Raw genomic sequence first — 144,179 nt, 5'->3', positions numbered from 1 at the left:
CCTCAATAGAAACATTGCAGATTTTGATTACTTATAATGGGAATTAATGGGCACTTATACAAAGTTTTGCCTGTGAGCAAAAATTTTGGAACCAATTTTATTCATCTAGTGAAGAATGAGTATAATTTTATTGTGTTCTAAGTTCTTTAAAAATTGGCACACTACATAAATATATGGTTTAGGATACACATGGCATATGACAGAGGTTACCCACCTATGGAATATGGGCTGATTTTTATGGCACTTGGGCCATTGCTACATACTTTTCTCCATCATGCCCTTGGACAAATTATTTCACTAGAGAGAGTGAAATCTTCACTTGTGGAGAGTAAGCTCCACAAGAACAAGGATATTTCTCTATTTTGTTCCCTGCTTTATGCTCACCCCCTAGAACTATGCCTGGCACATCTAAGGCAGGCCAAGGATATAAGTTGAATGAAGAAATGCCCCTCTAGAAAATCCATGCCAGATCCTTGTTCCCTGAAGAATATGCGGCAATTCTGTACAGCTTCCTGCAGTAATGCAGCAGGAAAGTGTTCATTAGAAGAAGGTCTGTTAAAAGCATAAGTCATGTGGGACAATCCTATGCTAACCTAAACATCTGCCTTAAAAGCTTTCTGGAACAAGTGAAGGAATAGGTAAACACAGTTTGGCCAAAATATTAGACTAATTAGAACACTCCATTTCCATACCATTCCAGATAAAGAACAATGTTGGCAACAATAGTTAAGATCTATTAAACACTTCTTATGTCCTGAGCACTGGTGTTTTACACACAGTATCTTACTCAATCCTCACAGCAAGCCTTTGAAAAGGGTACTAATTATTCATATTTCCTAAGTAAGGGGAAGGAAGCTCAGAGAGGGTAAGTAACATGCCCAATATTATAGTGCTATCAGATGTGGACCACGACCCACTTTGTTCAAGTCTGGGCTCTTAAATGCTATGGTCTGCTGCCTACATCTCTGTGATATTTTGGGATGCTTATTACTGGAGTTTGAAGTTAATTGTAACAAAGGTTCGACTCCATGTGTGTAGAAGAGTTAGGAGACTTACCTCATCTTTCATTTCCTTGGCACCTCTCAATTCTTCTTTAAGCTTTAGCATTTTCTGAGCTTTGTTATAAACCTGCAAAAGTCCAAGAATTTAAGATGGCAAAAATCGAAATAAGCCTGGCCCTTTAAAGGTTTTCCCATCTGGATGTGTGCTCTCAGCAGGGAGCCTGGAAAAATTTCCCCGAACTGTTAGCAATACCTACTTGTCTGCCCATCTGTGTTTTCAAAAGCGTGTTAAAACCTTTACCAGAAAGACAGGACCAAGGATTTACAGGTTTCCCCCAAAACCAACACTTGGTGGGCCAAAGAGTTTCTGAATTCATAGTTTCTTGGAAAGCAAAATATTGAGAGCTTACTTTCTAGATTTCTCACTATTCAATGGCTCAAATATAGTTAACATTATGCACTAATTATGAACCAGACAGAATGTGCACAACCCAACTTCATTCTCAGGATAACCCCACTATCCTTGTTTTACAGAGGAGGAAACTGAAGTCCAGAGAGGCTAAGTGACTTACCCAAGGTCACACAGGCTGTCTTACTATTCCATGAGGAGCTGTCATTAACTTATAACTATTAATTTGGAGATATCTGATGATGTGGTTTTTTCAAAGCATCAAGTTACTGTATGTTGGTGCTTATAAAGTTATGTAGAAACTCATAGAGTGCTGAGAATTATCTATATAAAAAGCCTCAAAGAAAACCAAAGATTTTTGCACATGTGTGTGCATAACTACAGGATAATGTGTTTGAGGTCATAACGAACTGACTTATTAAAATAATCCAATTTATCATGTTTTTCATTCTAAGACTAAAGGAGATTTCTGCCAGGCACTTACCTGCAGAATAGTTCCAAGAATGAGAAGCTATCAAAATACTCATTCTTTGTAATGAACCACATCCCCCACCCCTAATATAAGCCAAGAGGAAGAAAGAATGCTGGTGAGACATGGAATTTGGAATGTTTTATGGGGTTGTATTCTGATATGCTGCATTGTTTACCCTCTTTAGTCTTCGTGCACAGAGGTGCATCATGGGAGTGGGGGTGTAGCTCAGGCTACCCCAGTAGGGAGAGGCCAGGTGATGCTGCAGTGACAGACAGCCCCCATATTTCAGTGACTTAAAACCATGAAAGTTTACTTCTCACTGTGCTACATGCCCTTTATGAGTCAGCTGGGGCTGTTCATCATTGTCCTCAGCTGGTAGAACCTCTGTCATCTAGTATGTTGCCTGTTGCCATGGCAGCAGAGGGGTAACATACAGGGTCTTAGAGTGGAAGTGACACACTTCACTTCGGCTCACATTTCATTGGCCAAAACAAGTCACGTGGTCATGCCTAACATCTTCCTTTATCCCCTAAAGGAAGTATTGGTGACCATCACAAATGATGTCCACACTAGGTGTCTCAGCCAGATGGACTGCTGTAACAAAGTATCACAAACAGGGTAGCTTATAAACAACAGAAATTTCTCACAGTTCTGGAGGCTGAGAGATCCTTGACCAAGTCCCCAGCAAGTTAGGTGTTTGGTGATGACCTTCTTCAGAGACAGCTATGTGTGTGTGTGTGTGTGTGTGTGTGTGTGTGTGTGTGTGTTTCCTGTAACTTTACATGGCTAAAAGGGCAAGGGACCTATGTGGAGTCTCTTTTAGAAGAAAACTAATCCATCTCATGACCTAATCACATCCCAAAGTCCCCACTTCCTAATACCATCATTTTGGGAATTAGAATTTCAACACATGAGTTGGGGGGGGACATAAACATTTAAACTAGAAGATTAAAAGTAATGTGGCATAAAAACACTAAACAAGGCTCTGGGCCACCAAGCTTCTAAACCTAGTTTAGCACCCATGTCAAGGAATGGCCTTTGGAATGAAAGGCACTCATCTATCTGAGGCTTTGTTTCTGGCTCTATCAACTGAGGTTGGGGGGTTGAATTAAATGACCATTGTCTCTAAGGTTTACTGATTCAATGTTCTACCATGATGCACATGTTTCTTTAGTATAACCAGCCTAAGCATCACACAAAAGTTGGAATGGAACAAATATATCCTGGAGAATAGTATTCCTCCAAAGGCAGGGGTGTCTGGGTGGTTCAGTTGGTTAAGTGTCCAACTCTTCATTTCAGCTCAGGTCATGATGTCACGGTTCACAAGATCAAGCCCTGCATCGGGCTCTGCGCTGCCAGCATGGAGCATGCTTGGGATTCTCTCTCTCCCTCTCTCTGCCCCTCCCCTGCTCTCTCTCTCTCTCTCTCTCAAAATAAATACATAAATATTAAAAAAAATATTCCTCTACAGGCAGACCTGCAGGATAGTCTGGAGATGACTCTTAAATCAAATAAAATCTTATCCCAAGGACAGAAACGACTGTCTAGATTGTGATGGTTTTGTCAACTATGGAGTTACACAACTAGCTGCAAGGGCCAAGAATGTTTGGAAGGAGAAGTGTAAGGCATAGGGCCTCATATTTACATGAAAAGATATTGGACTTCACTAAGTAAAGTAAGTTAGAAGAAAAGAAAGAGAGAACTAAGTTGTGTGTCTCCATGAAGGAGACATGGGAATCCTGTGAGTCATTAACAACAGCAGTGGGGAATTTGGAATTGCTTATGGTGAAAAAAATGGAAGGGTTATATGATAAATTTTCAGTGCATTTGACAGTAATGTTTGCCAGATGGGTAAGGAAGAGTGCTTTGAAGGAGCCTCAAATGCTTTATAAAATGATCATGTGGAACCTTCACAGTGCTCTCTGAGGAGTGTGGCTGGACCAATATTTTGTAGAGGACAGAACTCATAATGGAGGGAGGGCTCCCTACCTGATCTGTGGGTACAGATCTCTGGGCCAAGGACTTGAATGTCTTCTCTCTTTTCAAAGCCTCATTCTATGTCTTCTGTGTCTCTTTTGAAATCGCCACTTCTTCATGCCTCATCTCTTCCACTGGCACATCCAATTCTGCTGCATCTGCCCAGGGAATTGCTTTCTTGTATTCAAAAGTCCTGCCCTCTTCCCCCCTGCCCCAGCAGGCCTTCTCTTTATGACGGCTATGACCAGAAAAACAAACAAACAAACAAACAAACAAATAAACAATTTTAGTGAAACAAGAAACTCAGTCAGAATATCCAGTGGTGTTTTGTGCTTCCTGGTTGGCCTCAGCTCACACTCAGAGCACCTTCCAGATTCTCAAGAAACACCTAGCACTGTACCTCACATGAGTCACTAGTTTAGCACGTATGAACTCAGATGTGTAAAGAAAAAGTAACTTTTTTTATTACTCAACATGGTTACTGAGCCTCATTCCAACAAATGGCAGAAACAGCATCTTAGTTATTTCTGAGAAAGTGCCATCATTGTCAGGTTAAAAATAAATCAGTTCACATCTCCCTCCACCTCTTTACCTCCTCTTCAGAGTACACCTAAATTCTGGGGTCCTAGGTTGGAGTCTGGCATCAGAGGTGGCTCTGGTCCATGGTCATGGACATCTCTCCCAGATTCAGTGTGCTAACAGTGTCCTGGTCAACAGGCTGGATTTATTGAATCTTCCTTATACTGTGGGCTTTGGGGCTGCTGGCCCTGTTTCATTTTCCAAGGATGTTCCTAATGCATAGAGAAAGACAGACAGACAGACACACACACACACACACACACACACACACACACACACACACACGAGATTGGTCTCAGGATTTCTCTTATTAGACCTTGTCCTAACATCATTCTACATTTTGTCTGGAAAGGTGTTAAGATGAAGGGGATAGGATCCGAAGGTTTTGCTCACTTTTCTGCCTCCCATTCCTGGTATTGATCAAAAGTCTCTTTGGCCCCTGCTTTGCTAAACCTATCTGGGGTTCTATTGTTTCCCCAGCTCTTTCCCATCTCATCAATCTCACCAGAGTCTAATTCTCTTGCTTATGCTCAAATTCCCCTTTCCTTCCTCTTTCCTAATTCAGAGAGGCTTTGTTTTGTTTTTGGGAGAGGAAGGAAAAAGAGTACAAGTGAATGAGTTCAATGAAATACAGGTTGAGCAAGCAGGATGGGAAACATATGTTAGTATTTCATACACCATCTACCCTCATGAGGTTACACAAATGCCATAACCACAGATTGCTGATGCTGGCTTTCTCCCCAAGGAACTAGTACTCCCTGGGTATATGGATGGACTACAAGCCTTAGAAAACCAAACTTCCAGTTATAAGGTAAATAAGAATGGGGGATGTAATATACAACATGATGACTATAGTTAACATTGCTGTATGGTCTATTTGAAAGTTGAGAGTAAATCCTAAGAGTTTTCATTACAAGGAAAAAAATCTTTTTTTTTTTTTTAGATGATCTTAACTAATCATGGTAATCACTTCACAACATATGTAAATCAAGTCATTATGCTTTATACATTAAGCTTATAGAGTGCTGTGTGTCAGGAAGAAAATGAGTTTTAAAAATAAAGTTAAAGTTATCCTTGGGGGTTAATCAAAACGAGTATATTTACCTGCACTCAGTCATAAGTCTTTCCTTTATTCTTGCTGGGTTTTATATTTTTCTCCAATGTTCCACCTCCTACTAATGTAAAAGGTGTGATGAATCCTAGGGCTCTTAATTATTGAAATAATGAGATGATGTTCAATATTTCATCTATTTTTTAAAAATGTTTTTAAAAATGTTTATTTATTTTTGAGAGAGAGAGAGAGACAGAGAGACAGAGAGAGAGAGAGAGAGAGAGAGAGAGAGAGAGACCGAGCATGAGCAGGGGAGGGGGAGAGTGAGAGGAGACACAGAATCTGAAGCAGGCTCCAGGCTCTGAGCTGTCAGCACAGAGCCTGAAGCAGGGCTCAAACTCACAAACTATGAGATCATGACCTGAGCCAAAGTCTGATGCTTAACCAACTGAGCCACCCAGGCACCCCAATATTTCCTCTATTTTCAAAAAAATATGTGAGCACCATGAATTGGTAGGAATGTTCCTTGTACAATCAATTATTTCTACCCAGAATGTATGGATGGAGCCATAGCTTGCAGAGGCTTGGCATGAACAGAGTTTGCCTATTTGGATACAAAGAGAAAAATCCCTGACCATGTAAGGGCATATCTGATAGGGGAAGATGGCAGGAAGAGATGATGCTGGAGATGGTTTTGCCAGGGTTTCAGGTTCTGCACCATAACTTAGTGAGTAGGGACCTGACACCAATGTCACAAATTGAGTTATAGTCCAACCCCAGGACCAAGGCTTTCCTGGAGAGGAAACATGGTTAGTTGGGTCTTCCCAGAAGGAGACTTTGTAATGGCAGAAGAAATGAGGGTCCAGGTGGAACAAGAGAAGGTGTTCCAGGATTTATCAGTCTCACTGTCACAGGTGAAATTCTCTTCCCATGGGTCTCTTCTTTGGTACTTAAAAAAAAATGTTTATTTATTGTGTGAGAGAGAGAGAGCACACGGAAGCAGGGGAGGGGCACAGAGAGAGAAAGAGGGAGAAAGAGGGAGACAGATAATCCCAAGCAGGCTCTGTACTGTCAGCACAGAGCCCCACAAGGGGCTCAAGCCCATGAACTGTGATATCATGACCCAAGCCAAAACTAAGAGTCAGATGCTTAACCAACTAAACCATCCAGGAGCCCCCGTTTTTTCAATTAAAACATTTTTTCTTTTAATTTTAAAGAGAGAGAGTGCAAGAAGGGGAGGGGGCAGAGGGCAAGAGAGAATCTTAAGCTTATGTTCAGTGTGGAGACTCACATGGGGCTTGATCCCACGCCCCTTTGATCATGACCTGAGTCAAAATCAAGAGTCAGATGTTCAACCGACTGAGCCATCCAGGTGTCCCTTCTTTGGTACTTTTCACAGAGGCTATCAATTGCCTATTCCAATATTCATACTTCTTCTTTTCCTCAGTAACAGAACCCTAATTTTGTTGGGTGTCTATGTGCTCATCTAAAAGTCTATGAAATGAACAAAGGGAAAAAAAGAGACAAACCAAAAAACAGACTCTTAACAATACAGCACAAACAGATGGTTACCAGGGAAGGCAGGCGGGAGGATGGGTGAAACAGATGAAAGGACATTAAAAGTGCACTTATCTTGGGGTGCCTGGGTGGCTCAGTTGGTTGAGTGTCTGACTTTGGCCCAGGTCAAGATCTCAAAGTGCGTGGGTTTGAGGCCCGCATCAGGCTTGCTGCTTTCAGTGGGTCCGCTCAGCCTGTCAGCTTTGGATCCTCCTTCCCCCTCTCTCTCTGCCCCTTCCCCATTTGTGCTGTCTCTGTCTCAAAACATAAATAAAACATTAAAAAAAAAAAAAGGAGTGCACTTAACTTGATGACTGCGTAATATATGGAATTATTGAATCAGTATATTGTACGTCTGAAACTAATATGACACTGTATGTTAACTACACTTAAAATAAAAATAAATAAAAGACTACCTACCCCAGACTCTCTTGGAGCTAGGTCTGGCTGCATGTCTAAGTTTTAGTCACTGAGATGTAAGAGGAAATACTGTGGGAAGCTTCCAGAAACTCTTCTTCTTCTTTTTTTAAAAGTTCTTATTTTTTATTTTTGAGGGAGAGACAGAGAGATCAGGGGTGGGGCAGAGAGAGGGACACACAGAGACTCCCGAGCATGTGGGGCCTGAACCCACGAACCGTGAGATCATGACCTGAGCTGAAACCAAGAGCCAGACGCTGAACCGACTGAGCCACCCGGGCACCCCCAGAAACTCTTCTTAATTAGTAGTACTGCCCAGCTCTTTGCCCCCTCCTCCCTCCTGATTTAACCCAGCAGCCATTTGGAACATGAGGAAATGGTCACAGAGACAGAACATAAAGTGCCTAAGCCCCTGAATGGTGTGAAACCACCATACTAGGCCTGGACAGAGAGTACAATTTCTTTCTTAAGTCACTTTGGACTTTTTCATTTCATTCAGTGGAATCTAATGCAATTAAGTGGACAAAGTATCCTTATTTATGATCCTCTCAGAGATACCTTTCTACAACTCACTCCCCATTTTTAGCACCTCCAAAAGTTGCTTCTACTGTATAGTTTGGAACCCCCATTTCATTATGGACCAACTTTTATCCACAGATGCTTCTTCCTTTCCTTGATAGTGGTTTTCTTGACTCGGTTTTCTCTTGATATATCAGCTCTTTGTTTTCACTGTTTTTTTTTTTTTTTAAGTTTATTTATTTTTAGAGGGGTGGGGGAGGGGCAGAGAGGGAGGGAGCCCAACACAGGGCTCCATCTCATGACTGTGAAATTATGACCTGAGATGAAACCAAGAGTTGGCCATTTAACCAACTGAGCCATGCAGGTAACCCTGCCTTCACTCATTCTTTTTTTCCTCTTGATGTATGGAGTAGGGGGATCCAGAGTGGGGAAGAGAGTGACATACTCTATTCTCCTACTGACACCAGTAGTATTTCCACACCATTTAGTAAAATTTCCTCTTTTGAAGTACACACTCTTCTAATCTTGGTTGCCATTATGATTGACTGACATGGCAAAAACTCTCCCACCTGATTGCTTAGTATCTTTATTTATAAATGAGAAATCTTCTTTCTGCTTGTCCAAAAATCACACACCTTCAAGCCCCAACTCAACTGCCATTTCTGTCATCTTCCCTCCAGCCACATGTAATATTAACATTTGTATGCCAACTGCTATATGTCACGTGTAGGCACTGTTATAAACATAAAATAACAGAGTTAATCCTACAGCAGCCTTGCCAGGTAGGTAACCCCTCATACTCTTAAAGAACTTTATCTGTACTTCTTTTAACACAACACAACCTGCCTTTATTATGGTTATTTGTGATTTGCCTTGTCTCTCCACAAGAGTGGCTGTGGTCTACTCTGGTGAAAGATGAGGAACGTAGGACCTTTATGAAATAATTATAGATTTCCAGAAAGTTGCAAAAATAGTTGACAGAGTTCCTATGTATCCTTTCTCTGGCTTCCCAATGTTAGTATCTTACAGAATGTCAATATGCCTTATTACTCATGATGTCAACCTTGGTCATTTGGTTATGCTGGTGTCTACCGAGTTCATCCACTATACATTTATACTATGTTCCCCATTATAATTAATAACTTTTTAAGATGGGGGAGATACTTTGAGAGTACATAAATATCCTGTTTTTTTTTTTCCTGAAACTCTCACCCACTATTTTTAGCAAGGCTGATCTTGCTTGCAACGATTATTGCTATAGTGTTGTAATAGGGATTTTATATTTCCTTTATTCCTTCTACATTTACTCATCAGAATTCCCCTCTCCCCCATTTAATTATTTATTTATTTACATGCATATAAACTCATGGCTATATATTTTATTTCATGGGTTATGATCTACTATTATTATTTATTTTGTTGCTCAAATGGTCCAACTTTGGCCATTGGGAGCTCTTTCTTTTAAAAAAATAAAAAAAAAATCTTTATTTATTTTTGAGAGAGAGCGTGTGAGCAGGGAGAAGCAGAGAGAGAGGGAGATACAGAATCCAAAGCAGGTTCCAGGCTCTGAGCTGTCAGCACAGAGCCTGATGTGGGGCTCAAACTCACAAACTGTGAGATCACGACCTGAGCCACAGTCGGACGCTTAACTGACTGAGCCACCCGGGAGCCCTGGGAGCTCTTTCAATTTGGTTCCCGTGTGCTTTCAACAAATCCCTGTCCTTTCTTGAGTACTTCCTTGCTTTTTGGCATCACACACCGCTCCAGGCTCATCTTGTATTTTCCTTGCCCCAGCCACTTCTCTATGGAGTCAGGCTTCCTATTTTGACTCAAGTTCTATGACCTTGGGCAAATTAACATCTCTGAGTCTCAGTTTTCTCACTTGAGAAAAACTGGAGTAATAGTATCTCCCTTGCAGGGTTGTGATGAGGATTAAAGAAATCACATGTATAAAACAGGGGTAAGGTTAAAAAATTTTTAATGGTTTTTTTTCCCTTTACCCTCTTTAGCATAGATTCTGCTTTTTGAGTTGCCCCAGGCTGTCTTCTTCCTGGTACTGTGGAATAAGATTCTTGCCTTGAGAAAGGATTTTCTAAATTCCTTTACCTACTCTCCCCATGTTACCCCACTTGCCTCTTCCCAGAATTTCAAAGCATTCAATGAAAAAGCCAAGGCCTTTTGGAGGCGATATTTTCAACTGGCATTTGCTTCAGATGCCTGCTCTCCAGCAGGAGAGGGGTTAAATACTTTGGGATAACTTCCACACCGAACTGCCTAGTCTCTTAGGTTCAGCTCAGCAATCAAACTGCATAACCTAATAGAGCCCCTGGTGCTACGGGAAACACAAGACACTGATTTATATTTTAATATCAGTAATTTCCACAAGAGCAACATTTCTGAGTGTCATTTTACAATTTCTGTCAAATGCCAGCTCAGTTTTTCTTAATTCTGTTTATTGTGACTGAATTTGCAACCTCATCCACAATGCAGATTCTTGGCTCCCAGGAGAGAAGAGCATTTCCATGTTTCTCTGGAATGGGAGGGATGGGGATAGGAGCAGAAAGGGGCCTATAAAATAATTGGAAATGTAAATGAAGCACTGTTTATTAAGAATGGTTATGAAGTATTTTTAGTTAAAAAGAAATGAGGTGTGTGTGGAGAAACAGTACCCAACAAACTGTAAAAATGACCAGCAAAAGAGGTGCTTGAGATCCAAACTGGAATCTTTCCTCTTTCAGAATGGAGAACTGTTCTATACACTGCAAAATTGAGAAGAGGGAACCAATGTGGGGAATATTTGGCTGCATTTACTGTAAGAGGGTTGCTGTGGCCATTAGCACTGTAGCAGGTTGTAAAGCGCTTTGGGATCCTGAAGGATCAAAGGTGCATGGCTACATAAATGCCAGATGTTGCCATTAGGAAGAAGGAGCCTGGTTCTCTCCTGTATTCTTTGAACATCTCATAAAAGTTAAGAACAAAGCTGGTGCTGTTGGCACCAAACCATATCTACTCAGCGTGCTGACGGGGTGGGAGTGCTTCCTGAGGTCCCTGGCTGCAGATGTGTGCCCCTGAACGCCCAGTGCCGTCCACTCGTTCCCTGCGGGCCTGCAGCTCCAGTTTCTGCATCAGTGCTTTTCTGGACGGTAATGAGCAACCTCCTGTAAGAGCTCAACATAATGCTCCTCTTTGAGGCCTGAAATTTAGCATTGGCTCCAGAGGATCTCTCTTTTGCTTGTTACAGAAAGCCAGCCAAAAGTCTGAGGCAGGGCACCGGTAACCGCGAAGCTTCTTAGGAGACCGCTTGGGGCCTTTTCCCAAACAGGAATGTTGTTGTCTCTGTAATCCTTTTCTCCAAAGCCACAGCTCCCTGTAGGTCAGAGTGAGCTCCAAACCATTTGCTAAGACCTTGTGCTTTTCACCAGCATCCTTCCGTTTCTGTACACTCCAGATCCAACATCATGTCTCATTGCCAAACCTCTGGCAGAAGCCGTGTTGAGTTTCTCAGTGGAGCTATCGACCACATTGACTGAAGCCGCAGCAACGTGTTTCTCCCCGTCCAAAAGGGTAAAAATAACAGGAACAAGTTGTCGGAAATGAAATTTCAATTCATCCACGCCCTTTCTACACTTCTGCTGCGACTCCCAAGCAGGGATCAATAGTGTTTAGACAGCCAAGGAGATTTTTTCCCCTCTTAAAGCACCAGATCAATAGTAAAAAAAAAAAAAAAAAAAAAAAAAAAAAAAAAAAAAAAAAAAAAAAAGAAAAATCCTCCAGCCCTCTGTATGTGTTGTAGTAAATGTGAACAAATCAGAGGCCTTCGGCTAAACGGATTGACTGAAGGCAGCAGCAGTCCGGCGCTTTGTAACTGAGAGCACATCAACCGCCCAAGTGGCAATGAGGGAGGAAAGCCGCCAGGCTCCAGCGAACCCCGGTGCTCCCACAGTTCCGGTAACAAGGAAGCTTGAAAGGGAATTTCTGTCTCCGAAACGAAGGGAAGGAATGAAAACTTTTCTGGGCGTCGCAGCATGTGGGCGTGACTTAAAAAAAAATTAGAAATAGCCGGAACCATTCATGGAAATGCGTTTTGTAAGAAGACAGTTTGGACTGTGGGGTACTCCCCACTTCCTCTCCATCTTGTCTTTTGCTTTTTAAATTTTTCTTTTCTTTCTTTCTTTCTTTCTTTCTTTCTTTCTTTCTTTCTTTCTTAAAGTGCTCAGCTATGTGTGGCTTATTCTCATTGCTTATTGAGGTTTCTTCCCATATGCTATCCAGCTCTCAGACATCCCCACCTGGAAAGATCCTGAAGGCTGAATTTCTGCATAGGTCATTTCTCCACTCATCTGGTTTCCTCCTTTGTCCTCACTGATCTCTGAGGCCTGTTCTAGCTCGTCCTTGTAATCCCATTATTCATGTGAGGGAGAAACTGGGTCAAATCTCAATTCTGATTTTCCTCAAATGATTTATTTACCCACGAGCAACTTCTCCTCTTGCTATGAAAATGTCTGTATTTTATCACATTCCTTTTCCCCCCACCAGAGACCAATAATACAGTGTGGGGATATTCACATGGATAGTCTAGTCATTAGAGCAACTTCCAGATTGGATTGGGTCTTTGTGCTTCAAGAAGCAGGGGACTAGCGGATTGCAGCTGTAATTATGGTGTGAGAAGCCGAAGAATTCTGAAGTGGGTTGTCATAAAACAATTCCATAATTTCATTTGGAAAAGCCAACCCAAGGACTCAAAAGACTGCCACACAGCTGGTGCTACTTTGTAAGATTAAAAATTATTTAGGTTGCAAAATCCAAAGGTGAACTGTTATGAACATGTGTACATCAGTCTTTAGTATAAAAGACTCATTTTTCTTTCTTTGCTTCTGTCTTTCTTCCTTTCTTTCTTCCATTTATTTATTTATTTATTTATTTATCTTGAGACAGAGAGAGCACGCAGGGGAGGGGCAGAGAGAGAATCCCAAGCAGGCTCTGTGCTGTCATTGCAGAGCCTGACTCAGGGTTTGATCCCATGAACCATGAGGTCATGACCTGAGTTGATATCAAGAGTTGGATGCTTAACCGGCTGAGCCCAGATGCCCCAAAAGACTTATTATTCTTTTTTTAAATGTTTATTTATTTTTGAGAGAGAGAGAGAGAGAGAGAGAGAGAGAGAGAGCTCGTGGGTGTGCTCACACTCATGAGTGTGGGAGGGGCAGAAAGAGAGGGAGAAATGGAATCAGAAGCAGGCTCCAGGCTTCGGGCTGTCAGCACACAGCCCTATGTGGGGCTCAAACTCATGAAGTGTGAGATCATGACCTGAGCCAAAGTCAGATACTTAATCGACTGAGCCACCCAGGTGACCCAAAAGAGTTATTATTCTTATGATTATTGTATTAATTTCTACAATGAATTAAGATTTCATTTGAAACGAAACATTGGTTAAAGCTAGTATAGGAGCATATAAAAGCGATAGTATGTCAACATGTACTAGTTTAGACAATACAGGTTTAGTTAAATGTCTATAATCATAGATAAAAGAAATGATTGTTACCGATTATGTCATAAACAGAAACTTCTCTGGGAGTAAGTTCCTGTCTTGTATGAGCCCATATTTTAGACCAGACCTGTTCTGGTTACAGTTACAGTCACTGGCATATCTTGAAGGTATCCTAGGAGAGAGATACACCTCAGTCACTTCAAATAGTTAAGAGGTCAGTTGGTAGTAGAAAAAGTCCCTCTCAGTGGATAGAGAAATAGGGACTATAAATATTAATTTATTCAGTAATTAAAAAGCGCAAAGAACCCAGTATGCATCAGGTGAAGCAGAAATGAACAATGACAAATGTAACTACAAGAGTACTGGTGCCATAAAACAGCCCCCTTCCCTCCCGCAGGGGCTTCACGCAATGAGTGGCCTAGTGACTGCAGCCTCTCCCTTTCTAATGATTCTTCTTATTAGCATTTTAAAAGTTTAAGCATTTGAATATATAATGTAGTCAAGTGGTTCCAAAATGTGCAAAGGCATGGACTGGGTTTCCATTTTCCGCTCATTTCTAGTCTCTATCCTTCCTGCCTCTGGTCCAAGCCCCACGAGGTCAGCCAGCTCACCTGCCCTCCGGCCTCCGGTGGGTGTGGCCAATGCAGAGCACCAGCAGATCAGAGGGAGGGAGGGCTGTGCCATATTTGCACATTCGCCTTCAGATCTGGCCCTGGCAGTTACCCAGCAGTGACTGAGGCTGGTGTCACACTTCTGTCAAGGCCCCTTCTGAGCCACTCTTCTGCCCATTTTGGGTAGGTTTGCTCCAGCACTGGCCCTTGGGGTCTGGGATGGTCCAGGCCTACTCTTACTGGACCCGGGCATTGCACGATGACTTGTGGCTTTCTCACCTCCTGCCCACACCTTTATACCTGATCCCTTTATAAAACATTCCATGTATTACTCAGCTTGAGTGTGCCATGTACTCCCTACCAGGACCCTAATTAATATTGTAAGTGGTGGAAAGTCCCATTTGCTGTCCTGTTAGTGTCCTAGGGCTGGTGTAACAGAGTACTACAAACTGGGTGGTTAAACAGTAAAAATTTGTTGTCTTATATTTGTGGAGGTTAGGAGTCCAAGATCCAGGTGTGGGCATGGTTGGTGCCTTCTGAGGAGGGCCAGGAGGGACGGAGAATCTGTTCTGTGCCTCTTACCTAGCTTCTGGTGGTTTGCCCCCACCCCTCCCATCTCAGCATTTATGTTCACATGCTGTTCTCTCTGTGTGCAAGTCTGTCTCCAAATTTCCCTTGTATAAGGACACTAGTCTTATTGGATTAGGGGCCCACCTACTCCAGTATGACCTCATCCTAACTAATTACATCTGCAGTGACCCTATTTTCAAATAAGGTCACATTGTCAGGTACTGGGGGTTAGGACTTCAACATATGAATTTTGGGGGACATAATTCAAACCATAACAGCATTTAAATATGCTCAAGTATCTTGTATTACACCAAAAAAAAGCCTCTCCTGACCTCCATCTATTGTCTGCTCTCTCCTTCCCACACCTCCCCACTATCTCCATGAATAAATTGTTTGCATTTGCTGTTTTTATTTTTCTTCCACCACCCTCCGTCCTCCTGCCTCCACCCACCTACTCACCCACCCAGTGGCAGCAACACTGATTGGCCAAGGTCAAACTTTTGTTGTCATATCCAATGGGCTTTTCTTGGTCTTTATTGTATTTGACAAACTTGACACCAGGGGCCACCTCCTCCTTTTAGAAATACTCTCTGTCCTTGGTTTCTGAGAAAAGCTCAAGTCTTCCACCTGCTTTTCTGACTGCTTCTCAATGTCTTTGTCAAGTAAAGTACCTCTTCTATCCATTCCTGAAATGGTCCCCAAGGATCTCCCTTGTCTTGTCCTCCTCTCTCCTTCTACACCCTCTCTGATCTGTTTTATCCACTGTCCTGATTTCAGTTACTGTTCATTTGAGGTTGCCACCAGAACAAAATCTCTAGCACACATCTCCATTTGGAGCTCCAGATCTATTTATGCAACTACCACCTAGACAGCAATTCTTGATTGTTCCACAGATTTCTGCAGTTCAGCATCTCCAAAATGAAACTCAGTCCTCTACTCCAAACCTGCTACTCCTCCTGTGTCACCTATTTTATTTACTTAACAAACACACAAGCATTTATTACGTGCCAGCCACTATTCTGAGCACGTCACTATTAACTCATGTATGTAATCTGTGTTAACGACTCTACGAATAAATACTCTGGTTGTCTTTATTGTAGATGGGGAAATGAGACACAGAGAGATTAAGTAACTTACCCAGGACTACACAGCAGTAAGTGGTAAAGCAGGGATTCAAACCCAGGCAGCCCAACTCTGGACTACCTGGACTTTGTCCTCGGAACTACTATTACACGTTGCCTCAGTGAAAGGTACCACAATTTATTCCATCTATTCAAGCCCAGAAATGCAAGCGCCATCTTGAATCTCCTCTCCTTCCTTCCCTCCCCCTCCCCCACTCTCTCTTATCAACTCCTAGTCCTCTCATCTCACCATTCACTGAGTTCTGCCTGTTGTATCTTCTAAATAAATCTTTTAATTGGCCCCCTTCTCCTCATCCCCCATGACCCTGCCTATTCCTTCAGCAATTAGAGATATGATCATGTCATTTACTTGCTTAAAACCTTTCAATAATTCTCCACTGTTCTCATGATAGAAAACAGATTCTTAAAATGGTTTATGAGGCCTCCTTGATCTGCGCCCTGCTTTTCTGACCCTTGCTGCCCTTCTTCGTATTCCCCACTCTAGCTTTATTGAACTGTGTGCAGCTTCTCAGACATACCCTGAATCTTATGCCCATGCTGCTTCTGCTATATGCTATCATTTCATTTCCCTCTTTCCATCAGCTTTGGGCTCACTCTAGCTGCTGCCTCTGGACTCAGGGTAAATATAATTTTCTCTACAAAGCCTTCTCTGGTTCCCAAAGCCAGGGTGCTTCCTCCGAGCATGTGGTCCTGCCCTTATCCCCTGAACAACCCCAACAAGGCAATCATCACACTATATTAGAATTGTAAGTGTACTTGTCTGTATTTCTCTCTACACTGTGAACTCCGTAGGTCAAGGGACTATATTTTTCTTGTTCACCAGCTTATCTCAAGTGAGTAGACAAGTACCTGGTACATAGCAGATGCTCAGTAATAGTTACTGAGAGAATAAAGAGCCGATTAATTAGTTTGTAGTGAGAAATCACCATCACGTGAGCCAGAATACTCACAGTCCATACTTTGTAGTGAGCAATTACCATCATGCGAGCCAGAGTACTCCTAGTCCGTATATCTAACACACTTTCTGACCAACATCAGAAACCAAAGAGGTTTTTGGGTGACAGAATCAGAACCAAGGACACTTAAAGAGTCTAATGTTGAATGGCAACTGGGTAGGACAGCATCATGTAAGTGTCTCAGACAGCGAAGTCTCACCAATGGGGCTGGTACTGTCAATCTGTTGGCCAAGGTTCCCTCTCTCCTCGACATCCCTAGAAGGGGTCCAGACATCATTCCCTCTGTGACTATGTTTTTCCTCCCCCTCTGCATGATCAGACTGATAAGCTCTTTCCTTAAATGGGTTATTCTGATACAGTCAGGTTGTGCAGATCTGAGACCTATTCTGTCTCTCTAAGGTGACTCTGGGTATGGTTCAGCTCTTTTAGAACAATCTTTCTCTCAATTACAAGTTCCAGGGGAAGCCTCCTTGTAATCTACTGGCAGACAATCCCAAAACTACTGTAGTTCAGAAGTGTAGTGGATCACTTCCCTTTGGAACAATCAAAAAAGACTTTTTGGGGACAGTTGCATTTGATCTTGCCTTTGATTCTGGTAAGGGCAGATGGGCTATGTTCTAGTAAAGCTAGAGCTAGTAAAGCAGGAGAGGCAGGGCTGTGAAAAGCTTTAGATGCTAGGATGTAGAGTCTGGAATTCATCTAGAAGCAATGGGGAGGCAATAGGGAGCAGCAGAGAGGCAACTCAGAGTAGGGGGAGTGACACTTTGAGAGTTGCTTCAGGCAGATTAGCCTGGCTTCTGTGTATAGGAGAGAGGGTGGATAAAAGTAGGAGGAGGAGGAGAAGGCCCCAAGAGCAAGACAAGAATTAGGAGATGATCATTCTCAAATAAAAACAGCTGGCTGAACAGAGGTGCTAGATAAGAAATGTTTCTTTAATTTGCCACTATAATGGTATAATATTATATCCAAATATATAAACACATCATACTGAAGCTTATTAAACACTGATAAAAGCAAACAAAAGAGCTTCATTTCTGAAGACATATATACTAAGGCCAGGGGTGAGATTTAAAATTTCCCCTTTGGGACAATAGTCTATTTCTTGAATGACTTATTTTTTTCAATCACTAGGTGAATCTACAGATCATATCTGGTTACAGTGGGCTCCAAAGAACTGTCCACATTCATCTGGGTTAAGCTAGAGAAGTCTGAGATACTAGTCAAATAGTGGACGCTTGGAGACCTTTTTGATCTAAATAACTTCTGTTGTAGTGGGATCCACCCTGTACCCTGTAGGATTATTTGTCCAGCATTTTATTTATCACCCTAAAGGGCTGAGGTGAGGTGAAGGTAGGGCTGGTTTTGGATGCTGGGTAGGGGACAGGCAGATAGACTATCAAGCCCATTTATATTTCAGTCTTTTCCTGTAGCTGTTCTCCAGTGATCAAGTCATGGAGGGAAGGGAGAGTGAGGTGGTTACATATGGGCGCTGCTATTGTTATGTTGGAAAATACTTTTTGATGAACAGTCATTTCCCTCCACTGCCAGAGGGTGTTGATAATGAGCAAATTACCTTCTACTCCCTCTGGTGTGGATGTGAAATTGGCTGTTAATAGAGTTGCTAATGCTACCGGGTTAGCATGTGATTGTTCTATTTTAAGCCAATTTAAGGTATATTTGGGGAGTAGCCAATCAGACATCTCGCTAAGAATATGGGCCCAACTGCGGCATTTAATATCAAGAAACCTGCCTCACCCACAGATGTGGCTGTGAGTGGAAAGTGCTGAACATGCCGTCATTAACATGAAATGTTTTAATACAATGTCTTTTTTCCTTTGTAGGTACAAGAATGGTCTCATTAGGCAAACACCAAATGTTTGTAACATAGGATGGGGCCCATTTCAAACCCCAATAATATGGAATCCTATCAGCCAATGATGTACTTTGTTTAATCTAACAATGGGTTAATATTGGTCATTTCATTACTGCTCGTTATGCAGTGAAAGCTTACTAGAAAATGAAATGTTCAGAAATTAGTTGAAAGGAGCAAAAAAGGTGAGAGATTTTACCGAGTTATATGCTCAGTTGGGCTAATTAAAGGCACAGATGCATTAGTAGGTTATAGGAACATCTTTGATTTCTAAAGATGCTTGCCTAGAGGGGGATGGTGTATTGTATCACATGTGGCATTGTTAGCGTCAAGGGAAGGAAGCACAGCTTTTCTCTCTTACATTCCCCCTGGCCCTCTTTCTACAGCAGCTATTGCGACCTGGCACCTGGTGGCTGAACTGAGTGTAATACTTAGGGAAGTTTCTTGATTAAACAGAATACTCTTGAACAAAGCACGGTTGATTTGTGACTTTCGTGTTTTATTGGCTTTTCTCGCTTTAAATGTAAAGCTCATTAACTACACACAAAGGACGAAACAGGTATGAAGGATGGAAAATAAAACTCAACCTATGTGATACAGAAAGGTACTGTTTGTGCCATTCTGGTTTGGATTAGCCGGGCTTGGCACTACTATGACTCCTGTCACCTGATCAGTTTACGGGGCTGAAGAAATTGTGGGACTGGAAAGTGCTGGTGCCTTATAACACCTCACCCTCACCCCCTGCCAAAATGCCTTCCAAGGAAATTCTAGGCTCATGATCTCTGAGTTGCCATAAAGATCGGCGGCTGTGGAAAGCTCATCCCGTATGATCTTCTACTCATTTAACGATATTTCTGAGAGCTGCCTTGTGCCAGTTTGGAATCCAGAAGGGACTGGGACACAGTTCCTGACCAAGGGAGCTCAGAGTATACAGGGAGACACTTATCTAAAAACAATATATAGTGACAGGAAGGCTGGTAAGAGGTGATTAAAAGTTTCAGCATTTGGAAAATACTTTCAGAGTTGACCCCCCCCCCCCCCCCAAACACGCATGGTACTTAACAATGTTTCAGGCACCGCTCTAAACACTTTAAAAATATTAACTCATTAATCCTCATAACAATCTTTGGAGGCAGATACTATTACTATCTTCATGCTATAGTTGGGGAAATTAAGGCGCAAAAAGGTTAAGTAACTTGCCCAAGGTCACATAGCTAGCTCATCAGTGTAGAGTCAGCATTTGAACCCCCACCATCTGGCTCCAGAATCCATGCCCTCCGCCACTACACGCTGCCTTCATTTAAGCCAGTCCCTGGAAGATGAGATTTAAGCAGAAGAGAGAAGGGGAATGTGCGAAATGAGGATTTCAGGGTCAGCATTCCAGGCAAAGAGCCCTCGTGTGTGGTTGCATGCGGCCCACAAGAAGAGCCCACTGTGGTCACAGTAACAGGATAAGTGGGGGTGCTGTTTGTGGTGCGAGTACCAATACTGGAGGGGTGGGCAAAGAGAGAGGGAGCTGGCCAGGAGGGTGGAGAAGGGTCCCACAGAAAGAAAACCAGTAAAGAAACCTCCCTAAAGGGGAGAAGGCAGACAAATGATCATAGGGTCCAAGGTGTACCTGATACAGAAGTTTAAGTAAGATGAGGAAAATCAGGCAGCAGGAGGCCACTGCTGACCTTTGTGTCCCTGTGGCTGGAGCAAAGGACTGAAATTGCCCACAGTTGACCAGAAGTTTCTGAGAGGAGAGAGTCGCGTGAATGTTTTTCTAGAAGTTTTATAGTAAAGGGAAGACAGGAAAGAGAGAAGAAAGGGAACGGAAGGGAAGACAGTGAGCTTAGCTAAGGATCAGAGAAGGGGAAAGCAGAGAGTGAGAGGTGAGAGAGAGGTGGGGTGAGGGAAGCATCGGGGTTGGAGATATTTGAGGTTTGGAAATTCTTGCCCCAAACCTCAACCTGAAGCACTATCTCGAGAATAACTTATTCTATGATTACTTTATTTTATTTTTTTAAATTTACATCCAAGTTAGTTAGCTTATAGTGCAACAATGATTTCAGGAGTAGGTTCCTTAATGCCCCTTGCTCATTTAGACCATCCCCCCTCCCACAACCCCTCCAGGAACCCTCTGTTTGTTCTCTATATTTAAGAATCTCTTATGTTTTGTCCCCCTCCCTGTTTTTATATTATTTTTGCTTCCCTTCCCTTGTGTTCATCTGTGTCGTAAAGTCCTCATATGAGTGAAGTCTTATGATATTTGTCTTTCGCTGACTAATTTTGTTTAGCGTAATACCCTCTAATTCCATCCACATAATTGCAAGTGGCAAATTATTATTTTAATTGTTGTTATATCGATTATTATCATGATTTTTTAGGCAGTGGAACATAACATACAAAGGTTCAGATGCTATTTAAGACAGGGGGCTTTATAAAACATCCGAGGCTATGAGGACTTTGAAAGAAGACTTGCATGTCCCTAGCAGATTACCAGGCAGAGAGCAGGTTCTCAGAATGTGTTTGTTGAATGAATAAATGGGTTTTATTTACATTTTTATTGTGAATATTATAAAAAAAAAGAATATGGCACTGATTTTAAAACACTCAGAAACACAGTCATAAAAACTAACATTTTATGGACTGCAAGTCATTTTATGGAAATGTTGCAAATACATATATCTATCCTGCCCGAGGCCTTGAAGTAATAGGACCATTATAGGATTTCTCATTGGGTCATCAAAAAAGTTTCTGATCTCATATTCCTGCTACTTTACAGGCAGAATCTGTATTTTATTAAAGGTGGGAAAAATAAATTGTTCTTGAAGCATAGGGTATAGTTAAAGGTGTTAAGAAAATGTAAAACAATTTTACTAGTGTCTTGACTACTAATTTGGATAAATGTTTATTCTCAAAATGTTCCAGCATTGTCTGTCTCTTTCCAGAAAGGTCAGGCATATGCCACTAAAAATACATTCAGTACATTTGAGAATATTTTTCAAGTGATTTATTGGGGTAATGTATGGACTATTTATTTAAATATATCTCTTATTTCCAGTAATGCCACAACCTCATTAGAAGTGACTTGGCTCATTGCTTAAGCAAAATGATTTCGCTATTTAGGACTTCTCCTTTAAAAATAGGCTATTTTCCTCTAACCACTTACCAGAATTCGGGATCTATTTTTAGAAAAGAACACGAGAATGGGTAAGGTCATAACCCTGAGCCTTAGGGAATTCCTCTCGAAGTTGTGTCTGTTGTACATTCTGCTTCATTTTTCTCCCTTGCTGATTCTCCAGAGTGGAGGGAATTCTCCACTTGAGATGTGGGGGTACAGCCCTTCTCTGGGGGATTGTGGAATCCTCGGGAGAGGCTCTGTTCTGTATTTTCGGTGGCAGGCACCCAGCCAGAAAAGTATGGGGCCTGGTTTTAGCAGTGAAAAATCGCTTGTGCTCTCTGGGGACATCAGAGCACTATTTGACATAGTAGCAAATGAAATTTGCTAACTAGTGAGTGTGCAATACATAATCACCTCTCTGTGGTTGATCCATTCAGATGCTCAGAACATATATGGAATGATAATAGGTGTGATCCCTCTGGGATCTGAAACATTCCTGGCGTGGCATCTATGAGTTCCCTCTGTTCCATTCTTCTGACCCTGCCTTCCCCCTCAGAGATAACCAACACCCTAAATTTTGTGATTATTATTTATCTGAGAAAAAAGCTTTTATCCCATATGTATGTACCCCCCTGGCAATATGTTAATTATGTTTACTTGCTTTTGGGCTTTATAAAAATTTTATCATACTGTACTTAATCTTTTGCAACTTGCTATTTTCATTTGAAGTGGTTTCTGAGATTCATCCGTGTGGTTGTATTTATCTGTGGCTCATCCCTTTCACTGCCATATGATGGTCTAGCGTGGGAATATGGCACAGTTTACTCATCTTTCTTCCTGGGGATGTACAGGTAGGTTGCAGTCAGCTCCTTAGTTAGGGCAGGACAGGGCTGCTGTATGCATTCCTGGGCCTTCTCAGGCACTTATGCGAGTGTTTCTCCCACGTGTAGGTCCAGTTCAAAGGCTTGTGAAAGTTTAACTTCATAAGATAGTGCCGGGTTGTTCTTTTCAATAGTGCTGTTTGAATTTCTTACCCAGCTTTATGAAAAATATGACAATGCAGCTATGATTCAAAAAGAAAGGGAGTCACAGGCAGGCAGGCAGGCAGGCAGGATACATGGGAGGGAGAGAGAAAGAGAAAAGAGAATTCCTCCAAACTGGTTCAGGTCAGTCTAGAAAAAAAATACATAAATTTCCTCAGGTGTTTTTTTCTATCTAATCAAATTCAGCTGTTATGAGATGTTTAAAATGTTATTGAATTGAAAGATTAAAATATTTGTTAAATGCAGTTGGTGTGTGTATTGAGGGAATGGGCCCTTTCATTTATCGTTCGTGGAGTGTTAATTGCCTTCTTTCTTGAAAGTAATTTAGCAATATGGAACAAAAGTCCTAAAGAAGGACAATTGACTTGGCAATTCACCTTATGGGATTTTATTCTAAGGGAAGAAAAGAGTAAGTCTACAAAGATGTTTGTTTAAGGATGTTAACTGCAGAGTTAGTGATAGCAAAATGGAAGTAGGGGAACTAATCTAAATGTCCAGAAGTTGTTGGTTAAACGACCATGCAGCATTTTAGAATAATGGAAGGATGTGTGTATTACAGTATGTGGGAAAAAGACCAATTATATTATATGTATATGGGCCATCCTACATATAGGACCCATCCAATTTTTATAAAAATGACTCCTATATTTTTATGGGAAAAGTTATGCATGCAAATACGGCAAATTTTATAAGCAATGGCAGGATTTTAGGTGATGATTATTATTGCTTCTCTGTATTCTTTGCTTTTTTTTTAAAACCAGACTAATATATTACTTATTTGATTAAATTAATAACGTGTTGCAGTCTACTTATTAAAGAGAGAGGGTGGGGATTTTTGTTTTTGCCGACACTCCTTTATCCATCTGTGGACTATCCTTAGAAATTTTAGCATTATAGATGGACACCTAGTAGGAAGGCTTTCTCTCCCTTTCTCTCTGGGGATGTGAACTGATTTTATACAGCTTAAAAACCAAAAAAATATAATTATACAACCCCCAAATGCATTCTACTGAACAAAAGGTCAAATATCTGTAGTGCTCCTGATCATATGTCCCAGCTCCAGCCCATCAGCTTGGATCATAGAAACCTGCACCAGCTACCCCTCCCTCGAGGTTTTCCTCTGGGTAGATGAATATTTCTAATCACATTTGTCATTACAACATCCCCATGAGGTGGGGGAGAGTATATAGCAGCAGGTATAATAATTATCAGCGCTGCTTTTTTTTTTTATTTGGTGTAAGACTGGTCAAATATTTTCATTTTATAATCCTTGGTCTCTTGGAATCTTTGAAAATAATGGCCAGTAGTTCAGCAAGTTCATTAACTAATTCCCTTAAGATTGGGGAATTGTGTGTTATCTGGACCTGCTGATTTACATATTGTACCATGTTTTCAAGTATTCCCTTACCTGGTTTATTTCAACGTCTATATTTAAAGTCTTCATTACTTCCTAATTATCTATGCTCCCTTCCTTTATTTTTGTTAAAGACCAATTTAATAGAGCAGCTTGGTATCTCTGTCACTCAGAGTCATCATTAATTTCACTCGCCTTCTCATTTATTAGTCCAGCCACTTCATTGCCCATGCTTTTCCCTCCCCAGCCCGTTTTCCTTGCCTTTAACCTCTTTGGTGGTGTTAACTCATTCTCGGCTGCTCTTATCTTTCTCACCTTGACAAGCTTTAGAAAGTTTGTGCGTTCACTTTTTTTTTTTTTTTTGGCTCTTCCTCATCCTTTCTCTATTTCCACAGTGGGGCATGCATTCTTCCATCCTTAGATCTTTTCAAGGTTCTTTGTCAAGCGGCTCCTTGCATTTTTTATTCAAGGTATGCTGGGCCTTTGTGGCTTAACTGTGATTTGAAAACTTTGTGCCCTTGCCTGTACTGCTATCTGGGTTTCCTAATTCACCCAAATTGGATTTCTGAAGATCCTTGAATTTGAGCAAGTTCCTTAATGTTTTTAAATACAGAGACCAGGTCATATCGCCAGGGCAGTGGTGTCTCACGGTCAACAGCATCAAAGACCATTTACAGGAAGGAGAGAGTCAGCACAGATGTGAGGTCATTGTTCATGCCTTGGGCAGGATATAGACATTTTCAGACCCAAATCCATCCTTGACAAAGAAGCCAAAGTGCTGTTGGTTTTCCAGGTTGTTGACATTGATCTTGGTTTCCTGGGCAGAGAACATACCACTGATGGCAGGCAGCTTGCTGTTTAGAAAGGCAAGATTAATAAATGCTGCTTGGAGTCCCTCTTTCTAGTTTGCAATAATTAATGGAATGAGAACAAGTGCTAGATTTTACACTCATCAATTTAGATGCACCACTCCACAGGGTTCCTTCATTCTCTGTTTTTGATAGTGTCCATGTGCAGACATGGTGATCCGCTGGCAAACATATGATCTTGAGACAGCTTCCCTTTGAGTCTGTGGTAGCCATAGAGTCAGGCTGCTCAGGTCTCCCTTTAAGAGAGAACCTGCCAGAAGGAGTGCAGTTAGCTGGCAGCTATGAGCATCTCCAGGGACGCTCCAGGCCAATGACCAGGCCCAGTGGTAATACCAGGGCCCACCTTTTCTAGCCAGTGTAGGACTCCTCTGCAGATGATCTTTTTGTACCAGACTGCCCTGTTGGGCTGGCCAAATCCTTCTCCAGCCGCACAGCAGCCTGAAGTTCTCCCTACCCCATCTTCCTTCCTTCCCCATCTTCTTTTCACAGATGTCTGACCTGTGTGGTGGTCTCAAGGCTCTCCTTGCCTACTCCTACTCCCTTTCTCCTTTATCTTTTACAGGTGTTAACTGTACTAAGTGTCTTGCATGTCTAACTTTATCTCAGCATCTGCTTCTTGGAGGACCTGAAATGACACAAGGACCCATCCCCCTTTAACCTTGTTAACTCCTCCTTCTTCACCCAGCCTCCCTGGCAGGAGCTTAGTCATACTCTATTTTATGGTGCTTGGTGGAAAACCCAAACGCTACAAAGTCACAGAATGCATTTTAGGCTAAACAAAAACAAAATTGGGTATCATCTCCAGTCTGGGATTATATATACTCGTACTCTTACTCATTAATATGGATAATTGATCTCTTTACAGTTTGATCAAATTGGACAGTTCCCAGGAAAAGAGCTTGTACTTAAACCACAGGATCACTAGGTGACGCTGCTGCCCCACACAAAGGGGAGAGGCTGAGCTAGGCTTGGCCAGAACCATTTTGGGCTTGAGGTCCTGCCGTTTCCTTGGCTGGATAGGGCCTACAGATCTGTAATCCCCTACAGAAGCTGAAAAAGTAATTTCTGGATCCATGAATCCAGGCTCTAGAAGGGCTTATTAAATCTCCCTCTCTGTCTCTGTCTCTGTCTTTCTCTGTGTCTCTGTCTCTCTTTCAGCGCTTACAGAACTGTGTGTGCGTGTGTGCGTGTGTGTGTGCATGTGTGAAGGAGTTCTTGGGAACTTTGACTTGATTCAAGAACTAAACATGGCTGCTCTAATTTCCCCAAGTGCCCACCCTTGGATTTGACTTCTCACCCTTTGGATCAACAAACACTCCAGAAAGTTCGTCAACCCATGCTCCCAGATCTGAGAGAACCATCAATCTGAGTGGCGTTGACATCAAAGTCTTTATCTAGAGTTCCTCAACAGAGTAGCATGTCCAGGCACCACTCAATTATACTAGGAGGAGAGGGTACAGGGGCTACTTCTATGTTTGGTGTCTTCTCTGCTGAATGCAGAACACACACCCACCCCGGTCAGGATTCTGGCTTTAGTGCTGCCATCTTTTATGCTGCCTCCCCTACCTTTCTACATGCACAGTCAGCAATCTGTACACATAACACCTGTCTTGTAAATCCTCATAGACAAAGCTGCTGAGTGGGACTAAAAATTTAACCCTGCAATTCACCCCCACCCCATTCCTAAATAGTTCCATCTGTTTTACATGCCCAATACTCCTTTCTTAAAGATTCTGGGTTGGCACATTAGTTAACCTGAGTTTTAAGAAGTTGTTTTCTTACACATGCAATGACTATTTGGTTGCACAGAAAATACTTTCATATTTAGAAGACTGAATTCATTCATGTTTCCATTGGGGAATCTCCAGAACTACAACCATCAATCCATTCTTTACTTTTCTTTAATATTGCCCAATCTTTTTTTTTGTCACATTTTACACCAGTAATGGTAAGGAATTTCCCAGGAGACTTCTGGCTCGGTGCCTTATATAGAGACATTAGGAGTATGTCAGTGGGATAATTTTTGAAAGATAGCCCTAATATTGTTAATAGGTCCACAATCCAAGTACAGTGCCACTCAAATTTGCTTGGTAGTAAGCATACAGATTTCTAGGCCCAACCCCCTGGAGATTCTGACTTAGTAGGTCTGGGGAATATACTCAGGAATATGTCTCTAAAACAAGCAGGCCAGTGACTCTTACAATGAGGAAAATTCAGAAAACTGTGTCCCACCAACAAAGTGGGTTGTAGCTATGAATCATGATTCAATTCCAATCAGACACAGCAGAAGCCACAATGTAAAAAAAGATTCTGGAGATTTTAAAAGCTGGAGAGAGAACCTCCATGTGCCCATGGAGGGCACCATGGGATGCCCTCACCAGGTAATTGGGCACCTCGGGTCATCACAACCACCTGGAAACTTCTGATAGTGAAAGCATTGGGGAATCTTTTATTAACATATTTAATGTGCTTGACTAAGGGGAAAAAGTGGAGGAAGCGAGGAGCCCTTGTTAGCAATCTCTCTCCTTGTAGTGCATGGCAAAGAAACAATGCTTGCTTTCTCAGGAAAGGTTTTCTTTAACCCTTGACTGTCTTTCTCTGGGGAGAAGCCAGTGGGTGTATACAAGCTTAAACAATAGTTTTAGTGAAGGGGTTGGGGGTCCCTGAGACCCTGTGGGCAGTGCCTGGAAGGTATACACAGAAAGCCTCACAGACCTCTGTCAGGGAACATGGTTATGGTTTCTATGAGAGTGCAGTCTGCTGTGTTCTGTCCCAGGTCGCCCTCTGCCTCTCCTGGGGTTGGCTTGGGAATATCTAGGGGCTCTGGAATATCCATCCACCCAGTGAGAGAGCTCTCCACTCCTTCATCATGGCTGAGGGGTGAGTGCTGCTCCTTCCTGGCTGAGGGCTGACTCAGAGAAGCAGTGCAAAACCTTAGTGGGAAGCTGCAGTTAGAACCATGTGCCTCAAAGAACCAAGTGGAAACTTTGATTCTTAGGTTTTCCAGGCCACTTCTGTCACTTTGCACTCAGGCTGACATCACACCTGCACACACACCACAGTCGGTAAGATTTTATCTTGCTCCCACCTTCCTAAAGTTGGCCACCCCATGGGGAGTGTTTTTGTTTGGTGGCAATAGCTAAGTGAAAATGCAGCTATCTTGCCTCGTCTGCAGATAAATCATTCTGCATCGGGGTATACCTTTTTGTTTTCTATCCCTGAAAGAGTCTGGGGGTGGCTTTTTTTTTTTTTGCCTTTTTCATAAATAAATATTTTAACTGGAAATTTCCAAGCATATGACAGGCCTAGAATGTGAACTTGAATGTACTGTAATAGAAATCATCAGTTGCCATGGCGACATGTTCCAAGAGCAGATTGCACCGAGTCACATGGGCAGAGTGCTCAGTAATACTAACACATCAGAGAGCGGGGCCACTTAACCTCAATCGCTTCCAGCTATTGTGCAGAATGCAATTGAATTTATTCCTAATTTCTGCCAGTGCTAAGGAACAAAATTTCCCTGCAGATTTTAATCTTACTCAGGCAGCCCCAGCCAGTGCTCAGACACTACTCCGCACCAATATTCAGCCAAGCTACTCACCCACTTTACAGCTCTATTTTCTTATTCTTATTTTTAATAATAGCTTCCCTCTCCCTGCTGGATCCCGAGCGTCCCCCTGCCCTGGGGAGAACTCCCCCCCTCTTTTCTGAATGGCTGCATGGTTTGGTTTCTCTGAGTCCATTCTGCTAATACAAGGAACATAGCTTTCATAATAATACTGGTTAAAAAAAATGACAGGGCTCCACTCTCAGCAATAGCTTTTTCTCCCCCCACCCCAAACCTGTTCTGAAATATAATTCCCACCGGCTCTGGGCTGCACCTTGGAATGGCACAATTAACAGCCCCATCATAAGAGGGCAAACTGGTGGATCAGTGAATAATGGAATCAAAGTGTGTATTTTCAGTCCCTGTCACAGTCCCCTCCCCCTCCACACATACCCACCCTCCCCCAGCCAGGACAGCAACACAGATTAGCAGGAGGTACAACCGCCGATCACAGAACACTCATTTCAGAGCTTATCCGCTCTTATGAAGGCTGATAAATCAGAGTCTCTCATATGGACAGTCTCAAGTTAGCAGCATCATCGATCTCTCCAGCCCCTTTTAAGTTATTTGTCTTATTCACTTCCAAAGATGATATCAGAGATGCCAAATGAGCCTTTGTTTTCTGTGCTCTTGCTCTTCCCAGGGTGAGTTGCTGTGGTGTTGTGGGGAGCAAAGAGGCATGCTTCCAGGGCCCAGTTCTTTGTTTCCAACCCAAGGTCACCTCTCCCCCGTCTGTTCAGGTGTTTTCAGTGGTCTGCCTGTGTTTTGAGGCACAAGGCAGTGTTCTCCCTGGCCGAGTCTTTGCACAGCCCTACCACTGATGACCTCCCTCTTTTACGAATGTCACTTTAAAAAGGACGTAAAACCTGCTTTAACAGCTAAATGAAGACAAGGCAGAGTCCAGCCCTTAGAAACTCCATGTTGAAGGTCAAGCAAAAGGAAACTTAAAAACATAGGAAGATGATAAGAAAGGTCTTTTGAGGGGAAAAAAAGGGGGCTGGTTTCTGCAGTGTCTTCCTTTAAGTGGGTACTTCCCTCTAATAAGGGGGGAAAATGTAGCTGCAAATCACTTACCTAGCTAGTAACATTGTTCTAATGCTGTGCTGGAATAGGAAACGTGGAGAGAAGCAGAGAAGAGACGGAATGGCAGTGTGGAACTAGGACACGCTGCTGGTGGTTGTTGCTGACTCTACCCAGAGAGCATGGTGACTATGGAAATCTTCATGGAGCCTGCAAGAGAAAAGTAGCCAGAGAGGAAATGAAGAGAAGTATTGCAATGAATTTTATATCAGCAATGTGACATTTGGATCTGGAGAGAGGAAACCGCATGTCAAGCTGTTGGTAGCACAACATGGCTCTAGGCCTGCCGTGCTGCTCCAGAGCCTCCGGGAGGCCTTTGCCAAACCCCTTCGCCCCACCCCTGCTTCTCCACAGGGCAGGGGCAGGGGGGTGGGTATTCTCAGGTAGAGCCAACCCTTTAGCTTTCCTCAGGGCCTTTACATCAGCTCCAGCTCTCCCTGGCGAGGGGAGGAAGCCCTGTCCTCATAACTGGCAAATCGTGCAGCTAGTCACAAAACTGAACATGTTTTCTAATCAAACTTGGTTTGATTTATTCTGGAGCATCATTTCCATGCTTAGCAGTTTAAAATATTTGCTGACCCTCTTCCTAGAGCTGTTCAAGCAAGCAATTAGAAGAACCTTGGAAGATTCCAGGAGGATGTCTAATCTGTATCTAGCCATGTCCCTTTAGGCAGAGGGGTCTTCTGAATCCTTTACCTATACAGAGGTATGTGGCTAGGGACCACTGAGCTTCATGGCCTCTGACTGAAAAAACATGGTGAGAGAATGTCAGGAAAAAGTCTAAGAATTTTATCCCTGATGAATTTCATTAAAGGGAAGGGCAATCTGTGCTATTATGCTAATACCTACAATAGCGATTTTACTATGTTCATTAATCTATAGTCAAGGAATAACATTATTATAGTTCTTATAGCTTTTCAAAGTACTTGCATAATGTTAGCTTATTTGAACTGCACAGCAATACTGTGATATAGGGGGGACATATTTCACAGACGAGAAATTAGGATGTAGAAAAGTTGGGGCTCGGACAAAATCACACAGAGTAAGGATAAAAGCTAGATCTCAGGACACTTAATGCAGTGTTCTTTCCACCACCCTTGGACAGGCTGAGGGCCAGAGTTCCTGCGTTTTCTGTGGGAAATAGCCCCCAAAGCCGCCTTCCTGCACAATTTGCTATTGTTAGATCTTCAGAAAGAACCAGCCCATGGGTGAATGGATGGAGGTTTGTGCTTGAGCAGAAGGTAACCATCTGCGGGTTGACAACGAAGGGGCCAACTACCTCTGAACAAGGTTGATGTGGATTCTACTCACTAGAGTTTTCCAGGTCAGATGGAGACAATGCAATCCAGTCCAATCTCCTCTTTTGGGCATCATGGATCCTGGTGACAAATGAGAAGGCAGATCTCCTTTGCAAGAAGCCTCCTGTATAAATCTGCCTAAGAAGCAGTGACCCTCAGAGGGAAGGTGTCATTTGACCAAGCTGACTCTGCCAAAATACAAACCACTGCATCTTTAGCTATCTGGTAATGGAAGAACTAGAAATATTTACCCTGCCCTGTGCCTTCCTCCTCTAGAACATCTTCTCTACCTGTCCTTAGTGGTATAGGCACGGGGTCAGAAATGCATAGAGAATCAGGGATGTCAGGTAGGGACATTACCTAGTGATAAAAACAAACCAACAAACAAACCAACAAACAAGCAGAGTTTTAACACTGGCTTTTGAGACGGCTGGTGGAAAAAAAAGTCCCTGTATTGCTTCAGACGTTTATGGATCCCATGAACCTCTATTACAGAAGTAACCTGAACATGGCAGGATACTATTTAGATATATCAATCTATTTTCTCTTTCTTTCTTTTCCTCTTTTCCTTCCCTTCCTACAAACAAGTAATTTGATTGGTCATTGCCTCAGGGGGAGCATTCCACAAGGCAGAGTGGAAGTCTTTCTGGCTTCCATATTACTAAAGCTTGAGTTCTTAAGGCAAAGGTTCCATTTGGGTGTTAGCAGCCCTAAGAGGGGTTTTGGAAATGTGTGCCATGAGTTTTATCGGTAGTTCAAAAGACTGGAAGGTGTTGTCCACATTTTGTTCTCTAGGGGCTAGAGATGATAAATGTGCAATAATGAATGGGCAGGAACGGTCCTGCACCAAATGCCTATGGTGGCCTCCCTGTCAATTTTGGAGAGGGGATTTGGTAGCATAGTCCTAGGGTCCTGAAGAACATGAAGGCAGAAGAATTCCCCAGGGCCTCAACGAGATTTCCTTAAAGCTGGGAAGAGTGAAAGGGGAGGACAGATAAGAGGAAGGGGAGAAGTAGAGAAAAGTCTGTGAATCCTGTCTGAAGAAGGGACTTACTCCCTGAGGCCTGACGATGTGTCTACCTAAGGGGCAAGACCTCAGAGTGAGGTGCATGCATGGCACAACTAGGCCAGATGTGCTTAACTTTGGCACAGTTGGCATTTTGGTCCACATAATTCTTTGTTGTGTGACAGCACAGAGTTTTGGCTTCCATAGAATACCTATGAAGATTGGGTGTACATCTAAAATGTACCATGATATCTGGTGTCCTCCCTGTCTCTCGCACTGGGAAGGCAAGACAATGATCCACTAGTGACGGACTCTGCTTGAAGGAAACAGCTCGCGTCTTAGTTGGGCATTCTCTACCAGGCCTCAGGGGTTAGCAGACTGCCTGTGGGCCCCAATTCTGCATGCTACTGGTGACATATACAGAGAATGTCATTTGTGGGGTCCCTGGGTGCTTAAGCTGGATTATGGTCCTCTGTCTGGTTGACTATATACTTACTCTTATTTATTGTTGCACAGTCTAAATAACTCCTTGTTCCCATCCCACCCTTGGGAAAGATTTACAGAGCTCTCCAGATTGTCATAGAATCCTAATTCGTGAGTATATCATTGCTTTTCCAACTCTTTTCCCAGCACTGCTTCAACACTGACCTGGAAACGTATGGTGGGAAAGCTGACATTTGGCTCTGTCTCTTCAGTTCGCAGACTTTCCCTTGAGAGGGTGATGAGATACTAATTTGAGTTAATAATTTTATGCTGAACGGTTACCCTTAGAACAGTGCATTATGGATTTAAATTTAAATTGGAGTTTGAGAGGTGTTAAAGTTAGAGGAACTATGTCCACATTTTCATTATAGGTACTCCTCCTTTCAGAGATCTTCAACACTTCCCACATTATATCTGGTTTCTAATTCCATTAGAATCATGTATGCCTCCTCTGAATATGATTGTTAGGAACAAACAGCGATTCTCAGAGTAATTCTCTCCAAACACTTTTCTGGAATACAGAAGGACCTGGCTCTAAAATAAATAATCATAAAGAAGAATTCAACCAAAGCCGCCAATACCAGTCCTTTAACAGTGAAGTTGGTCAAGCTGAATTTCTAGCTTATATTCAACCACAACATTTACTTTTTCCTCTGGGCTTATTTTCATCCTAGAAAAGGGCTAATATTTATTAATTACCCACTCTATGGCTAACCACCTTTCTTTATATACATTATCTCAACTCATTAGAAAATACTTTCAAAGCTCATTGTTTTTGTCAGATATAAATCAGAAGACTAGATATACTGAAAGGCCACTAATTCTACAAGGTAGGTTGTGGCCGAGTGGCAGAGTACTCTGGTTGTTCAGAGAGGCTGAATCTCAAGGATGAGGTGCTAATGAAGGCTTTCACAGAGGTGGTTCCTCCAAGAAAGTCTTACAAATCCTTTTCCTCATTTTCCTACACCTAACTAAACTCCCCTATCCTGGAATTTTCACACCACTTTATTGCACCTGATACCTTGTACAAGAGTTATTTATTAACGTTTTATCTCCCCTTTAGAGAGAAGATTGCCTCTTTCACTTGTCTCCCTGTGGATGCCCTGACTAGGAGCTTGTACTCAGAAGGTAGAGTGGGTGAGTAGAGATTCTTGAATGAATGAATGAATGAGTGAGTGACTTGATATGGGATTTGAGCTGACTCTTGAAGGACAGGCAAAAATCAGTAAATAAACAAATGAGCAAACAGTCATTATAAATTGGAAACCATTCTGGCTAGCATCCATCTGGAGTCCTTACTGAAGTTTTTCTCTAGCCGTGCTAAGAACCATGTGTTTCTTCTCCTCTATAGGTCCCACCCTGACACTCATTAGAATTGTTTTCAAGTAGTGTGGACTTTAGCCACATCCAGGCTTTATTGGGGTAGGGAGTTGGCACTTCATTGCAGAGATCCCATTACTTCCCCATAGGAGGCTGTCACTTCTCCAAAGTGCGCTACCTCTGGTGCCAATCTCTCACTCAGGCATTCTCCTCCTGACTGCTGGGAGCACATAGGCATGCTGCATATCACCTGCTCCTCTGGCTCTTGACAATCTCCTTCCTTTGTTTCCAAATCCTACGCAAATTGCTTGGTTGACAATCAAAGGCTGCTAACATCAAACAGCTGCTATAGACAGGTGTGTTCTACAGTTACCTGCTGTTTGCTTTCCTCAGCAGGGACTGATATGACAAACAAAACCAGGAGCTGGGTGCCAACTTCCTACTAGCATTTTTCAGACTTGGAAATTCACCCTAAAAATAGCCTTCCTCAGGTCCTCATCAGTGTGTGGCTGGATGGAATGCTGTACAGCCCCCCACCCCCACCCCAAGCTTACTGAAGTTCTTTGCAAAATGCTAGGAATCACAGTAGCTACATCCAAGCAAAGAGGTCGCATAGTTCTAGAACTCTTGATTTATAAAAGACACCCAGGAGCCTTAAAGTATTTTCCAGACTTTTCTTTCTTGTTAATGTGATTACATGAATGTTGTTTCCTGCTTTCTACTTTTAGCAGTCTTCCCATAGGTCTCAGGCTTTGACTTTTGAAAGTTGCTCTATCCTGGAGTGTAACTGATCTGCCATGATTGGGGGGTGCGAGGGCATGGCAGGTTGGGGGAGGAATGGATTCCCATTTCTAACACTCCTTCCTATTATGCTCTGTTAAGTTAGCAGCTGGCATTTTCCATATTCTCTTTTTTATTCACTAGGTGCTTTTACACCTAGGGTTCTGGATGTGATTTAAGTTGTGCCAGTTAGATGTACCTGCATGAACTGTGGAAGGTGACATGGGCGGAGCCCATATTTTCTGGGCCCATTGTTTCTCTGGCAGCACCTTCATGGCTGTGTTGGGATTTCGATGGTGGTCATTTCCTGACTGTCCTGCTCCCTGGTCATGGTGGCATCCTGATCACAAACCAAGCAGCAGTTTCCTCGGGGGTCTGGTGCTCAGAGTCACTCCTAAAAGCTTCACCTAGTGTCTGTCTCTTCAGCTTTCCTGGTAATTTTGTAAGTCATTTGATACCCCACTGTAACTTGCTAAAGTGAATTCTCTTCTCTATGACTGACCCTTAATCAAAATCGAGGACAATTTGTCTAGACATTCATCCCCCACTGCTTGACGGGGTGCAGTGAGGTAATTAGCTAGCTGGCAGGGGTGAGAGACTCAGGCTGGCAGCTGGGAGAGAGGAGGAGCAATGTTCTCTAGGGAAGACCCTGTCTCCCTCAGTGCCTTCCTCGCTTGGGATGATCTTTCCTTCACCACAATATTCCTCCTGCTTGGAGGGCCTTTTCCCAAGATGGAAGCAGTTTTTGCTTCTCTGAACTCCATGAACACTCAGGACACTTCTCTTATGAAATGATGTACACATAAGCTCATGATAACATTTGAGACAAGAATGAAAGGATGGAGGAGAGAATGTATGTATAACTATGCTCCCCAGCTGCAGCCTGATCTATCATTTTCCATCATTTGCCTTCACACGGATTTTGGGGCCTTTCAAAGACCTCATACCAGTTTAAATGATGGTATCAGAGCAGTAGCACTGCCCAGTCGAACTTTCTGTGATGATGGAAATGTTCTACATCTACACTGTCCAATGGGGGAGCCCCTAGCACCACCGGTGACTATTAGGCACTTGAAATGTGGCTGGTATGACTGAATAACTGAATTAAAAAAATTTTTTTTAACATTTATTCATTTTTGAGAGCCAGAAAGAGACAGAGCATGAGTGTGGGGAGGGGCAGAGAGAGAGGGAGACACAGAATCTGAAACAGGCTCCAGGCTCTGAGCTGTGAGCATAGAGCCTGACGCGAGACTCAAACTCACGGATGCGAGATCATGACCTGAGCTAAAGTTGGATGCTTAACTGACTGAGCCACCCAGGTGCCCCTGAAGAACTGAATTTTAAATTTTTGCTTGGTTTAAATTAAATTGAATTTAAGGAGCCACAGTGGCTAGTGGCTGTCATATTGGACACCACACGAGAATACACACTGTTTTGAGTGGCATATGGGCCCCTCTGTATTAACTATTCATTCTGTTATAGCAGGCCAGGCCCCTCTAAATGTCATTTTCAGTGCTTATGGGCTGGGAATTTGCCTTTCTGGCCCAGGACCAGGGCTTAAAGCTTAGGAGAAAGATAGAGAAGTAGAAGCTTCATGGGGAGACTTTACAAACAGATTAGCTTTCAAATACTCTTTTCCGTAATTTTTAAAAGTGATCTGACTCTTTAGAAATGAATGACATTTCCTACTTCTTGTACCACTGGAGTGCAGCGCTGTGGCAGCACAGAGGCAGAATGTCGCTGGAAGAATTGTTTGGCCACATGTTGAGTGGATCCCCTGCCATGGATCAGCATTGAATGATGACTCCTTTTAAAAAGATCATCAGTGTACCTGGGTGGCTCAGTCAGTTAAGTGTCTGACTTCGGCTCAGGTCATGATCTCATGGCTTATGTGTTTAAGCCCTGTATCGGGCTCTGTGCTGACAGCTCAGAGCCTGGAGCCTGCCTCAGAATCTGTGTCTCCCTCTCTCTCTCTGCCCCTCCCTCGTTCGCACTCTGTCTCTGTCTCTCGCTCTCAAAAATAAATAAAACATTAAAAAATTTTTTTAATTTAAAAAGATAATCAGTTTCTCATCAAGACATCTCCCCTTTTCTTTAGCATCTCCTACAGCAACTGCAAGTGTGTGTCCAATTGCACTGGATGTCAAGGATGAAAACAAACCTTGGTGGGCATCCTGGATTGCTGTGGGTAGGTTTAGCCCAACACATTTTTGTCTTGGCCACTTTGTTGGCTCTTACTACACACACAGAAGGGTCTGATGCAAGGCCAGGATGGGGATCAAGGCTGGACACACAGAGCATAGTGCACATGGTGAGCACACCTCTGTGGTCACCTGGCTACAGAGTGGCCACTTTTCATTAAGTTTTGAAGAGGTATATTCAGAACGTGCCCTTTTATTTACAGTGATATCTTTCACAGAATTCTGAGAAATTGGTATTTCAGATCCTAAGAGAAGACAGTCCTTGGATTTAGTCATTTCTGCAATAAATCTGCCAGAGGAGGATATAATCACCAACCACACTAAGTACTACTTACTTCATGCCACTAAGTACTCATATCCTTACTTTAAAAAATAGAGAATTCTGTCACATATGCATTTTTTTTTATGCTGGGCACATAGATTTACACACAGACAAAAGTCATACATCCATGGTCACAACTTTTGAATCTAGAATTTAGTGACAATAGTGAAATCATCTAAATATCGGCTTGGGGGCGCCTGGGTGGCGCAGTTGGTTAAGCGTCCGACTTCAGCCAGGTCACGATCTCGCGGTCCGTGAGTTCGAGCCCCGCGTGGGGCTCTGGGCTGATGGCTCAGAGCCTGGAGCCTGTTTCTGATTCTGTGTCTCCCTCTCTCTCTGCCCCTCCCCTGTTCATGCTCTATCTCTCTCTGTCCCAAAAAATAAATAAATGTTGAAAAAAAAATTAAAAAAAAATATATCGGCTTGATCCTGGGTGATCGCCAAACAACCTGGGGTGGACCTCTGGGAAGATAAGCACACCTGCTTGGCCTGGGAAGGGATCAGAACCTGGAATTCTGGATGTAAAGTTCAGGTGCTTCCCTGGCATGTTAAATGGCTTTACCAAGAGAGGTGCTGCTGCACATTCAGTTGGAAAGCTTTCCTCTCTCCTCCCTGCCCACTCTACCTGTCACCCACCTCCCTTGCTGTGCAGAGTCTTACATGCCCAGGTGTAATTCCACCTACAAAAAGTGAGAGTTTCTGTGTGGTTCACTTGGAGGGAGGAGAGGAAGCACAGGACTGACAACCTCTCTCCTTGTTCACCTTCTCCAAATTCCTCCTTCTCTTTCTCCTATAACTGTATTTTTTCCCATGTTCTAAATCCCCATTTCTCTCCAACTCTTCCCGGCTAACCACATGAGACTTGCTCTCACCCAGGGCTCAGCTGACTTTAATCAGGAAGTTGATAACGCACTGTAATAAGCCTCTCAAACATCTCCTCTAAGAATAAACATAAAGAATTAACTTTTTATTATGTAAAATATCAAATACACACAAAGGTTGAGAGAGGAGTATAATGAATCGCCCACTTCAACAAAGATCAATAGTTTGCCATTCTTTCTTCGTCCATTTCACATTCACTTTTTTTTTTTTAAAGAAAATCTAAATCATCATATCATTTCTCCAACAAACACTTCAGTAATTATCCCTAACAGTTAAGAACTTAAAAAATATTGTCCTGCCTAGCAAAATTCACAGAAATTCCTTGCTGTCATCAATATTTAGATAGCTGGCCCTACCTTTTGCCTTTTGAGAGGGCAATGAGGCAGTACATTTCAAGATCTGAGGTGCCTACACCCTTTGACTATGTGTTCCACGTGTAGAAATTTATCTTAGCATATACTACATCCACTGAACTATGCAGAGATAGCATGGTTTATGATAGCTTGGAATGGAAAACAATCTATGTGTTCATTCATAGGGATTGATTGGGGCAATTAAAAGAAGATGGTAGCTATTTGCTGCTTTGATATGAAAAGCTACCTAAGTAGCTTATTGAGTAGAAAACAATAGCAGGGAGAATATATAGGAAACATCTGGGAAGGACTTGGGGGGAGGGAGTGAAAATGAGAGACGAATGAAATTCCACTTTTCACCTCATACCTTCCTATGCATTTTGAGTTTTTACCAGGAAGGTCTATTACTTTTATAGTTAATAAAATATAGTTAAATAGTTAATAAAAAAAGTGTATTCTCATTAGGACAAGTTTGAGGAACTCTGATTTTATGTTTCTGGTGGTTTCTTATGTAAATATTACGGTAGAGATTACTAGGATGCTTGCATATCTGGTTCTATTCTTCCTCTTCACCGAGGACCATGACATTCCTCTGGACCGCTGTAGTTAGGCAGAACCATGTGACTAGTTCTAGTCACTAAAGTACGTGTGGAAATGCTGTATGTCATGTCCAGGCTCAGGCATTTAAGAGTAAATGTGCCACCTCTGTGCTCTCTTGCTGTCTGCCATGGTCACTCTAGGAACCTCCTGTTGAGATGGCATTGTACCCAAAGAGAGGCAACGCATGGAAGGCCCCTAATGTTCAGACTTTGTATGAACAAGAAGAAAGCATTTGTTGTATTAAGCTACTAGATTTCTGGGTTTGTTACCTCAGCTTTATTGATCTTGTCCTGACTAAATTGGTAATGACAATAGAACCATTGGAGGTGCATAAGAAACAGGCTTCCACAGACTGCAGTACATGCCCTGGTGACATTGTGTGAAGTGATTATAAACCTTTCCCACTAACTAATGTTGGGATAATCATGCATTTGAGCTGCAAGAAAGGTAAGTACAGTTCCTAGGTACAGGATTCATAGCCATCATTTGGCCATGGTGGTGACTTCCCTGAGAACGTTTGCCCAACCAGGAAGAATGTTCTCGGGCTTGTAACTTAACACTTAAGTCCAATGGTGTATTTCTGGTCTATCATCTCTGAGCCTCCTTGGCTCAAGAACAATGAAGCAGGAGCCATGGCAGCTCAGCCCTGCCTATTATCCTTGATGCCCCATGGCATAACATAAGCAGGTGAACTTTAGAAGAATAAGACATTTCTGAGGGTCTCAGTGTCCTCCTTTTCCCAATGTTCTAGGGTAAATGCTTATGAAGGTAGAAGCTTCAGTGACAACAATCAGGGAGCCAGAAAAGAAATCTCACTGCTTTGCTTTGCCTCAGTTCCAATCAAACTAAAAATGAAAGAATGTTCTCACTAGATAACTGCTTGCTTTTGGAAGATGGGATGGAGTTCTAAAGAAGGGAGTGACAGTGACTTGGAGGGTATGACAGCCACAGGACAAATCCAGAGGCACAAGAGATCTGAGCCCCAAATCTAGCTATGTAGCCTGAGGCAAATTATTTAGTCTCTCAGAGCCTTTGTTTCATTTTATGGGTTAAGAGAGTGAAAGGAGATGATGCATGTAACATTCCTTATAGAGTGACTGGCAAATAGGCAGAACCAAAGGCACTTCCAGGTAGGGAGCCTCCATGACCTGCATCCATTTTACAACTTTTGGAGGTGAGCCAAGGTCAGGGGAGCACCAGGGAGCCCACTCACTCATAGCTGTGATATGGACACTTGAGGAGGGCAGCTCCACGGGGATAATTCCAATACTGCATTGGCAGCTCATCACCAGGAACAATGCCATCATGACTAAAACTCAGAGAACCTTTAGAATGAGCAGTTACACTGGTCTAACCATTTTCGGCTAAGCCTTATGACAGTCTTGTGGGTGTGACTATTGTCATTTCCATCTTGCAGATGACGAAACTGAGGCCCCAAGAGGTTAAGGGATTTGCCCAAGTCCACACAGCCTGTGTGTGGTAGAACTAGGATTCAAAACCCAGGGAGTTTGATTTGAGAGTCTACACTGGTAAATACTATTTCCCTAAGTACCCCTCTCAGCTAACTCAATGTGACTGTGGCTAATAGTAACAACTACAAAACAGGCTAAGAAATGTTTAGCTCCCTAAAAGTTTTATAGTAAACTTCATGTGAGTTGTTTTTCACCCTGATTATAGGTGATAGGTACAGGCAATCCTGTACAGCATGCCTCCAATTACCTGGTGTTCTATTTTGTCCTCCTCGTCAGCATGGAATGGGGGATCAGATGGCAGAGAGGCTTAGAGGCTCAGCAAAGAAGTCTGGGATTTGCCTTTAGTCACTGGAGGTGATTAAGGGGACAGACGTAATAAAATAATGTCCGCTACTATTAATCTGGCTGTGGTATGCAGGATGAAGGAGAAGAGAGGCTGAAGACAAGGGGCCAATGAGAATGATGGCTGTTATGGGAATGACGGCTGGACTAGGATTGAAGCAGAAGGAATGAAAAGAAGGTGGTGTCTGGAAGTGAAAGGAAAAACCAACAGGACTTGGTGATGAATTGGATCCTGGGGTAGGGGAAGCAGACACAGGTTTTTAGCTGCAGGAAAAGATGATTTTGAGGGAAAGCAGGTAAACACACTGAATTTTAGGTGAGATGGGAACGCTGAGGAGTAGTGGCTAATACAGGTGGTAGGAGATACGGGGCTGGAAGGCAGAGGAAACCCAGAATTATGATTTAGTAGAGAAGTGGGAAGTGCAGTGGTGGGAACTGGAGAAGGCTGTACAAGCAGGAGTGTGAACCGAGAAATGAGGAGAGGAAGGAGGAGCCTGGAGAGGCGAGCAGAACTGTGAGTGTCAGCATCAACAAAGAGACAGGTGCAGACCAGCCCATAGAACCTGACTAAAAGACCATTGGTGACATCTGAGAGTCTAGTTTCAATAGTGCTGAATTAGTCATGGTTCTCCAGAGAAACAATCAATTTTATATGTATATGTATAGAAATACCTATTTACAGATATGATTTATTATATATAATGTATATATGATATACATATGATCTATTATAAACAATTGGCTCACATAATTACAGAGGCTAAGAAGCCCCAATACCTGTGGTGGGCACGCTGGAGACCCAGAAGAGCTGATGTGTAAGCTCAAGTCCAAAGACCTGAGATTCAGGAGAGCAGATGGCATAAATTCCAATTCAAAAGCCACCCAGCTAGAGACCCAGAAGAGCTGATGTTTCAGTCTGAGTCTGAAGGCTGGAAAAGACCAATACTGCAACTCAGGCAAGAGAAGTTCTCTCGTGCTTAGTCTTTTTTCTTCTATTTAGGTCTTCATTTGACTGGTTGAGGCCCACCTACACTAGGGAGAGAGATCTGCTTTGCTCAGTCTACCAGTTCAAATCTGAATGTGGATCAGTCTACCAGTTCAAATCTGAATGTCATCCAGAAACACCCTAACCGACATGCCTAGAATGTTTGACCAAATGTCTAAGCAGCCCATGGCCCAATCAAAGTGACACATAAAATTAACCATCACAAGTGCCCTGAAGTCAGTTTTTGGGGCACCAAATAAGGAACGTGTGGTGGGGAGAAGGAGGCAGGAAGACATAACCACCTGCTTGAGAATGTTGGCAGTCAAAAGGAAGAGAAAAATCACAAGCTGTCCTCAAGGGGCAGCAAGGGCAGCCCAGATTTCTTTAAATAATAGAGGAGACCTTTAGACTTGACTTTCCTTTGCTAATCCATATGGACATTCATTTAATTTTTTCCCCCAAAAGGTTATTGAATTGAATATACAATTTCCATTCTAACTATGTTTGCCCAAAGGTAAGTTTGTTAGTTTGCATTTTTGGCAGGCATGCCAAGTATTGGCAGAAAAAGATGGCTCAGAAATAATCTGGGGCAAAGGAAAAAACCCAGCCCATGATCTAAAAGATGTTGTGCATAAAAGTGCACACTGCTCATTAAGGTAATCAAAGTTAATTATTCTATATTATTTGTGGCTTTTTGTCATTGATGCAGAAAGGATCTGTTTCTTGCCAGCATGTGTCAATATACCTTAGCATTAACTTAAATGCAAGGAAATACACCTTCTAAGACTTGGTGCCAGATGAGTCAGAAGGAGTAAAGGAAACTGCAGTTTGGTTGGCTGGGCCAGGTGGCAAGTCAGCCATGGCACAGTGACATGTCCCTGTCCCAGACTGCACCTAATCAATGCTCCATCAAGAGAGAGCTAGAGAGCAATGCAATGCTTACAATGGAGGAATCCAGACTCTATAAATCCTTAAGAGTAAATAGTAACAAAATCCTTTTTGAGTCATAGGCCATTTGCTAGACTCCTAGTTCCATGTTTCACCAGCGCTGTCCCTTTCTCCCACACACCTCTGCTGTTAAATAGATTCCACATAGCCAGCTGGGCCTGGGAACTAAGTCCTGGTCAGCCTTCTTCCTGGAAATGGCATTTCTCTCCTCTCATCACTTAACCTTTTTTTTTTAATGTTATTTATTTTTGAGACAGAGAGAGAGAGAGAGAGAGAGAGCGAGCGAGCATGAGGGGCAGAGAGAAAGGGAGACAGAATCCAAAGCAGGCTCCAGGCTCTGAGCCATCAGCACACAGCCCAATGCGGGGCTTGAACCCACAAACTGTGAGATCATGACCTGAGCTGAAGTCAGACAGTTAATCGACTGAGCCACCCAGGTGCCCCTCATCACTTAACCTCTTAAAACAGACCACGCAAATACCTCTCTGACAGTGCTTGTGTCCAGAAAGTCACGTGCGTATTGTACCTGGCCAAACATGCCCATTAACTGTCATTGCTCAGTGGCTGTGCTGTTTCTTTACTTTTATTTAACAGAGGGTCTGCTCTGTATTTCTGGTTGAGATCCACTCATTGATCTACAATGATGCCCCACACATATTTTCGGGGTTATCACTCTATATTTATTATTATCATATCACAAGCCTGCCTCACAGATATTGCAGGTTCTGCTCCAGAACACCACAATAAAGCTAATATCATAATAAGGTGAGTCCAATGATTTTTTTTGGTTTCCCAGTGTATGTAAAAGTTATGTTTTCAGCATACTGTAGTCTATTAAGTGTGCAATAGCATTATGTCTAAGATAGAACATACATGACAATGGGTGCCTCTGTCAGTTAAGCACCCAGCTCTTGATTTCGGCTCAGGTCATGATCTCACGGTTCATGAGATTGAGCCCCGCATCGGGCTCTGTGCTGACAGTGTGGATCCTGCTTGGGATTGCCTTTCTCCTTCTCTCTCTCTCTCAAAATAAATAAAATGTACATAACAAAACAATTACAACAGTAACATCAAAGATCACTGATCATAGATCACCATAACAATAAAAAACAATAATAATGAAAAAGTTTGAAATATTGTGAGAATTACCAAAATGTGACACAGAGATATGAAGTGAGCAAATGCTTTTGGAAAAATGACACTGTGCTCGATGCAGGGCTGCCATAAACCTTCAATTTGTAAAAAAAAAAAAAAAAATGCAATATCTATGAAGCTAAATAAAGCAAAGTGCAATGAAACGAGTGTGCCTGTACATGTAAGTACTCAACAAATGCTATTGTTAGATTTGAGTATAATTAATTATTATAGGGTAAAAAATATAATTGAAGAAAAAGCACAGTGCAATAAAATGAAGTATGCCTGTACACATAGGTGCTCAATAAATGCTCTTGTTAAATTGAGTGTAAGTTATTATTAGAGTATAAAAATATAATTGAAGAAAAAGATTATAGTTAACCATTCTATTATTACATACTTCAAAGTTGCTAAGAAACTAGATCTTAAATGTTCTCACCACATGTAAAAACGTGGACACAATGGAGGTGTTAACTAACACTACAGCAGTAATCATGTTGTAATATATAAATGTACCAAATTGACACATTGTATATCAAACTTATACAATGTTATACATCAAATATAATCTCAATAATAAAAAAAATATATATATATAATCCCCCCAAAAGAAAGAAATCACTATATATCACACATATGATACGATAGTAATAGCTAGTGAAATCTTTTTTTAATTATATATTTTTTACACTATTACAATTTAATTACATTCAAATGTCTCACAAGAGCATTTATTGAGCCCCTATGTGCTATTAGGTTAAGACCCGTGAGATACAGAACAGCTACAAGATGTAATACTGGCCTTCAGTCTGACTACACACAAATTGGGGAAACAGACCCATACACAAGGAGTAACAGTGAAATGTCCTCTCTGGGTTGACCATGGAGGCACATGCAGGAGACTGGGAGGCAGGAGGGCATTTCTTCCCTGCTTCAGCGTCTCTGGGAAGGTCATATCCTTCTATGACTGCAGTTTCTGCTGGGCCACTCTCCTAGTTCTCACTGGCTCTGGTCACACTACATCTCCATTGTTCCTTCCTTTCCAGGGGCAATAACAACTTCCTACTATTGTTGGGCACCTCTGGGCAACTCACCTTTCCTTGCCTCTTCTCTTAATCCCGTCCCTTCCTCTGTCAATAGCCCCTACCTTCAATTCTCCTCATCTGTACCACTTGGAGTGGATTCTGTTTGCTGCTGGGACCCTGACTGATACAGTGAAACTTAAGAAGTTGCAGGTAGGGGGCTGGTTTGCTTTTTTGGTAGAGATTCTAACGTGTCAACCAGAACAAATACTTGTTTCACAGAGGAGAAGGGGGTTGGCCTTCCCCAGGAGGAGGGAGGAGGAGCTTTGAAAGGTACTTACTGAGAGGAAAAAGCAAGGGCTTGAAGTGAACAAGTTGGTGTTGGGTGTAGACAAGTCTGATTTGTGCAGCTAATTTTTAGACTTTAAAAAGTTAAATAAATCCTCCCTGGAAGCTTGTATTTCCTGAACTGCCACTTGTTTAAAAAGAGAGCTACATCAAAGCCCCAGGCACCTGAATTCCCCAAAACCCAAACTTCACAGCCCTGCTGAGGGACACTGCAGCTCCTCAATTAGGAGGAGGACTGGAGGTGAGCAAGGAATCCTTCCTGCTGTACTTACTCCTGGCAGAATATTCTCTTTCAAGCTTTGCTAATTGAAATTAAAGAGCTTCCATGTTTGGACAGGGACAAAAAAGGCTCCATTTTTCAGCCTTCTTTGATATAAGGCTCAGGCTGCAAGGAAACCAGGGGCGATTTCACTCCCATGGCTACTGAGTCTCCCCATGGTGACACAAAACAAGACAGAGTGTTGAAGAGGTGAAGTGTTTCCAACTACAGCAAAAGCAGTGTTATCCAGGCATTCACAGGACAAAGGACACATTAAGTTAGCCTTATAGCCACTTTCACTAAAATGATCCAGGAGCTAACTCTTCTCAGTGCCCCAAATTACTGAGATATCTACTACCATGTACTGGAAGGGGCTAGAAACAATGAAAGGGGAAAGAAAAATGCTCGCCAATGATCCTTTGCTAATTAAGTCCCTCTCCAGGTAGGAAGGGTGGCAAGGGGTGGTTTTACCACCTTAAGGACCATTTATTAGTAAAAGGATGCTGAAGAAAAAAGAATTTCTACAACATGTTTAATAAGGATGTGCTAAGTTCTTTCAGAGAAGTTATCCTTTTCAACCCCCACAGCAATGTGATGATTCGGGTCTTATGAAACAAAGTAGACTTTGAGCTAGGGGGCTGAAGTTTGTGTGTTGTTTTACCAGAAAAAACTTGTGTACTTTTAGGTCTCCATGCCTCAGTTTCTTCAAATAGAAAATGAAAACAATGCCTAATCCTCATAGGTGACAGATAATCAATTTAAGCAGATGGATTTCTTTGGATGGAAAGTTCAGTCTATGTCAGGAAATAACAATTGTTAATATGAATAGAAATAATGAAATCATATGGGCTAAAAGCACAAGAGAATGCGTAGATGAATACTCAAGTAGTATCGATACCAATGTATGAACAAGGAATAACTGAAATTCAAGAGCTTTTACTAAGCATAGCTTTTTTGTGTGTATGTGTTTGGGCGGGCGGTGGGCAGGTGTTTGGTTAACTCACAGTTATAAATTCTCTTTGGAAGTAGCATAAGAGGGGCACCTGGGTGGCTCATTGGTTGAGTGTTCTACTTTGGCTCAGGTCTTGATCTCATGGTTTGTGAGTGTGAGCCCCGTCAGGCTCTGCTCTGATAGCTCGGAGCCTGGATTCTGCTTCGGATTCTGTGTCTCCCTCTCTCTCTTTGCCCCTTCCCTGCTTGTGCTCTCTCTCCCTCTCTCAAAAATAAATAAGTAAACTTAAATTAAAAAAAAAATTAAAAGGAAATGGCGTAAGAAATGAAAACCAGTCAGGTCTCTGTGCTTAAGTGCTGCATAATCAGGGAGGGTTTCCTGATCATACTAAGAAATAGTACCCTTGTCACTCATTTTCCTTTACCCTACTTTATTTTATAGACTTATTAATCTATTATCTATCTTTCCCAACCAGAACATAGGATCCAAGAGGAAAGAGATTGTGTCTGTTTTGTTCACTGTGGACTCTTCAATACCTACAAAGGTGCGTGGTACATAGTAGGTACTCAGTAATGACTGAATTAATTTAATAATGATATGATATATAAAACTCAGTGTTAGATATTTTCCCAATTATTTTTGTAGTAAAATACACAAAACATAAAATTTATGATCGTAATTTTGTATAATGTTTTTATTTATTTATTTATTTATTTTTATGAGCGGGAGAGATAAATATTCTCTTTATCCTCATGAGCGGGGAGAAGAGCAATGCGCGAGAGAGGAGAATTTTAAACAGGCTCCACACTCAGCATGGGAGTTAAATGCAGGGCTTGAACCCAAGATTCTGGGGTTGTGACCTGAGCTGAAATCAAGAGTTGGATGTTCAACCTACTGAGCCACCAGGGTGTCCCTACCATGTTAATTATTTTTAAGTGTACAGCTCAGTGGTATCAAGTAAATTCATAATTTTGTGCTACCAAAACCACCATACATCTCCAAAAGTCTTTTATTTTTTTTTATAATCTTTTTTTTTTCAATGTTTATTTATTTTTGGGACAGAGAGAGACAGAGCATGAACGGGGGAGGGGCAGAGAGAGAGGGAGACACAGAATCGGAAACAGGCTCCAGGCTCTGAGCCATCAGCCCAGAGCCCGACGCGGGGCTCGAACTCACGGACCGCGAGATCGTGACCTGGCTGAAGTCGGACGCTTAACCGACTGCGCCACCCAGGCGCACCTCCAAAAGTCTTTTAAACTTACGAAACTGAAACTCTATACACCCATGAAACAATAATTCCCCATTCCCCCTCCCTCCAGCCCCTACCATTCCACTTTCTGTCTCTATGACTTTCACTACTCTAAATACCTTATAGAAGTGGAATCGTACATATTTGTCTTTGACTGGCTTATTTCACACAGCATATGTCCTGAAGGATCATCCATGCGATAGCATATGTCAGAATTTCCTATCTTTTAAATATATTTTTAAAATAGTTATTGAGTTTTGAGGGAGAGAGAGAGAGAGCACAAGCGAGGAAGGGGCATAGAGAGAGGGAAACAGAGGCTTTGAAGCGGGCTCTGCACTCACAAAAGAGAGCCTGAAGCGGGGCTCGAACTCACAAACCATGAGATCATGACCTAAGCCGAAGTCGGATGCTAAACTGACTGAGCCACACAGGTGCCCCTCCTTTCTTTTAAGGCAGAATTGATACATATTTTGGTCCATAGAAAAGTTTTTGAATAGAGGGTAATGTGAAATATCTCAACATTTCATCCAATCTTCTGAAAATGTGCTTTATGAAAATGGTAGCAATATTAAATGTAAACCTCACTGCAAAATAAACTCAGTGAAGAAATATCCACTTGCTATAATATTAAGGGTGGGGTAAAAAGCACCTGTGAATATTAACCTATGTGACAGAAGTGGACTATAGAAGATTTAAGGATAAAATAGAATAGTTAAGTCACAATCGGCATTTTCTACTCATAACGGTCTGAATGGTAAGTGAAAAGTGTTCTATATTGTGTCACCCAACATGGTAAAGGTTTTGCCTGGCAGTGGGGACCCACTTTTACCTAGTGGATATCCACACTCAGATCTCTTATTCTAAAGAGTTCTCAGGCTTCCAGAACTCACTAAATGACATTCCATTCATCCAAGGTGATCTTAAAATCCTAAAATAAGACAGATAGGACTCCTGATTTAAAATAGGAGATTAACTATGTGTGTTTATCTCTGCTTACATCTGAGACCTTATTAAAAATGATTGTAGAGGGATTTTTAAAAAGATATAAATCCACTGAGGAAAGAGAATGAAAGAGGTGGCCCAACAGAAAAGAAAGTTAAATGAGTTTTAGAAGTTAGAATGGGATGACTCATTTAGCAAATAAAAGAAGCCACAGTCTAAAAAGTTAATTTAGAGAATGATATGGATAAAGGGCTTGGGATTTAGGCACAGGTACTGGATAAAATCAGTGACTAGCAAAGTTGGCCTTCCTCCTGCCCCCAAGTCTTGATGCAGAGAGTACCAGCAACAACACATCTCTCCTCCAGGCAAATTAGAAGTTTGTTTTCTGGGTAAACTAAATGGCCCTAAGGACTAGACTTATGCACACTAGCCTTCTCCATCTGGTAACCCTAAAGTGAAGTCCATTAGTTGGCAAGCCCTGCTCCCACTCCCAAATAAAGTCCCCCCTGTTTAGAATCGCACATTGAAGGGGCACCTGGGTAGCTCAGTTGGTTAAGCAGCCGACTTTAGTTCAGGTCATGATCTCACGGTTTGTGGATTTGAGCCCCACAATGGGCTGTCTGCTGTCAGCAGAGAGCCTGCTTCAGATCCTCTGTCTCCCTCTCTCTTTCTCTGCCCCTCATGTGCTCTCTCTCTCAAAAATAAATAAACATAAAAAATTTTTTAAAAAAAGAATCTCACATTTCAATCCTTGACAGGCAAGAATTTTTTAGGAAATCCCTAAAGGAAGAGGAAAACATAGACAAAACAGTATGAACATTAAGGAAATAGAGACAACATAGGGAACAGAAAAAAAATTTTTAAAGAAAGAAAAAAACGCTAGTTCGTATCTGTAGGAGGATTTGAGAAGATATTATTATACAAGGGAGCATTTGGAAAATAAGAAAGAGTTCTTAGAATTTAAAAATATAATTTCTGAAGTTAAAAAAGTGTGGTAGAGAGTTGGAATATAACATCAAGAAAATCACTCAGAAATTATAGTGAGAAGTAGTAGAAAATATGAGAGAGCAGAGAGGATACATAGGCTACGTCTCTCCAGAAGAGGTTGGCAATTAATGACCCATAAGCCAAATATAGCCCATAGCCTGTTTTTGTATGTCCCTTAACCTAAGAATGCTTTTTAAGTCTGTAAAGGGTTGTACATAGAAAAAAAAAAAAAAAGGAATATGTGACAGAGGTCATATATGGCTCCCAAAGCCTAAAATGTTTACCATTTGACCCTTTACAAAAAACATTTTCTGACCACTGATTTAGAAGGCCAACTAATCCAACTAATAAGAATTCTAGGAAAAGAAGAGAGAAAGTGGAAAGAGGAAGTCATCAAAGAAATTATACAAGGACAACTGTCCTTGTATGGACATGACTCTCAGGTTGAAAAGGTACAGAGTATCCAGAACAATAAACAAAGACTAGGTTTTTACCAAAGAACATCACTGTGAAACTTCAGAACATCTAGGATAAAGAGAAGATCCTGAAAGTTTCCAGAGGGGATAGAAAAATAGGTCACTTACAGAGGAATGAGAGACTGCTCAGATATACTGGCATTAGGAAAAAAAAAAAAAAAAAGTAAGGCCTTACAAATCCTGATTTTTAAACTTGAATTCTACACCTGGCCAGATATTAGGAATAATTAATACAAGTACATTTCAGACATGAACAGACTTAGAAAATTTACCTTCTCAGTGCCTTTGTTAGGGAGCAGTAGTTGTAGATATGCTCTCCTAAAATGAGAGAGTAAACCAAGAAAGGAGATGGTGGGATCCAGGAAACAAAGACTCCAATGCAGGAAAATGGTAAAGGGAACTCTCAGGATGTTGGCTGAGTCAGGACTAGAGATTAACTGGTCTATATTAGAGCAAGAAGGAGAAAGAGAACTCCTGGAAAAAAGTAAAAGGGTGTGGTAGGTAGCTTCTAAAATGATTTTTAATGATTTCAGACATCTGGTAGTCATGCCCTGTATAACTCTCTCCTCTTGAGGATGGGCTGGGCCTAGTGATGTGCTTCTAATAAACAGAATACAGTAAAATTCAGAGGATGTTACTATCACGATGAGGGTATAAATGGATTCTGACTTCCATCTTATTCTTTATCTCTTGCTCTGATAGAAGCCAGGTGCCATGTTGTGAGCTATCCAGTGGAGAATGTCTGGTAAGAAACATTGAGGAATAATCCTTGCCAAAGCCCATGAGGAACTTGCTAACAACCTCTTGAACGAATTTGGAAACAGATCATCTCCTAGTTGAATCATGAGATAGTCATCAGTCCTGGCTGACACCTTAGCTGTGGCCTTGTGAGTAATCCTGAGCCAGAGGACCCAACTAATTCAAGTCTGATTCTTTTCCCACAGAAATTTGAGATAATAAATTGCTTGTGTTAAGCCACAATGTTTTGGGGCAATTTGTTACACAGTCATAGGTACTAATACTAGGGAGTTGAATGTGAACCTAATATGGAGCAGTTGAGGGAAAAATGCCAAGGACAAGTAGGTAACAAACTTTGCATTTAAATAAAGAGCAAAGAGAAATTTCCAGAAAAATCCCAAAGCTGCACTGGAACTTGAATCATAATTCAATTTAAATGCAATCATAATTTACCACTTGGCTTAACAGTGAACAGTATAAACATAAGCACACTGCTGTAAATATTGAACACATAATTAAAAACAGGAGTGATACAAGGTGGAATAGGGGAACTAAATTCTTACTTATGGTAACATGAAGTATCTGGTTAATTTCTAACATTGCAAGTACAAAGTAGCTGTTGAATACATTATTTATAAATATGGAAGTAACTATCAGAAGAAACAGCTAAAAAACTGAAGACATTTGGACAATCCTCAAAATGTTTAGGGGAAATAATTGACAACCTTGAATTTTCTACTTGACTAATTATCATCAAAAAAGCAAGGTGATAACAAGATATTTCCAGACATATAAAGAGTAAGAGTTTGTCTTAGACCCTTGCTGAAAGAACCAATAAAGAACATTGTTTCAAGAAGGTAAATTAAATCAGAAGAGAGGAGGATGTGGGAAGCAACAGTGAGCAAAATAAAGTGAAACATGTTGGTAAACTAAAGAAATACTAATTATATAAACAAAAAACCAAACAAAACCAACCAACCAACCAACCAACCAACCAACCAACCAACCAACAAAACCCCATTTGGCTTTTTAAAAAAGATAGCCAAACTAAAATACTAAAAAGTCCTAACAGGGAAGGAAGATGGGTGGAAGAAGGTAGGAAGGCAGTTAATGTATCTTAACTGTTTTGGTCAGGAAGAGGATGAAGATAATAATTAACTGCTATTGTTTACCAGTATCTGTTCTTTTTTCCCCAAATTTTTATTTAAATTCTAGTTAGTTAACATATAGTGCAATATTGGTTTCAGGAGAATTCAGTGATTCATCACTTACATATGACACCTAGTGCTCGTTATATCAATTGTCCTCCTTAATGCCCATCCCCCACCCCAACCCTTCATCAACCCTCAGTTTGTTCTCTATCTTTAAGAGTCTTTTATGATTTGTTTCCCTCATTTTCCCCCCTCCCAATGTTCATCTGTTTTGTTTCTTAAATTCCACATAGTGAAATCATATGGTATTTGTCTTTCTTTGACTTCTTTTGCTTAGCATAATACACTCCAGCTCCATTCATGTCATTGCAAACGGCAAGATTTCATTCTTTTTGATGGCTGAATAATATCCCATTGTATATACACACTGTATTATATATATACATTGTATGTTTATATGTTTACATGTATACATACATATAACACACACACACACACACACACACACACACACACACACACACACATACACACACACACCACATCTTCTTCCAGTATCTGTTTTTTCTTTTCTTCTTCTGAATACAACCAAAGCACCTAAGCTGCCTTACATACAGGTGGGACTACGTGATTGAGTCTGGGCCAATGGCCTAGGGGTGGGTGTGGAAGTGATATATATACCTCTTGCAATCCTGGCCCCCCAAATACCCCACATTGTCCTCCATACTCTTTCTTTCCTTCTTGGTCAGCTGAGTGCAGAGTATACAATGCTAAGGATTCCCAGGAAATCCCAGGGGACATAGAGCCACCAGGTGGAAGACTCAGTATCCCAGAATCGGTCAGTACCTGTAGGAGAGTTGCACTATTACAAAAATCTGCATGAATCTTTCCATTAGGCAGAAACAATTTTATTGTGTTAAGCCACTAGGATATTGTTACCATAGCTTGGCCTATCCTGTTTTGACTAATACAGAAGCTGGTACCTTGAAGTGAGCTGCTGCCTTGATTAAAACAACAACAACAACAACAACAACAAACTAAAAGTATGTGGCATTGGCTTAGTGGTCAGGCAGTGGGCGGTAAGGATGCTGTTTTCAATGACTAGAAAGATGAAACCCATGGTATACAGTGGTAAAACATGATAAAACTGTCATTTGTGGCAGCTTAGTAGTCATAAACTCTCCTAAGCTGGAAGCTCTAGAGGAAGAATCTAGAAAATAGACTATTTGTAATGTGTTTTGATTTTTATTGGCTGCCTTTGCTAAGCTATTATTACAAGAAGGAGATGAACTCAGGAGAGAATCAGCAGGTCTGTAAAGCAAAAGTAAATGGGATCAAAAGAGTCCAGACATTTGCAAAGTCAAAGTCAACAGGTTGAAAAAGCTCACTTCTTACAGATGCCAAATAGTAGAGGATGTGTGACAAAGACCTGGTGAAGCCTCCCTGCAACACAGCTTGTGGCAAAGACCAGATTGAAGGTCTCATCTTCCCATTGATGGTTCCAGATGGCCTCAAGCCAGTTGCTATTAAATTGAGAGAGACTGGCATGAGGACAAAGAAGCAGGAAAATGAGGCAGGGTTGAAAATAATCTCTAGGAAATAATGTTGGTTGTAATTATTGGCTCATGCAAGTGACTGGGAAGCAAATAGGCCAGAAGCCTACATTAGTTTTTGAAAGAACTTTACTGTTAAAGAAACCATGAGTCCAGATTAAAGAAGCCTTTAACTACTTGAGATCTTTAGTCTCCTCAGCATAAGCAGAGAACAGCGATCTATAGACCAAGGGATTTCTTCCCATAGATCAGGACTGGGTCCTTGTCAGCATAGGAGACCTTCATAATGTCAGCCCCATAGGATTCTAGCATTTGTTAAAAATGAGTGACTGTAGTATATCCCATTTTTGTTCCTTTTCTGATTGGGAGTATTTAATTACAGTTCCTGCCCTGCTTCACTATAGTATGTAGGGTGAGGTGGGGAGGTGGGCAGAGAAGATAACTTCTTCTTTTAGTTCATTGGTTGCCAGGCCAAAAAGAATTACATCTGACCTGATAGAGAAATTTGTGCATTATTGAGAGATCCTGGACTTTGAGCCACAATGTAGTTACTGTATGGGACTTTGGGTTATCCCCTTTGGGTGGGTATGTTCTCCATGTGGGAAGAAAAAAGAAAATGATACTTGGTGACCAGAAGGAGAGACTATGAAAGAGACTGCTAGTGCTCATCAATATCCAGTTTTCTTCTTCTTGGATACATAGCTATACTGATTACATTGTAATCCCTGCATCTAGGTGAAACCATTTGATTGAGTTCTGGGCAATACAGCATAGGTAGAAGCAGCAGTATGACAGTAAGTGTTTAACAATGGGTGTCCATAAAACAACATATGCATAGGTACTTGAGTGTATTATAAATTTGCTGATATAAAGGAGGTGTAGCACATTATTTATCATTAATAACAATCACATTAAAAATATGCAATACTCTATTGTAATTTCCATATAGGCAATTGATTCTCTCAGAATGCTTTTGTTGATTTTTACTGAACTCTTGTAGCCAACCTATGGTTACAATTGATGAATGAATACAGTTCTAACATAAATATTGGTTGATATATTCTTTTACATTATTGAGTAACTGAAATAATGAAGACATATGTCAGAATTTACTTGTTCATCAGTAATACAGGCAACTTCTTTGCTGAATCAGTTGACAGTTATCAAATACTAGAAGAATATTTCCTCCATATTTTGTGCTATTCACAATGTAATGACTACAGATACAACATGCTTTTAATGAATCTAGATATTTAATACTTTCTCTATAGCTTCTAAAAGTCCCTAGACAATCAACAAAGATAGTAACCAAACCCTGATTTATAGTGTTTGCCAATTTCCATGATGTAAATACTCTACCATTGTCTATTTCAAACACCCAACATGATCGTATTGAAGATGGAGTCCGGAAGACATGAACCATCCTATAGTATTCTATAGTATTTCCCACTTATAGATACAATAGTAAAATGTAGAAAAATAGGAAGTTTGAATAATTATTACCTTTGATTTTCTTTTATTTTAAAAATTGTTTGTTTATATAATTTAACTTTTAATAATGTCTGTGTTTAATAGCCAGCTTGCAAAATGCCTGAAAATGTAATAGGTAGCTCTTGAGAGCTGCAATGAGCTGGTTCTAGCATATCCAGGGATGAGGTATGCCACTTACACACCTGACTTCTAAAATGTGCAGCATAGCCCTTCATATACCCTCTCTTCACTCACTGGCCAGCTCACTGCAGGGGGCCCAGTGAAAGACTCCAACAATGCCTTAGGGGACAGCAGAACCTGGTTCTCTGAGTCACTAGGGATAAGATCAGAAGTGCCATCCCACTAAAAATATCTACCTTAAACATTGTGTGAGCAAAATATGAATGTTCGTTGCATCAAGTCTCTGAAATTTGAGGTTGTTTGTTATAGCAAAACCTATCATGACTAGTATATGTTACTAGAAAAATTTAAACATTAAAAAATAAAATGAGGGATTTATATAATTATAGTATTAAAGATAACTCAAATATAGAGGTCAATATAAGAAATAATAGTAATGTTATGTAATATTCAAGGTCAAGCCATCTTCAACATTACATCTAAAACTATTGATATTGCCTGCTCATCTTGGTTTTCATCCACTGGTGATCTCTGTTCTTTCCCTGTATAAATCTAGGGCTTAAAAGTATCTCAAAAGCAACGCTTCTGATGTCAGAGCTTCATGTATAGTTTATTAATTTATTGACAAATATTTGGGGTAAAAGACCAGAATCTCACAGTTGTAGATAAATCTTTGCTATTTGTCAGAAAGCTTTAAAAAAACATCCTTCAGCTTTAACATAATGCTTGAAAGATCCTGTTTTAACTGTTAAGGCCACTAGATATTAAGGTCTGCATCTGGGTACAGAATCTTGTCTGAACCAATCATCCTCTAAAGCTAGAATCTGCAGTCTTTTTTCAGGGAGTATTCTGACAATACTTAAATGAAGCACAAGGAATCAGTGGGAAACACACTAAAAAGATACTTTAATGGCAATTAAGAAATGTGGCATCCCTGGGTGGCTCGGTCGGTTGAGTGTCAGACTTCAGTTCAGGTCATGATCACTCGGTTTGTGAGTTCGAGCCCCAAGTTGGGCTTTGCACTGATAGTGTGGAGCCTGCTTCAGATTCTCTGTCTCCCTCTCTCTCTGCCCCAACCCCACTAGTGCTCTCTCTCTTTCTCTCTCAAAGATAAATAAACATTTAAAAAATTAAAAAAAGAAAGAAATTAAGAACTGTCCAGCAATAAATCAAGGAAGTCTACCAGAAAGCAGAAATGCCTTGAAAAACTATTTTCTCCTGAGCTGAAATGTTCTTAAAAATTTTTAACATAAACATCTCACCCTCAGGTTGAAGTGTTCTTTAAAATTTCAAATATGAACATCTAACTTAGAGTGCAAAACAATCCAGGAAGTACAGTAGGTAACAGATTTGAAGGAAACACATTTCTATAGATGTCTTATTCCTACATTCATTCACCAGATGTTCACTAGGTATATACTAGGTGCAAGATATGCACCAAGCAGAAGCCATAGTGGCGAATAAGCCTCCATGGAGGAGGTAGCATGGAATTGCTATATGGGAGTCAAGAAAAGAGCATCCCAAGCTTAGCAAATGGCTTGAAGAGAGTACATGGCATATTCGAGAAATGATTAATGTATTAAGGAGTCAAACTGTATGAATGACATACTGAGGATTCTGGACTAAGTTTTGCATACAAGGAGGGAATCACTGTAGGGTTTTTGCTTGTGTTAGAAAGACAGCTCCCTGGCACTTTAAAGAGCTACAGGGCAGAGGCAAGGACTTGCAGAAGACAACTTGGAGGCTTTTGCAATAGTTTAGGTGAGAGACAGGGATCTGACACAGCACTGTGGGAATGGAACAGAAGAGACAGCCATGAAGATGGGGGGACTTGCTGATTGAATGTGCATGTGTTGGGGGCTGTGAGGACAGGGCTGCAGCACAGAAGACTCCCATGTCTGGAGCCTCTGGGAGCTGCCCAATGCGGGCACCTTTATTCAAGATGGGAAAGGTGAGGTGAGGACATGCACTCAGTTTTGGACACGCTGAGATGGAGAGGTCATTGGGCAGATCCAGAAGGAAATAGGATACTCTGGGATACATCCTCAACTTTCCACTTTGTGGATAAGTCAATTGAATACATATTTGTTGAGTCTCTACTACTTGCCAAGAGAAGAAACTGGGTCTTGGCCACATCAGGGTTCATGGCCCAGGAAGTTCCCTAGTAAAAGCAGCCTTCTGTTTCACAGAAAGCTTACTCAAAGAGGGAACTTAGTAGAGGAATTAAAGAAGTGCATGCAAATCTGCCAGATTAATTAAGATTTTTTTACATTTATAACACTCCATGCTAATGTAAGAATGAATAACCAGATATACTCATGTATTACTGTTGGAAGTAAATGGGCATAACTCTTTGGAAAGTAACTTGGAAATGTATTTCAAGAGCCTTAAAAAAGATTATACTCTTTAAATCTGTAATTCCTCAGGCTATTCCAAAGGAAATAGTCCCTAATTTTAAAAAAGCTTTCCGTAAAAAGATGTTCATCACAGAAGTATTTGTATTATCAGTTTGAGAATTAGCTTAGATGCTCAGTTACACTGGAATGGTTCAATAAATTATGACAAATATGTTAGATGGAATGTTAAAGAGCCATTAAAAACAACGTTTGAAAGAAGTTTGTTACTTATGTTACAATATTAAATGAGAAAAAATGATATTTGGTATCATCACAATTGCAAAAATAAAACCAAAAGCCCATGAATAGAAATGAACAGTGTCTAGAAGGAAACACCACAATTTTAATAGTGGCCTTTTTCAGGCACTAGAACCTGGTTTTCCCTTATTTGATACATTCTTTTGCATTTCCCAAATTTTCTATCATAAGCATTTAATGAACATTTAATCAGGAAATTAAGCTCTAACTAGCAAATCAGAATGAAAACTGATGAGGACTTAGTGGAGGCTGTCTTTGGAATTAAAAGGGCTCAGAGAGGGCATGGAGACAGTGCTCCAGCACTTTGTCCTGAACTCTGTAGAGACACTGAGGGGACCAGGGTCTCTGAACAAATGGCCAGACGCTAAGACACCCCTCACGTTGTTTTTTCCACTGGTATTTACCCCTACCGACTGACTACTTTAGGAAAGGTTAGGCCACCTACTACTTTCTGGACACCATCGCTCAGGGCTACTAACTGTTCCCCCCAACTTGCAGTTTTCTGGGGATTGTACCTTTTTTCCCTTCGAGCTCCTCAGACTCCGAGAGCCCAGAGCAGGTGGGGGAGGGTGGCAAGAGGCATGCGATTGCTCTGAGACACGCCATAAGCCCATAAAGTCTGAAAGGTTAAGCAAAGACTGAGGCATGAAGAGCGAAAATTCTCCATTCACCAATAATCTCCCCCCTCTCTCAACTCGTCTTAAAATGGAAAGAAAGGGTGCAAGATGACATTAGGCACTTTAAAATATGCAAAATTAGGAGCTGGTGCAGACCTCATTAACACCCGCCTCCAACATCATTAAGATGTTTCCAAGAAAATTAATTGAGAGACTCATTAAAAATAAATTAAGAAAAATGTGTTGCAGAGCGCCTGCACTCAGCTCATAAATCACAGCTCAGAGCTCCGGCCCGCTGCTCCGGCAATTAACTCCAACCTATTTGTTTTATCCTGACTGTGAAAATTAGAAAGCAGACGTGGAGATTAGATTAGGGACGTCTGTCAAGCGGAACTTGAAGTGAATATTTTAGGATACAAAATGGAAACCAGGAAAACAAAGAAAGCAGAGATTTCATTCTGAGGAGCTTGTCTTTGAAAAGTGACAGGCAGATGAAGGGTGTTAGAGGGAGAGGGTGGGGAAGGAATCCACAGGCTGGGGGCGGGGGGCGGGCAGGAAGGGCGGGAGTGACAAAAGAAGAGACATTTGAACTATTCTGACCAGGAAGAGCACAAAATGCGTTTGCATTATAAATATAAACAGATCCACATCTCTGTAAAGATGGCATTGAGACATAAAATAGATGTTCCTGATGATACTTGCATGTATCATATTTTAATGTTTAGACATATAGCCATTTGGCCTCACCACTCAAGACAGTTACTGGTCTCCTACAATATGTTACATATCAGTGATGACTACCTGCTCCTCTATATGATGTGAAATATGTCATTCCCTTGTGTGTATCTCTCATTCAACAACACAGCCAATAGTTATTGAGCAGTGGCACTTTGTTGGCCTCCTTCACCTATGTGATCTCATTTAACTTCAATATCTCCAAAGAGGAAAACCATTTTAGAAGATGTGGAAACTGAGGCTCAAGGTAAAGCAATATGCATGGGAGTTGCTTGGCTGATATGTGGCAGAGCTGAGACTGCAGCCCGATGTTTTAAATCTAAGACCAGTGCAGCCCTTAGTGACACAGCTTCTTTTCATTCATAAGTACATATTGGGTCACTGTATTTTTCAAACCTCAAACTGAGAAAGTCTTTTTGTTCTTCTCGTCATGTCTTTATTTTCTCCTTCTACAAATACTTCTTCCATACCCACAATATCCCAGGCACACATTACCAGGTCTAGGGAGTATAATAGGGGACTTGCTGAATGTAGAAGGACAGGCACTGGAGAAATCACTGCAAACGTGTGGGCTGCTGCGAATGACATGATCAGAAGACTATGCACAGGGAGCCAGAGACTGTGCTCATCATTCGGGTCATTTGCTGAATGCCCACTATATACCAGCAGTGAGGACCCAGATATTGGACTACTGGCTCTCCTCCTTACTAGTTAGTCAGACCTTGGGTAAGTTATTTAACTTCTCAGTTTCCACATCTGTGCAATGGGGATGATACTAGTACCTACCTCAGGGGTTTATTTTGAGGATCAAAGGAGAAAATCCATTAGAAGCCCTTAGCAAAGTGCCTGGTTCAGAGTAAGCAGTGAGTAAATGTCAGCCACTATTATTCAGAGGTGACATTTAAGTTGGCTCTTGAAGAAGCAGTAGGAATTTAATCAGAACTTCATTTCTGGGGACAGCTGCAGCCTGATAGGTGGTATTTTAAATTATTTGGATTTTTCAGCTAGAAGGGGAGTGAATAATCTTGAGTGGATAATAAGACACAGGCCAGCCAGCCTGCAATGACACATAGCCTCACTGGGCCAAGGGTCTGGCTGCCTGGATTTTGATTAGGAGTGGGCTGCAGCAAGGCAAGGAACAGATATCAACTTTGCTTCCTTTCCTCCAGAGCATCTCGGAGGCAATGGGGGGAAAACCACATGCACAAAGAAGAAAGGTTCAGGTTGAGGGGTGTATCACATCACAGGGTTTTTACAACTCCTTCCTATCTTGTCTAGGGAATAGTTACGGATCAGTTTGTGGAAGGGCAACAGTAGCCTTTGGAAATGCAGTGGTGGTGAAGAGGATTGTAGTCTGTTTTTCATTTTGTTTTGGTCTAATAGTCAAAAGACTGGGTGGAAGTCTTAACCATGGGTCTGCTGAACCATCCTTATTTGTAAGGCTGTAATAACCCAGAAGATGCCCACCTCCAAGCTGATACTCAGCTGGATGTTCCCATAAGGCCTTAAATGTTGTTTGCTGTTGGTGTTCCTTAGGACCAGTCAGTGATTGTGCTTTAAGGAATTATTCAGTATTTTGAGTATCACTCCTGCCAATAAATAATGCTGGGCCAAGGCAAAGCTTGAGATATATGAAATTTGAGAATAAGATACTTCCTCGTTAGGTCACTTGCCCAAATCATAAGTGGGGGCCAACGAGAAGGACCTGGTGAGTATCCTGGACGGAAAAGGGACAGAAAATTTTTAGACCTACAAAAGACATGTCAAGGGAGGGCTGCCAGATGGTCAGAGGCAATAGGAAACTATCAGAGGACAGGGTTACAGGAGTTCCCTCCTAAAGTTGCAGAGCTTATTTTGAAAGGAATACAATATATGAAGAAAAACACACTGGAAAATTATTAGCTGGTATTAGAAATTCTCTTTTAAAAAGTTTCTCTCCCGCGGGGCCCCCCCCAAAAAAGTTTCTCTCTCTACCTTAAAGCTTAGAAATCTATTGAAGGGCAAATACCTGGGAAAGGTAACATTGTAAGCTCTTACCAGACAAAATAAATTTCACACCCTTCCAGATGACAGACTTTGACAGTGGAAAGGAAGTAAGTGCACATGGCCCTGACAGCAGAAGAGGGGTACTGTGCTGAACTCTCTGAAGCTGTGAAAATAAATCTAATCGTTTGCCAAGGGCTGGGCTGCTGATGGCAACATATGGGAAGGATCATCTTCAACTCTCTCCTCAACTTAGCCCCTTGTCCAAATAGGTGCCATCTTCTGTGGATTCTACATCCTTCATATCTTGTGCATCCATTTCTTTTTTCTATCCCCTTCTGAAAGAGGTTGGTTCCGTCTTCTTTGGGCTCTTACAAATGCCTCCTACTGAGATTCCTCTCCTCCATCCTCCCCTCTTATACTCCACTGACAGACTTGTCCTACAGCACAGATGTAATCATGTCACTCCTCTGCCCCCAAGTCTTTGATACCTACAGAATAACGTTCAAGCTTCTCAACTTGGCTATCTTGAATCTGGGTGCAAGTGATCTTTTCTGGTGTATCTTTCACTAAGTCCTCCTTTTCTAATTACACATTTTTGACTCTTGCCCAACCAGACTGCTCACTACTTCCCAAGCATACTCTGTATGTTTCCCATGCCTTTTACTCCTCCATTACTTGTGTCACACCTGCTTCAATTCATCTCTGCCTAGCAAATTTTTACCTCTTCTTCAAAGCCCACTCCAAATGCTCATTTCCATAAAGCTTTATGACTGCCTCCCCACCACCTCAGAGAGAAGTAATTTGTTTTTAGAGTTTGCACAGTGCCTGCCAATACTTACTGAATGACTGAACAAACTTTCTCACAGCAATTATCACAATGTCTGTTACATCTCAGTTGGTTGCAATACGTGCATTGGTCTGTCACCTCACTAGATCCCAAGCTCCCTCCAGATATGAACCATGACTTATTTGTGTCTCCCACACAACTTGTACCTTGCACGTTGTAAAGTCTCCTTAAATTTTGTTATACTTTTATACTTACAGTGACATTTAAGTGCATAGGCACATTATTTCATTTGTTCTAGGTTACTTATATAGATAAACATACAATTCTGCTTTTGATAATGGAGAATTAATGGCACCTGTAGATTAATTTTCTCGTGAGACATAGGGGCAGAGCTTGAGGCCATTCCCCCAATTTCTGGTCCAGTGCTCTTTGATCTATCATACTTTATCCGCATAGCAACACTCCTCAGAGAACTGGAGCACTTCACAGTAGTTATTTCTTTAACTATGTAAAGGAGATGGCCTGCTGGAGAAGTAATGTTTGAACAGGATAAACCATGCACCCTTCACCATGCCTGAAATGATGCACAGATGATAAATCAGTACTGATGACGCACAAAACACCTTTTTTCACTTACCATCTGAGATCAAGCTGATCACTTTGGGTCACTATTTCATCTCAGAACAATAGGGAGTTTTAGAGTAGATAGCCCCTTGAAAAATCCTAGAAGCTCTTATTTAGACATAATTCTCTTTGCATAGCCCATAAATATTAGGCAGATAGTCATATTTCAAGAAATAATGTTGGGTTACAGATGAACAAATCACCACAGTTGTTCTTTTACCTGAAGGCCACATGCGAAGGTGTGCATTTTTGTATACACACACACCAGAAATCTTCAGGAGCCAAAGTGTCTCTAAGCTACCAATAATGACTTTCTGAGATACCTGACTAATTTCTTGCTGTCAGGGCTGTATTTCTGCTGAACAGGGTCATCCCCAGCAAGAGAATACACCCTATGCCATGGAATCCATCCTGTCGGGCAAACTACGTATTTTTATGCTTTATTATCCAAATGGGCAGGTGCAGCCTTTGTGAGCACTGTCTGAGAATTCCTTTGGGAATTCTTTGGTTACAAGATTATTCTGGGCTATGGTTATCTTTTGATACCTCAAAGGTATCATCTAGTGTTTCCTGCGATAATAATTAGAGCAATTACTATGGCCAGTGGCTTTGGACTGATTTATTCTCTTAAGCTCATAAGCAGGTAGTAAAGATTGAAATGCCCTGGTTCTGTCAGGGTCCAAATGATCCCTAGGTTTCCACTGCTAAGTCAAGCATTTCTGGGGTTAATTTTCATTAAAATGACCCTGACACTAATGACAAGTGACTGCTTCTGCCCCCATTTGCAATTTTATAATAATGTCCTTTTGTTTGCTTCTCACTAAAGGATACAGAGACATTGCCGAAAGCCTCCATTCGTTCTCATTACATATCATCCTTAATTTTAATTTCAGGATTGTTTCTTTAAAAGAACCCTACCTCTTTTTTAGAATAGAAAATACTTGAGGACAGAAACTATGTTGTTGTTGTTTTTTTGTATAACCAATACAGAAGGTAGTTGAAATGACAAAACAAATAATTCTATATCGGAACTAACAACATTCTATGAATTCACAAAGAAGCATTTGGGTTTGAACTGGCTACAACATATCATGAGAGACCTTTTGTGAGTTCCTGAACTCTTTGATCTACATCAGCAAAAATAGGGATAATAATGCTCGCCTCTAAAGGTTTTAGTGAAGATAGATGAGAAAAATTTTTGTGAAAGCATCGAACATTGCTCAGATGCTGAATGTGTCTGAGCATGTTATCATATTACTAATAGCCAAGTTAACAAAAAACCCACCCTAAATGCCTATGAAAATGTAAATGAAGCAAGAAGAATTTAGTATATTTCTTTTATGTCCCTACCTGGTTTCATTTGTACTGAAAAGAAAAATTTCTTTAAAAATTTCGTGTTTTGGGGCTCAGTTGGTTAAGAGTCCGACTTCAGCCCAGGTCATGATCTCACAGTTCATGAGTTCGAGCCCCGCTTTGGGCTCTCTGCTGACCACTCAGAGCCTGGATCCTGCTTCGGATTCTGTGTCTTCCTCTCTCTCTGCCTCTCTCCTGCTCATGCTCTATCTCTCAAAAATAAATAAATGTTATTTTTTTTTTAATTTGGTATTTTTCAGAATTGTAAGGACTATTTACCTTACCTTTCTCATTTCCTTGGCAAACAAACTGAGATACAGAGAATTTAACTTGAAAATTATATGATTAATAATTAGCACAGACTGATTTTTCTTACATCCTGCACACATGATAGCTTGTACTATTGTTCTCAAAGACATATTTAAGAACTGATGCTTCCTCTTGAGTCTAGGGTGAGGATGACAGATGACAGCAATTCAGCTTGAATAAGTTTTTTAAAAAATATATATATTACAGGGGCACCTGGGTGGCTCAGTCGGTTAAGTATCTGACTTCGGCTCAGGTCATAGTCTCGTGGTCTGTGAGTTTGAGCCCTGTATCGGGATCTGTGCTGATAGCTCAGAGCCTGAAATCTGTTTCAGATTCTGTGTCTCCCTCTCTCTCTCTCTCTGCCCCTCCCCTACTCACGTTCTATCTCTCTGTCTCTGAGAAATGAATAAACCTTAAAAAAATTAAATATATATATATTACATATAATTTTTCGTTATACTTTAAATGATTAAAGAAACATATATTCATCCTAGAAAATCTGGAAGAAAGCTGTAACAGCAAAAATTAAAATTATGTATAGTCCTATCACTCAGAGATAAATATTTTTAACATTTTAGTTGTTTAATAAAAATGGAATGATCCTATATATTTTTTGTACTTGGGTTTTATTTTCATTTGACATTATTCTATAGACATTTCCCCCACATCATTAAGTGGCCTTTGAAAAAATGATATCAAAGGGTTGAAAAACATTCCTCCATGTGGATTTATCATGACTCAGGAGGCAGAATGGCCTCCCCTTAAGAGTCAGACAAATTTGGGATCGAATTCCAGTCCCACCCTTCACCAGCTGGGTGATGTAAAACCAGCCACTCAACCTCATTAAGCCCCAAGTTTCACATCTGCAAAATACTGATAATAATCACCTCATGGGATTTCTATCAAGGTTAAATTGTATCGAGTATGTATATACTTAGCAGTGTGCTTTCACACAATAAGCATTCAACAAATAAATGGTAGATATATACTACTGTTATTATTTTATCACATTCTTATTATTGTACATTTAGGTTGTTCCCAGTTATAAATAAATAGTGGGAGAAGTATACTCCCCATAGTTAGCAGTGGAATCTACCTGAAATGTACATCTGTTCTGGTCATTCCCTTATTTAAAGATCAAAGGTTTTCAAACTTCTTTTCAACAGTGGAAGTCTTCTTTTAAATATCTTAAGTAAAACTTATCTAAAGTAAAACTTTAGTAGTAAAACTTTACTACTTGAGTAAAACTTCTTAAGTAAAACTTACCCTCTTGAGTAAAACTTACTACTTTAAGTAAAACTTAAAAGTTCCCTAAGTAGAACTTAGGTTGTGACAGGGTGGAGTTCAGAGCCTGGAACAATTCCCAGTGCCACCCCACCTCCCTTTTGCCAAAGGCCCCTAAAACTTCTCTGAGAAACACTAGGGCTACTCTGAACACACTGTGAGTACTTCTCATGTACAGAGTTAAAAGTGAGGCCCCAGAGCACGGGGTACGATATCTCCAAACTGTCCGTTCCTGAAAGACCCTGATGTAGTTTCTTTTCCTACCACTTTGCCGATTTTGTTGCTTCTGTCTGGAATGCCCTTACTTCCCATCTTCCCAGGCCTTACTCATGCAACCAACTCAGCCTATGCACCACTTCCTCCAGGAAGCCTTCTCTGTCCCAGGCTGGTTAGATCCTCTTTTCATGATACCCAATTCCCTCTTTTCATGATACCCAAATTATCTGTCATTGTAGGTACCACATCCCCAAGATGCTTTGGACTAGAAGCACTTAGAGGGCACACTATGTCTTATGGATAGCATAGTTTCTGGCACTGGTAGATGCTAACTAAAAATATTTGTTAAATAAAAAAAAAAAAAAACCTTATGAATAAGTTTTGTGGTGCCTCTCTATTTCCTTAGAGAATCTTCTAGAAGCAGGATTACTGGGTGAGAAAGGATAAACATGTCCAGCCTACTTAATGCTCCCTTAATATGATTTGAAACATGACTCTCCTGTGTCCATGAGTGTTTGCTATTTGTCTTTGGAGGTACAGTACAAAAGCCAATTTTGGGGGGGTGCCTGGTTTGGTTGAGGCAGACAGAAGTATCTGCAGTTGGAGTGACTAGTGTAGAGAGGGGCCCTAAATATGATTTTGTCCAAAAGCACATGTTACCAGGGGTGCCTGGGTAGCTCGGTTGGTTAAGCGTCTGACTCCAGATTTCAGCTGAGGTCATGATCTCATGATTCATGAGTTTGAGCCCCACATCGGGCTCTGTGCTGCCAGTGCAGAGCCTGCTTCAGATTCTCTCCCCCTCTCTGTGCCCTCTCCCCACTTACTCTCTATCTCTCAAAATAAATAAAAATAAACTTTAAAAAAACCCACAAAAAACAAAAGCACAAACTACCAGATGGCTGGAGATAACTAATGCTAAAGTATGGCAACTTTTGCCACTTTTAATCCTTGTAGTTTCTCTATTTTCTCATTGTAAATGAGTTTCATGATATATTTGAGGGGGTCATGTGATGATAAAATTGAATCAAACAGGCGGATACCCCTAAAATCTTAATACACACATTTGTGTGTTTTTACTATCTGTTAATGAGAGCTGCATGAGGAGGAGTTGGATAATTTTGGCTACACCAGAAGATAGAGTTCTAAGTTTAGGAAACATTTCAACTGACCTCTCTGACCGGCTTGGCTTGTCATAGAATCCTATAATGCCCACGTGCAAATGATTAGGATATAGCTAGCTTATCCTATTTTATCACTGGGAAGATAGAGAAATTCTAACTGCAAAAATCTTAAATTTTAAGAGGAAGTTGAAATGGCTCTAAGTCATTTTAAAACATTACATATTGCTGTGTTCTCATTCAATTCTATGGTTTTAATTACTTACATGTCCATGAGTTCAAAAATCTGAATCTGTAGCCCAGATTTTTCTCCTGAGTTTCAGCCTTATGTATCCAAAATGCTTGGATGGTGCTCTGGTGAACTCAGTGTACTCAAAGCTGAATCTTTCACCTCCTCTCTCCCCATAGTTTCCCAGCCTTGTTCTTCCTCCTATCTTCCCATCTCATCACTACCTACTTATCCCAAGCCAAAAATTTGGGAGTCATCATCAACTTCTCCTCATTCTTACCCTCTACCTCTAATCAGTCACCAAATCTTGTTCTAATGCCTAAATATTTCTCACACTCATACTTTCTTCTCCATCAGCACTGTCACTATCCTGGATCAGCCCCTCATTATCTCTTGCCTGGATTACTGCAGTAACCTCCTAACTGGTCTCCCTGATTCTGGTCTTGGTCTCTCCATTCCATCACTCACATCCCTGTCATAAGCATATAATCAATCTGGATGAAAAGGAGCTGTAAACGGCAATAGATATCAATGTCTTCAAATCATGTTCTTTAAAAAATATGATGTCATAGGTTAAGACATAATCAGTTAAACATAGTTCTCCTGGAGACAGGTTGACCGCTCAGCACAAGAATCAAATGAAATATAACAATGAACGATGTATCAGTTCACTTGAAATAATACTCATGGAGAACCGACATTTATTGGATTGTGCAGAGATGATGTGGAGGTTAGTAATGCTGGAAGGGCATGGTGGATTAAGATGAACTTCTCCAGCATTCCGAGGGCCATCTGGTCTTTGTGATCATGTCAGAGAAAGATCACTTACTAAAGTCTATTCTATCTTGATAATTCCAGGAGCAAAAGTTACAACCAATAGGGACAAACTATGCTACCCCCTAAATGATAAATACATTGTTAAAGTGGTTAGGAAGGGGCTTCTTCAAACTTCATGACTACAGTGAACCCTCAAATACTAGGGGCTTTAAACAAAGATGTTACCAGAGCAGCTTTAATACACTTACTGCCTGCAGGTTAAAGGGGAGAAAATGGTCTAAGTTTAGCATGTTCAGAGAAAATGGCATTGAGTATAAAATGGAATAAAATCTGGAGATTAGCAAAAGCAAATAAGACTAGCAAAAAAAAAAAAAAACAGCAGAGATGAGACATGGTATTTTAATTAGCATTTCCTAAACTATCTGTGGTAAAGACCAGTTTTTTTAAAAAAAATATCCAAACCATCACAGACTAATATATTTATAAAACAATAAAATTAATACTAGAAAAATGAAATGTAAAATAAAAACAAGATGCTGTGACTGCTTTTTATGACTGGGTTACCCAGACATAAAATTTCCCAAATGCTCATTTTTAATTTTTGTGTTTATCTCATCATGAACCAGTAACAGTTCATAGGCTGGTACTGGTCTATGGACCATGCTCTGAGTAGCACTATTTTAAAGGATTTATTCAGAATAAATGGCAAAGACTTTTCTCACAAAGATATACTGTTGGAAAGACACTAATCTGTTAATTAATATTCATGTATCTTTCTTTCAAAGACTGAAACGTTTGGCTGTTTGGGTGTTGAAAAAGTTCCATCTCTCATCAGGTCAAGTTGAGACCATCTCTGAGAAAATGCCTATCAAACCGGTGAGCCTCAAGTCAGCCTCCAGAAAAACAATGGCTATGTGGATTAAAAACTCTCATCAGAGAATATATAAGCTGTGACTATAACGTTGACTGTATTGTTTAGTGATGGATTTTTCGGTCAATCAACCATTAAGAATGTCTTTCTATCCCACCCAGATCTCAATCAATTATCACGATGTCTGATTTGATAGGCTGATAGTCACAGTTGATAGAAACACTAGTGATAGGGCAGGTTCCTTAGACTATATCGAACAATAAATATCCATCAAGCATGAGCTATATTCTGGCTTCTTTCTGTCCTTATTCTAAATACAAGGGCAGCTGTCTCCCTCTGAAAAGACATGTATAGTCTGTGCTTAAACAGCAGATGGAAGATATCAGCTTCTCCGATCCACTATTGTTTTAGGTTAAAGGGGCTAAGAAATACTGACAAATCTGGGATAGTGAAAGGATGGACAGAGACTTTTATTTCTTACCTTAAAAATTTTGTTCACAGACAAGCTATTCTCAAACCATGGCTTTAAATCCCATTACCAGACACATTTAACACGACTCTCATGGGTTGTTTTCATTATGGCCAATGGTGAAATGATGCTTAGTGATAAGTTTAGAAATAAGGAAATGGATACAAGGCATGGAGAGGATATGTATTAATTTATATATCAACTTGTAATTTGAGGAGACTGACATACAGAGTTTGGAGGAGAGAAGACTTCAGGAAGACACCCTTCAGGCAGGTAAAAACCAAAAATCCCATGAAAGTGGCAGCTCAGGATGGCAAACATGCATTGAATGTGTTCTAAGCATTGAGGATGCAAAGTTAAAATGCTGTCTTTGTTTTCGAAGGTCTAGTGTCAGAAGCAGACATACAAACAATTACAAAATAGTGGGAGACATGCAAAAATAGGAATTTGTATAAGGTACTGATGACAGGGTGATTAACTCTATCAGGTGGAACTGTAAACAAATACAAAAGGTTACAAAGTAATTTATGTTGGTAAAGTGACTCCCCAAATGTAAGGGTAAACCATTTTTAGAAGTTGCTAAAGGGAAACCTGAGGTCTAATTCACAAGTCAAGCATGCCCACAAACCTTCCACTTGTAAAGATATAGGTTAAAAACTCTCCATTAGAGGGGCGTCTGGGTGGCTGAGTCAGTTGAGCGTCCGACTTCAGCTAAAGTCATCATCTCACACTCTGTGAGTTCGAGTGCTGTGTTGGGCTCTGTGATGACAGCTCAGAGCCTGAAGCCTGCTTCAGACTCTGTGTCTCCCTCTCTTTCTGCCCCGCCCCTGCTCATGCTCTGTCTCTCTCTGTCAAAAATAAATAAACATTAAAAAAAAAACAAAAAACCTCTTCATTAGGAATATCACCCACCACCAAAACTATACATATATATACCATCATCCCTATCCATGAATCCAAAATACCCAGCAAAGCTCTTATTTAACTAAAACCATTTTGAATGAGCACTGGAGGGATCCACAAAAAGGCAAACAGTAATGGATGAAAAGAATGAATTCTACTTGACTTAAACCTTCAGGGGTTATTATAAATGGAATTTTTTTGGTAATTTCATTTTTGGATTTTCATTGCTACTGTATATCAATACAATTGATTTTTGTATATTGATCTTGCATTCTGCAACACTGTTGAACTTGTTTACTAGTTGTAGTAGTTGCTTTTTAATGGACTGCTTAGGATTTTCTATATACAAGATCATATCACCTGAAAATGATGATGGTTTTACTTTTTCCTTCCCAACCTGGGTGCCTCTTATCTCTTTCACTTGCCTACTGCCCTGGATAGACCCTCCAATACAACGCTGAACAGAAGTGGTGAGAGCAGACATCCTTGTCTTGTTCCTGGTATTAGGGGGAAAGTACTTAGTCTTTCGCCACTAAGTATATTAGTCTTGGGGTTTTTATAGATGTCCTTTTTCAGATTGAGGGATTTTCCTTTTAATGCTAGTTTATTGAGTGTTTTTATCATGAAAGAATGTTGGATTTTGTCTAATGCTTTTTCTGCTATTTCTCTGTTTTTGAATTAAAAACTTGCATTGCTTGAGTCTGGCTTTTCTAGGAAGGCAGATCACCTACCTAATTGGTGGATTCAGGTGAAGAGGATAAGAAACAGAAAGTTACTAGTATGACTTAGTGTCCATTTCCTACATTTAACAAGGTATACAAGAAAACAGGGGACCCAAGAAAGAACTTGGCAGCTTGTAAATGGGGTTGAAAATATAACTATTTTTCATTTCCAACTTGCAAAAGATGAAACTGAGAAATGTTTTGAGCAAGAAGACTGATTTTTAAAAAGCCTCACCTGCAAAACCTTATCATTATCAGCATCACTGCCATCATTTCCTCTGCTAAAATCCCTGAGTTGAGTTGGTGGTACCCATTCAATGCTTTCAGTTGGACAAAATGACAAAGGAAAAGAAGTGATGATTGAACCATAATATGGCTAAGTTTCTCCTGGGAAATTGTACAATTTCATTTCATTGGCAAAAGAAAGTCTTATGGCAAAAGAAAGCCTAATGTCAAAGAGACAGTCACTTATATGAGTAGGGGCTGAAAATCAAATGAAAATGAGTGGTATGTATAATCATTTCATAGGGAAGGGGAGACAATAATTGAGAAGAGTAATAAAATCTGCCTATTCTTTTGGTGACAAATACTTGCTCCTTCTTTTATATGCAAAACACTTCCATCTTTTCTTTAAAGAAAACACCCCTAAGTCTCATCCAATCACATTTCACACTCAAAGCACTGGATCTCATATGGATCCTCTTGGTCCAGACACTTGTGAACTAATAAGCCAACTTACTTGCCCTTGCATGCTCAATACATAGTGGTGGAAGAGGGACAGGGTAACTACAATAAATATTTCCATTTACAAAGGGAAGCAATGGAAATCATACAGCTGTCACTGATTCTCAACAATTTTGGATTTTTGTGATTGGGGTAGGGAGTGTTCTTTACTTGGGCTCTTGTTCTGCTTCCTGGAGGAGTTTCCTAGTTCATTGTTTTCCACGGTCCTGGGAGATCCCATTATACTCCTTGGCCACATGTGAAAAGGGTATTGAAAAATAGGCTTTCCACTGTGCTTTGGCCTGTTTTCTGTAGAAGACTGGGAACTTCAAAGTCATTTTTGTCATAGTAGCCATATAAAACAAACAAACATACAAACAAACAATTCTTTGGCAATGGCTCTTTGGGAAGTGTTGCAGTCGTAACAATAGTAAATCTTCCAGTCCACGACCATGGGATGTGTTTCCATTTATTTAGGTCCTTAGACCGTAATTTCTTTCAAAATATTTTGTTTGTAATCTCTTTTAAAAAATATATTTGGCTTTGTATTTGTTTGATCCTGGGCAGGTCTCTAGGTCAATAATCAATTGCTTAATTCTTTTTGAGACATGCCTCCCTCTAGACTTGATTACAGGTATCTTGAGTTATAAGTTCTATGGGAGAACCAATCATTAGTCAATCTATGGGCAATATCACAAACCATGTAGTACCTGCTATGTTTTCAAAATATGATGAGAAACATGAGCCTTGTTATACAAATAAAGGTTGTCTCCAAAACATGGGACAACTAAGCCCATTTTGAAAAATGAGAACCATCCCCTCTAGTTCAGTGGTTTTAAACCAGGGGTGATTTTGCTCCCTAGGGGACATTTGGCAATGTCTAGAGACATTTTAGTTGTCACAACCGGAGGATGCCACTAGCATCTAGTGGGAAGAGGCCAGGGATGGTGCTAAACATTCTAAAATGCACAGAACATCCCCCTTCCTGCCTCTTCTCTCTCTCCCCAACAAAGAATTATCCAGCCCAAAATGTTAACAGTGCTGAAGTTGAGAAACCCTATTCCTAACAGTACCACTGAAACAGAAGTCCCATTAATACTCCCGATAGCTCTCCAGAGCAAAAACAGATAACATGTTTCTGTGTTTACCCCACCAGCCAGATCTATGTTCTTCAATTTTTTCTTCCCCAGAAGCAAAAAGTAGGATCAGAGAGACTATGAAAGCCCACTTGTTTTGATACTTGAAGGAATCACAATTTGTTTTTTAACCTTTCATTGTCTATTGACCACATCTCCATCTTCCATCTTGTTTGTTAAGATTTTTTTTTACACAATACATAATCTTTTGATCCCTTCCTTTAGCTATCAAAGGTTCTCCATCATGCTAAAACACATTCTTGATTGACATGGATTTTATTTCTCCTTTTAAAATTCTTAGCGCAGCCTTTCTTTGGGTCCTTTTAGAAGGAAAAGAAGAGATACTGAGAAGTCCTGTTCTGGTTTTATAATAATGTCTGGTTTATCAATATTACTATCTGGCACCTCCAAGAATGTTCCTATTGTTATAAAGTGTTTGTGAAAAAAAACCCATCAGTTTCACACTAAAACAGGGGTTATGCTTGAGGGGTTTCATCCTCAGGACCTTGGAGTCCTCAAGCACCAGGGAGATATTTTAATAAAAATATGCAGAATGGTTCAGACAGACATTAGTCTAACAGGAGACAGAACACAGGAAAAGGGAAATTATAGATGAAAAAAATACCTATTATGTCATATAAGGTAGACCTTTCCTGAGAGACCAAGGTAGGCTGTACCCTCTAAGGATCTAGATTCTAGGAGAAGAAAAGAATATGCTGTTAGTCTTAGTTTTAGTCATGTCACCAATTTACAAAGCCTAGGCAGGATCTCAGTGACTAAAGTAAGAGTCCATGCTTAATTATGACTGAATTTTTCTAATATTTCAGAAGAAAATACATAGAGAAAATTAGAGCAGTGTGACTTTTGGAAGCAGCATTTGCTTTCTTGGCTAGTTTTAGAAATCTCTACTACTTTCCTTAAAGGACAATTCTGTCTTCTAATAGAATTCCTGACTAGGCAGATAGTTTTGTTAGATAGATGTTCTATTAACATTTTGCTTTTTTCATTTCATACCATTTACCTTTTATTTCTTTGTATCATGGTTGAAAATGAATATGATTCTTATCTCTTCCTCAGGTTTTTCTTTTTTTCATTGTGACATCTGTGCATTAATCACTGTTTAGCCAAGCTTCAGAGACCTGATTCTTTTAATGAGAAGTGAGCATGCTTCTGTGGAAAGCATGCCAGCTTTTAAGTTAGAAGCCTGGATGCTAGCCTGGTATCTGCCATTCTCTGGTTGAGTGTCCTAGGACAAGTCACTTCTGTATTTTTTAGTACAATTAAGGTTGTACCCAAATATCTTTAAGGGGTCACTTCTATCTCAAATATTTTCCATATGTCTAATCTTTTGTGTATATGAGAACAGTAGCATGGTAGCTAAATATTTTCTTTTCTCTGCTTATTTTGCAACTATCTGTTAAAGTAGAGCATGTGTGTGTGTGTGTGTGTGTGTGTGTGTGTGCGCGCGTGCGTGCCCGCATGTGTGTGTATGATGGTGGTGAAGGTAGAAGTGGAGAATGGGGAGAGAATGGACCACTTAACCTTGGTAGCAATAACAAGGTATAATAATCTATACACATAACTTATGTTGAAGATATGCAGGTATTTAAATACCTTTGTTAGAGGAAATATGGAAGCATTCATCACGGTTACAAAATAGCATTCTCAGAAATGTCATTCTCTCCCTCCCCCAGGACAGAGAAAGCACCTGCAGACTTTGGTCACTGAAACAGCCATGAAAACCCTCGTGCTTTTATAAAGCAGGACAAGGCTTTGAAGCTCCAGCTTTAAATCGCCCCAGCATCTCCCAGCTGTAATGAGGACAGCATTTCCCTAGTCAAAACATCCTGATTCTATTTATAGGCTTTCACTTATCTGAATAATAAACAGAAATAGCAGACTGTTCTTATATCATTTTCCTTCAACTATCCTACTACTTAATACAATGACAACAATTAAAAAAAATTCCAGAACCACAATACGTAACAGTGGGTTTAGCTAATTACCTTAGAGAAGACACTGACCAATGTATATTTGAAAAGCCAAAGTCTTTCAAGAATGTTTGATTGGCCTTTGTTTACCAAGGGTTTCCAATATCTCCCTTGCTATTATTTCTTGGGGAAAAATGTTTCAGCCCTTTATATGATTCCAGAAATATCCAGTCTCCCCGGATGAAGGGAGGCTGTGTTCCTCTGCTAGGTACCTCCCTTAGCTGATGTTGCTTTAAATAAGGACGGCAGACAATACAGCATCCACGGAGACAGCCACAATTCATTTCTATTCTTTTTCCAATGTAAGTTTGTATTAGGTTATTTAATGGACCACAATAGATTCAGTAGGTACAGAAGCCATACCCCCAATGGCTGGTGCTTAATTCCATCCCTGCAGTCTGTTTTAACTAAGACGTTTTCTCCCGTGCATATAATCTTCATTATCATAGAAGTTATTTTTAATTTATAATTAACATAGTTTCCTTCTCATTATGGACGCCTTGATCGACTTAGCCCCTCCAGACACATCTTGTCTGGCGCTGTGCTGGCTATGTCCTGCAGTTCTCTGAATGTGCAGTAGGTGTCTATCTTAGCCTTTCCTTCATCCTTCCTCCTCCTCTCGTCCCTGACACTGTGATATAGTGCATAATTCCAAAATGGCAGCTTTTTGAAAATTCACCTTGATTATCAGACATTAAAAGTGACTCATCCCGCAGTGACTGTCTGGCAGAAGGGATGGGATCAGACAGCAAGACAATGAGGGGACTGGGCGCATTAGCGCACTAGATTACAGAGCCCATCAAAAATACCTTTGTTCTGTCAAAGATCCAATCATTTACTAGTTGTGTTCTGCAGAGGAGAAAGAATGAGAAGAAAAAATCCACCAAACAAACAAACAAAAAAATCCATCCAAGAATTTAAAACCTCCTCAGATCTCTCTCTGCTAAGAAGGGAGGGAAGTATCTGATCCACCATTTCAAGAGGAGGCAAGATGGGGATTGTGCTTGGGAAATGGGAATCTATAGAACCCTTTCTTTCAGTGGCTATCACATTTTCTATCCTAGATTCTGTTCTTTGGGTCTTGGTAAGAGGGAAATAGACAAGTGAACAGGGTCTGGTTTTGCCCTCAGCTGTCCTCAGGCTAATTTATAGAGAATAGTTAGTAGACAAAATATCTCACAATTAGAACATTCATTTTCATTAAAAGAAAGCTTCTGATTTCTATCATATCACAATATAATGCTAACCAAGAAATGTGTGAGGATTAAAGGAAAATATGTGTAAGGGCTATTATTGATAAATACTTTATAAGCATTTAAACTAGCCCATATGAAAAGGCACTAGGAGTCTTTGAAAAGATAGAGCATATGAATTCTTGCATTGAGCATGTGTGTGTTTGTGTGCAAAGGGGAGGAGGGAACTGGAGAACAGGGGCGGGGGGTGGTGGTGAGAGATGAGGACATTCGTGTTGAGCCCTGTGTGGGTGTATAACTGGGTAAGATGTGTGCTGAGTCGTCAGCATGACTGCAAGCCTGGCTAGCTTGTCTGATTCTCCAAGGAGACAAATAACCAAATGGGAGGTTGGTGCCTGGCTTTCTTCTTCTTTTCTTTCTTTTTATCATTTTTATCATTTGCCTATGAACTCAGAGGAGCAGTTTATCAGTCACGGAAAATGCCCCAAAGGGGCCCAGATCAAAGGCAGGCTTTGCATTGTGTACTTAGGTGGATCTCCCTGCCAAATACATTAATGCGATTAAAACACAAATTCCATAAACAATTATATTCCATCTGTTTAGCAACAGTAATAGTGATACGACGTGCCATCAAGAGAATCCTTCTCTTACAGAGATGTACCAAGTGAATTCAAATACTCTTGTGCACGTGGATGCTGGAGCACTTAGGGAGGATTTGGAGGGTGTTATTCGCCAGCAGGACAGGAGAGTGGCTGCTGTTACCATGCAGGGATCTCTTGATAAGATGGTATTTCAAATGGCTGTCATTTATTAAAATAGGTTCATTAAAATAACTCAACGCATTTCACCGGTTGTGCATTATACTTGGAGGTTTGTCGTTTTTCTCCCCTGCCTTCATACTTATTTCTACTCTCAGGTACAGAAAACATATCCCTTTTTTTGCCCCTCTTAATTACCCCTAATTGACTTCATGCTTTATTGATGGAGGAAGGCAGATTCAGCAGAACTGCCTGCCTGGTCAGTCGGACTCAGTAACAGTTACACATTCAGAGACCTGTTCATGTTTGTTTGGATCCACAACACATACTTTGAGTAGGAGAAAGAGAAATCCAAAAAGCTTTAAAAATCTCTGCCTAAACCTGACCAAGAGATTAAAGGGGAGGGCAAAAGGGGAGGGCCCAGACCAATTTCCACACACCAGCACTCGCAATACAGGGATGGATTCATGAAAGAGAGACCTGCAAGAGAGTTTTCATCAGTGGAATTTTAATGAGCCCTAAAGGTTAGCCTTCGACTTCGTTAACAAACAGCTCTAGAGATAATTTCCAATTTTCCGTGTTTATAGAATAGCGGTTGCTTGGTCATAATCAAATTCTGAGACTGTGGAGAGCCTACTCTGCATACCCAGCTGATGCCGAAACACAAACCACCAGAAATTATTAAATGTGTGCTCAAAATCAAATGTAGAACAAATAAAAAGAAGAAAAAAATTTTTGCAAATTAAAATGATCACATTAACCTTCTCTGATGAAATCAGTTCAAATGAAAAATGCTTATTTTTTTAAAAACCTGCACAGATATTTTGGCTGTTAAAAGGATAGTGATTATTCTAATACTTAAATGGACAGACACAAGAAAAAGAAAGATAATAAATGAAAGAAGACATCATTCCTAGGAATGGCAGACCAGAGTCCCTGGTACATTTTAAATAGGTTTCAAAAGTGTAGGAGAAAATATAGAAGCACAATTTTGCAAGATTGACACTAGATAGGTCAGTTTGCTGGGGATGTGTCCCATCTTTACCCCTCCTTCTGTCTCCCCCTTCTTCCTTCTCTTTTCCATCTCTACTGAGCCCTTGCAGAATTGCCATAATTGTACCAGAAGGGGAACAAGTATGACTAGGATTCCAGCCATATAGAACAAGAGCAAAAGGTAGTTAAGACAAAGGGCCAAATCCAACGACTTGGCTTTTAAAAAAAGTGACTGCAGCATTGAGTGGAAAGTGGACCACTTGCCCTGCAAGGGTGATCGATCTCCTAATGATGGGGACCAACAGCAGGTGCTTGAGATATAAATGCTGAGAGAAATACTCTAACATGATGCTAACTTTTATTTCCTCCAATGCAACAGATCCCTTTTCATTTCCAGGCCTGCCACCTCTTGATCTGCAGAGGGATGGAAGGGGTTAAAAAAAAAAAAAGAGTGGCCTGAGGCTATGCAACTGCCAGAGAGATTAAGAGTGAGGCGCCCAGCTGGTGATACTTTGTTCATTTTTTGGTACATGGAGGGGCACAAAAGGCACAATATTAGGGGCTGGAAGACTTGGGTTCTAATTCGGATTTTGCATCTTATTCCTTACTCCCCATGTAACCTTGGTGGAGGGGGTAGGTGGTCAAACCCTCTGAGTTACAGTTTTCTCCTAGGATAATAGGGACTGGCAAATTCAGGCAATAAGAATTGTGAGGGACTTCCGGGATCATTTAGTTAATTTTCCTCATTTGATAGATAGAAACTAAACAGTGGTAATAATAATAATAATAATAATAATAATAATAATAATAACAACTACTACTACTATTACTACTGCTAATATTTTCAAGCATTTAATATGTGCCAGGTACTGTTCTAAGTGCTTTATAAATATTGTTCTACTTTCATAACAGCCTCATTTGGTAGGTAGTATTTTTACTCCCATTTTACAGATAGGAAAACTGAAGTCAGTAAGATTCAAGAGCCAAGGTGATATAGCTGGTAAAAATGGTGGAGCTGAGTTTTAAACCCAGACAGCCTGGCTCCAGAGGCATACCCTAGTAAACTATGAAGTCCCCATTTATTCTCATTTGCACAGGCGGTGCACTATCTGGATTAGTGCTGCACATGGTCCTGAAAGCATAGACTCTACAGACAGTTGTTCTCAGTATTAAGGCAATGCTGACAATGGCCACTCTGTTCCCTCCAAATTCCCTGAGATCCCAAGGTCTCTCCAGCCAGGTTTTGTGCGGGTGCCCTGTAGTCCTCCCAAGATGCCCTGCTCTATATATTGCCCTTCCCAAAGTCAAACTGCCACCCAAAGTGTCTGTCTGCTGATCTTTTCTCTCTCCATTTCCTTGAAATTCCCTTGAGCTGCTATTGCACTTGTATTCAAACACCCAGCATGATACTTTTTATTTTTTTGCTCTAGCACTAGAACTTGCACACCTTTTGTTAGCCACATGGATCATCACTGCTTCTCAGAGCAGAAATATATTGCAGAAAAGAGAGTTCATGGCAGAATAAAAACCAGTGGCAGGAAAGACACTCAACTGAGGATAGCATGATAAAGCACTCATTGGGTAAGTCTGGTTATAGTGTTACACTACTGCTCATTGGTTGAAAGAAGAGACTACAGTTTGTCATATTAGTTTCCATTGGTTAATAGCACACAGTGCCTGGGGAAAATATATTAACAGTATTTGGTAACGGACTGTTGCTAAAAGGAGAAGAGCATTGGGACATCTGGGCGGCTCAGTTGGTTAAGCTTCTGACTTTGGCTTAGGTCATGATCTCACAGTTTGTGGGTTCCAGCCCCACATTGGGCTGTCTGCTGTCAGCACAGAGCCTGCTTTGGATCCTCTGTCTCCCCCTCTCTGCCCCACCTTGCACTCTCTCTCTCTCAGAAATAAACATTAAAAAATTTAAAGGAAAATAAGAACAGCATTACTGTAAAATTATTGTTGCATGGAGAAGTGTTAAATAGGCTATGTGTACTCTATGCCCAAAGGAGCTTGTTGACTTGTTCAGACACCTGAACAAGGCTGTCTAGAGGAGAACTGTTCTATGTTTTCCTTTTTTTTCACACTCACACTTCTCAAACAATTCTAACACCAGATGTGCAGGTTTTTCACACCAAATAATTCTCCAACACTAGATGAGTGTCCTATAATTCAATTCAATTTTGACACTAGCCAGAATTAGCACAGGCCCCTACTGGTTAAGGGCTCACTCCCATAAGACCGTTCCCCATTTCTGACACCAATTTCAAGTAGCAGGTCCCTAGATTACTCACAGTATCTGTCGAATATGGCTACAATTTGTAGGTTCGCATCACCCCCTTCCTCAGGTCCAATCATTTGCTAGACTAGCTCACAGAACATAGAGAAACACTGACTTACATTTACCATTTTATTATACAATAAAGGACATTATAAAGAATACAGATGAACAGCCAGATGAAGATATAGAGAGGGTGAGGTCTGGAAATGTCCTAAGTGCAGGAGCTGCTGTTCCCATGGAGTTGGTAGGCGCTACTGTCCCAGCACAGAGATGTGGTCACCAACCTGGAAGCTCTCTGAACCCCACGCCTTTAGGATTTTTACAGTAGTTTCATCACGTATGCATGAGCAACCAATTATTAACTCAATGTCCTGGAGGATGGGAGGTGGGGCTGACAATTCCAAGCTTCTCATCATGGCTTGGTCTCTCTGATGACCAAGCACCTAACCTGAATCTGTCCATGAACCCACCAAGAGTCATTTCATTAGAACAAAAGACATTCATATAACCCAGGAAATTTCAGGGGATTTAGGAACTCTGTGCCAGGAACCAAGGGCAGAGACCAATATATATATTTTTTCTGTTATTTCACAAACCCACATAAGATTCTTTTTGATCTGGCCTCACCTGTCATATTAGCCACCTACTTCGCACCTTGATGTCCTCACACCTGCTGTCCCTTCTGCTTGAGGCAACAGCTCCTCCAAGCCCCTTTTATCATGCCCTCTTCTTCAGTTGTAAATGTCTGTTCATCTTTTAAGACCTGGCCCCAAAGTCACTTTCTCTTTGCAGCCTCCTGACTTCTGGCATTTTCTATAGTACACATGGTCAGAGCACTCATTGCAAAGGATTATAATTAAGTGGTTATTCTTATTTCTCTTACTTACCAAAGAGTCCCTTGAAGACAGAGACTATATTTCATTTATCTGTGTATCCTCAATGTCTAGCACAGGGCCTGGATCATCTTATTTATTCAATAAATATAGAAGGAAGGAGGTAAGGAAGAGAGAGAGGGGGCAGGTGGGGAAGATGTGTCTTTTCTGAAACTACAAAACATGAAAATACAAAGAATTACTAACCAGAGAAAGACGTCTACTGTTTGATGTACTCATCCTATGTAGGAATGAGCTTACTGTCTTCATAGGCACGATGCTTAGGCACAGCATGGAGGCCAATGACAATGCTAGCAGGAAGCAGACCTCTTATTCCTCATTTACCTGCTGATGAAAAGGTAGGTAAACAATTTCCCCAAGACAGGATGAGTGCTCTTAACTAATGTCATCACTAGCAGTAATTCAGTTAGCTGAATAAGCATAAAACCTAAAGAACACAGAGACTTAAGAAACTGTTTAATTCATGGTACTAAGTTATTTTATCAGGTGGCATGTAGTTAAGTGCACTTAAATACAATCACATAGCATTTTGTTTGGTCATTCTCCTCTGGGGTGTTAGAAGAACCAGTAGAGAAAAGAAGCTTCCTCAGGGATTTTTCCTTACAGTCAATTTTTACAAAAAGCTGAGTGTACAACTTGCAAAATAATAAGCTTCAGTGATAACACAAGCTTCAGCTACAATTATCACAAAGAGCAACTCTGCTGCCCAAGCTCCTAACTTATCCTTGTGACTACAGAATAGTCCAAAATGTCACATTCAAGTTGAAGTGACTGCAACCAATTAGGTTATTTCTACCAAACTGGGTCCACTAATCGTTGGGCATTATCTTGAGGGACAAATAGGGGTCTGTGACAGGGTACAATGTGGCTTGTGAAATATTAGTTTTGGACAATCACAAATGAAGATCCATGTATGTTAAATTATTCAGCATTCTTGACCTCATTTATTAAGTGACTTCATATGGGTTTTTGCTCATATTCATATAATCTTAGGCTCTAAGGAGCTTGATTTTGTTTCCTTTCCTTAGCTGTCTCCCGATTTCATCTTCATTTTGGCTTCTCCAGTCTTTATGTATCAGAAGTTTAGCATATATATCTCTTTCTATTTTTTATTCTGTTTATTTTTATAATTTAAAGGGCAATGTTTGAGAAATACACAATGGAAGCAGTTGCTAATACAAAGATACATATCAGAAATATGAGTACTAGTTAGGAATCTGGCTCCCATGCCTTTGTTTGCTAGCACACAACCTCACGTAATACAAAAATCTTCCAAATTAACATCTGCCTTGGTCCACCATGTATGAAGCAGAAAGTTGTAATCTGTGACATATGGGTCAGAGCTTTATATATGAATAAGAACTTCAATGCCAAGTCTGCTTCTGGAAGTGTTCTAAAACGGTAGCAATAAGAATGTTTTCCAAAACAATGGGAGAAAGCCACAAAAACACTCCAGTAAGTTCATGTACCCAAGATGTTTGTTGATTCCAATTTGTTCAAAAGATGTTCAGAACAATAGTTCATTGATGCTGACAGGATTTCTCCAACAAATTAGTGTTCTTACATGTTGTAAAGAACCAACTGCATAACTATCCTAAGAATATTCCTAGCAGATATCTTTTAAATTTACAATTTAAAATATATCATGGGGGCAAAGCAATAAAATGGACCTGGAAAGTGAACATTGCCAGATAATGTGATGGAATTAGTGAACATCTACCAAAAGAAAGTTTTTACACTAATACTCTTTATGAGATTCACAAAAGAAATTAGGTAACATTAGGCTTCTCAAGGTAGTTTCTTCCTTGAGATATGTGTGTTTTATAATGTTGTCCATAATTCAAATCATAACCAATACTCTGAAAGTAGAGACAAAGAATTCCATTTCATCATACCCAAACCAAATGGGACCAGAACAGGTGTAATCACTTTAAAGTGTTCTTCTCTATAAATCAACTTCGGATATATTCCAGACTGGAGCTGTCAGCCCTTGCACACCCCCTGAAGTTGAGAATTTTTAGCAAACTAAACACAGGCATTAAAATAATGTTTGAATTAGTTTGAATCACAGTGGCCTCTATTCTCATGCTTCTCAGGACCCTACTGTATCTCTTCCATGTGTGAGATGCATAGGAGGGCTGCACATGGGCAAGACTCACCAGAGTGCAGAGCAGGAAGGAGAATTTAGGTCAATTATCTTTTGAAGTGTGATCCCTTTAAACAGCTACTCAAGGTAGTATCTTGCTAACTGTGCTGTATATAATAAAGGTGACCTGTTCTGTTTCTTTAAATAGTGTTTTTGGTTATAAGCGATCAAAGTATTAAATTTGTATAAGGAAAAAAAAAAAGATGAAGAGAAGTGTCATCCACATTCTTTCTGGAATCTATTGGAAGGATTAGGTATGTGTTTTACCTCCTCTGAAAGCCTGGGCATGAAAGTAGGTGCATCCATTCGAGTCTGTCCCAGCTGGATCTTTGTTTTCTTTATCTATAAGCTAAGGAGACAAGCAGTTTAGATGTCACTTCAGGATCTTTGGTAAATATTTTTAAAAATGAAACAAATATATGGAGTAGGTGAATATATGGGGAGGTGGGAGGTGGAGGCAGAGAGTATTTGCTATGGGTCCGTTCTCCAAAGCTTAAAAAATATATTGTGTGTGTGGATATGCATTTTCATTATTACTTGAGGGAAAAAAATCACTGAAAAAATGGTTTTGTGGTTTTTAAAATATCTTTTTTGGTGTGGAAAAATCTTAGAGTCTTTTAATTGGTAAAATACTTCTACTGCTGTTAGCATCACAGCAGGCTTTAAGAGAAAGCAAATAGATTTAAAACAACATAATTAATACAGGGAATACCTCTGATAGATATTCAAAGAAAATGATGTAAAACGTCTAAATATTACGTGTACAATTAATTGCTCTTGTGATTATAAAAATAATACACATTTGTGGTAGAGAATTTGAAAAATATGTAGACATATATAAAAAATACAAATCACCCTGGATCTTACAATTTAGAAGTAACAACTTACCAAATTTCCAGTATATAATGATACACACACACACACATGCATGCACACGTTGAAAAAAGTGAAGAAGCAGTAAGGTAGCTTGCGCATAAAACATTTTTTTTGTTTACTTGTTTAACTGTTTTCAAGGTTTTGTATCTAGCTATTTTTCCTTATCGTATACTGAGTCAGCCAAAAAATATTTTTAATAAAGTGAAAAAAAGTGAGTTCATTTCAATCCTATGAAGAACTATGCCAATGAAAATGATAAGAACCTGGTTTCTGCCATTGCCTTTTTTCCAGCAGGCTTACGGGTTATTAGAAAGTTTAAGATGGCTTTCAGAGATTAATTAGTTCCACGTTGAATTTCAACAAATATCCAATGGTAAGAGCATAGCACAAAATCCATTAAGCCTTGTGACTGTTCATTATGAAATTCTGAATTTTAACCGTCTAGCAACATAATCCAAGCTTAGATTTATCTTTTGTCCCTCAAGACTGTAAATTCCAAACAGAGTATGGACCTCTTCTTTGGGCCTAGGAGGCTACAAGTAGGCAGAGGAGGAAAGAGCTCCTTTGCTCCTCCCTGGGTTTTCTGTCTACATGCTTGCCTAGCACCATGGCTCATTCACCAAGCATGTGGGTGACTAGCAAAGAGATATCATTCCCCTTCTCCCTCTCTCCCTCTCTGTCTCTTTCTCTCCCCCATATGCATTCTCTCTCTCTCTCTCTCTCTCTCTCTCAAACACACACACACACACATGCACACACACATATTACACAGCCATAAAAAAGGGAAGAGGTCATGCCACTTGAGACAACACGGATGGAAGACCTAGAAAGTATTATGCTAAGTGAAATAACTTAGACATGAAAGGCAAATACTATATGATTTTACTCATAAGTAGAATTTGAAAAACAAAACAAATAAATAAACACAAAGCACAATCAGACCTATAAATACAGAAAACAAACATGAGGGTGAAGGGAGGGGCAAAAGGAGTGAAGGGGAGTGGAAGATACAGGCTTTCAGTTATGGAATAAATAAGTTATAGGAATAAAAGACACAGCATAGAGAATACAGTCAGTGATATTGTAAGGGCAATGTATTGGTACAGATGGTAGTTATACTTGTGGTGAAGATAGTATAATGTATAAACTTGCTGAATAACTATGTTGTACACCTGAAATTAATATAACATTGTGTGTCAACTGTATTTAAAAAAGATCTTAGTGGAGCATACACTCTAGCGAGCACAACAGACAAAAAAGCTAACATTCTACGGTGAAAATGCCACAGGAAAAGAAAACAGCAGGGTAAGAAAGATTGAGAGTAGAGAGTGGAGAGTGTTTTAAATAGGATGATTGGGAGAAACCTCACTGAGAAGGTGGCATTGGGGTCAAGATGTGAGAAGGTAAGGGGATAAGCCATTTACACACGAGGGGAAGGGTTTTAGGCTGAAGGAACAGCCACTGCAAAGGCCCTGACACAGGATCAGGCTTGTAGATTTGGAGCAGAGTGAAGGAGTAGAGATGATGAGATCCAAGATATAAGGAGTGGGGAGAGGTGTGCATGTAGGATCTTGAAACTTATAAGGATTTTAGATTTCTACTTCAATTTGAATCCTTGTACCACCATTTGTCAAAAGTCACAGACTCAGTGACTTGGTTGCTTGTCTGTAAAATGGGAATCTTATTGACTATACAGTATTTTTGAAGATTAAAATGAAATATCAAGCACAGTATCTAGCATGTGGTATGTTTGCAACAAATGTTGGTTTCTTTATTCTTTTGGGTATTATTTTGTGTATTTTATAAATGTACACATAGGGGCACCTGAGTGGTTCATTTGGTTAAATGTTCAACTCTTGATTTTAGCTCAAGTCATGATCTCAATGTTTGTGAGACCAAGCCTCGTGTTGGGCTCTGTGCTGAGTGGAGCCTGCTTGGGATTCCTTCTCCCTGCCCTGCCTTGCTCCTCCCAGACTGTGTTCTCTCTCTTGTTCTGATGAATAAATAAATAAATAAATAAATAAATAAATAAATAAATAAATATTTAAAAATAAATGTACATGTAAACATAAAAGGGTGATGTAACCAATAGTTACCAAGAGGTATGAATCCAAGTATATTTTAACTCTGTAAATAAATAAGTTTCCCCCAAAACAATGAACACTATTATCTAATACAAACTGTTTCACCAATACAAACTAATAGATGGGTTGAGGATTCAAGTTGAGCAAGGAGCTAAATGTTGGTTGAATGTATTAGCCATTGGTGACAGCTGGTATATTAGTAGAAATGTACAGACAAATCTCATTATTTCCTATTTCCATTGAATGTCTATTTCAAGGTTAGAAAAAATGCTATCTGTCCTTCTGGGGGGCATCTGAACATTCAAACAATGCCAGATAAAATGGTCACTTGCAAACTTTTGAAAACACCATTGCTGGCAAGGTTGAAAGGGCCTCTCTTAGATAACAATTTGCTCTGCGTTAACTCTTTTTATATGATGGTGGCAGTTTTTCTCTTATGTGGTGGTATCATTAGAGTTTCATCTGAGTTCACAGAAACCATTTTCTGGCAAAGTTGCTACTCGAACCCAGTTGCTATAGAAGTTGAATATCAGTGGGGGAGGCAATTAGTTAGCTAGTTATTATGACTTTTCTTACTTAGTACATTTTTAGCAGAAAGAAAAATGACAAAAACCTAAAATAATTCTATAGAAATAGACAAGTAACTTCTTTTACCCATAGATCATTAGCACACTGGACAGGATTTCCAAGAATCTACCAACACCTATAACATCCTCTCCTGTTGTATTATTATGCAGTTGTAATCAGTTAATAGGGCCAACAGGAACCATTTTAATAAAAGTTACAGGGTACTTAGCATTAGAGGGCCTAAAACCATGGGAAGAACTAAAGATAGATTCCTCTTTGTAGGTCAACAGCAACTATACATGTTATTGCCGAGACAATTAGTTATACGACCTTTGGTGGTATGGCTTCTGGGAGCTTTAAAAAATATTTGCTAACTTTTCCAGGGGAACACTAGTCTCTGTTGACTATCCTGCAAAGTTTGCTCTTAAGCATTAATATATTATTTGATCTCTATCCTTTGGTCTGGATTCAGGAGTTTACAGATTACCTGATAAGGGCTTTTCCTTCAAAAATTGTCTTATGATTTTTGTACCATATATTAGGAGCCCAATAAATGCTGAATGAATGAATGGGGAAAAATCCACTTCCTTTTCTTTCTACTTTTCTGTTACAAATCAAAGATTGAGCACACACATATTAAATATTTTACCCATGGCAAAGTATATGCATATACTAACGTATGCATAGATATGTGAAATCTGGCTTTTTTAAAAAAAAAAAACACACATACCAGAATATATAGCTCCAAATAAGAGTTGCCCTTTCTGGGGCGCCTGGGTGGCGCAGTCGGTTAAGCGTCCGATTTCAGCCAGGTCACGATCTCGAGGTCTGTGAGTTCGAGCCCCGTGTCAGGCTCTGGGCTGATGGCTCAGAGCCTGGAGCCTGTTCCTGATTCTGTGTCTCCCTCTCTCTCTGCCCCTCCCCTGTTCATGCTCTGTCTCTCTCTGTCCCAAAAATAAATAAATGTTGAAAAAAAAAAAAAAAGAGTTGCCCTTTCTGAAGTTATCTAAAGAGATAATCCATTTATTTCTCTTTTTGAAATGTTAATTTATTTTTGAGAGAGAAAGAATGCACATGTGGGGGAAAAAAAGAGAGAAAGGGAGACAGAGGATCCAAAGCCAGCTCTGTGCTGACAGAAGAGAGTCTGATGTGGGGCTCAAACTCATGAACTATGAGATCATGACCCAAGCCAAAGCCAGTCGCTTAACTGCCTGAGCCAGCCAGGCACCCCTAATCCATTTATTTCTCAGATGAAAGTAAAAACTTTGGGAACTTTCCTCTGGGAAGTTCACTCATGACCTCTGGTCATTATTTTGGATACTGTCATAGTCAGCAAATGTTCACCACTTGATAGATTTGATTTCTAAAAATAGCTAAAAGTCAGCTGGAACCAAACTTCTGAAATAAGTAAATAAACAATCTGGATAATACTATTCTTTATCTAAAAAAATTGGGTAGTACCATAAAGTAATAGGTTAATACCTTTTTTTTTTTTTTTTTGTATGGCTTATAAATCGCTTTTTAAAAAATAAAACAGATTTGGGGCACCTGGCTGGCTCAATCAGTAGAGCATGGGACTCTTGATCTTGGGGTTGTGAGTTTGAGCTGCATGTTGGGGGAAGAGATTATTTAAAAACAACAACCCGGATTTATTGGGAAATAATTCACATTCCATATACAGTGTACAATTCAATTATTTTTAGTACATGCATAGATATGTGCAACCAACATCACAGGTAATTTTAAAATATTTTCATTTCCAGGGTGCCTGGGTGGCTCAGTTAGTTAAGTGTCCTATTTTAGCTCAGGTTATGATCTCACAGCTTGTGACTTCGAGCCCCATACTGGGCTCTGTGCTGACAGTTCAGAGCCTGGAGCCTGCTTCAGAGTCTGTAGCTCCCTCTCACTCTGCCCCTCCCCTGCTCATGCTCTGTCTCTCTCTGTCTCAAAAATAAATCAAAACATTAAAAAAACTAAATAATATTTAAAATATTTTCATTTCCATGAAGAAAAACCCTGTACTCTTTAGCCATCTCCTCTCTTCCTTCCTTCCCTCCCTCCCCACTCTCCCCAGCCCTAAGCAAACACTAAACTGACTTTCTGTTTCTACAGATTTGCCTATTCTGGACACTTCATATAAATGGAATAACATGCTATCTTTGTGACTGCCTTCTTAACATAATATTTTCAAGTTTCATTTATATTGTAGCATGTATCATTCCTTGTTACAGATTAATATTTCACTGTATGGATATATGGCATTTTGTTATTCTTTCATCTGTTGATAGACATTTGTTTCCACTTTTGACTATTGTGTATAGAGTCGGTTTTACCATTTATATACAACTTTTTGTTAGAATACCTGTTTTAAATTCTTTTGTGTGTACACTTAGGAATAGAAATGCTGGGTCAGATGGTAATTCTATGTTTAACTTTTTGAGGAATTATCAACTGTTTTTCATGGAATCTACACCATTTTACATTTCTATTAGTGCTTTATGAAGGTTCTAATTTCTCTCTTTGCCACAACTTATTATTTTCCACTTTTTGAAAAATGATGGCCATTGTAGTGGGTGTAAAGGAGTATCTCATTGTTGTTTTGATTTGCATTTCTCTAATGGCTATTAATGTGGAGCATTTTTTCATGTACTTATTGGCCATTTGTAGATTTTCTTTGGGAAAAAGTGTCTATTCAATTTCTTTGCCTACTTTTTTTTTTTTTTTTTTTTAAAGAGTCGCATGCTTTACTGACTGATCCAGCTAGGCACACCTCTTTGCCTACTTTAAAATTTGTAATGGGCACTTCCAGAAGAGAGGATCCAAATGTTTTGAGCCATAGCAGCACTGTTGGAACAAATGCATAGCCTCCTGGAGTCACTAAACTGGAGTGTGACACATCTGTGACCATAGAGTAAAAACTCAATTAACCAATCATATCACTTTAAGATGATTCTTTGTCCTACATTTAGCAATACAATATCCATGGGTTTCTACAACAAATATTTACACATCTGTTGCACATTCATAGACCATATGCTGCTGTGTATATAGTAGGGACTTACTAAATAACACTAGTGGCTACACAATTTCCTTGAAGGAAGGGTTTAGAGGCAGCAGTCTAGTTGGAAGGAGGAATGCCCTGAAGCTGTGTTTGCATAACACTCATATATGACTATCAAAGTATGATTACTCTACTACAAAGAATAGGGGAAGCCTGATAGAGATCATGGGGACCTAAAGCTTCTCCCTTTTGCCAGCATCTATAACTAACTGAGAATCTGAGGAACTGTAATTGGAGAAGGAAACATGCTTCCCAGATTTACCAATGGCTAGTCACATGGATATAGGCACAGCACTCTTCTCTCCCTTTGCTCCACGTATGGATATATCCAAGCAAACTGATGGATAGATACGTGAAAGGTGGTGTGGATTAGCAGTAGGAGGGGTAAGCAAGCCAGTAAATGGATCAAAGACAGTAGCATCGTGATGGGAGAAAATGGACTGATAAGTGGGTAAAAGTATGGATGGGTAGTAGAGAGGACTTCTGTTTAGTGCAGCAACCCAGGCTGCTGGCAAGCAGTAATTCAATACAAGTCTTAATAGTCTAAAAGATTAGTCAGCTGAACCACAAAACCAGGTTCTGATGGAGTCCTTTTGAAATATTCAATTTCATCCACCCTGTCACCTCTGAGAATTAAAAATTGCCTCAGTGGGTCCAAGTAGTTCTGACTAATTTTTCCCATTCAGTTCTCTCCAGATCTTTGGTGTGGATCAAAAGCTCTTGAGAAAAAATGAGCAAGGGGCTGCATGCATTACTGGCAATCAATTACCCAAGGTTTTAAACTGGGAACACACAATGGTCTCAGCTTTTCCCAGGGCTGCTCCGTGAAGAAAGGACAATCTATGAGAACAGAATAAAAACACAAACTGAAAGAAGATGGAATTTGTGACCAGCTTAGGGATTTTCTCACTTCTCTCTAGGGTCTTCTGTTAGAAAACAAAATCAGAATTATGTAATATAATTCCTTCCATGCCTTTCTCTTGCTTGGAATTAAAAATCATCTACTGAAGACTTTCTCACTTCAAAACCCAGTCAGGCACTTTCTACTATCAAGGAAGGTGCCTGAAGAATAAATTGCTCCTATCAGAAATAAAGCATTTTAGTTCTGCCACAAGCAGTGAGATCTATGTTTATAAGTCTCTCCAAAGGCAACTCCATTTTTGCTGCTCTCCTCTCATTTTCTTTTGATGCATAAAACCTGTAGACTGGAGCGCTGTGATTGCATTCGGCTCCGGAGCAGTGTAATTGTAAATATTCATTGGAATTCAAGCTAGCTTTCCCAGGTCTCTCCTAGGGCTGTGCAGCTATGCAAACAGCGGCGGTGCCACGTTAGCTCACAGCCCGGAGGCCGCCTCTTTCCCTGCAGCCCCTAGTACCCTTTCTGTAGAGTGAGTGCGTGCAGAGAAACTGGCCCTTAAACACCATTTCAATCTACCATTTTACTTCTTTCTCTCTTTCTCCTCATGACCGCTGATCCTTAGTAATTCTGTCTGTCAGTCCCAAACATGCATTAAAGAAAGAACCACATCCTCGACTAAAAGCTGAGTCTGAATGCTCTCACTGTGCCTGTGTTCAACATATTTAGAAGATTAATCAGATTTCAGTCACTTCATAAATTTATATACAAATACACACAAACACACACAGAATAATATATATATACACATATATATACATACATATATACATATATATGTACATATATATGTATATATGTATGTATATATATATATGTATGTATATATATGTATGTATATATATATGTATGTATATATATATATGTATGTATATATGTATGTATATATATATATATATATATATATATGTATGTATATATGTATGTATATATATACAGGAACTCCAGGTGACAAACTAGGATAGAGATCTACTCTAATTAAGATATAAGAACATTCATGAGTTATTCTACCTTTTTCTAAGTTAAAATCTGCAGGAATCAAAAATAAATTAATATGGGATTAGGAAAAGTATATTACTTGTTAGAAACTTAAAGAGTTATTTACATATTTAAAACATAAAAACTGGGCCAGAAGGAAACTGTGTTTCACTATGCTGATTCAATTCTCAATGTACTGCTGCTAAGGCTGAAGTTGAAGGTACAAGCCAGCCTCACCAGACCACTCCCTGATATATCTTCTGAATCACAGATGATTAGATTCAAGGCAACTGCAATTCAAGGCAACTGCAATATTAACTTCAAAACAATCCAAGGAATAGATCGATGCACAGAAAAATGACCTATACAAAATAATTTTTGGAGTTAAAAAAAGAGGGAGATATTTTATTAATGTTGAAATATTTCAATGCAAAAGTAAGTCTAGATTGAAATTCTTTGGGTCTGGCCAACATTTAGATTTAGTGATGAAAGAGAATTACTTTAAGTGGCAAAAAATATAGAATGGTCACAACTTCATACTTATAAGGAAATTTATTTTAATTTTATTTAACTAGGTGAGTTCATGAGCAAAAGACACTCTGCTAGGCATTTTGAGGACTACAAAGATGACAGACGTATGCACCTTACATCTTGAAAGCTTTAGAATTTAACGGCAGAGAGAAAATGTGCAGAAATAGCTATACTACAAGAAGGGCAAAATACTATGTTACTTAGAAGGAGTGGGTAAGGTGGAATTGTGAGCAACCACATTGCAGAGGTGAAAACCAACCAGACTCTGAATGAATAGAAGCATTTGACAGATGGAGTGGGATGGAAGGAGAAATCCATCTCTACAGAGAGGCGTCATGAGTTGAATTGTGTCCCCCCAAAAAGATATTGTTGAAGTTCTATTCACCAGAAGTTGTGAACATGACCTCATTTGGAAATAATGTTTGTAAATATAATCAAGTTAAGATGAGGATGAACTAGATGAGGACTGGCCCAAATTCAATGACCAGTGTCCAAAGAAGAAGAGGAAACTTTGGACCCTCTCCTGGGTAGGGGAGAAGGCCACATGAAGATGGAGGCAGACAGAGACTGGAGAGATGCATTTACAAGCTAAAGGAGCACCAAGAATTGCCAGTAACCAACAGAAGTTAGAAGAGGCAAGGAAGGATTTTTCTCCGAGAGTCTTCAGAGAGAACATGCTACTGACACCTTCATTTCAGACTTCTACCCTCCAAAACTGTGAGAGAATACATTTCTATTATTTTAAACCACCCATTTTATGGTGCTTTGTTATGGCAGCTGTAGGAAACTAATGTAGGAAGAAAGAAGATGTGGCTCAGCAGTGGGAAGTGTGGGACTTATTCTGAAAGGTGAAGTTTGGGTCGGCCAGGGAGCAGTGTGTATAAAGACCAACAGTAGGAATTACATCTAGGAAAATAAGAAGGCTCAGATTGTGGAGTTTGGGCCTTTATTCGTCATCTTTAAAGCATTATTAGGAAAGGGAGTGATAGAGGATTCAGGATGAGCTGGAAGAATACACAAGAAGAAACGGAAATAGCCAGAAGGCTGTTGGGATATTTGAGATAAGAAGTGACATACTGCATGGTGGCTGTGGTTATGGAAAGGGAGCTATGTGTTTGAGAGAGGTAGAGGTAGAACTGATGGAATCTGGAGACTAATTAGGTAAAGTAGTCATGAAAAATAATTTGAACTTTGAAGTCTACAGAGTTGAGATGGAAGGATGGAGAGGCTAGTACCAGAGACGGGAAACCCAGGAGGTATAATTGGTTTGGGAGAATGTGTTGAGAAGAAGAGTCTGGATTTTAGTAAATGGAGAAATCCAGCAGAATCCTGGAAATGTGGACCTGCAGCATGAGAGGTCTGTTGGGCTGTGAGTATAGGTCTGGGGCCATCTGCACTGAGGAGATATCAAAGGCCTGGAAATGGTTGAGATCAACAATGAAGATGGGTGAGCATAAAGAGAAAAGCTGAACATTGGGGGAGCACCTCTGTTTAGGGGTGGGAGATGAGAGAGGCAAAGACAAGCTAGAGAGGCAGAGGGCAACCAAGATCAACCCAAGTCAGGGAAGCCAGAGAATGTAATGCATGAAAGAGAAGGTGATCAGCAACATAAAATGCTGTAGGGAGACTGAAGAGGTCAAGGACCCAGAAATAGTCATTGGCTAGAGGGATTAATATGCCAATGATAACTTAAAAGAGGACAGTTTCAAACTAGGGGTATGAGAGATCATTTTGGAAGGGTTTGGGAATGATGAAGGGGGTGAAAGAGGCTAATATTCTTTTGACAGGTTTGGTAATGAACAGAAGGAGAAAGATAAGAGAATTTTTATTGTTCTTTCTGTTTTAAGGTAGATAAATACATGAGCATGTTAATATACTAAGGGGAAGGAATAAAGGATTTGAGAGAACTGAAAAAACAAAACAGAGCAGGATAACTGTTGGAGCAGAGCCCTGGAAGGAAAAAGGATGGATTGGGATCCAGACAGAGAGAGAAGAATTAGCCTCAGAAAGAAGCTGGGACAATTTTCCCTCTGAGCCAGGCAAAAAAGATAATAGGAGGGATTTTATATCATTTGAATATGGAAGGAGGAAGTTGAAGGAGTTCATTTTAGAGAATCTCATTTCAATAAAGCACAAAGCAGGTAGCCTCATGAGAGAGAGGTGTGGCTGAGTGGGTTGCAAGTATGAGGGATGGGAAAGAGGATATGTTTGGGGAATATGATAGAGAGTGAATAAAAGGATGGCTAACAAGTCTGGTTGAGGTGGTAGCAACAGTGCTAATTGACAAAATTAATATTACTTGAGAAGATGTAACTTCCTCCCACAAGTTCTAACAGCTTATGACAGGCAGGCAGTGGAAAAGCAGATGGTAGGGAGAGGCCAGTGTTTGTTATGGGTCAGATAATGACAGGAAAGCTCAAAACCAAGGGATTCAGGGTATAGTAAAGGCTAGAATAGGCATTCGAAAGACTTTTTCAGAGGGTATCAGTGTCCTTGTGCTTTAAAGTAACCTAAAAATAGTAACAGAATAAAAAAATTAAGAAAAAATGAAAAAGTAAAGGATTGTAATGTTCCTTTCTTCCTATGCATTCCTTCTTTTTTCTCAGTTATTCATTCAGCAAACCCTTGCAAAATGCCCATCCATGTAAAGGCAAGGAAAAAGAAGGTAGTAGGTGTGTCAGGTCTGTGAGATCAGGTTCCCTACTCTTGGGAGTCTAAGATAACACGAACCAAAACCAAAACCAACCAACAAACCAACCAACCAAATGACCCAAGAACAATAAGCACTCAGCTCACACTATCCACAAGCAATTGCTTTAAGTGCCTGCCCACGTATTAATTAACCAGTTGGTACTTTGACCCTGGGATGTAGGAACAATTATTATGTCTAATTTCACTGATGAGGATATTGAACTGCGGAGAAGTTAAGTGACTTGTCAAGGTCACACAGCTAGTTGCCAGTAGAGCTGGGACTAAACTTAGTGAATCTTGCTCGTCTGTGCCCTTAATGACTATGCTATGTGAACTAAAAAGATTATGAAATGTGTTATAAGAAGGATGATTACATATTCCAAACAGTTTGGGACAGATCCACTTGATAGCTATTGTCTCAGTGAAAGTTTTCATTGTATCCCCTTTCAATAGAAAGTTTGGAGGATAAAGTACATGGTTCTCCTTAATTAAAAGAGAAACTAAACAATTGCTGGGCTTTTCTTCAAACAATTAATTGTTGGCTTATGTGATGAACACGAAGAACCAGAAGACATTTGAGGAAAATAATGAAATGACTATCTCTTGTCATGATACACAGTCTCATGGCCTGCAAAACCCAGCTTCTTTGATCCCCTTGGTAAGATTACAGCTCCTGTCATATTCCTAGTGGCCTCTGTCCCTCTAAGCACTTTAACCCTACTGCTAAAGGAGTTGAAAAAGAAACAGAAAGGTGCATTCTCTGAGCTGCTACCAATTGGACTTCTACATACCATTCTTTAGGCAGTAATAGAAATTGAACCACAAAAATCCTACAGTGAAAATTTGCCCTCCCATCTCTCTCTCTCTCTTTTTTTTAACTTAACATTTTTAATTTATTTTTGAGAGGCAAAGAGAGAGCACAAGCCGGGTAGGACAGACAGAGAAGGAGACACAAACTGGAGCAGGCTCCAGTCTCTGAGCTGTCACCACAGAGCCTGATGTGAGGCTTGAACCCACAAACTGTGAGCTTAGCAGACTGGGCCAACTGCACCATTCAGGCACCCCTCCCATCTCTCTTTCTTAACTCCTTTTCTTATCTCCATCCCCAAGAGACACTCCACCATTTCCTCCAAGCCAGCCATAATGAACATGTGTCATATGGATATGCAGCCTCAGCTAGAGCTGGTATCAGGCTGATGCCAGGCCATCTGCAGTAATGTTGGCTGTTTTGTGGATGTTGGTAATGGCTTCACATTGTGAGCTACATCTCCTTATTGTTTTCAGCCTCCAGTGGGAAGCAAGAAAATTGGTACCAGCCAATGGAGATCTGGTACCCTATGAAAAAATGTGTTCTTGTCATCGCCAAATTAGTCCCCTTGGAAGATTTAGAGATGTACACTCAACTCCCTGTGGACAAAAAATGTATCACTTAGTTTTCTAATGCTCACTGACGACAGGCATTTATACAACATTGTGATTGGCTCTTACTCTAGTAATGGTGTTTAAAATGCTGCAATGTGCAAAAATGATGGTAATGCCTAGGCCAGAGCAAGCAGAGAACCAACTCAGCAAAGTGAACAGAAGACATCCATCCAGGGTTTTCAATATCCTGCTGAGCGACTATTGTTTTGTAAGGCTTTATTATTCTCTGAGGTTTTAATATGCTGGTCCACAGAATTCTCTTATTATTTCTCTGACTGCTTTTTCTATTGTCTCCTCTGTCCATCCTGGGCTCTCTGTTTTTCCTTTCTCTGGACTCACTCGTGCAGTAAATTTTATGCATTCATACTGATTTCAACTACAATTTGGATTACAAAAGATTCCAAATATACATTGGAGCTGCCTGAAGGGCATTTTACTCTTTCTCCTTTCCTTCTTGGTAAGCTCATCCTCTAATATGATTTCAATAATAGCTAACATTTATCACGTGTCAGGCACAAAATTGATGCTTAGAACCCTGCAAGGTAAGTACTGTTATATCTTTGTCTCCCAGAGAAGGAGCTAGTATGTGGCAGAACAGAGATTTGAACCCAGGAAGTCTTGCTTCAACACCTATGCTCTTAGCGACCACACTATGATGCCTTTTCACAGTCAAACACTTGGTTCTCTACCTTGTGACTAGATTATACCAATGGCTTTCTAGTACTCTTTCTGGCCTCAGCAAAACTCAACACCATTTTTTCACAAGAAAAATTTTACTGTGTTCTCTATTGATCAAATTTAAAGTCCTCCAAAATTTTCTACTCATTTCTTTGTCACCCAAGCCCATTCAGAATGGATTCTAGCTAAGGAGATTTGCATGCTATGCAAAATGTTCTTACCATTTCTTTAGGCTATTCCCTCTACCTAAAACACTCTTCTTATCTCCTCTCTGGGAAACCTCTTACCTCCTCTTTTAGAATTTACCTCTTTCAGGGAGGTAAATGTAAGAGTAAATTACATCTAATTAGGGATGCTGTGTTTTAGTTCTTTATATTTCCTACAGAGTCTAGTAATGTTTATCATCCATTGATATGCATTAAAGATGACAATGTACTGACATAACCAACCTAACTAACAATGGAAAGAACTCAAGAACTCAATGGATAGCTGAGAGGCACAACTTTATAATTACTAAAGACCGAAGTGTAGGTCTTCATCTATGGAGAGGCTTCTGTTTAGTTTCTGGGTTGTTTTCTGTTTGTGTTCGCTTCCATTGCTCATTCTTTTCTTGTTCTGCTCTGTGCAGTTGGGAGCTGAACCCCTGTAGGCTGCATTTCTAGGCTCCAAAGTCAACTAGCTACCAGCTAGATTTGACCAAGTGAGAGGAGCTGGAAGGGGAATGGAGTGTGGGAAGGAGGAACTAGGCACATTTCCCCTCCCTCTGCTTTGGGCTGGATTCCAGCAGCAACTGTGTCTCCTTTGTAGCTTCAGCTCTACTCCATAGGCTTGACATGATTTCAGTTCCCATGAGGTTACCCAGGTCCCTGGACTCTGAGAGCATCATCTCTTCCTTTTGTCTCTGCAGGAGGGTAGTGGCTTCCTGCCATTGTTAACTGCCCCACCCCTACTGGTGTCTCAGGTCCCCTATGTAATTCCCTGCATTAAATTCCCTCTTGTAAATACCTGAAGTGCTTTGTTTTCTTGGTTACACATTGAAAGAGCAAGAAACCCATTTTTGTTTCTCCATCCTAATAGAATCATGGAAAAATTCTCCTGGTAATCTTAAATTGTTATATAGCTATGATTAATTTCTGTCCTCTGGTTATTTAGGAGGTGTTCGTTAGCTACATCTAGTAAGTTTATGGAGGAAGAGATGAAAGTGATGTGGTTGTAACAATGGCATTAGGCCTCTAAGATAGTACTGATGTGATATGTTTCAAACTTACAACTCTTCCATTCTTGAGGTTCTCCATTATAAATAAATTTTGATTATACACTAGGAGGGCATAGCTTTGTAAGTAGTAAGATAGAAAAATGAAAGATTTATTTATGATTTCATAGGTAGATGAGATTAGCTCAACCTAAACATTACAAACCTATCACATTATTCTGTTAGTATTTTTTAAGTAGGCTTGTCGCCCAGCGTGGAGCCCAATGCAGGGCTTAACGTCACAATTCTGAGATCAAGACCTGAGCTAAGATCAAGAGTCAGGTGCTTAACCAACTGAGACACCCAGGCCCCCCTTCAATTGGTATACTTAAAGGGACTTGTTTAATGTTTATTAACAAGCAGGTGTGTTTACATTGTTATATGAAATGTGATGAACATTTTTTTACCTCAACACAAATTCCCAAGTAAAGCCAGTCCTTAAGATGAGCCATAGGAGTGTCTGGTTGGCTCAGTTGGAAGAGAAAATGACTCTTGATCTGGGGATTGTGAGTTCTAGCCTCATACTGGGTGTAGAGATTATTTAAATAAATAAATCTTAAAAAAAAGCCATAAATTCACATTGTGCAAATCCAATTAGAAACATGTGGTGAGCAAACAGGACAGGTGTAATCTATGTTTGAGGCATTCTTGTTCAGCCATTTATCCATAGCATCCACCTGCCCTATTCCCACCCACCTGCCCTCTTTTCTCAACTATGTCATCTTGAGAGATCCTTGGGAGTTTCTTTAGATAAGGCTTTGAAGTTCCTGTCTGGATACAACTTCTCTGATATGGAGGAGAGGAAAAAATTAATTTAACTATTTGATGACCTTGAGAGTAAGACCTTCCCAGGAACCAAGAGTCCCGGCTACGGCAGAATTTAAGCTATGATCTTGAGCTGAACTCCAAGCCATTATAAAGGATTTTCAAGACCCTAAGAAGGATCAAACTAAATTTAGAGAAGAAATTAGGATTCTTCTTGGAGTTTATGACCCTGGGCTTCCTGATTTGTACCAATTTGTTCACATGGTGTTAAGTCCAGGAGATGCCCAAAGGTGGCTCCATGCAGCAGACTCCTCTAAAGGAGGAAAAGAGGAAAGACTCCTCTAAAGACTTTGAGGACACCATCACACATGCCTCAAAAGATGAAAAAAAAGAGAAAGAAAATTAGGTTAATTGCTCCATGAAGCCATATGAGTGTTTTTCCTGTGAATATTGATTGAGTTATAATACAATCCTGTAAACACAAAAGGGATGAATCAGTTGCAGACTTTCAAATCTGTTTAGAAGAAATATTTAGACAGCATTCTGGTCTCAGGGACTCTGAAGCTAATATTGCCTTGTCTGCTCATTTTGTTAATGGGCTTTGCTCTGAGCTTAATGATTTATTAAAGAAGCATAAATTAGAATGGGAGATCACTCCCCTTTCTGAGCTCCAACATCTTGATGAGTATTTCGAAAGAATTTTTCAATGGTGGAAGTCATCAAGCAAATAAGCTCATGATCCTACAATTACAGCAACTATAGGGGCCTCAACAAATCTTAGAACTAATTTTTCCCCTGTTGACAAAGATACCTGTTGATACTGCAAACAGAAAGGACATTGGAAAAGGGACTGTCCCTTCAAACAACCTAGTTATCCATCTAGAGGGAACATTCAACCATCAGATCTCCAAGACAATTATCAACACTGACAGGGCTTGGAGGGATTGCCTAGTAAGCTACTCCTAGTAATTCCTATAAATCATCAGGGTAAAATAAAACTTAAAATAAATGGAGAAATCTGTATTGTGCTAGTGTGACTTTAAACTCCATCATGATACATCAAGAACTTCCTTAGAGTAATTAGAATGTTTTGGTGGTGGCTGTGTCCAATCAAAATCAAAGGGTTCCTTTATCAGAAGTGACACTGTTAACCTTGGTCCCTTCTCTGAAAACCTTGTCTATTATGTGAAACTGCTCCTATAAATCTCCTAGGAAGAGGTCTACTTTCCAGATTAGGAGGCCAAATAAATTTTGCCTCAGGAGAAATAACATTGGAATTTCCAGACTCAAAAGACCCTGAAACATAATGTGCTCTACAGGACCAAATTGAGGACATAAACATTGTATACCTCTCCACACTCCCTAACATTCTATGGTCCTCTTCTTTCACAGATATGGGAACAATTAAGAGTGTGGAACTATTAAAATTTTGATCAAGAAAATAGTGTGGAGATTCCTCAAAAAATTAAAAATAGAGGGGCACCTGGTAGCTCAGTTGGCTGAGTGTCTGACTCTTAATCTCAGCTTAGTTCTTGATCTCAGGGTTATGAGTTCAACTACTGCATTGGGCTCTGGCTGGGTGTGAAGCCTACTTAAAACAAAACTAAAAATTGAAATACCATATGATCCAGCAATTCCACTACTGGGTGTTTACCCAAAGAAAACAAAAACACTAATTTGAAAAGATACATGCACCCCTATGTTTATTATAGCATATATGCACCCCTATGTTATTGCATTATTATCAATAACCAAGATGTGAAAGCAACCCAGTGTCTATCAATAGGTGAATGGGTAAAAAAGATGTGACATATATATATAATGGAAAATTACTCAGTCATAAAAAAGAATGAGATTTTGACATCTGCAACAACCTGGATAAACCTAGAAGGTATTATGCTACGTGAAATAATTCAGACAGATAAAGCCGAATACCATGTGATTTAAATTACATGTGGAATCTAAAAAACAAAACAAATGAACAAACAAACAAAAAGCAGAAACTGACCCATAAATACAGAGAACAAACTGATGGCTGTAGACCAGAAACTAATATAACATCGTACACTTCAATTAAAAAAAAAAAAGAAGAAAAGAAAAAGAAAGGATGATAAATTAGAAACAACTAAGAGATTACTTAAACATATTTGGTACAAACAAAACAAAATTCAGATTCATCCTTCTAAACTGCTTCCAAAATTGCCCCAACATCTTTAAAACCTGGAGTCATACAAGGGCTTACCCCCATTTTAGAGGATTTAATACATTAGGAACTAATTATCTCTTGTATCAGTCCTTGCAACTATCTACCCATGGAAAAAAAAAAAGCCCCATGGCTGAGGGTGTAGATTTGTATGAGATCTTAGGGCTACAAATACAACTGTATTCCAAGGTTTCCTGTGGTACCCGACCCAAACACTCTGCTGTCAAATATTCCCACTCATCTAAATGGTTTACAGTTGTAACTCTATGTTTTGCTTTCTTTAGCATCCCAGTAGATAAGGAAAGTTAGTATTTGTTAGCTTTCTCTTGGAAAAATCAACAGTATACTTGGATAGTATATTCACTCAAGGATTTACTGAGGCCCCTTCATATTTCTCACAAGTGTGACATCAGGAATTAAGTACACTACAACTTTCCAGAAACTCTAGCTTGATTCAGTATGTAGATGGCTTACTTCTTTGCTCCTCAACCAGAGAGAACTCAGGAACTAACTCAAAATATCTATCGCAATAGCTAGCTTTTAAAAGCCACCAGTCCCCTACAGATAAACTTCAGTTTTTACAACAAAAAGTACATTACCTTGATTATGATTTATCAGCAAAAGGAATAATTCTGTCTCTGGAAAGAATAAGTTCCATCCCAAACTACCCAAGACCTAAGGCTAAAGGACAACTTAGAGGACTCTTTGGGCTTGCAAGATATTGCCAATCTTGAGTCTCTAATTTTATTTATTTATTTATTTATTTTTTTCCACGTTTATTTATTTTTTGGGACAGAGAGAGACAGAGCATGAATGGGGGAGGGGCAGAGAGAGAGGGAGACACAGAATCGGAAACAGGCTCCAGGCTCTGAGCCATCAGCCCAGAGCCTGACGCGGGGCTCGAACTCACGGACCGCGAGATCGTGACCTGGCTGAAGTCGGACGCTTAACCGACTGCGCCACCCAGGCGCCCCTTGAGTCTCTAATTTTTCCTTATGGCCTCTCCACTCCAAGAACTGACTGGAAGGAACATTTAGGAACCTGTTCCTTGGGAAACAAATTATGAGGAAGCCTTTACTGAAATCAAACAAGCCTTACAAGATCCTTCTGTATTGGGGATTCCTGACTATAACAAGCTTTTTATACTGTTCATGAATGTAACAGGCTTTGGGAGTCCTTACACAAGACCATAGAGGAAAAATAGACCATAGTTTGTTATGGTCTTACAATGCCCTGGTATCCAGGGCATAATCACATTGTTTAAAGGTAGTTGCTGCAGCTGCTAAAATTGTAGAATCCTCTTTAGAACTTGTTCAAGGAAGTGTATTAAGTCTTCAAATTTCTCATGCTGTAGAAAGTTTGCTAAACACTGAATGCACTGAGAAATTATTTTTTTTAATTTCTTTTAATGCTTATTTATTTTTGAAAGGAGAGAGAGACACACAGAACACGAGTGGGGGAGGGGCAGAGAGAGAGGGAGACACAGAATCTGAACCAGGCTCCAGGCTCTGAGCTGTCTGCACAGATCTGGACACGGAGTTTGAAAACAGACTGTGAGATCATGACCTGAGCTGAAGTCAGATGCTTAACTGACTGAACCACCCAGGCACCCCAGAAATTCTTAATTAGTAGACTAACATCACATTCTACTCCTGTCTCCCTCAAAGCTATACATTCTTTGATGCAACTCCTTAAACCCTGGTACCTTCTACCTTTCCCTGACAAAGGAGAAGCACATAACTGTGTAGACTTGGTCTTTCAAAATCTGACTCCTAGATTAGATTTATAAGAAATTCTAAATTAGCCAATCTAGACTTAGTACTCTATGTTGATGGCTCTTATGCCAAAGATTCTGAAGGGAAATATCAAACTAGGTATGCTCTAACTACTCAGTATGAATTATTAGAAAGAAGAGATCTTTCTCAACTTAACTCAGCCCAACCTGCAGAATTATTTGCACTCACTCAACCTTGTGAACTAGCAAAAGGAAAAACTGCAAATATCTACACAGATAGCAGGTATATTTTTGTAGTGGTCTATGCCTTTGGTACACTTGAGAAACAGAATATTTTTAATATCAAATGGCATGCTCATAAAAAATGGACCTCAGGTTGCTTATCTTCTTTCTGCTGTTATTATTTTCACAAATAGCTGTTAGCAAAATTGAGGCTCATACCCACTGATCAGACTCTGAATATCAAGGAAATGCTATGGCTGAGGTTCATGCTAAGGCTGTTACTCAAGAAATTCCTAATGTACCAAAACTCTGTACTTTTTTTTTCTTCAATATATGAAGTTTATTGTCAAACTGGTTTCCATACAACACCCAGCGCTCATCCCAAAAGGTGCCCTCCTCAATACCCATCACCCACCCTCCTCTCCCTCCCACCCCCCATCAACCCTCAGTTTGTTCTCAGTTTTTAAGAGACTCTTATGCTTTGGCTCTCTCCCAATCTAACCTCTTTTTTTTTTCCTTCCCCTCCCCCATGGGTTTCTGTTAAGTTTCTCAGGATCCACATAAGAAAACTCTGTACTTTAAATGAACTTTGTAAGACAGATCCAAATCTGGTTACTTAGGACAATTTGTGTAACATACAAAAATTGTGTGAAATACTGAAAAACAAAAATGGCACCAAGAAGGATGTAAATTTAACACCAACAGCAAAAGACTCTGAGAAAGTCAGAACAGCTGTCTGGGGCTTCCTGAATCTCTCAAATTGCCACTCTTGTGGGCACTTCACATGACTACCTATCACGGATTTGAGAAAATCATCCAAATTATGAACAAAATATTGGTGGAACGATTGTTCTAAATTGTCATGAAAGATTTATAATTGGAGTTTAAGCTGTAAATAACCCAGGTAAAATTACTGAACTAGTCCAGGGGTTGCTACCCCACTATCCAGACTGTTTGAACATTTACAATTGGACTTAATTCAATTGCCTCTTTCTATGGGTTATTAATATGTATATGTAATGATATGTCTGTTTTCTAGATGGGTAGAAATTTTCCCCTGTTGGGAAGCTGAGCTTGCTTTGGCAAAGAAATTATCAGAAAATGTTTTCTCACTATGAGGAGTTCCGAATGAAATTTCAAGTAATCAAGGGGCTAACTTTTCTGGACAGGTTATAAAACAATTAAACAAGGTTATTCAAACATTGTGGCACTGTCATTGTTCCTATCATCCTCAGTCTGAGGGAAAGTTGAATATACCAATGGTACTCTGAAATTGAAATTGGCAAAACTGACTGAAACCACAAGATTACCATGGCCTAAAGTGTTACCCTTAGCTCTTATGACTTTACGGTCAACACCTTTTGGGAAGCATAAATTGATACCTTATGAAATCATCACGGGTGGCTCATGCCCTTAAAGATAGAACCCCAAGCACATTTTGCACTTGTAAATTCTGATATGACCAAATACTGTAAACCACTAATACAATATTCAAAAACTTACTTTCAATAGCTCAATGTACCCCGTATATTGGAACCTGGAGACTGGGTATTCTGGGAGGAACATCAGGGAAAAACAGCACTTGATTCTTGATGGAAAGGGCTATAATAGGTTCTTTTCACTTCTTACACAGCAGCTAAATTACAGGGTATTGAACCTTGGATCCATGTTTCTCATTTAAAGAGAGCTCCCACCGACTCTTGGACTTGTCAACCTGCAACTGACTTAAAATTAAAGATTTCCAGGAAAAAGTCTTTCCCTACAGCAGATGACAGCATGATATGGACTTTTGCCCAAGATCACTGAAAAGATTTGCAGAATTCATCATTTATTTTCAAGATTTAATTTTATAACAATTGTGTTATTACTATCTTGCAAACTAACTCAAAACGTTAAAATTTCTGGTTTTCTTTAGTTGGGAATATTCTTTATCTAGACTGAACATTCCCTAAGGTCTACCATCAAACACAAACCTTCTTTTACTAGTAAAAGTGATTTTTGGTTATTCAGCCATTTAAATGCACAGGAAGACACCCAATTAATATTAGAATCATCTCCTGTACATGCCTGGAAGGACTAATTCAGGAAAACAGCTTTATGGAAAGGTCTGGTATTTTTCCCTTGGCCACTAAACTAACACTTATGGCCAATTAATATGGAATTGGGAAGAAGCCTTAGAGGCTAAGGGCTGGCTATAACCACTGTAAACTTCATGGCTGGTATCTTGTCACTATGTATAGAAAACCTTAATGGTATTAGATCTTCATGTGGGGCAGTTTTTCCGACTCACTGTTCATTTTTTAAAAATGTTTATTAATTTTTTGACAGAGAGAGAAAGAGAGAGAGAGAGAGAGAGAGAGAGAGAGAGTGTGTGTGTGTGTGTGTGTGTGTGTGTGTGTGTGTGTGTGTATGTGTGTAAGCGAACAGGGGAGGGGCAGAGAGAGAGGGAGACACAGAATCTGAAGCAGGTTCCAGGCTCTGAGTTGTCAGCACAGAGCCCGATGCAGGCTGAACTCACACACTGTGAGATCATGACCTGAGCCAAAGTCAAATGCTTTGCCAAGCCACCCAGGCATCCCTACTCACTCTATATTTGACTTAGATGAAGGAGAGTGGACTTCTATATATATTGATGCAGATTTAAAATTAGATAATGACAATGATACCCTTAATTATATCATGAAAGAAATGAGTAAACCTGTACACTGGTTCAATGAAAAATAGGTAGGTAAGTGCAATGTTTCCATAATCCCATAATGTAAAGTAAATAACAGTTTCACTTATTTGATAGACCAATATTCAGGGCACCACTAGAAAAGAAATCAATCATTTATCAACCATGATATAGTACATATAGACTGCTAAACCAAATTCATAAGAATGTTTTTTGTTCCTATCCAAATGTAAACCAAATTTCTATCCAGATTTAAACCACAGTCATTCAAGATGGGAATGTGCTGATGCCTATATGGCAAAGAAAAACCATAATATCCACATTGCTCCTAATTGGTGCATCATGGGATCTACTCTAACTCTCTCGCTTTTTAAATTCACAATGTTTTGTATTAAACCAAAATTACTGCTCCAAAAATAAAACAGATGAGGTGAGCATTGCATAATGCATAGAATTGTTGAATCACCAGGCTGTACACCTGACCTAACTCTCCCTCTTAATCCTACTTATTCATCCTCTATGGTAATAAAATATACAAAGGTTTCCCCCCCCCCCCACCACCCCAAATGGTCTGGATACTGTGGTTTAGGATAATCTTGTACCCCAAAGGACTAAATATGACCCCTTGAGTGCTAGCCAGATTTTAAATTTAAAATAATTTATACATAAAGTAACTTGAGCTTCCCGTGAGTTTCCAAATCCTATTGTTCAAAAAGCCCTAGTTTCATATGTTTGTAAGAATGCTTCTTCCTCAATTGGGAGTTAATGAATTAGAAAAATCACTTATTAATATTTCTGTGACTACTGAGAAAAGCTTTAAAGATACCCTAAATGTTCTTCAAGCAGTACAAACTGAAATAAAGGGTTTATTTTCAGTGGTACTTCAAAATAGGATGGACCACTCAACAAGGAGGTACATGTGCTATAATTAGGGAAAAAATGTTTAAAAAAAATTTTTAATGTTTATTTTTGAGAGAGAGAGAGAGAGAGAGAGAGAGAGAGAGAGAGAGAGAGACATAGCACAAGCAGGGGAGGGGCAGAAAGAGAGGGAGATACAGAATCTGAAGCAGGCTTCAGGCTCTGAGCTATCAGCATAGAGCCTGACACGGAACTTGAACTCACAGACTGTGAGATCATGATCTGAGCTGAAGTCAGATGCTTAACTGACTGAGCCACCCAGGCACCCCTACTCACTCTGTATCTAACTCAGAGGAAGTAGCATAGACTTCTATATATATTGACACAGAATTTAAAATTAGGTAATGACAATGATACCCTTATAATTATTATCTTCAAGGAAATGCCTAAACCTGTACACTGGTTCAATGAAAAATAAGTAGGTAAGTGCAATGCTTCCATAATCCCATAATGTAAAGTAAATAACAGTTTCACTTATTGGAAAGACCAATATTCAGGGCACCACTGGAAAAGAAATCAATCATTTATCAACCATAATATGGTATAGGCACCCCCAAAAATGTTGTTTTAACGTTGACAAGTCAGAAATTGTTAGCCCAAATCCAGAGGAATGGAAAGACCAGATAAAAATTTTTTATCAAATAAGTGACATTTCTTTCATAGACCTCTTTAGTTGGTTAAACCTTGACTCCTGGGAATCTCTGCTCTGGGGAATTTTTCAATCCTATTGTTCTTCTCAGTCATGACATTAACCTAGTGAGGTGTATACTTTCGAGCGTTTTAAATATCTGTTGGCAGCCAGTTGCATGCCAACTGGTATCTAAAAGGATTGGGCAACTGGAAGAAATCAACAATAAATACATAAATGATGAAGACTTCAAGACCCTTCAGGCTGGCAACTCTTCTAATGGAAACAGAATATGTGATTCTTAGACCTGACTGTATCAACAGTGGTAACTGAGGGTAATGCTACTGCGCTCAGAGAGCATGACCAAAAGGGGAGAATTGTTAAAATTAAATACAGGGACCAGACCTGAAAATACCCTGAGCAGACAAAACCAGTTAGACAAGCAAAGCTTAATTTAATTTATTTTGCAAAACAAGTGAGGTTAATCTGACCTGGGTCACTTCTTGCTTATGCCACTGAAAATCCTAAGTGAAATATAAAAAGTTCTTCACAAATGATATGAAGTAACCACTAACCAATTCACTTTAAGAAAATTCTAATATTGTAACCTATCACTGTAAAGCATAAACACTCACTGCCTTGTACTATACAAGTTGTTCTATAACAATATACCTCTCAGCATAATTCCATGTTTTGGTTTGAGTGCTCCTGGTTTATCAACTATATTTTTGGTGTGTGTACAATAAACTTTTACTAATTACTACTTAAGTGATTCATTGGTTTTACTTCTGTCTTTTTTAATGTTTATTTATTTTTGAGACAGAGAGAGAGAGAGAGAGAGAGAGAGAGAGAGAGAGAGAGAGTGTGTGTGTGTGTGTGTGTGTGAGAGAGAGAGAGAGAGAGAGAGAGAGAGAGAGAGAGAGAGAGGCAGAGAGAAATGGAGACACAGAATCCAAAGCAGGCTCCCCCAGCAGGCAGGGGTCGAACCCACGAACCGCAAGATCATGACCTGAGCTAAAGTCAGACACTAAACTGACTGAGCCACCCAGATGCCTCTTACTTCTGCTTTTTGTTTGTTTTGTTTTGTTTTTAATGATCTTCTGGCAGTAAAATGCTGCATCTTATGGTGGTCCTCAAACTTTTGTATTTCATATCCCATCAATCATTGAACTCTGAAGCCAGTTTCCTTCCCACTCTGGTCCCTTCACCCTTCAACCAAAGACTGGTAGGAGTAAGCAAGAAAGTTTCTTTTCCAATCATAACAGTTAAATGTTATGGGCATTCCATTGCCATTTTATAATTTATGTTTTTAATTTTTTTCTAAGACAGAAGACATTTTAGAGAGTATATTTTATCTTGAATCCATAAGTGTTCTAAAAATCTTGCAATCCACTTAACCTATTTTGTTTTCCTGCTGGTGGAGAATCCTTCTAGCATCTTGCTCCACACTCCTCTTTAATACTCAATGTCATGGGCCTTGCTTAACTTGAGGCACCTTGTCCTCTTCTAGTTCAGGTATAGCTCAGGCATGCAAAGTGAAAAGGAGAATCACATGCACCCTGGAACTAATAAAAGCAATCGCACAGTTGACTGTAAACACCAAGGGCTGAGGATGCATGAAGTAATCAAATAGCCTCCCCTTTGGGACAGCTGGAGGAAGAAGCAGTCAAGACTCTTCAGGGCAAAAAGCAGTCTGCAAACCTAGGTCATGAACCTTTTGTTCGCACTGGCTTGTTAGGGGGAAGAATTCTGGCACCATGACTGGCCACTGATGGTTGCACAGCAGCTAATGACTGAGGAACAGAGGACAGAAGTTCTGGGTTATCCTAAGTTTTGCAACTTCCTTAACTTCTCTGCACCCCAGTTTCTTCAAATGTGAAAGCAGAAACAATGGCATTGCACGGTTGATGTGAGGATTGTGTATGGATGTTTGAAACTGACCTCTGGAAAAAAATTCAAGAAGTAGTATAGAAGGGTCAGAATAGCAGGGAATAGTCAGCTGACCATTGCTACTCTGGCAGTTAAGACCAAGTTTTCCACTGTGAGAAATTCCAGAAGTTCAAATATATATTTAATATGTATTATAAGATGTTATCATGTATTATTACAAAACAATATATTGTTTTGTATTATATTTTTCATATGTATTTATATACATAGATATTTAGACATATATACTACAATAAAATATAAATATTTTGGGGGGACTTCACTGAAGAAGAAGAGATCAAAGGCTTGGAAAGAAGGATAAGTAAGGATATGCCATCTAAGTGAATCAAATTATTCAAAAATCCTTTTAGAAAGACCAAAGCAGGAGGTGAGGAGAAGTAATAATTATTTCTCTCTTTAGGGGAGATAAAAATCCTTACTTAGTTTTCTGAGGTGCAGAGGATCCTTCCATTGGCTTCTCCACAGCCCTGGCTCTCATTCCCCAAAGCAGTAAGAACAGAGTTCTCAGCCTCTACATTGATGATTTATCCCGGTCACAGAGGGGACACTCGGCTAACTGAGGTTAACAGCTTTCTCGGTTTCATTTCAAAAAGACATTAGCATGGAGGCTCTATGAAATGCTGATATGCCAAATACTGATTCATTTACCTGCAGAGTTCGCTATAAGGCAGGGACCTATTTGACAGGCAGGGATGAGCTCCCAGCCTTTTCCTAAAGGGCAATCCCATAATTCATCTCCCAGTGCTAAATTACACCTGACACCTCACTGAAGACTTCAGGTGCACTCGCCCAACTGCAATAAGCCTAATGTGGAAGAAGAAGGTTGGGAATGACAAAGATATTCTTTCTGAAAATAATGTAACTAATTTATTATATATATCTGTAATATACATTTCCAGGCAGAGTTGGGTTAAGGGTAGGAATTGAGTAGATGTAGGGGTGTGACAGCCATATACACAGCAGTACAGGATGGCCCAGGTCAGGTCTTTACCCCGGCCACAGTCTTATGCATGGGGACTTCCATGTTGTGCATTACTACCTGAGGAACATGCCGCGTGACATGCCCTTATGATTGACCTATTCACCAAATGAATGCCAAGCTTTCTATAATCTGGGCTTTCCATATTCTATTCTCATTCCAAATTTACTAGAAAGCAGGTTGTCCAGAAGCTGTGGAGAGGTGGGCTCTATTACTCGTCAATGGAGCTTCTTGTAGAGAGGCTGGACAATGTATAGAAGCAGAACGTCTGTCTCCTACCCTTCAGCAAAGGGTGTCTCAGTAGCCAAGTTCTTTAGCATGGTGGTTACCTTGTCAGACAGGGCCGTAGAGGCCACAGGGGTGGTTTGGTAGAAGGGAAATAAAAACAGCTTGACAAGTTCATTCATAGTCTAGCTTCCTCATGATTCTATCCAGGACTTCTCTTCCACTTTTAGTATGTGCTGGAGGTCTTGGGCCATTTTACTTCATGCTATATGAAGAAAATAAGCAAGCACATGAGCCTGGTCAAAGCTCAGGGGACCTTTGGAGCAGTGAGACTAGATGTTTTCTGTCTAACTCCGGAAGTTATGTGCTAGATGTTGGGGACACAGCAGTGGATGGTCAGACACAGGGACTTCTCTCATGGAGTTTTTAGTCTAATTTGGATACCTGAGCTTAAGAGGAAGAACTAAGTTGACTAAGAAGAAGAATTAAGGTGTGCATAGCCAGACAGTACCCATCCTTATTAGGTGTTTGATAACTGTTTGCTAAGTGAAGAAATTACAAATGGGGTGAAAAGAAAAGAAAAGGAGATAAACATTATTAAGTGCCTTTCATGTCCCAGATTCCATACTAGGTCACTTTCTGAACTATTTCTTTAATTTATACATTTATTTTGAGAGAATGAGTAAGAGAGGAGGGACAGAGAGAGAGGGAGAGACAGAATCCCAAGCAGACTCCATGGTATCAGCGTGGAGACTGATGCAGGGCTAGAACTCATGAACGTGAGATCATGACCTGAGGTGAAGTCAGACTCTTAACCACTGAGCCACCTAGGTGCCCCATGCTACATCACTTTCATCACACTAGCTGATTCATCACAAGATGAACAATCAAAGTCAAGGTCAGACCCTGGTATATGTTTCTGAGAGAGTGTCTTTCATGGCACAAACATGGGAAACCGTGGTTTTAGTAGAAAGACTGCAAGACAAGTTGTCCATAAAATTGGAGCTTTAGTACTCACTCTGTTGTTTGTTAATGGCATAACCTTAGACAAGTCATTTATCCTCTCTGAGCCTTAGTTTCCACATCAATAAATCAGGGATGATAATACCTATCTCCTAGGATGGCCAAGAGGATTTAATAAAATGGTTAATGTAAAAGGCTTTTAATTATAATTAAGACCCTGCTCTCTGTAAAACGAATATCAAATTTTATTCAGTTCACTTTTTAAGAGTTCATTCTGCTTCTAAACAATGACATTTTATATGGTTTTAACAGTTCCAACAACATCAGAAACAATAGTAAGGTTGTCCTGGCAGTTATCAAAATGGTACTTGGGGACATTTGTATCAGGAAAACTCTTATAAAAAGATGAAGTTTCTTCAAGGTGATTATTTTCTCCGTACTTATCAAATATTTGGGAAAATTACTGATACCCCAATATTAATGCATGTAAGTCTATATAATTAAGTTTTTTCTTTATAAATCTATCTCTTTTGCTCCTTCAGAATTCCTGAGAATTCTTTAGAAGAATTAAAATTTGGAGAACACAGGAGAATAGATGTCAGACTCTCACTGAATAAAGGACTATTCTATTTAATGACAGTAAGTGCACTTTCCCCAATCAGCATTTTAACTATTATTTTCCCAGCAATCCTTTGCTCTTCCTTTAGTCAGGAAAAGAGGTTAAGTATCACCCCTGTGTAACTTTACTCTCTACTTTTATTTTTAACTATTTTTTGTTCTCTAATTGTGTCTTGGTTTGTGACACTTCTTATGTTGAAATCTGTGAATTCTATAATTTCCTTCCCCTTCTTGAGATCATTAGTGAGGTGGTTCTATTATACCAAAGTGGGAATCAGTCCTCAGGGATGCACTGGACAGTCTCCCACCTAAATGTGAGGGATCACCATTTGTCATTACTCCTTGTTTATGGTCCTTCAGCCAATTTTCAATCTATGTGACCATGCACATATTCTACCCAATTTGAATTAATTTTGTAAGTGGAAATTCATGGAGCAGTGTATCAAATGCTTTGGTAAAATCCATATATATTACCTCTAGTGCATTCCCTTCATCCATTAATCTCGTAATGCGATTTAAAAGAGTGATCACATTTGTCTGGAATGATTTGTCCTTTATCCATCCCTAAAGCTGCCTCCTGCTCTTGGCTCCATTATCCCCTACATCCGTTCAGTTTTTCTCTCTGCACATTTGAGTCATTATATTATTAGGAACAGAGGTTACATTTCAATAGTTGATAATTACTGAGAACACCTTTTTTTTTCTGTTTCGAAAATAGTTTCAATTTTCAAATCTTTAAAATATGGATTACTGAAAATAGTATCTATTGATTGTTAAATTCCTAAGCAAATTGCCTTATGCAATCTCTTTATTTCAAGCTATGATTCTGTTAACAATTAATTTGCCTAGGTCCTTCTTTTTTTTTTTAAAGTAAGTTTTTATTTTTATAAAGTATAGTATATTATTTAACTCTCTTTCCTGTTCTCCTTATTTGAATTGCTTTTCCAGAATCATATTTTCATTTCTTCCTGGGAAAGATGTCTACTGTGTTGCATAAGGTAAGGGTGAATGTAAATATCAGATTCTTGCTGTACCTCTAATGTCATCATACCAGCTATGAATGTCTACATTTATTTGCAAAATAAGTCTTAGCGTATGTTTTCCTATGTGTATTGAGAGCAATTTGCCTGCCTGGTAAACATATTCCTCACCTTATTTCGATTTATGTAGAATTTTCTTCTGAAGAAGTTAAGGGTTATATGGCAAATCAGTAAATTTGGGGCAACAGTTGACTAAAAATAAAAGATGTTTCAAAAGAGTAAGAAGAGTAGGAATGAGAGTGATAATAACCAAAGAGAAGAATGATAAAATCAGGAGAAGCAGGTATGTAACAAGCAGAAAAGCATGCAATAAGCAAAGGACCTTTAGAAACGTAGCAACAAGAATATCAATTAAGACTATGTAGGGACTTCCTTTCAAAAGGTGAGGAGGCTCACATATGGATTGATGCTTTGAGATCAATTCTTTGACACATAGCTCCAATGCAAGCTACTTCTCCCTATGTATCATCACAGTCATTATCCAATGTTGCTTTTTTCCTCCACCAACATTTTGTTTGGGAATGGAGGATTCAGCACTGCTTTTTCAACTTTCTGCTTCAGTGGATGAAGGTAAGTGAATACTGAAACAAGGTTAGGTTCACAGGATTTTTAGGCATCTCCTCTGTGGACACTCACCACTGACCCTGATACGATACCACTTGTAGGATACATGCAGTGCACAGGGATCAGTGTCTTATTAACTGATGGGGTGCAATGAGCTTTACCCAAGACAAGAAATTATGACTTTATATTAAATAAGATTCAATTTTATAATCTAAATTTGTGGTTGACTAGTATATTTCAATAAGATATTCTATAGAGGTATATTAATTCTGTGTCTCCCTCTCTCTCTGCCCTTCCCCTGTTCATGCTCTGTCTCTCTCTGTCCCAAAAAATAAATAAACGTTGAAAAAAAAAATTAAAAAAAAAAAAAAAGAAAGCCATTGAACTACCAATCAATGACTTAGGTTCAACATGCACTCAAGCAAAAGAATATTGAATGGAAGACTAGACAATAAAAATGGCTATAAATTGTCTTCCAATTTTATCTTCATTTTGATGTCTATTCTCTTCCTCCTGTAATAAACAAGTCCATTGTAGATCAAAATCAACTTGTACCCAAGAAATATGCAGCCTCACATTGATATGTGAATATCTATTCATTTGGTTAGAAACAGCACGTATTTATTACTGGGAAGCAAGAGGTGCATATGAAATTATGTCAATATGCATGAATAAATTCTGATTTTATGTGACATTAATATTAAGAAGTTGAGTGCATGTCTGAATGTGTACCTTCCTATGTATAAGCGTCTATGCTTATCCTACACAAAGCATTTGTATTGAGAACTTAAGAGGCTTTTATTACTCATGCTCTATTTTTCAAGGAAATTTTCATAATCATTTCAAATACATAGAGTTTTAGGGAGAATTTACACATTTGTATATGTGCCTTAAAATAAAAACCATTTTCCCTGGTTCTTTAAATTTGACTAAGAAAGCCCTAAAGTCTCAGCTTGTGAAGAAAGCCCTCTATCTCCATGTCCATTCTGACTTTCCCTTTTCTGGACTAACAAAAACCTAAAAACTGGGTCTGAAACTGGGATATTTTCATTATTATATACTTAATACAGGATTATCATTTTTAGGAAGCTATTACTTAAGAGTTGCACTAAGAGGGAAGTAGAACAGGGTCCCTGTGGCCATCTTTACTGCCTGGCATATGAAGGTGCCATGATGGAAAATGTGACTCAAGCAAACATTCAACCTACTAACTTTAATTTTCTTTTTTTTTTTTTCTTTAAAGCAATTGCTATTTTATTTTATTTTATTTTATTTATTTATATATGAAATTTATTGTCAAATTGGTTTCCATTCAACCTACTAACTTTAATTTTCTATTAATTTTAATTTTCTGTGATGTATAGCTTCCTTGTCTTTGAATTTTCCTTCCTCCTCCTTTTTAATATCTAGTGCACTTCTGTTATGTGCCAGACATTGTGGTAGGTGGTGGTAATAAGCCATGAGCCATACCCTCAAGAATGTGCACTTTTTAAGAGGGAGAGACAAGTAAATTGATATGAATCCTGTGGAGTGCTAAGTGTTAGAGAGGTGAGGGTGCTCTTAAGGCACAGAAAAGTGGCAGTTTATTCCTCCTGGGAGAAGGCTGGTGAAATTCCTTAGAAGAAATGATGCTTAAGTAGAGTTTTGAAAAATGAGTAGGAAGTATCTAAAGTAGGGTTTTTTAACCTGGCATCCATGGATTCCTAATAAATCTATGGATAGAGTTCCGTGGGTCCGTAAACTTGGATGGGACCAAAAAAGGGACCACCTTTACTTTCACTAATATTGAACCACATTTAGCATTTCCTTCAATTATAACTGCAGGAAACAAACCAGTAATATTAATGGTCCCAGTGACAATGTCGCCAACAAAAATCCTAGGTTTTTTCATATCACATCCATACCATATATTTTAGGCAATTTCAAAACATCCCTAATGTTCACTACTCCTTAAAATTATAGCACTGGACCTTATTCATCCAAAAATTACAGTTACAGTTCTATTCCTGGACTATATCAACATTTTAATAAAAATTACACATATGGTCATATCAGAAATTAATTAAAAAAAATTTTTTTTTCAACGTTTATTTATTTTTGGGACAGAGAGAGACAGAGCATGAACGGGGGAGGGGCAGAGAGAGAGGGAGACACAGAATCGGAAACAGGCTCCAGGCTCTGAGCCATCAGCCCAGAGCCTGAGGCGGGGCTCGAACTCATGGACCGCGAGATCGTGACCTGGCTGAAGTCGGACGCTTAACCGACTGCGCCACCCAGGCGCCCCTATCAGAAATTAATTTTAATAATTTCAATGATTTTAATCTTTTGATAACTCAATCTCAATATAAATTGGTTTCTCATGGATTCTATGTATTTTATTTCAGACATTTAAAAGTATTACTCTGAGAAGAGGTCCATAGGCTTCAGGGCTATGGCAGTCTGGAAATAGGGTCCATGACACAGAAAAAGTTAAGAACCCCTGAATTAGTAAGAAGACTGGGGAAAGGACAGTGGTTCTTTCAGGAAAACAAAAAGTTTATGTTTGACTTTGAGCAATTTATCTTGATGTTTCAAATTATACATAATATTTATTTATTAAAAAATGTTTATTTATTTATTTACTTATTTTGATAGAGAGAGAGAGCACAAGCGAGCACAAGTGGGAGGGGGCAGAGAGAGGGAGAGAATCCCATGCAGGCTCTGCACTGTCAGCAAAGAGTTCTATGTGGGGCTTGAACCCATGAATCATGAGATCATGATCTGAGCCCAAATAAAGAGATGCTTAACCAACTGAGACACTCAGATGCCCTGTACATGTTTCTTTACAAGCAAATGTTGCTGGTATGAAGACTAAATATGTGCGTGTCAGTTCTGTGAAATACAGTGAGTAATATATACTCACTATGTTTTCATAGGGACGTGTTCCTGGGGAACAAAACTATTGATTAGGCATATAAATAACTCACAAAATTTCTAAGTCTAACAAGGACAGTCTGTCATGGCGTTAGACTCTGTAGCCAGTTGTGGGTGATAAAGGCCAAAGAAAGATGCCTGAAATACTTACTTACTCCCTTTTCCTGCATGAGCAGAATGCTAACGATCATTTAAGATCAATCAACATTTGTCTTACCTGCATTTCAATGGTTGGATACGTGCTGGAAGTAGAGAATATGCTAAAATTTTATCAAATATTAATGGAGGCATCTCATAACGTAGGAGAGAATACCTGACCAGGGATCCATAGCCTCAGGTCATAGCCCCAAGTCTGATACTAATATGTGAGTCACCTTGTGCTTGTTTATTATTGGTAAAATGGAGGCAATGACTCTCGCTTTAACTTATAAGTTTGCTCTTAGGATAAAATATGTCATTATATTTTATGTTATAAATGTAGAAATAACAGTGAAATGTTTTATCCTTGCATTAAAAATATTTTGAATATAGAATCTTTTAGACAAATGGGATTGAAAAATATATCTGTATGTGTAAAATATAAAAGGCAGATGTAGCATATGACATATTATCTGTAACATAGGAGTTAAATTCTTACAAGACTGAAAACATTGAACTTGCTATCCTAAGCCACTGGATTATTCCATAATATCATTTCTGTATGGCTGGTAACAGGCTTTCAAATATGACCTGTAGGAACTGTAGTGCAAGACAGCAATGAATTTATGTATGCACTATTTAGATTTAGTGGCACTAAGATCATAAGAAAACACATTTAATTAGTGGAGTGCATTCAATTCTAAGATTTAGATCACTTTCTCCAAATAAGCTTGTTCTTCATAGGAATCACGTAAGCACATGTTGACAAATATTGCAAACAATGGGAGAAAGACACCTATCTCAGGACTTTTCTTCCTAAAAAAATTCTATTCTCATTTATTATGCTTTTCATTAAAACTAGCAAAGGATGTAAGTACTGGCCTGGGTCTTCTATTCTTTAAGTCAATGTTGAAAGTTTATTTCTGCAGTAAAATACACCTTTCACATTCTGAGTGTCGCCATATAAATCAAACAAAGAGAACTGCATTCCAATTCTCTCCATTACCACAGAAGCATACAAGTTACCAACCAGAACATTCTTCCATTTTTAGCTTGAAGTATTTTTCAAACTCAAGTATGCTTAGAAGCATTCTTAAGTCAAGGCTGTTGGTGATTATACCTGTTAGACTTATTCTGTATAAATTATCTAAGCCAAATGGAGTCCAAAATACTGACCCTTGACTGCCAATTGGAATAGTCCCTAACCCTCAATCATTTGCTAAAAGAGACAAACGAGCTAAATTTGAGTTCAGAAACTACTGCCTCTGAATACAAAGAAAAAAAAGAGCAAAGCTTAATATGCATCTGGGAAAGATACAGTTAATGCAGAAGGAAGAGAAACATGGGGTACCACTCTAACCAGCTCATGGTCATAGCTTCCCAGGTACAGTCACCTGCACAGAGATACACAGTCATACATTTATCAACTCACATAAATGGACCGGAGTGACTACACATTCTGAAATGAAGAGAAGAAAAACCCAATGAATTTCCCCCACATCTTAGACAGTACATACATCCCCACTAACACACTCCCTCAACAAGAATAAGATCCAGAAGTCCTTAAACAGTTTTGTGGGCATCAATTATAAATTAATGAAACCTGCTGAGGGCAGACACACAAAGACACACAGTTCCAGATGTAAGCATTGAAGGAGGGCAGACCCCTGACAGAAACAGTCAGAAATTCCAAAACCGAAAAGATTGTATCCTGGATACCAAAGCAAATGATGGATTCAGGATGAACAGATTTGTATCCTGGACAGTGAAGCACACGGTAGGTTTATGAAGCATGGTAAATGACTTCTAAAACCATTCTCTCTACTACCCAAATAAAAAAAAAAAACTTAAGTCTAATGGTTCCTATCCTTTATAAGGTTGTCTTGCAGTGGACAAAGCTTTGGTCAATGGTCTTGGTCTTTTCAACTGGCTTCAAGGGCTCTGCCTCTGAATAAGTCCTCAGGCTCCTTTCTTTTTCCATTCTCTTGGGTAAGGGATGCTCTGTTTACTTCATGTGAGCTTAGATTTATGAGGTGCTGAGAAACAGGAGTATGAGGCCCTTCAAATTTTTCTTCTAGATTTAACTGTGAGTCAACACAGCGTCTTGGCATTGGTTAACACATTTGCGTTATAAAGCTGTTTGTTACTGGAGCCAATCTGATGCCTCAATGAAAGCAAGAACAAAGCAACAACTGAAGAAGTCTTCCCCTTATTCCCCCCAAAACAGCCCATTCCTTTCTGAGTCCAGACTCCTGACTGCACATGAAACTGTAGAGCACTGACTGGGGGGGGGGGTAGCGGCACTCCCTCCTCAGCTGGAGACTGCATTCAGAAAGAATAGATTTTTCCTGGCTTCTGATAGTCTGAGACATTGTGCCTGTCACTCAGAGGGTGAGAAAAATAGGGTTCAGAAGAGAAAGCAGAGATGTATAAACAGATGCAAGAGTGGGAAGAGCATACAAAGTAGGGAGATGGCAGAGACTGATATCACACCTACCCCAGGATGGGCCACTCTCCTTGTGCCTGAAAGAGGCTTCCAGGCTATTTTAATTATAAATATTTATATCCACGGAAGCAAATTCAGAAGGATTTATATCCCAGGAGAGCGCAGATCAATAGATCTGAGCAAACCTCATCTCCAGGCTGACCACTTAACACTGTTATCACCGATTAGGGCTGCCCGGCCCTCTGGGAGGGTGTCGGGTTCTCCTCTTGTCCTTTGTAGGTCCACCCCATTCTTGGCCCCAAGAGGAAATCAATATCAGGAGGCACGGATCGATACCCAGGACATCTGCTTGGCTGCAGCGGCTCACCTTAGGACAGGAGTTTGGTTAGCCCTCATCTATCCCGCAAACTCCCTTACAAGCCCCTACACCCTCCCAGTTCTGCTGGGGGCATCCGGAGTTTGATCTTTAGCTCATTTAGCAGAAATGCGGCTGACTCTTTTGAGTAAGGAAAGAAAAACTTGGTTATCATTTGCCTCACTTTCCAAAAGTGAGGAAACTTACCAGACCTCAAGGATTGGGTCATTTCCTGCCTCATGCTTCCTGCTGCCGACTCTCCGGCCACCAAGTACTGTCGGAGCGGCTGGCGCTGGCTGGGTTTCTGTTCCAGGTCTGCCTGCGTCTCCCTATGCTTGGTCTGCAGTTGATAGATCCTCTGCTCCTGAAGCATCCAGCTATTGACCCGCCCAGGGAAGAAAGAAAAAAAATGGAAAAAAAATCAATTAATACTAAACAGCTTAACAAAAACCCTGCATGCATAGCACAGGCCTGAAGCTTACAGGGTAGGAGTTGGGGTGGTCTCAGTGACAACACTGGTTGTGGGGACAGGCTCAGCCAGCTAGAAAAGCTGATGTTCCAGGGACAGGAAGCCAATATGGTAGGCGTGATCACACATACAAACACACACACACACACGCACACGCACATGCACAAGCACACACACCCGTGTCAGCTCAGTCTGACATGCCCTAGTCTGGGAGCAGAGGACAGTGCAGGTGCATGTTCATTGTGAGCTGGTGCAGGGTGACACATTCACCAGAACGGAAGGGTTGCAACCAAACTCATAGAAGGGGTGGGTATTTTTCTGTTTTTTTTTTTTTTTTTTTTTTTTTTTTTTTTTTAGGGGGGAGGGGGAGGAGCGGAAGGGGAGGAGATATTGTTTTGTTCTGAAAAGGTAATACCATTTACGTGTTGCAGAGAGGTACCCCGGGCATTTCTTCGTGCGTCTCCCCATCACACGACCACATGCAGGCACACATGAAGCTTTTTAAAGGGGAGCAAGAAAATGAGGGAGCACCATACCTCAGCTGCCAGGCCCTCTCTCTTCTGCAGGAGCTGGCTTTGAAGGTTCAGGATTTTTGCATCTCGCTGTTCCAGCTGTAAAGAGTTTACATAGGGAGGGAGCAAGGAAGGATCATGAATGTCAACCAATGAGCAATTAGCATGACAAGACTAAAGTATTGATCCACTAAAGCTCACTGCACTGCTGTAGCCCCAGAGGTAAGGCAGCTCCCCGGTCACTAACTCCGACAGTGCATTTCAGAAGCCTGTAATGTAGGGCTGGCTACTTTTGTAACCCTGACCCTTTCTCAGGGCAGGGGAGGGTGGCACCCTCATGCTGTTCAGCCGCAGCTCTAAGAGGGATCTCTATCCCTGGGCAGAAAGCTGCAGAGAAGAGCGGAAAGAATGGAAAGATTTTGGCTGTTCTACTTCATTCATTTTTTTTTTTTTTTTTTTTAAATACAGCTCCCTCCCGATGGCACCAGGCAGCTCTAGGTATTGATTGGAGAAGGGCTAGGGAGAAATCCTGGCCTGACAGCTGGGGCTGGAACTAGTGTGGTTTACCATTCTGCATGGTCAGGGGCAAAGTACCTTCTGTAGTACTAACTTCTGGCCAACCCAAATACGTACTTCCTGGGCACATTTTACTCATTTTAAACAGGAAGGTCCAAAATGGGAGGGGAAAACGTCTTATTTCACTAAAGAGGAACCCTTATTCCTAGGTGTAAGTCCGTAATACAACAAAAGAGAAAATGATGGAGTGTGGGATGCGGCAGACACAGTGTTTTGATAAACCAGCCAGGGGAGGCATTTCCTGTTAGTTTCTCCATTCTCCACTGATTCCTCTCCGTGCTACTCTTAATTATACACATACTAGCCTTTCTTCATCATTCTTCTACTTTTTCCCTATCCATTCCACACCTTTACAAGTTCACTTCTTAAATTGCTTTTCCATTTCATTCCATAGCTTCATTAAAGATCTACTAGCAGTCCATCTCCTCCCTGAAATCTTCCAAGTAGTGGTGATCATTTATTCTTTTCTGAGCTTTTACTATGTGCCCCAAACTTCTCTCCAATGATGGGCAATAACAGATATGGTCTGTATACTCAAAGAACTTACAGACTAGCTGAATCAATGAGCTACCCATTGACAACAAAACCACCCATCCATTCTTCTTCCGTCCATCTATCCATTTGTTGATTCATTCAATCTGTGCTTATTGAGAACTTCCTATTGTCAGGAACTGCTCTTTGTTAAAAATATAAAATGTGACAGAGACTTGAGTGCTTGCTGATAACCATTTCCTCTTCTTCTTCCTGGGTAATCTATATTTCCCAGCTTTTTTTGTAATAGAGCCTCATGACTGAGTTCTGGCCAAGAGAATGTGGGTGGAAGTGATGCATGCCTGGCCTGGCTCATAAAAACCTTCCACCTTACCCTCTGTTCTCTTTTCCTTCCATTGTAACCTTGATGGCAATATGTTGAAGATGGTGGTGCAATCTAGGTCTGGCAGAGAGTTGCCTGGACCCACAGTGGATTATCATATGAAGAATAAATCTGTGATGTGAAGTTACTGAGGACTTTTTGTGTGTGTTAATGTCCATGTAGCAGTTAGTGTTATTCTTACTGACTAATACAAATGTTAAATAAGAATAGACATAGCACTTGCCTTCACAGAGCTTACAGTCTATTCGGTGAGAAAGAGATTTAAATAAATAATTACAAAAATAAATGTAAAAAGACAACTGTGATAAGTATAATAGGGAGAGGTCTGAGCCAATATACACACATATCAGAGGAAAATTACCTAGACAACTGCGATTGTGCAATTATGCTGAGAGCTGAAGGGTAAGCAAATTGGGAGAACATGAGGACATTCCAGAAATAGACAAGAGAACCAGCAAAGTTGCTATTGTAAGGAGTGAGGTACATTCTAGGAACTGAAAAATCCTTGTGTTAGTAGAACAGAGAATGAGAAGAGATATGGTGCAACATTAGGATGGGGAACTGGGTAAGGTTCATTCAGGGTCTTGCAGGTTATGGATCTTAGTTTCCATCCTAAGATCACTGGGAAGCCACTACAGTGTTTTAAGCAAGACTGATAACAAAGTTTTATTTGTATGTTGTATGAGAAGTTCTCTCTGGCTGCAGTATGAAGAATGAATTGATAGTCTCATTTCCAGCCATATGGCAGAACAGAAATATTCCTTTCATCAAAAATCTTAAGATATTCCAGCTAAAGTAGAACAAATGTTCTTTTATTTTATTTTAGTTTTTTAAATTTCTATTTAAATTCTAGTTAGTTAACATGCACTGCAATATTGGTTTCAGGAGTAAAACTCAGGGATTCATCATTTACATACAACATTCAGTGCTCATCATAACAAGTGCCCTCCTTAATACCCATCACCCATTTGGCCCATCCCCCACCCACCTCCCTCCATCAACCCACAGTTTATTCTCTACCGTTAAGACATCTGTGTTTTGTATGTTTGTTTTGTTTTTTAACAAATGGCTAAGTTTGCAAGTACAGAACTCCCGAAATGCCTTGAAGAGCACTGCCTAGTCTTAGTTACTGGAGAGATTAGCTTTTAACACTCATGTGGACCCAGTGGCCCATACAAGTTAGGAAGTTAGAACTTATATTCCCCATACAAAACTGGGACCCCCTAAAAGGATAGCCTAGGGGGGAAAAAAGAAAAAAAATCTGTTTTTACAAGGATGCTTAACTTCCCCTGACCCATGGGTGGGAAAAAGTCTCCCTTGAGAATTTGCGACTATGCCTTACAGGTTTGAGGATTTGTACTTGCTACTCACCAAGTTCAGAGACCTCTAAGCTGAAAACTTAAAATCAAACTTGGTCTCAGGCTAGTAATGTTCCTGTGGCATTTGGCAAGGGCAAACCCAAAAATACTCTGGAGGGCCACAGCTTCATATAGGTCACCTGGAATTCTTATCAAGAAAGCTCTGCTTAAGATATATCCACATGTTACAAAACTAAAAACCATGAGTGAGAGTAATAGACAAAACAGCATGATTTAGATGTCTGAGAATTTCAGATGATAGAGCAATCTGGAGGAGATTGCAAAGTAAGTGTGCTTAAAGTTATTAAAAACATGAAAGAAGGTATCAAAATCATACAAAAATAGTGAGGCCTAATGAGAAAATAGAATGAACTGTAGAGAGGTCATACACGTAATGCATCAGGATCAAGAATGCAACCCTCTTGCCAACTGTGCAGGATTTGGTACATATCGGGATTCAGGAAGCAGTCATTTTTATCTTTTTCTTTTCGCTCCTTATGTTAGGTATGTAATTTACACAGGACAAATCTCCAACTTACTTTGTTAGTGATATCTAATGTATATGTGCATAATGACTGCCCCAAAGCCAGAAAGTATTTTTCATATTTAAAACTGATGGTCAGCTCATAAGACATTCTCTGTTATGATTGTTGAAGTGCCTCATAAAGGAAAATATCATCTCAGTGTGATTTCTTTGCTTCTTTGCACTCTTCAGCTCAATGTTCTCTTTCCAGCTGGGCACAAATTGAGGACACTGGCCTTTTCAATGGTGGACAAAGAGCCATAATGGGAGGGAGGTGGCAAGTATCAAAGGAAGGCTCAAAATAAGAAAGGCTCATTATTTTATCAGAAACCTTTTTTCTTGCTACTGTTTTTCAAAAATTATTTCTATATCTCATAAAGGAACTAGGAATAAGTAATATAGTCACATCAAAAGGTTACCTGGTCAGCCTGAGCTGGTGCTGTGGAAGAACCAATATTGCTTTACAAATCCCATGATATTCCTTTATAGACCCAATTTCAAGTATAATAAGAGTTTTTGGTAATGGGGAGACTTAGATGGAATTGGATGATCCTAAGCTGGTGAGATCAGGTCAATTTCACCCACCTCTAATCTCATGAGACAGTGATCATGATCACTACCATTGTTACTTTTTACTGAAGTCTGGCTAGTTGCCTGACCACGTGTTATTCCATTTAATTGTCAGAAAACCTCTGCAGAGTGGGCACTAATATCCCCATTTCTCAGATGACAGATACAAAAAATGTAATAATCCAAATTCTCAAATTTTACATCAGAACCAGGGGTAGGATAAATGCCCTTAGCCTTCCTTAGCAGGTTTGAATAGAGGCAAAACCATTCATAGCACTAAAAAGAGCAGGGGCTCATAGAGAATTTCTTTCTTTGTGTACCTTTACAGAAAGTTGTGTTCTGAGCAGCAAAATGAGACAACTGAGCTCAACAACATTTGTTTCTCTTCCACTAGCAAATGTAGACTTACTCCAGTAGGAAAGAGAGATTTGGACAACAGTGATTTATTGAATTGGGTATACTGGTGAGGCTGCTTTCAATCAGGGCTGTTTATCATGAAAAGAGTCAGGTTATCTGAGCTCTTTTCTTTCTCCCTCAGCCAAATATCCTATTGATCCATGAGGTGTGCTGGTTGTCCCTTTAGATGTGTCCCTTTAGATGTGCCTTCTGGTCTGTCTGTACCAGGACCCCAAGGCCATCTTTGTCCAAGCCACCATCATATTATTCCCAGAAGCTTCTCAATGGGCCTGCCTGCCTGCACTTTTACAACTTGGGACCAGTTCTCCCCACAGCGGCCCAAGCAATCTTTTACAAATTAAATCAGACAAGTCTACTCCCTCTCTTAAAGCCCTCCAAGGCCTTCCCATTTCCCTTTGACAAAACCCCCTTCTCTTTGCCAAGGCCTGCCCTACCCTAAAAGATCTGGCTTTGCACATTTCTCCCCTTGGCTTTCTTTGCTGGAATCACTGGGTCACCTTTCTGGTCCCCAAATACTCCAATATCCTGTGTGCTGGGCACTCAGTGTTCTTCTTTGCCTGGAAGTCTCCATCCCCACATCCTTCTTTGGCCGTTCTTCTTGTTCTTTAGCTGTTGGCTCAAATATCACCTTCTCAGAGACCACCCGCCTCAGAGGCCACTCCCCATCACCTTACCCTGCTTTGCTATCTTGCTTTTGAACACCGAATCTCAATTACCAAGCACAGTGCCTGACATATGGACATTTAGTAATATTTACAAGAATGAATAATGAGTTCCATATCTTCATTGACACCCATGATCTTCTAAGATAGAGGAAATGAGATACCCAATGAGTAAGAAAAGTTATTATTAGTAAGTCAACCTTGGAAAGAGTCTTTTGAGAATTTTCTCAAGGTAGATAATAATTTAAATGGGGAAATCAGAAGAGATAATTGTTTATATTAGTAATGTTGTGGGTGAAATTAGGCTGATAAAAATAAAAATCTGGGCTAGTGACTATTTGCACTTACTGTTTACGAAGTTGCAATACTAACAATCAAGTGATATTTATATAGTATTTTTCCAGCATAAGTAGCACTTTTGCACATATTAACTCATCTTTTTAAATAACAACTTTATGAAGAAACTGGTATTGTTCTCTGCATTTTACAGATAAGAAGATTATTAGAGGCATTATACCTAGTGAGTAGCAGGTCACAACATGGTCTGGTAAACCTGAAAATCCAAAGATCCACCTTAAGAGAATATTTTCATTTAGAGCATACTTGGAAAAAGGACATATGGGATACACAGAGGAAAAACTATTGTTTAGGGTGGTACATTAAATTCCAATAGGCTGGTGTGTTCTTTTCCTAGGGCTATTGTAAAACACCAGAAGTCTATTCTCTCAAAATTTGAGAGGGTAAAAGTGCAAAATCAAGGTATTGGCAAGGCCATGCTCTTTCTGAAGTCTCTAGGGGAGGACTCATCCTTGCCCCTTCCATCTTCTGGTGGCTCCTGGCAATGCTTGGCATTTCTTGGCTTGTAGCAACATCACTTCAGTATCTGCCTTTGTCTTCACATGAATTCTTTCCTCGGAGTTTGTGTTTTCTCTCCTCTTCTTAGAAAGAAGGACATCAGTCATTGGATTTAGGGTCCAGGTTAAGCCAGTATGACCTCAACTTAACTAATTACATTTGCAAAGACACTATTTCTAAATAAGGTCACATTCTAGAATTCTGAGTGGACATGAATTTGGGGGAGATACCATTCAACCCACTATTGATGGGAAGTTTCAAACTGTAATGCTTCCCTTTCCTGTTTACCCTCAGTTTCTGTATGTCCTCTAAAAGAGTAGGTATCCCTATATTTGCTAATAGCATTTTTCTCTCTCCCCTGCCAGTGGCTTGTACCCACTAACTCTTATTCCTGTTCCTTCCCCCACCAGAAATATTTCTTTAATATTCTTTGTGGATTAATACACACACACACACACACACACACACACACACACACACACATCATGAATGTGTGCAATGTACAGTAATTTTAGAGCCTTTCCTAGGGTAAGGATCCTAATTATGTTCCTCAAGTCAAACAATTAGTAGATTCAGGCTGGTAGTATGATGGCTGTTAGGTCAAATAGTAAAATAGCCAGTTTTTCCAGACCATAGTAAAGGAAGGTTGGAGGAAGAGTTCTTTAATAGCTATAACAATCATAGAGCTCTATTAGTTACATAACTAGGATTTTTTTTTTTCAATGCAAGATTTGAGGTTTGCAGTCTTTATGGTGTTCTTTCTCATACCATAGGAGTGTATATTTAAAAGACAATGCTCTACCCTATGATCCAGTAATTGTACTACTGGGTATTTACCCCCCCAAATACAAAAACACTATTTAAAAGGAATACATGCACCCCTATGTTTATTGCAGCATTATTTACAATAGCAAAATTATGAATTATGGAGGTAGCCCAAGGGTCCATCTCTAGATGAATGGATAAAGATGACATTCTGTGTGTATGTACATATATGTGTGTGTGTGTGTATGTGTGTGTGTGTATAATGGAATCTTATCCAGCCAAAAAAAGAATGAAACCTTGCTATTTGCAACAACATGGCTAGATCTAAAGGGTATAATGCTAAGCAAAATAAGCCAGTCAGAGAAAGACAAATACCATATGATTTCATTCATACATGGAATTTAAGAAATAAAACAGATGAACAAAGGAAATTAAAATAATAAAAAAGAGACAAAGCAAAAAAAACAGACTCAACTATAGAGAACAAACAGAAGGTTACTAGAGGGGAGGTGGGTAGGGCATGGGTGAAATAGGTAAAGGCTATTAGGACTTTCCTTGTCTGGATGAGCACTGAGTAATGTATGGAACTGTTAGATCACTATATTGTACACCTGAAAGGAATGTAGCACTTTATGTTAATTACACTTGAATTTAAAAAAAGACAATGTCTTATTTTAGAATTTCTTAGTATTGTTCCACTTGAAGCCAATAGGCCTTATGCCAGGTGAATGTTTACATAGTGTCTATCAACACTGTCTTTATATAGCAGCATCTCATGTTCATAGATATTGTGGTATGTAAGATCTCTCCTGTCTTCTATTTCATTTTCCTGCCCTGGTTATAGATATAGAGGAGGATTCACACCTATAAAGAACCATTTGTGTTTTATTTGCTTTTAGCTTGAACTAGCTCATTGTCTCATGGAATATAGTTATATACAGTTCTTACTGATAGCCAGAGACTTTCAAATGAAGATTTTGTTTGTTTTCTTTACTAAAGAAGTTTCTGGATCTTAGACCTTAAAATTATGTCTCTTTTCTTCTTGAAGGGAAAATTTAAAAGAAAACATTATGAAATTATGCCTTGCATATAATAGTAATTCAATCAATATTGATTTCATTTGGATATTTGGAACAATATTTTGACTTAGGTTGTATTGGAGGAAAAAACACAAATGGCATTTTCTCAGTAAGGGAAAAATGGTGTTGGAACAATACCCAACAAATGCACTAAAATATGTTCCAGATGAATTAAAAATATACAAATAAAACTGCAAAATTACTAGAAGAAATAATGAGCGAATTAAAAAAAATAATATTGGAGTGATATGATACACTCCAGAAATCATAATATAAGGATTCATAACTTTATTATATTAAAATCAAGACAAATTTCTGTATGATAAAAACATCATAATTAAAGTAAGAGAGAGATGACTGGGAAATTTTATAATTCATATCATAACAAATTGCTAATTTCTATAATGTATAAAAAGCTTCTACAAATCAATGTATAAAACCACAAAACCTAATGGGAAACAAATAACTCATAGGGAAAGAAATAAAATGACTTTTAAATACACAAAAAGAGGGGCGCCTGGGTGGCGCAGTCGGTTAAGCATCCGACTTCAGCCAGGTCACGATCTCGCAGTCCGTGAGTTCGAGCCCCGCGTCAGGCTCTGGGCGGATGGCTCGGAGCCTGGAGCCTGTTTCCGATTCTGTGTCTCCCTCTCTCTCTGCCCCTCCCCCGTTCATGCTCTGTCTCTCTCTGTCCCAAAAATAAAATAAAAAACGTTGAAAAAAAAATTAAAAAATAAATACACAAAAAGAATCTCACTTAGAATAAAATTCAAATTAAATCCTCAATGAGATACAATTTCATACTGAATATATTGTCAAAACTCCAAAATTATTGATAATGCAATGTATTGGTGAAGATGGGACAAAACAAGTTTTTACACACATTGCTGGCAGAAGTGGAAACTGGCACATTCTCTATAGGATGTGATTTCCTAAGATCCACTGAAATAATATGCACATACCCTTTGACTTAGCAAGTCCAGTTCTGTGAATTTATTCTACAGATATACCGGCACACATGTAATGGTGATGCATAGCAACTTTGTAAAAGATTAGCAATTACCTAAATGTCTATCATTTAGAGACTGGTTAAATAAATAATGTTTTATCCAACAATGAGATACCATGAAGCTGTAGAAATGACTGAGGACTCTCCTACGTAGAAATTCCTTCTCTGTAACCATTGCAGGAAAATGAAATAGGTGACAGGAGAGGTCGAGAAAGACCATAAATACCTATAAATATGATATATGTATTTTTAAAAGGTGCAGAGCAGGATGTTTAGTGTGTTCTTTGTGTAAAAATGACGAGGGGAGTATATGCATATATATATTTGTTTGCATATGCATAAAATATTTCTAGGGGTGCCTGGGTGGCTCAGTCGGTGAAGCATCCAACTTCAGCTCAGATCATGATCTCACAGCTCATGACTTTGAGCCCCACATTGGGCTCTGTGCTTTGACAGCTCAGAGCCTGGAGCCTGCTTCAGATTTTGTCTCGGTGTCTCTCTGCCCCTCCCCTACTTGTGCTCTGTTTCTCTCTCTCTTTCTCTCTCTCAAAATGTAAACATTAAAAAAAATTTAAAAACATAAAATACTTCTAAAAGGACACACAAAAACTTGGTAACATGGATTGCCATTGGGCAAGGGAATTGAGTAGGTGGGAGACAGAGAAAGAGGATTTTTGTTGGTACCTTTTGTACTTTTTGAATTCTAGGAATGTATTCCCTATTTAATAAGTTAATTAATTAATTAGAAATATCTCTCACATGTAGACATGCCCATAGCCGCACACACAGATCAAACTTCATTTGCTATCAGACTTCAGACCAAGAAAGATACGTAAATCCCCAGCATGCTAAGTTTTTGGCAACATTATCGGGTTACTGGGCCTTGGAAGTTAAAGACACAAATGTTATAATTAGGGTAAGTAGAACTCATCAGCCAAGCGTGTCCATTTGCTGAATTCCTAGCACTTATTATGCACATTCACTGAATGAAAAAATTAAAAATGAAGGATAAACTACAGCTTAAACAGAAAATGGCCTTTGTGGATAATGTCAACTATTCATAAAGTAAAAATAAACATGGTTGCTATACCTAGTAAGACCAGAGACTTGGTTTCCACCACCCAGCTGTGAGCTTGGTAAAGTCACTTAAGCTACGACAGCTGGCTCCCACATTAGTAAATAGCGTGGACTAGAACATTTTTTTTTTTAATTAAAAATTTTTTTTTACATTTATTTATTTTTCAGAGAAAGACAGAGACAGAGCACAAGCAGGGGAGGGGCAGAGAGAGAATGAGACACAGAATCTGAAGCAGGTTCCAAGCTCTGAGCTGTCAGCAAAGAGCCTGACCTGAGAACTCACAAACCGTCAGATCAAGACCTGAGCCGAAGTTGGACGCTTAACCAACTGAGCCACCCAGGCACCCCCGTGGACTAGAACATTTCTAATGCTTCTTCCAGTTGCATTTCTCTTAGAAATATCCTAATTATAACCTTCTTTACCAGAGCATATGGCCAAGCTCTTTACTATGGGGTTACATCTACATCTCCAGCTTCTTAGACCTGTGAAGACCCCAGAGAGTTCCCTTGCATTTCAGTCTCACTCTTTTCCTCTTTGCCTTAAAATACACAAAAATCTTCCTGTTATCCAAAAAAGTCTCTCTGGAACCAATAGTTCATCTAGCTATCTTCCTGTTTCTTTCTTCCACTTCTCTGCCAAATTTCTTTTTTTTTTTTTTTTTTAATTTCTTTTCAACGTTTTTATTTATTTTTGGGACAGAGAGAGACAGAGCATGAACGGGGGAGGGGCAGAGAGAGAGGGAGACACAGAATCGGAAACAGGCTCCAGGCTCCGAGCCATCAGCCCAGAGCTCCGAGCCATCAGCCCAGAGCCCGACGTGGGGCTCGAACTCACGGACCGCGAGATCGTGACCTGGCTGAAGTCGGACACTTAACCGACTGCGCCACCCAGGCGCCCCTCTGCCAAATTTCTTAAATATGGAGCTTAAGGGGTACCTGCTCCACCCATGATTTAAAACAATTGTCTTTTTTAAACAATTTTTAATGTTTATTTTATTATTTTTGAGACAGAGGGAGAAAGAGGGAGAGACAGAGTGTGAGTGAGGGAGGGGCAGAGAGCGAGAGGGAGACACAGAACCTGAAACAGGCTTCAAGCTTTGAGCTGTCAGCACAGAGGCCACTGCGAGGCTTGAACTCACCAACTGTGAGATCATGACCTGAGCCGAAGTTGGACACTTAACCAACTGAGCCACCCAGGAGTCCCAAAGCAACTGACACTTCTGCCTGTCTCTCTTAACAAGGTGAAATTCACATTACATAAAGCTAATCATTTAAGGTACAATTTAGTGGCATTTAGTACATTCATAGTGTTGTCCAACCATTACCTCCATCTAGTTCTAAAATATCCTCATCACCTTCAAATCAGACTTCATGCCCATTAAACAGTCACTCCTCACTCTCTCCTCAGGCTCTGGCAATGATTTTCTATCTTTATGTCTCTATGGATTTAACTATTCTGGATATTTCATATAAATTGAATGTGACCTATGTCACCTTAGGTATCTGGATTATTTTACTTAGTGTAATTTTTTCAAGGTTCATCTTCTCTTGTTTACATGCATAGTTTCTTATATCTTCTCCTAAAATGTAGCTTCTGCTTATATCATTTGCTGCTATATCAACTGTACTTGGCACATATTAAATGACTGATAAATATTTGTTGACTGATGAATAATTGCACTACAGTTGTGTCAAATGTTATAATGATGGTGTATTGAAGGCATGGTATCAGCTCCAATAAGGGAGAGATCCTGGAGGGATTCTGTTTGAGTGCCGTGACATGTTTTAGTGTCTGGTTTCTAGCTTTCTACCTCCATGCCCACCTTCACAGTTACCACAATCATGTCTATACCCCATGCAACTCTGTGTCCCATGCAACCTACTGGAAATTTCCAACTTGTCATTCCCTCATCTCAACTCAACCCTGAAATTTTTTTTTTTTTTTTTTTGCACTTAGGCCTGCTTTAACCACTTTGTTCTCTTCACCTGTGACATCCATCCTGTGAAAACGCCAGTTTCTTCAATGCTTCTAGTCTTATGTTCTACTCCCTAAGAGAAGCAATTGATTTACCCAGATACTAAACATATCAGAGTTAGCATATTGTGATCTTCAACAAATGTGGCCTCTTCTTAACCACTGCCTATCAAAATTGCCCTTCTACCTGTATAAGGCCTTTGCTGACCATTGCAATTCTCATTTATTTGTCCCTCATCTGACCTCCTGAAGTCCATAATATCTGTGCCTTTCTTTTTGGTCCTTAACAAATATGATCTTGTTTAAATAGAAATCGTTCACTGATTTATCCCAATAGAATAGAAAATTCTTGAAGTGTAGGCTGTTTAAAATTTTTTAAATAATCTCCACAGCCTTGCACCCAGAACTATTTGCATATTATATATACTTAAGTGATATCTTAATGAATAAATAAATATGGATATTGAGAAACAATGACAAAATCTCTCATGGGCTGGGTACAGGTTTCCAGAGAGGCTAAAAGTACAGATGATTCGTATCTTTGCTTCCTATACACCTTTTTTTGCAGTAGTTCCCCAAAATGGCTGCACATTAGAGTCACCTGGGAAGCTTTACCAATTCCAGGGCCAGATAGAAATTGTGACTTCACTGGTCTGGTTTGGAGGATGGGTGTCATGTGAAAACTCCCCATGTAATAGTAACATATAGAATCACTGGGCAAGACTTTCAGAATGTATCATGTTTTACAAATTTCTAATTATGTATTTCCATGGATGCTTTCCTTTTTTCTTGAGTTTGTGGGTTTTATGTATGACAAATTTAGGTGTTATGTCAAATCAGTATATGACCTACACAGTACAGCAGGAATACTGCTGACACAGGAACTTTCAGTTTAGAATAATCTCAGTATGGGGTGCTTGGGGAAAACAGTAAGACATCTGTTGATAACACCGAAACAACAGAGAAGTGGCAGACACTATTTGTTGGTCATTCAATGACTACGACAACTTTTCTTCCTGGCTTACGAAGTCCAGATTTTGTTCAGGTGACAATGTGCTCATCCTCAGGGGACTTGCCTATTTGACAATTCCATTGTCCTTTTCTTAGTACTCCCCTTCCCAGACTCTGAAGCTAAGGTGGCCGTATGAAAAAGTCACAGCCAATGATATTTATGGGCAAGTCTACTGATGGGCAACTGGGAAATAGTTTGCTTTCTAAAAAAAGAGACTGGCTTATGTGTGCCACCTATTTTCATTTCCTTTTCCGACTATATACTTTATCAGTCATCAGCATAAAGTAACAAACAAAGGGACAAAAAGCCAATATGCTGAAGATGGCAGAACAGAAGGACAAAAAGGTTTTGAGTTTGTGATAATAATGTTGTTGAGTCTTTGGAACTACCAATGTCCTAACATCCTCTTACTATGTGAGATTGCATGTCTTTATTACAGACTCAACTAATAAAATGCCAGAAGCATTCCAAGCTGTCTTAATCTGCTTGTGCTGTCAGAACAAAACTGTAAATTGGTGGCTTAAACAACAGAAATTTATTTTCTCACAATTCTGGAGGCTAGAAATCCCAGACCTAGTTCCAGCAGGGTCTGTTCCTGGTGAAGTTTCTCTTCTTGGTTTGAGATGGCTGCCTTCTCACTGTATCCTCACGTGGCCTCTCCTCAGTGTGTATGTGGAGAGAAAGAACAGCTTTCTTGTGCTTCTTCTTATAAGGGCACAAATCTCATCGTGAGTAATCTACCTTTGTGACCTCATCTAAGCCTAATTACCACTCAAAGGTCCCATCTCCAACTATCATCTCACTGAAGGTTAGGATTTCAACATAATGAATTTTGGGGTGGGGGCTGCAAATACTCAGTTCATATACCAACTGATAGAAAATTCCTCTGTTCACATATAGGAATATTGTTAGCCTATGAATATGCCCAAAGTAAAAGAAAAGCCTCATGTATATTTTTAATGCCATTCTTCAGAGTTTGGTTGAAAATTACAGAATTACCATAAAGGAGAACACATACCACATAAAATGCAGCAAGAATACAAAATATACCCCCTCACCACCACAAAACAATTACAAAAGTAGGAATCATTTGTTTATGTGTATTCACTAAATATTCATTGAATGCTTACTCCGTGAATTGTGCATTTTGGGGATTTAAAGGTAAAAATTTCAGGGTTCCAGACTTGTATAATCTGTTAGGATAGATAAGAGATATGTAAATGATTGATGAAGAAAGTATAATACTCACCTTATAGAGTGCAGAAATTCAGTGTTAGGAAAGAGAGCTTCATCGAAGAGGTGATTTGGCATGTCCCTTAGGTTAGCAGGAGAATTTCTATAGAAACCAGATGTGAACTTCGGAAGGGAGCCACATGAATACATGTTCTCAACTTAATCATGAATTTGGGGCTAAGTTTTAATCCTGCCCTTGCTGAGGAAGAGGAATTAATAATTGCCTGACGGAAAAGATACTAACATCTTTAGGCTAGTAGGTTTAGGAACCTGGCAAATTAATTAACCCACAGACTGTGTTAATACACTTAATAAAACATAAAATCCTTGTTTACTTTGTCACCAGATCCATCATCAGTACCCTTAACTACTGAGGACATAGGTACTTCAGCCTTTAATGAACTGTTGGGAAAAGGGTTGGACTTATGAAGGCCAATAAATTGGCCCTTTAAAGACGGCTAAAGCTTATGACAATCTAGATTATATAGTCTCTTCCAAACTTACACTCATCTCTATTATTACACCAGTGCTACTCCAGGCAGCCCACCCTAATATTTGCAGAACCTGGGATGAGAGCTTAAATGGAGGTCTACATACCATATGTCTAAATATTTAAAAGTTACATGTCAAATGGTTGCAGAAAACATGTTCTGCCTTCCTGCTCTGACAAATATATACATGTTCATTAACACCCTGGAAGGCCAGGTCTAGTGACGAGTCCTCAGACTTTAGACCATGGCTGTGTGGGGAGTTAGCTCACAGTCTCCAAACTCTAACTCATTTCCCTGCTCTTGCCACCCTGGCTTTGTCTTTCAGTGTGAATGACTTCATGCACACATATGTGAACATTATGCCTGCACACCCAACAGCCCCCACTGCGTGGGCTTGGTGGTGCACACCAAGAGGGTGGCCCTAGGGAAGACTCCTGTGCAGGTCTTGAAAATGCACTTAAAATTCTAGCGGGCTGGGTAGTAGAGTATGGCCTAGAGGCGGGGAGGGCTGGGAGTGGGTAACCTCCTTTGATCTCTTGGACTCTTCAAACAATGGGAAGGGATGAGATGCAAACAGAGTAAAGCCAGAGGACAGCCCTCTAATATGTTGTGCCTCAGCACTCCTTCCTCTGTTGCTTGTCAGGATTGAGAACTTGTGTGCAACAGAAAGAGAAATCAAGGAATCGATGCCATTTACAATTGTACGAAAAATCTTAAAATTCCCTAACCAGAGAGGTGAACTTGTGTGAGTTCTTTAAACTATACGAGCCTCAGTTTCCCAATCTGTATAAGGGATCATAAAGGTGCTGCTACTGCTACTACACATGGTTGTTGAAAGGTCCAAACAAATTTAACTGTGTATGTACAAGTGCTTTGTAAAGGTGCTATATGCTAGTAATGCATTGTTATTTATGCTGGTTTTGTCGGCCTGTTTGTTTTCCACTGTACCATGTACTAAATCAAAGGGCAAAGCAGCTGCCTGCTGTGCACATGCTCTCGTGTTCTCATTAACATATAACCAAAGAAGCAAATATAGAGAGTGGATGACAAAGGAGGCAAAAGGTTATTAAATATCCTTCAGATTTCATGTTTCCTAAACATGCTGCCTGAGTCCTCCAAGTCCAGACTGATTTCTTTAACTCTTCTGAGTTGGTGGACATGTGCTAATTTGCCTGGCTGATCTAGGCCCCCACGGATTGATGCCAGGTAAGGGACATTACTCTTCAGCTATAGAGCAGGGTAAACTCCCGCATTAAGCAGGAAGCAGACTGATATCTCATCGGTTCAGCCGGCACAGAATATGAAGTGCACCTTTGTGGCAAAAGCAGGCTGCAGAACGAGCGGGGTGTGCCGGGGAATGAATTACACCCTGAGCTTCTGCATCCATAAAAATGAGGCCGTTCTGGGGTCAGGCGGGTGGGTGATGTGTCATGGAAGCAGGTTAAACCGATTCGACCCTCCAGCTCCCTGATTTGAAGCTGACAAAAGGGGTTGTGCTGTGGCTCTGGGCTCAGAATGATCTTACTAATGTCTCTGGCCATTGTGAACCAGGGAAGACTCCGATTTCTCTTTCTTACAATTGTGTTTTCTTTCTTCTTTAAAAAAAAAAAAAACACCTCTTATTCCTATCTGTACAGGAATCCCAATCAGTGTATTCTAGGGGTAGAGATTTTGTTATGTTTGGGGAAAAATCCTCATAATCTTTATCCCCTTTGAGCATCTTACTAAATAGAACAAATTGTGCTATTTCTGTTTTTTTGCTTTTCAAAAGCAATTACTTTCCTGTCATTTTTTAGACATTCAGGCAGAAGAGTCTGCCTTGATTACTCATCCTTACTCCCCTCCCCCTCTCAAGTCCTCAGGCTTCTGCACTGCTAGAGAAGGATTCAATTAAATGAAGTGTCAATGGAGCTACAATGGTTTCAGGTCAGAGACGTCAGGAAAAAGCTGCAGAGCTGTGCTGCCCCCGTGTATGTAAATGTATATATTTATACCAGGGATGTCAACTTTCAGGACTCTCCTCTTCTGCTCTTCCCTGATCAAAGATGATTGCTGAGGCAATTACTGCAAAGGAAAAGAAAATCAGTGCCTCTCCTTCATCCTTGTGCTGTCGGAGTTTAATTGCTTGGAATAATGGAGCAGGAGTCCCTTTTCTTTGCACATGGCCATGCTTAGGCGCACACAAAGTTTCACACATGGCTGTGCTGGGACACAAACACACACGATGGCAGTGTGGGAAAACATGCGTGTGCCCCCTTAGTCCTGATCCTCATACATGTGCAGAGGGCTCCCTGCACCACAAAGAAAAACACTACACTCTCTGACTAATTCAATAAAAGCCATGTATCTGGATCACAGTAAAAACAGTGTTTTTATCTTCTTTATGAGACTTAACAATTTTTATTCCCTTACTGAAAGAGATAGCTAAAGTTGAAAAATAAAAAAAAAAAAGAAAGAAAAGAGAGAGCGTAGAGTGAGAAGTCACAGCAACAAAATACACAAATACTTCAAACTGCTTTTGTTGTTTAATTCTTCTGTACACATAGTCACAGAAGTCCTAGGTCTGCACAAACACTTCGCATATTAAAACTCCTCTCAGCCCCTTTTGGCTTTGTGAAGGCAGTTACAGGGACAAATGGAGTATCCCATGCTATTCACTGTGTTCTAGGCTCTTCTATTTTGTTCTCATAAGAAGTGGAGAGGGATTCTCACTTGCATCAACAAATAGGAGAAACGACAGTCAGATGCAGAGAATTTGAGCTTTCTCTCTAATTAGTTCTGCTGTGTCCAGACACTGGGAGCGCACGCAGCTTCGAGCTAGGGTGAGTCCCTGGTCATGCATAGAACACAGGCTCTAAAGCATCCATATGGCAGATTTAGTTTTTCATTTCAGGCTCCCGAGGGCTGTCAGATTTTAAATATTATTATTATTTGGCCTAATTGGTTCCTCCTTTGATGGCAAGAGAGTAAAGACAGGGAAAAAATACCCTCACGAACCCTGTCAACACAAAGACGTGATGCAGACACTTGGCTTTGTGTTTCAACCACTCAAAGTTTTCCTTTTTCTTTTTGTGGATTAAATAGTTGAGGCTGTATATGTGAAGCACATGTCCATCCTTCCTAGGAGAGTTGAGAATAAACATAGCTTTTCAAAACAGTTATTTACTATTTTCAACAGTGGTGACTGTTGAAATTAAGAAAAAAATTGTTTTCTGAAAATGTCAGAAAATGCTGGTGGTAGCTAACAAAGTGCAGACCCAAAAGGATCCCAAAGCACCTTATTTAGTAGGCGTAAAGATAAATGCGGGTATGTGGGAGGGCCCCATTGTTACAGTTGAACCCCTGATCGTATCTCTGATAGGGCCCTGATGTTACAGGCGAACCCCGATCATGTCTCTGATATTTTGGTTTGTTTGTTTCCTTGTTCTGGTTCCTAACTGAACCCTGAGCTTGGATTTTGCCTTTCTGATTCTCTTTCCTAACGGCTCTCGGTGCCTCACTGCAAAGTCTGTACCTCCAGCTGCAGCCTCCCTGCTGCACTGATGCTAATGAGCTCAGATGCTGCCCAGCCTTCAGTGTTCAATCTAATAGGAGAGGCAGAAACATAAACAGATAATTAGAATACAGGATAAAAGCCATGATAAAGGTGATGGGAGAGCACCCAGGAGGGCCACAAAACCTGTTTGGGAGCGAAGGAAAAGACATGGGATCCTGTTATGGAGGAGGTGATTTCTGGGCCAGAATTAGCCAGCAGGCTGTCAGCTGCAATGCCCAAAGCAGCCAAAGCCACCTTGTATTTGTAATTAATATTTTCAAATGATGTGATCTCTCTAACCCTCATGTGATGGGAAGTCCAATGCTCTTTTCCAGAGTTCTGTAAATTCATGTTTTAAATGGCTTATAGTCCAGCTTCTATGGTACATATGTCACTGGCATTCAACTTCATTGGGCCTGTTCTTTCCCTCTGGTCTGTATCAATCCCACTGTGATACCTGGTACGACGCCAGTACTTGGCACTTGATCTGTATACACCACCCACACAGGGTGTTTGTGTGAATACCTTGAATTTTGGAAGGCTGGGGATTTGACATTCCATATTCTTAGCTCTTTCTTGGTTTTCCTATTTGCCTTTCTTTTCTGTAGCTCCTTGTCTCAGACTCCTCCCTTAGCAACTCAGCTCTGCTACATCATTATGGCAAGCAGTAAGAGAGTTCTTTACCTCTTTCACTGCTCCAGCATGCCTCCGTACACCCGATGTGTATATCCACTGTCCCACTTACATATGTACACAACATACTTCCCTCGCAGAGGCTTTGAAATTTTAGAATTTTCCTTCTTCCTCCTCTATCTGTCACTGCAGAGATGGATTTCCTCATCCTAATGATTGTAAAATCTTTCCTCATTATCTCCCCAACAAGGTAGGGTCATTCCACAAATAGTTACTGTGCAACTGTGTGCCTGGCTCTGTTTTGTAGGCACTGGAGACATAGCAGAAAACAGAGTCCTTGTGCCCACAAGATCAGCATTGGTTTCTAATACCACTTCTCGTTTTTCCAAGAGGTAAAACGTATTCAATGAATGTTTGTTGGGGGAAAGTTCTCACTCAACTTTCTTCTGCTGCCTTATCTCCCTTTATTCCACTTCACCAATCTCATGCTCCAGTCCCCACTGCCAACTCCCCAAAGGCCACCAGACCATTCCTGCTTCTAGAACTTTGTAAGGGGTATTTTTAAAGCTAACATTTATCGTGTTTTTCTCATGAGCTTTGCAAAGTGCTTTATATGCATTCTTTCATGTAATCCTCACAAAAACCCAATGAGGTAAATAATATTAGTTTAATTTTACAGATGAATAAACAGGAGCTTAAAGCAGTTACTTTTTTTTTTTTTTTTTTTTTTTGCCCAATAACTGCTATCACAATCCTACCCACCCATAATATCCAATTCTAAATCATGTGTTCTCTCCCACCTTTGAAATTCCACATCACTGTGTTTCAGCTATCTGACTAGCCTAATTTACTAATATACATTTGTTTTTTTTTTAATATTAGACTGTAAGCTCCTCAAGGTAAGGGGTGGATACAGTTCATACTTGGATCCATTCTGTTCTTTGCATAGGGAAACATCAGTAAATATTTTTGGATTAATTTAAATTAAATAATGATAGAAAATGGCTCATTTAAAAAAGGGGGTGAAGCAAATGGCTCATTTAAAAAAAATGAACACTTAAATTATCTGTATCTACGAGAAAGTTCAAAATACTGTTCTGGATTGAGCCAGAATTTTGAAATAATTTTAAGTATTATATAATATCTCTATAGTAAGAATTAACATGGCTCTAAACTATTTGAGACCATTCTGAATTATGGTGGGAATAAAATAATACTACACAAGTTAAAAAACTAAAAATGAAAGCTAAACCAATTTTAGACTCAACAATGAGAGGTCTTACAGCTGCTATTGTAAACAACATAATTTATGCTTTCAGTACAGAGAAATTTTGTACATTGCTTGGGTGAGAAAAGACTTGTAGCTAGAAAACAAACTCTGTTCCAAGTGCCCAAGGTCTATAGTTTGTGGAGTCAAAGACATTGGTTATCTATGCATGGGCCCAATTTCCTTCTATTTGTTCCCTGACAGTGAATCTATGACAAAATGTTTTCTCTAGGGTCACAAAAAACTCATATGGAATGTCCACTATAGGTAAGGGCTAGAAGGAATTACAAGTGTCAAATCCATTTCTTTGTGGTAAAGCTGAAGTCTGTCTATTTCTCTTCCATGCCATGTAACCGATATTATTTTATATAGCTACAGATAGCAGTTAGAATGGATAGATAGCAATGCCTAATACAGGTGAAGATATGAGGAAATAAAAGTAAAAGAGAGGATGACTACTGGAATAAAAGAATATTAAGAGGAAGTGGTAAAAAAAAGAGGAAGTGGTAGAATATGGACAGTAGGACTTAATAAAGAGAATATAGTTCATTTTTACTAAGGCTATCACTCATTTCAAAAAAACGGCTTTGCCTCATTGATTTTCACTGGTCATTGAGTCATTTTTTGCTGGCTGGTGCTTTGATTCTTTAAAAAAATTCTTTATTCAGCTGCTTTGAACCTCTGTAATTTTGTGTTACGTGTTGTACTACTCAAATGCCAAATCGAGCAATGTTTTCATTATGAAAATGTGGTTCAAACAGTTTTGTAAAAAGGATATAATCTGTGTGTAGTCTAGAAAAAGCTTCCATGTAAGATTTCTCAACTATACAGATGATGACCTTTATGAAGGGCACTCAAGACTTTCTAGCAACAGTTTTCAGGTTATCTTAACCTTAGTGTGCTGGGTACTTTCCATTTACCCTTCCAGATTTACTCTGCCTCCTTCTTCACTTGGTTTGTGTGGAGGCTGATCTCTGTGAACTGTATCAACTGGCCCCCTTGTCTCTGGTTTCCAGTTGGTTCAGCTAAAGGGAATCAGTGGTAAAAAGGAGATCCTCTCCCTTTCTGAATATCAGTTGAGGGCAGCTGTGTTCTCTGACTGAACACTGCAACTCTTCCCAAATGTCTTCTCTATACAGCACTCTTGCCTTCCTCACATTCAAGGCCAGGGGTGGTAACAGCTCCCCTGTTCTGTTACTAGCTCCAGGATACTGCACTATGCCTTGCCATTGTTTGCACCTCTGCCTAAATATTTGTAAGTAGTTGCTGAAGTAGGCCCTCTTTAAGTTCTTACTCTGAGTATGACACCTGTTGCTTGCTGAGACCTTGATTGGTATATTCAGGTATCATTTAAACTTAATTCTTAATACTTTCTACCTGGTCCCTCTATTCCAATCAGGCTGTTTTGATTGGTATACCTAACCCAACTTCTATTACTTTGTCTTTCGGGAATAGCTTTATATTTCTGTCTTCCAGACAAGGTTTATCAATTTCTTAAGATCCAATTCAGGAGTCAACCCCTCCCCATTACCTAATTCCAAAGCAAAATTACTAATCTCTCTGTACATCACCATAGGCAACCCATTTTATCATCACTAGACACATATATCTTTTGTTGTTCTATGTATGGATGACTATTTGCATTTGTTCTTTTCAGTGACAGTATAAGCTCAAAGAAGGTCAAAGAACCTTTCACTTTTAGATTGATTGATTGATTAATTAATTAAAGAGCTTTTGTTTCAACCATACATCAGGCACTGCTCTTGGTTTCAGGGATAGAGTTGTGAATAGAACATACAAATTCCTGCCCTCTTGGAGCTTATATTGTAAAGGAGGTGAAAAAAAAGTATAATGATAAATTAGTAAAAAAAAATTTCGTATGTTAGTTAATGATAAGGGCTAAGGAGAAGAAATAAAGGAAGAATAGGAAACTTTGGTGGGGAATATTGAAATTTTAGGTACAGTGGTCAGGGAAAGTGTCACTTAGAAGATGATTAAATGGAAGACATCTATGTAGATAGTAAGAAGAAGAGCATTCCAGGCCCAGGAAATAGTAAATGCAAAGATTCTGAGGCAGGACCATTCATCAAACAGAAGGAGGTCAGGTGACTGGAATGGGAGAACCACAGAGAGAATAGATGAGGTCAGAAAGGCACCAAATCCTAGATATTTACATAATAGTTTTTCGCCAAATTCAGGCATTTTAGAATTGGAAGGAAAATTGGTTTCAAAGAACCATCAGTATGACAGAAATGAAAGTAATAAAAAAAATCCCAGAAGATATTGGCAACAATCAGAAGTCTCTTCTTTCCCTCCTTTGAGGCTATATGTATTCCAAGCACCTGTCCCTCCTGCTGTCTTCTTTTTCTACCAGTGTCAGAAATGAATGTATTACAGGATATGAATTATCAGCAAACCCCTCATGTTTTTTTTTTTTTTTTGGAAATAACAGTTTCAATCAAAATAGAATACTCAAAAGAAAAGTGCCATCAACCCAACAGAAAATTAGGTAAAGTGTATGACCAGACAGTTCATGGAAGAAAAATTTGGCTCATAGAGTAGCAAGTACAAAGCTCAGAGATGGGGGTGGGCTTGGCATATTCAAGAAATAGAAAGGAGACTGGCATGGCTGAAGTGCAGCAAGTAGGGAGAAGAGCAATAGCAAATGAGTTCAGAGAGGTAGCCAGGGACTATATAATGGCAGGCCATTTAGAGCCATGCAGGCCATTCAAGGACTTACATTTTATTCCAAGAGTGATGAATCATTAGAGGATTTTGACTATAGAATACCATCATCTGATCTACATTACGAAAGGCCAATTCTGGCTACTATGTGGGGAAAAACAGCATAGGGAAGTAAAAGTGGAAGCAGATGCCAGGTAGGAAGGTATTATAGTATTTAGGTAAGAAAGGATAGTGGATGGTAGCAGTGGAGGAGGTTGAAAGAATCAGAATAAGGATACATTTTGTTGGTGAATCAAGACTTGCTGATAAATTAGATGTGGGTGTAAAAGAAAGAGGAGTCAAGAAGACCCCAAGATTTATGGCCCTAGCGATTCAGTAGTGCCATTTACTAAGGCAGGGAGTACTTATCATAATTATAATTTGACAATAATTTGTGTGATACTTTGATTCACTGGTTCTCAAATGGGACTGTTTTTGCCCCCATGGGATATGTGAAGATGTATGGAGACATTTTTGGTTGTCACAATTGGGGCAGCAGTGTTATTTTAGTCTTCTCGGGCAGCTAGAGCAAAATACCACAGACTAGGTAGCTTAAACAACATAAATTTATTTCTCACAATTCTGGAGGTTGGGAAGTCCAAGGTGCTAGTGGATTTGGTGTCTGGTAAGGACCTGTTTCCCCACTTATAGAGAACCACTTTCTTACTGTGTGCTCACATGACCTTTCCTTGGTGTGTGCTAATTCTTTTTCTTATAAAGGCACTAATTCCATCATGAGTGTTCTACCTTTATCACCTAATCTAAACCTAATCACTTTCCAAAGGCTCCACCTCTAAATATGATCATATCATAGGCTAGTTCTTAAACATATGAATTTTGGGGGCACACAGCTCACAACAGGTGTTCCACTGGCATCTACTAGGTAGAGGTAGGGGATCCTGCTAAATATCCTACAATTCATAGGGTAGCCTGGCACAATAAAGAATTATCCAGCCCAAAATTTTAACAATGCATCTGTTGAGAAATATTCTCCTATTAAAGACTGATCTTCAACGTTATATCAGTTCTATTATGGCAAAGACCTTGGAGGAGAAGTGCCTACCACTGTACTCCTACATCTGACACATGGAGACTCAATAAAACATTTGTGACATTAATATGATATTTACACAAATAAACACAACAAATAAGTTCTTGAGAGAAATGAGAAGTTATAAGGAGGTAAACATTAAATAAAGAGAAAGGATTCAAGATTATCCATCATCACACTTTTCAACAGTAGTGTTTTATGTCAGAAGAAAAGGGAGCAATACACCTAGTGTATTCAAGGGAAGAAAATGTGAATCTCCA

The 144,179-nt window shown here is 39.9% G+C and overlaps 1 protein-coding gene and 1 long non-coding RNA gene across 10 annotated transcripts in view; both read right to left on the bottom strand.

Moving 5' to 3' along the window:
* The window catches only part of PMFBP1 (polyamine modulated factor 1 binding protein 1), a 52,950-nt gene extending 47,247 nt beyond the window's left edge, over positions 1-5,703 (bottom strand). For 8 of the 9 annotated variants that reach the window (XM_040442975.1, XM_040442973.1, XM_040442977.1 and 5 more), the window contains exons 1-2: positions 1,895-2,023; positions 1,057-1,128 (exon numbers count right to left, since the gene is read on the bottom strand). In XM_040442975.1, coding sequence (XP_040298909.1) covers positions 1,057-1,107 — 51 coding nt within the window. In that variant the 5' untranslated portion in view covers positions 1,108-1,128; positions 1,895-2,023. Of the gene's footprint in view, positions 1-1,056; positions 1,129-1,894; positions 2,024-3,871; positions 4,018-4,451; positions 4,651-5,542 lie in introns of those variants that run through there. The other variant, XM_040442971.1, reaches the window with a different exon arrangement.
* Positions 5,704-80,486: 74,783 nt separating this feature from the next.
* On the bottom strand, positions 80,487-120,459 carry LOC121009738 (uncharacterized). The gene is made up of 4 exons (XR_005780814.1): positions 120,258-120,459; positions 119,460-119,629; positions 83,128-83,209; positions 80,487-81,038 (listed from the first exon to the last, which is right to left on the bottom strand). It is a non-coding gene; the product is annotated as an uncharacterized LOC121009738 (long non-coding RNA).
* Positions 120,460-144,179: the final 23,720 nt, after the last annotated feature.

Source organism: Herpailurus yagouaroundi, unplaced genomic scaffold (genome assembly GCF_014898765.1).
Source record: "Herpailurus yagouaroundi ecotype Mexico unplaced genomic scaffold, PumYag 190, whole genome shotgun sequence".
Classification (NCBI taxonomy): Eukaryota; Metazoa; Chordata; class Mammalia; order Carnivora; family Felidae; genus Herpailurus; species Herpailurus yagouaroundi.
This window is presented reverse-complemented; position numbering and strand designations above follow the sequence as displayed.